The sequence below is a fragment of the Suncus etruscus genome, chromosome X (assembly GCF_024139225.1).
Source record: "Suncus etruscus isolate mSunEtr1 chromosome X, mSunEtr1.pri.cur, whole genome shotgun sequence".
NCBI lineage: Eukaryota > Metazoa > Chordata > Mammalia > Eulipotyphla > Soricidae > Suncus > Suncus etruscus.
Window position 1 is genome coordinate 39,852,582 of NC_064868.1, and position 144,179 is coordinate 39,996,760.

General features: G+C 39.5%; 2 protein-coding genes and 2 non-coding genes across 4 annotated transcripts; all 4 read right to left on the minus strand.

The window, feature by feature from the left end:
- Positions 1-10,461: 10,461 nt before the first annotated feature.
- SRPX (sushi repeat containing protein X-linked) lies at positions 10,462-85,187 on the minus strand (the record flags this gene model as incomplete). The annotated part of the gene is made up of 10 exons (XM_049767121.1): positions 10,462-10,645; positions 47,864-47,985; positions 50,458-50,591; positions 53,661-53,840; positions 54,578-54,699; positions 59,683-59,809; positions 67,929-68,105; positions 71,400-71,591; positions 78,750-78,809; positions 85,178-85,187. Coding segments are annotated over 10 exons (1,308 nt in total), but the record flags the coding sequence as incomplete, so codon positions are not given.
- LOC126000051 (small nucleolar RNA U3) lies at positions 64,628-64,841 on the minus strand. The gene has a single exon (XR_007492436.1). It is a non-coding gene; the product is annotated as a small nucleolar RNA U3 (small nucleolar RNA).
- Positions 85,188-123,628: 38,441 nt separating the features above from the next.
- On the minus strand, positions 123,629-123,761 carry LOC125999818 (small nucleolar RNA SNORA51). Its single transcript, XR_007492286.1, has one exon. It is a non-coding gene; the product is annotated as a small nucleolar RNA SNORA51 (small nucleolar RNA).
- A 2,727-nt stretch (positions 123,762-126,488) lies between these two features.
- On the minus strand, positions 126,489-126,983 carry LOC125998836 (high mobility group protein C-like). The gene has a single exon (XM_049766894.1). The coding sequence runs from the start codon at positions 126,981-126,983 to the stop codon at positions 126,489-126,491; it is 495 nt and encodes a 164-aa protein (XP_049622851.1).
- Between the last annotated feature and the right edge of the window lie 17,196 nt (positions 126,984-144,179).

Consider the following 144,179-nt stretch of genomic DNA (forward strand, 5'->3'; position numbering starts at 1 on the left):
AATAAAATAAAATGCTTGTCTGGTTGTTGGCAAAATTTACTGAAAACTGCTAAGAAGAAATCCTGAAAAAGTCTCAATTTAACTAAATCTTGAATATTTTTGACATTGTTAATATAAAGTTTATCGCCAATGCCTGTCTATGAATCAGGAACAACTGGTTCAAAATTTGGCAGCCAGTGTGGGAAGTTGTAGTCCAAAGAGTATTGTTGTATAGGACCTTGGAACTCTGTTCCTTCATAGGACCATCTATAAAAATTGCTGCCACTTTTGGACAAATAAGAATATTCATTCCTTTTATGATTTTCCTCTATAAAACCTTCTTCAGAGAGAACATCAGAAAGCCTCTTAATAGTATACTCCAGACTCAAATAAATTTTTATGAAACTAAGAGCTACTCAGAAGGACTCATATTTGATCTGATTTCATTCAATTATATTTGAAATAATTTTATCATTATTATTTGGTTTAGGACCACAACCAGAAAAAAGCTATTACTGCTTCTGTATTCTGGGACCTTACATGGTGTTTGTGATTTTACCCAAGACTCTTGCATGTTCTAGCCCATTTATCTACCTTTATGGTACCTGAAATAATTTTTAACATCTAAAAAAGAAAGTATAATGAGTAGGAGAAATGAGAGGGATAGACAGAAAGAAGAAACCCAAATTATATAATGCACAGAAATAAAATGCCCCTCAAGCTCCATATCAGTCGTAAAACAAATAGGAAACAAATTCTTACATGATCATCTTTGTGTATGATATTCTAATAATGAAACTGCACATTAACATGAAGATTCTCCAACAAAATTGCTTCTGAGAAAGCTAGATAATTTTCATCATTCTTATGCCTTTCTTCCTAAGGAAAAACAAATTGCCATATTTTAAACATAGTAGGTACAGTTGTGATGGCAACTCAAAGTCTAAATCTTGGCCACAGAGAAGCAGTAACTTTGGGAAATTGTTTTATCTGTAGTTATATATAGCTGGCTTATTTTTCACTTAATCAAAAGCAGTGATTTTCACCCTTATCTGCAGATGGGAATTTCTTTAGAAAAGCCATATCCTGTCTGCACCCAGAAAAATTATTTTTATCATATCTACATGCATCAACGTTCTCCATGTTCCCCTAGTAATTTTAAAATGTGTGTAACAATTTTAACTGAAATAACCTGTGCTGAGAAACCTTTAATAAAAGTTGTGATGGATGCAATAGACAGTGCAACTATTAGGGTACTTCCAGTGTCTCTCCGTTACTTTGAGTTCTTGGCCAGAAAGATATCACAGGAGTTACAGGATTTACCTTGCATTCTGCTGAGTCTGTTTCCAATATCTGGTATGATATGTCTCCTGAATACTGCTAAGTGTAACTCCTGAAGACAAAGCCAGGAATAGCACCTGAGCACATTCAAATGAGAATCTAAGCCCTACTCACCCAAGGAGTGTAACATAAAATATGTGTGAGATTTTTGTGATGATTAAATGATATAATATGCTTGGAATGTTATTTGGATTTCAACTGGGCTAGAGTCCATCCTTATTATTAAATTCTTAGCAATTCAGCTATATCTAAGAAACATAGCTACAGAAACAGAAACTGATGCTATGAATTGGAAGGATTTGCCCTTGCATTTGGATTCTCTAAAAGATAAGTAGTTTATAGGGAAATGCCCCATGATTTCTGCCATAGTTGAGAAAATCCACATTTTTGTTATGCAATTGATGCATTTTTCTGAAGCTTCTGATGTCATTTAAGAATTATATTAACAGTCAGTGTAATTCAGTATGAAACAATAGTTCTCAATGTGTATCCTAATAGCTTCTAGCATCCTAAAAAATACAGGGTGTTCATAAGGTCAAAAGTATTTTTCTTATTTGATGTTATGCTGCATTGACATTGGCACTGATGACCCAAATCCAATGAAGAGTAGTACTGAAGGTACTTTTGTATAGACTAAAATATTTCTTTGCCTTTATACTCTCAGAATTTTTTTCTGGTTTTGAGACACACCCAGTGCTGCTCAGGGCTTAGTCCAGGTTTATACTCAGGGATCAATCCTAGTGGGCCCAGAAGATCATATGGGGTGCAAGAAATCAAACCTGTGTCAGTGTACTGTAAGGCAAACACCCTTTCTACTGTGTTATTGCTCTGACCCCTTTTCACTCAGAACACTTAAAACTATACATGATAATTTCGGAATATTGTTGCTGACTTGCTCTTGGGGTCCGGTTTGAATTAGAGGATTTCTTTTGAGTCCTCTTGAAAATAGTGGATGTATGGGCAGCAAAATATGAAGAAATATGAGAGCACACACAAATGTCTGTGGAGAACAGCATTCTAACTTTAATCTTTAAGATTGGAGTTTTATAAGGGGTAAAAGCCAGTCACAGGTATGAGGAGAATTTAAAATTACAAAGCAGAGCTTAACAAAAATAAATCAGGCTATGGGTGTAAACAGTAATATTTCTGAGTTACAAAGGAGAATGTCAAGTTTAATATCTCAAAGAAGTTCCTGATCATCTAGCCTCAGATGTAAAATAAGGGATTAATAAAAAGTAAAAAAAATGTAGAAATTCTTTATGTTTCCAGAAGTTCCCTTCCATTGCAATAGTCTCAGACAGACCTCTGGAACTAGGGATCATAGTTGTTATGCAGGTCATAGCTCACTCCCTAGACTAGGGCTTTTTTATTGGTCCCAGGATACATACAGTCTGGCCATGGTTCTGTCAGCCAGTCATCTGTAAATCGCGATCTTGGCATTTGGATAGACAAAAGGGTGACAAGTCTTCTGATTTTGTCTTATGTTAGCTGGTGAGGTAGGATAACTTGCTATTAGGTCAAGTTGTTCCCATTTTCCTCGTTGTCAGGGTATCATATTAGGGCTGGCACTTGTTGGTGTCTGAGCACTATTAAGAATGTCCAGGTTGGGATTCGTTTTCTGTGGCTGTTGTGAAGAAGTGTGTCATTTCTATGTCTGTGATCCAGGGTTCAAGGCTGGACGGTTGGTGACTAATCACCTGGGGTCTAAGTTGGGCCCATGTGACATATTTTCAAGGTGGGATATACCCCTGTATTGTAAACAAGTATGAGTTCTTATCCTTAATAAATAAGAGCTCGGTTTTATACATAAGAATTCCCCTTTTTTTAGTGTGCCTTTGCAGGGAGAAATGGTACTACATTATATTGCCGGTGCATTTGAGGGTGGAGAGAGAAGAAAACAAAAACATGTCACACACCCAAAAAAAGATAAAAATAGAAGTAAAAATATATATGCTCACATATATATGAAAAGAAAAAAAGATTTTTAAGAAATGAATTAAAAAATTAATTAAAGGAACAAGGTGATACAAGAAAGATGCTATCCTAGGCCCCTTCCTAGGATCAGCTCAAAGACCAGGATCGCCAACCACAGAAGATGGATTAAAATGACACTGAGGGAACAGAACTTTTAGAACCACAAAGAAAGACATAATCATAAGTTCAACTCCTTGACTCATGCAGATACCGAGACCTCTAGATACAGAGGTCTGATTTTATCACCCAGGACGGAGCAGAAGTCTTCCATACACCACAAAAGCACCAAGGGGAGAGTAAATGAACCTGAAAGGAGTCTATAGTTAATTCCATGACAATACACTTCAAGGGTGGAGACACCCTGTATCTCCTAGGCAAAGGAAATTCCTTTTTGAATGACCCCAATATTTACTGTGCATCTGCAGGAGGGGAAAAAAAGCACAAAACAATTTTTATTATTATTATTTACTTATCTATTTTTTGTTGATTTCATTGTTGTGGTTTGGCTATTGAAGTGGATGTCTTTATTTATATTTATTTATTTTCTTATTTTCTTTTCTTATGTGCTCTGCCACATTTTTTTTATCTCAATACCATGGCTTTTATATGGTGCTTACCCCTTCCCTTTTTTTTCTTTTCGAATGCTCACTGGATATTTTATTTGACAGTTCTTTATGTACTGTTGTGGATTTTCACCTTCTTTTTTCCCTTCGTCTCTCAAACCAAGGATGAAAGCCTCTAGAAGGACTCCACCCACTTCCGGAATATTTGATCCTTTTTTCCTTTTTCTTTTCTCTAGGTTATTACTTTTCTCTTCTTCGAACAAAACCACATAACTTGAACTATCTAGTCCTGCCTCCCAATTGGGGGGGATAAGGGAGGTACAAGACCAAACAGGTGTAAGACCACTAAGTAGTAAGCCAGGCACAGAGGGGACCACTTACTCTAGCAGCCCCAGGGTGAGGGAAGAGGATATGGGAAGTAGGACAGAAACGGAGATGGAGGGAGGACAATTCGGTGATGGGAATTCCCCTGATTTTATGTTAATATGTACCTAAAGTATTATTGTCAACGATATGTAAGCCACTATGATTAAAATAAAATTATATTAAAAATGTAGAAATTCTTATCTTCATTGGGAGAGGCTCTATTATTTTAGAGGTTGAAATGAAGAAGAGAACTGTCTACAAAGGTGTACTTCTCCATTTCTGGGAAAAGTCAATAGCCCAAAATCTGTATCCTGGCCAAGCTCTTCATTCCCAGAAGCAGACCCTACAAGGGCAATTTAAAGAGAGAGAAAAATATATTGTCTTTAATTTGATGCTAAAAATTATCCAGTTAAAGGGATTTTAATCAAGGCTATATTTTGTCTGTAAATACCAGCAGAAGAGAGAATTAATTTTAATCCAAATAATTTGAAGGGAATATAATGTAAGTACCATAACATGCATCTCAAAAATATCTCTATGGAATTTCCCCAGCTCTCCACTACAGGTTTCCATAGTGGGCCTTTTCGTGAAATTCTCTTGAGGTCATACAGAAGCAGCCATCTGCTCCAGGAAATACATCTGGTGGGCCTTCTATCCATCCCCTTCAATAGAGATATAGAAATTCTTATATATGATGCAGCAGAATATCTTTGAAAATATTGTTCAAGGTAATGTTATTAAATTCTGGCTAATAAGTTCCTAAAATTTATAATACTGTGTGCATGCCAAAATATGGTTTTAGTGCACTAAAATCTACAGACATCATTGCGGCTCTAGGCACACCAAATGGAAGTACCTCCTTCAAATGGAGACGCTCTGGAAATTGAACTGCAAGGTTTACCTACAACTGACCTATCCCCTGTGTCCCTAACTTCAGCCTTTTCATTTTCTGTTGTAGAAATTCTATTTTTCAGTTGCATAGATTTTTTTTAATTTTTAATTAATTTTTTCAGTTGCATAGATTAATATATACTAGCTATAGACTTATGTGCTTTTTTTTTTTTTGGTTTTTGGGTCACACCCAGCAGTGCTCAGGGGTTACTCCTGGCTCTAAGCTCAGATAGCTTCTGGCAGGCTCGGGGGATGATATGGGATACCGGGATTCGAACCACCTTCTGCATGTAAGGCAAGTGCCTTACCTCCATGCTATCTCTCCAGCCCTGACTTCTGTGTGCTTGAGTGCAAGTAAATATAGGTATTGAATCATATTGAATTTACCTACAAATCTTTTCTCTTACTTTAATGTTAGTCTTTATAGCATGCATGTGTCTAAAATATGAAACACATTTGGATTTCTATTTTAAATACATTCAGTTACACAGGATTTTTGATTGGTGAGTTCAATGAATTTGCATTTATAATATATGGCTATTGCCATTTTTGACTTTTGTTTTCTCTTTTATTGTTGCCTTGTTTAGGTTTTAAATCATTTTTAAAAGCTCATTTTAATAATAAAAAAAGAGGGCCTTTCAACACTTTATCTGAAAATTTTGCTGGATTAGATATTCTTGACTGGCAGCAATGTTTTCCCCTGAATCTGTCATTCCACTTTTGTAGTCTGTTGAGTTTGTATTGAGACTTCAGATGAAATAACAAAATGAATTATTTTATTTTTGAAATATTATATTGTTAATGCTTTTGGCATGCCAAGTTATTACTCCTCACCACTGAACTGAAAAACATACTCCACCACTATCCTCCCATCACTTCTGCTCACCTCTCCCTTGATCCCATTTGATGAGGTATTTAGAAGCTGCCAGTTCTATTTTTCTCCTAGTTACCTTCTATAAGCTTTATGTTGGAATCTTGATAGTATCTCTCTGTTTCTCGCTGTTGATCTCTTGGCATTTTAATTGCCTGATTTCCTTTATCTTTATGAATTATATATTGTATTTTCATCAGGTTTGGAAAGTTTCTAGCTATAATTTCTTTAATGTCTCTGCTCTCTCCCTCTACCTATTGGGATTTCCATAATTCTTATGTTTATTTTCTTAATGGACTCCAATAGCTTTTGAAATATTTATTCATTCTTGCTTTACGTTTTTTATTTCTTTCATTTGCTTCTAGTTTTCAAGTTAGTTATTACACTCTTTCATTAGGTAAATTCTGTATCCATTGCTTTCTATAGTACTGATAATTTCATTGAGATTTTCATATTATGAATATTTTTGGAGCTTCAGTTTCTATGTTCTGATCATTGCTGTTTAAGCATTTTAGGCTAATTGAGTAACTATTCTGAGTTTTCATAAAGTTCTTTGATTAGCAAGAAAAAAATCTTCCATGTCTATGAGTTCGAGTCTATATTATCTTGAGATCTCAAGATCCATTGTGTAGTGTCTATTTTGAATATAGACTGCAACTTAGAACATAGTATTCACATTTACTTTCTCAGGGTGTTGCTATGGATTTTTGTTACTGTTGCTGCATTAGGCAAGTTTATAGCTGTTGCTATTCATAGTACTGTGGATGTATAGAGGGCTATTTGTAGTCATAAATGACCTGGTTTGTATATGTGACACTGGGATCCTTCATCTAAGACTTAGCAATATACTACTGTTGGGCATCTTTATAATAGAAGTACCAAGGATAGAAGGGTGTATGTAGTTTAGTGTGTTTTTGTCTTAATATCTCTACTGCTAGGATCCCAGTCCATGTGGAGCACATCATTCCTTCTTTGGTTTTCACCTAGGCCAATGGTATATGCCTTCACACTATCTGATTTTTCCTAAGTTTGATATAAGTTTTAATGCAGGAATTAATGGATTATGTCTTTGTTAAGCATCCTATAAATTAAAATTTCATTTAGTGACTTTAAACAATTTCATTGCCTTTCTTAACCATTGCCCACCCTATTAATATAATCTGAATTCCAAGAGTATATCAATATACTAAATGAATCAATATACTAAAATGAAACATTTTCAGCATTTTTGGGAATGACCCTGGCTATCTCTGTTTACTATTTAGATGGTCAAATAGCTCCTACTTGCATCAATCTCTGCTGACAACCATATCTGAAAAAAAAAAACTATCAGAAGACACTGACATGTGGCTAAATGCAGGAGTTTGTCCTAGAAGACAATCACCATTTTTTTTTTATTTTTTGGGCCACACCCAGTGATGCTCAGGAGTTACTCCTGGCTATGTATTCAGAAATTGCTCCTGACTTCAGGGATTATATGGGATGCTGGTATATTGAACAGCAGTCCGCCCTGGGTCAGCCACATGCTAGGCAAATGTCCTATCACTGTACCATCACTCCAGCCTCAACAATCACAATTTTTAAGACAACAAACTTGATGGGTTCTCAGAGTCTCACCTAAAAGCAGTTTACAGTATATATTATGCTAAATTTATGGAGGAGAGGCAAAAGAAGATAGAAAATATGTGATCTCACTTGCTCCAGAAACCAAAGGAGAAGGTGGGTGAAGATATAGCAGTTTAGAACGTCATGAAGAGATAGCACAGCGGCGTTTGCCTTGCAAGCAGCCGATCCAGGACCAAAGGTGGTTGGTTTGAATCCCAGTTTCCCATATAGTCCCCGGTGCCTGCCAGGAACTATTTCTTTTTCTTTTTCTTTTTCTTTTTTTTTTTTTTTTTGGTTTTTGGGCCACACCCGTTTGACGCTCAGAGGTTACTCCTGGCTATGTGCTCAGAAATCGCCCCTGGCTTTGGGGGACCATATGGGATGCCGGAGGATCGAACCGCTGTCCCTCCTATGCTAGCACTTGCAAGGCAGACACCTTACCTCTAGCGCCACCTTCCCGGCCCCTCAGGAACTATTTCTGAGCAGGAGTAACCCCTGAGCAACGCCGGGTGTGGCCCAAAAACAAAAACAAAAACAACAACAACAACAAAAAGAACTTCATGAAGAAAATTGCAGAAAAAAAACCAGAGTGGTGACGTAGAAGTCTGTATAAACTGTATAAACATTTCTCAGTTACTGTACAATGCATGTGTAAGTCAGAAGTGAGGCAGATCCAAACCAGCCCTGCAAAGTTATAAGAATTGTTATTCCAGTTGTTATATTCAAAGAAATTATCAGTCTGAATTCAGTCAACTTAACTGTTTACGCACTTCACCGCGAAGTTTTCCTGTACCAAATAATATGCACACAAGCTGAACTGAATTTTTCTTCTAAGATTTAGAAGGCACATAGTAAAGTCCTGTTAGGTTTTCAGCGAGAAATAAGTTCTGAGTCAATTAATCTTTAGAAATAGGGGACATTGGTGGTGCAAATATTGCACTGGTAAAGGGGGGTATGTTCTTTTTATAACTGAAACTCAACTACAAACATGTTTGTAATCATGGTGCATAAATGAAGATATTAATTTAAAAAACAAAAAAGAAATGTTCCTCATAGGACCAGACATAGGCACCCCAGGATATGCCAAAGTATTTACCATTTTGAATGGAAGGAAATCGAAATACAAAAGAATGATAATAAAAATAAAAATGATTTTTGCCTAATTTTCTTAAGAACAGAAAATATATCTTGTCTCTGGTAAGTATGGTGATGAATGACAATCTTATCACACCATAGCAGTATTTGTAAAGTCTTTTTAATGCATATATTATCCTGCAAAATTTTTAATTATGAGTTGCTTTTATCTATAATCCTTTTTTAATACTATTTAACCTTACAGGAGTGACTCCATTCAATCCCCTCCCCAACTTTCCTCTTCACCCTCAGATTTTGATGCGTGTTTTATTTTAAATACCATAATACTGCTGCATAAATTCTTCTGAATGCTTGCTTATCTTGTTGAGTAATGTCAAGTTCATCAGAAAAACTGGTTTGAAGACATTAAGGGAGTTCCTTAAAATGTCATCTCTTCTTCAAGACTTGGATCTTTGCCTTTTAGTATTAGGGCAATGGCTGGCTTGTCAGAGATAGTAGAGTTTTAATGTAGACTGATATATGCTAATTGTGATTACTTTGAAATATTCAGGGCTTCCAAACTAACCACATGTGAAAGAGAGAGAAATCAAAGAGCAAATTTTAATGTGCTTTGTGTAAAAACCATATTTGTAAATAGAATATAAATTGATTCATAGGTTAGAGCTAATTCTTTTTAAAATGTCAGTCTGCTTTCTGTTTTAAAACTGTTCAAGAACAGACTGAGTCAAACTGATAAAAGGAAAACTGAAGTTTTCCTGGGAGAGTTAAGTTTGAGCCAGACTATAAATCTACATGTGCCTTTTCAAGCTTGACCTGAAATATTTACAAATTGGGTGTAGCTACCCTCCCCCACTGACTTGGTCTACAAACAATGAAAGTTTTTTTCAAACAATGAAGTTTTATGCTTTTATATGTCTAGCAGATATTGGAAGAATATAATTTATAATGTTGATAGTGGACAATATTCAAAGGGACCTGGATTCATTAAGTATTGTAGTTTCTAAAAACTTACTGGTCAAGTTTAGTGAGGATTTACTGTCTTAGCATGCTAAGAGTTCCAGTGACTTCTGTTATCTGAAACACTGAAAGATGTCTTCAGTTGTATTTACAGGGAGGCAGAAGGTAAAATTTGAGGACACTTGACTAAATAATGGATTTTTTCTACTCCTTTTCTGATGCAGTTTTAAAAGCTACCTGAACAGCAGAAATCAGTGATTTTGCCCATTTCAGCCTCTTTATGCCATCATCATGAGTGATTCCAGGCTTTTCATTTGGAGTTTGTTGCTTTAAGGGACTAGTTCAACATCTTAATGTTTAGTATTTCCCAGGTCAGCAGCTTGTATCATGACTAAATCTCACTACTTTCCCGAACACAATAAGTTTTTAAATAGCTAAATTTGCTCAAAATATTTTATTTATTAAAGATTTATATATAATAGAAATTGTCACACTAAACAACACACTTAAAGCATATAGTTGTAGTGTCTAATAAACTCTACAAAATTAACCAGCCATATTATAGTAAAAAAAAAGTATAGACTGCATTATTTTAGAGCACTTAGAGTACAAAAAGCATTGTGCCAAATTTTCAGGACAGAGAAAGTTCTTAATAAAATAAACTTTAAAAATTACAAATAAAAATCTGTACATCACTGTACATGTAAACTAATAAACAACTGACTGGTTAAAAATTCTGTACACCAAGGGTATCTTTAAAGCATTTCCATGGGCATAGCAAAATGTAGAAAGAAGAGGAAGTTCTGAGAAATGATCACATCAACTACTACAGGTCTGGCCCATTTCTGCTTGCATCAACATCTCTTCTTTCCTTAGGGGGAATGTGTCTACCAAGTTAAAGAGGGCTACAGGTGTCACGAGGGAGACGTAGCGTTCTTTGTCCATGCCATGCTTATCCACAAGCACCATGCTGAAGGAATAGAGTGGTATTCTCAGCAAGAGCCTAAGAGAGAAAAAAATGATTGTCAAACCCAAGGTTGCTATAAGACCAATGAGATTACACAGGATGCAGAAAATGGTCTAATACTACAAAGGACTGAACCCTACTTTAGAACCTTTTTTAGATCAAGGGGAGATTCATGGACACTGAGATTTATCATATGGACATTTTAAAAATAGAGAAATTTCTAATCCATTATATCTACCAAATTATAATCTGCATTAGTATCATGATCTACAGATGACTGATATGTACAACGCATGTAGAATGTTGCATTCAGTTGGAGTCACTCCAAGTTTCTAAGCTCAGTTGGTACAACCACACATATAATAGGATTAAGTCAGTAATCTCCCTACCCTAAATAAATCTGGATTACACAGTGGGAACGTGTGTAGGGGGTTGAGGCTAGGGAAATTTCTTAAAATTCTATAATGCACAGCACAGATCTAATCTGATCAGTTAAAACTTTTCTAAATTTGTGTTTCTGCTTTCTTCTGTGAGCTACCTTAGAATAGAGAGAGATGATACCACAGATCATTAATGCCTCTTCCACAGCCTCAGGCTAACATATGTATGTGTATTACTTCAGAGCTCTCCCCTAAATCTATGTTTTTTTAACATTTCCAGGTGTAATTCCTGAGTGAAGAACCAAGATTAGGCCCCAAGCATTGCTGGGTGTTGACACTCCCCAAAAATAGAAATATAGAGGCTCATAAGATAGGTAGGGGATTTGTCTTGTATGTGGTCCACATGGGTTCAAGACCCAGCATCCCTATGTTCTTGAAGATTTCCAGGAGTGATTCTAGAGTGTAGAGTCAGGAATAACCACAGAGCATCACCAGGTGTGATCTAGAAACTAAGTTATTAAAAATAAAATAAATTTAAAAATTAAATATAGATATATACCAAAATTTATGGGATGCCACAAAGTCAGTTTTGAGAGGATGTTTGAAGGAAAATGTATATATCATAAAGCAAGAAAAAGATACCAAATGATTTAATATATACTTTAAGGTATTAGAAAAGAAGTAAGTCTAGAAAACAGAAGTAAGCCTAAAGTTAGTGAGGAAGGAGGATTAGTATAAAATTTTAATAAACAAAAGACATTGAAAACACTTTAAAAATCAAGTCAATTCTTTTAAAAAAATAAGTAATTTTTAAAATAACATATTTAAACACCATGATTACAAACATATTTGTATTTAAGTTTTAGTTATAAAAAGGAATACCCCCCTTCACCAGTGCAACTTTACACCACCAGTGCCCTCCATCTCCCTATCCCAAACACATGTATGCCAGACAAGCATCCTTTTTCTTTCATATACTTCTATTGCCATGATAGTTGTTAGAGTATTTATTTCTCTATCACTCTTTGTGATAAGCTTCATATCATAGGCGGCTCCTTCCAGCCATCGTCTCTATTATCTCTAGGTATTATTAACATACTGTCTTATTTTTCTGAAATATAGCAGATGAGTAAGACTATTCTGTACCTATCTTCTACCTCTGAATTATTTCACTCAGCATAATAATTACAATGTTCATCATGTATAGAAAAATTTCATGACTTTATTTTCCCAACAGCTTCATTGTATTTCATTGTCTATATGAACAGCAGTTTCTTTAGCCAATCATCTGTTGTCAGTTATCTGGGCTGTTATCAGATTCTGGCTATTGGAAATAGCACTGAAATGAATACAAGTGTGCAGAAGGCATTTATCTATTGTTTTTTTTTGTGTTCCTAGGTTATATCCCTATGTGTGGTATTGTTAGATCATATGGGAGCTCATTTTTCCAGTTTTTGAGGAATCTCCATATTGTTTTTCATAAAGGTTGAATTAGATGGCTTTTCCACCAGCAGTGAATGAGAGTTTCTTTCTCCATCAGCACTATTTTTCTTGTTTATTTGTGATGTGTGCCAGTCCTTGTGACAAGAGATGGTACCTCATTGTTGTTTTGATTTGCATCTCCCTGATGAATAGAAATGTGGAACAATTTTATGTATCTTTTGGCCATTTGTATTTCTTCCTTTAGGAAGTGTCTGTTCATTTATTCTACCCACATTTTGATGGGGTTAGATTTGTTTCTTGCTAAATTCTGTCGATACCTTGTATATCTTTGACATTAGCCCCTTATCTGAAGGATGTTGGGTGAATAGTTTCTCCTGTTCTGTGGGTGGCCTTTGTATACTAGTCACAATTTCCTTGGGGTGCAGAAGCTTCTCAGTTGTTTATCTCTGCTTAAACTTTTTTGGGCAGTGCTGTCTCCTTCTTAAAGATGATGTTAGTATCAATGTCATGGAAAATTTTACCTACATGGTTTTATATATACCTTATGATTTGAGTCTGATATCAAGGTCTTTAATCCATTTGGATTTGATTTTTGCATGGTATTATATGGAGTTACAAGTTAGATTTATTGAATGCAACTGACCAATTTTCTCAATACCACTGTTTAAGAGAATTTCCTTGCCCCATTTTGCATTTCTTACCCCTTTATGAAAGGGTAATTGATTGTATGCCTGGGGATCATTTTCTGAATACTGAAGTCTATTCCATTATCTGAGGGTTTGTATTTATTCCAGTACCATGCTCTTTATTGAATATTGCTTTGTAGTACAATTTAAAATTGTAGAAAGTGAAGCAGATTGGCAGGATTAACATAATTAAAATGATAATAATCCCCAAAGCATTGCACAGATTTAACATGATCTCTCTAAAGATACCCATGACATTCTACAAAGAAGTGGATAAAACACTTTTGAAATTCATTTGGAACGATAAACACCCTCGAATAGCTAAAGCAATACTTGTGCAAAGAAATATGGGAGGCATTACTTTACCCAATGTTAAAATGTATTACAAAGCAATATTTATCAAAACAGCAAGGAATTGGAATAAATACAGACCCTCAGATCAGTGGAATGGGCTTGAATACTCAGAGAATGTTCCCCAGACATACAATCACCTAGTTTTTGATAAAGGAGCAAGAAATCCTAAATGGAGCAAGGAAAGCCTCTTCAACAGGTGGTATTGACACAATTGGTTAGCCACTTGAAAAAAAAAAGCGAATTCAGACCCCCATCATGTATGAAGGTGAAATCCAAGTGGATTAAGTACCTTGATATCAGACCTGAAGCCATAAGATATATAGAACAACACATAGGTAAAACACTCCATAACATTGAGACTAAAGGCATCTTTAAGGAGGAAACAGCACTCTCCAAACAAGTGGAAGCAGAGATAAACAGATGGGAATATATTAAGCTGAGAAACTTCTGCACCTCAAAGGAAATAGTACCCAGGATACAAGAGCCACCCACTGAATGGGAGAAACTATTCACCCAATACCCATTAATAAGGCAATAATATTGAATATATGCAAGGTATTGACAGAACTTAACAAAAAAAACTAACCTCATCAAAATGGGGAGAATAAATGAACAGACACTTTCTCAAAGAACTAAAAGACACATGAAAATGCTCCACATCACTAATTATCAGGGAGATGCAAATCAAAACAACTATTAGTTACCATCTCACGCCACATAGATTGGCACACATCACAAAGAATGAGAACAAGTAGTGCTGGCGGGGATGTGGAGAGAAAGAAACTCTTATTCACTGCTGATGGAAATGCCTTTTAGTCCAACCTTTATGGAAAACGATATGGAGATTCCTCCAAAAACTGGAAATTGAGCTCCCATACAATCCAGCTATATCACTTTTAGGGATATACCCTAGGAACATAAAACTACAATAAAAAAATCCCTTCCTCACATCTATATTCATTGCAGTGCTATTTATAATAGCCAGACTCTGGAAACAACCAAGATACCCTTCAACAGATGAATGGCTAAAGAAACTGTGGTGCATATACACAATGGAATATTATGCAGCCGTCAGGAGAGACGAAGTCGTGAAATTTTCCTATATATGGATGTACATGGAATCTATTATGCTGAGTGAAATAAGTCAGAGGGAGAGAGATAGATGCAGAATAGTTCTCATCTATGGGTTTTTAAAAAATAAAGGACATTTTTGCAATAATTTTCAGAGACAAATTAGAGGAGGGCTGGAAGGTCCAGTTCACGACATGAAGCTCACCACAAAGAGTGATGAGTACAGTTAGAGAAATAACTACATTGAGATCTGTCATAACAATGTGAATGGATGAGGGAAGTAGGAAGCCTGTTTAGAGTACAGGCGGGGGTGGAGTGGGGAAGAGGGAGATTTGGGATATTGGTAGTGGGAATGTTTCACTTGTGAAGGGGGTGTTCTTTACATGACTAAAGCCTTACTATAATCATATTTGTAATAAAAGTGTTTAAATAAAGATATTATTAAAAAGAAAAAGAAAAGGAAAGTGAAGTCTCCAATCTTCTGTTTTCTAAGGGTTGCTTTAGTTATTTACGATGTTTGTTTATTCTTCTAAATGAACATCAGGAGTTTTTATCCATTTATTTGAAGAATGTCATAAGGATCTGTAAGATTCCCTACTCCCAACACCATAAGCTTTCTGTTGATGGTCAGATCCACCCATACCTGGTTTGAACGGTCGTATCTTGAATAAAGAATAATAAATTTTACCTGGGGGGAGGAAAGACAGAGGTAGAGAGCCAGAGGAGAAGCAGCAGCAGCTTAGAAGAAGCTGCTTGGTTCTTTGAGTTCTAGAGTTTGGGGTTGGATGATCGCTGTCTAATCATATGGAGTCAATGTTGGGGCCACATGACATTTGTTCAAGGTGGGAGGCACCCCTGTATTGTAAAATTTATGAGTTTTTATCCCTATAGATAAAAGCTTGTTTCTTTATGTAAGGTTTTCCATTTTAGTATGCCTTTGCAAAAAGAAATGGTGCTATATTATATTGCTGGTGAATTTGGAGGTGAGAATGTCCAGCTCCATCATCTCTGTGCCCTGGTTTTGACCTGAGCTTTTATCCCAGGCAAGACTTTTTCTGGTAGGTTTTTGTACCAAGCAGAACTGAAACAGGTGAAGTTAAAGAAGAGAAAAAAGACATATATATTCACACACACACACACACACACATATATAAAGAAAAAATAAAAACTGAATTAAAGAAAGTAATTAAGGAAAAAAGTGTAGCAGGAGACTACCTTACATTTGGGGATAAACAGGTTAAGAGGTAGTATTATAGAGGTATTAAACATATAAAGGAAATATAGGCTTCCCCATTCTCTTTTGATATATTCTTGTGGGGGTAGAATCTAGGGCATATTTTCATCACACACACTGGTCTTGTTGAGTTTGAGAACTGATTTGTGGCAGAAAGGACTCAGGTAGAGTTCTTGCACTGGGGTCCTTCTGGAGCTAAATCCAGTATCAAACACAGACCACATTTGGGGGGTGAGGAAAACCACAGAGCATGAGTCAGCAGGAGTGTTGGTTGTAATTTCTTGCCGGGGGATGAGATGTGGGTCTAAGAAGGTGTCTTTTCACTTGGGAGCTGGGTGATGGCCTATTTGGACAGGAGGTAGGTCTTGATACCTAATGAGTTAAGAACTGAGAACGTGTTAGTAAGGCAGGATATCAGATTGGGATTGGGGATGAAGGGATATTAGGATTTCTGAAGGGGAGGAGGGACTATATAGGCATGGATTGTTTACAATTTATGTTTGGTTCTCAGAGAGAAGTCCTCTGTTTATGTACTCTAGCCCACATAAAGACATATATTAGTGATCTATTCTTAAGGTGTTGTTAGAGGTCTGACCCTAATTGGATGGTTTGAGCTTTTAAGGACTAGCTGAATTAAGATAAATAATTAGCTTAGGTATAGCTTAGGAAAGAGAGGAAGGGAGAGCAAAAGATAAGAGAGAGGAGAAAAGAAAATTAAGTAAATATAGAAAAATAAACTAAAAAATAATTAGGTCAAATAAAAGATTGGGCTGGTGTGTCGAAGTTGGGAGGTTTTCCCAGTTTCTAGGCACTTCTTCAGTGATGAAGTTGGGCCTTGCTAAATGAAGGTTTCAGGATTAGATAATGGGTGCAGCAGTTTAGCACAAAAAGTTTTTGTGGCAAAAGCTGGAACCCTGTGTGTGACAACAGGCGGGGAAAATCCGCGAAAGTACACCGGCCCAGTGGGGCTCAGCTGTGAAAGACTGTGAGTGTGACCTGTCTATGTCTGTCTACTGTCCTCTTGCGTGAAACTCTTGCGAGTGGGGCAAAAAGAGGCTCAGAGGAGCACGGCCGCTCCGCTTCGCTACGCGGCCGTGCACTCTTTCTAAGGAAAGAACTCCATTGCAACAAGAAGGAAAAATCACACTAAGAACGGCGCTATATCACAGAAGCAAACATTTCTCTCTGGACTGTCTTCTCTGTTGCATGCTCGGGCCTAAGATTTGACCCGGTGTGAGGCTTCATCCACGGAGGACTCCCCTCCCTTAGAGGCAAGTCAGCCCATCCAGAAAGGGAGGAGCCAGAGGAGTGTGCTGCCTACATCATATAGACAATGAATACCACCACAACACGTAGAAAAACCCACAATACAAGTGTGACAATGGGGAAACAACGCAGGCTAGCATCAGACATAGAGAATGAAGATGACAATTCTGAGGACCAGATAATGACTGAACAACTAATCAACCTCTCAGATAAGGACTTTAGACTAGCAATATGGAAGGTGCTCAACAGACTCCAAGAAACCATGGATCGAGTTGAACAGAACACTAATAAGAACCAAGAAAATATGAAGGCAGAAATGACAAAACTCCAAACTGAAATAACATGTCAACTAACAGGACTGAAAAAGTCAGTAAACGAAGTGAATGACAAAATGGATAAGCTCTGGGACAGGGTATCAGAAGCTGAGAATAGACTTGGTGCTGTGGAAGATGAGATACATAACAATTCCATACAGCAGGAGAGATTGGACAAAAAACTTAAAGCAAATGAGCAGACAATGGAAAAATTAGTCAAAGAATGGGAACAGACGAAAATAGAAGTCTATGATAAGATCAACAGAAACAACTTAAGAATCATTGGAGTCCCAGAGACCCAGGAAGAAAATTTCCAGGAAGAATCAATGGTCAAGAACATCATTAAAGAGAAACTTCCAGAGCTAAAGAATATATGTGATCAAATCCTGCATGCTCGAAGAGTACCAACCAAAAGAGACCCCAGAAAAACCACCCCAAGACACATCCTAGTCACAATGACAAATCCCACAGATAGAGACAGAATTCTGAAAACAGCAAGATCAAAAGGGGAAATCATGTTCAAGCAAGCTTCCCTGAGATTTACAGCAGACCTGTCACCAGAAACGCTCAATGCCAGAAAGCAGTGGTGGGATATTGTGACAAGACTGAATGAAATGAATGCTTCACCCAGAATACTATACCCAGCAAAACTCACTTTCCGGTTTGATGGAAGAATACATGGTTTCACAGACAAAAAACAGCTCAGAAACTTCACAGACACAAAACCTGTCTTAAGAGAAAAACTGAAAGACCTAATCTAAGACAAGACTACCCAAAAGACACACCAAATTTTGAAATAAAGATGGCGTTAAATCCCAGGACAATTCTTTCTCTCAACGTCAATGGACTAAATGCACCAGTTAAGAGACACAGAGTGGCTAAATGGATCAAAAAACTCAATCCAACCTTCTGCTGCCTACAAGAAACGCACCTGAATAGTCAGAACAAACATAGACTCAAAATAAAAGGCTGGAGAAAAGTTATCCAAGCAAACAACACCCATAAAAAAGCTGGAGTGGCCATACTAATATCAGATAATGCAAACTTTATACTCAGGAAGGTTGTAAGGGACAAAGATGGACATTTTATATTAATCAAGGGGTACGTAGAGCAGGAAGAATTCACTCTCCTAAACATATATGCACCGAATGAGGGGCCAGCAAAATATTTAATACAACTGTTGACAAATCTGAAAAATAATATCAACAACAACACAATAATTGTGGGGGACCTTAACACGGCTTTGTCAACACTGGACAGGTCAACCAGACTGAAACCCAACAAGAATATACTAGACCTGAGGAGAGAAATGGAAGAAAGAGGCCTAGTGGATATATATAGGACACTCCATCCCCAGAAACCTGGATACACATTCTTCTCCAATGTACATGGGACATTCTCCAGGATAGACTACATGCTGGCACATAAAACATACCTCCATAAGATCAAGAGGATAGAAATTTTGCAGACTACCTTCGCTGACCACAAGGCTCTGAAATTATTTGTGAACTCCAAAGGGACTCAGAAGAAACACTTTAACACCTGGAAGTTAAACAGCCTCATGCTCAATAACCAGTGGGACCGAGATGAAATCAAGGAGGAAATAAAAAGGTTCCTGGAAACAAATGACAATAAAGACACAAACTCTCAGAACCTATGGGACACAGCAAAAGCAGTACTGAGAGGAAAATTTATAGCTTTGCAAGCACACATCAGGAAGAAAGAAGGAGCTTACCTGAGTAGCTTAATGACACAGCTAATAGAACTAGAAAATGCTCAACAAAAGGACCCAAGAATAGGAAGACAGAAGGAAATAACAAAGCTGAGAGCAGAAATCAACGAAGTGGAAACTCAAAAAACAATCCTAAAGATCAACGAAAGCAGAAGTTGGTTCTTTGAAAAAATAAACAAGATTGATAGACCACTGGCAAACCTAACAAAGAAAGAGAGAGAGAGAAACTTGATAACTCGTATCAGGAATGAAAAAGGAGAGATCACTACTGATATGACAGAGATTCAAAGGGTAATCAGAAACTACTTTGAAAAACTCTACGCCACTAAAAATGAGAACCTGGAAGAAATGGATAAATTCTTGGACTCTTATAATCTTCCACGGTTGAAGGAAGAGGATGTAGCATATCTAAACACCCCCATCACCATTGATGAAATTAAAACAGTAATCAAATGTCTGCCGAAAAACAAAAGCCCAGGTCCAGATGGATTCACTAATGAATTCTATCAAACTTTCCAAGAGGAACTACTGCCAATCTTGGCAAGACTCTTTCATGAAATTGAACAAACAGAAACACTTCCAAATAGCTTTTATGAAGCCAACATCACCTTGATACCTAAACCAGACAGAGACGCTACCAAAAAAGAAAATTACAGACCAATATCACTGATGAATGCAGATGCAAAGATCCTCAACAAAATCCTGGCAAATAGGATTCAATGCCTCGTTAAGAAGATCATCCACTACGATCAAGTAGGTTTCATCCCAGGAATGCAAGGCTGGTTTAACATCCGTAAATCTATCAACATAATACACAACATCAATAACAAGAAAAATAAAAACCACATGATCATATCAATAGATGCAGAGAAAGCATTTGATAAGGTCCAACACCCATTCTTGATCAAAACTCTCAGCAAGATGGGAATGGAGGGAACCTTTCTCAATATAGTGAAGGCCATCTACCACAAGCCAGTGGCAAATATTATCCTCAATGGAGAAAAACTAAAAGCCTTCCCTCTAAATTCTGGCACAAGACAAGGCTGTCCTCTCTCACCACTCCTATTCAACATAGCACTGGAAGTACTTGCTATAGCGATTAGGCAAGAAAAGGATATCAAGGGAATCCAGATAGGAAAGGAAGAAGTCAAGCTCTCACTGTTTGCAGATGACATGATACTCTACTTAGAAAACCCTAAAGACTCTATCAAAAAGCTTCTAGAAACAATAGACTCATATAGCAAGGTGGCAGGCTACAAAATTAACACACAAAAATCAATGGCCTTTCTATACACCAATAGTAATAAGGATGAAATGGACATTAAGAAAACAACCCCATTCACAATAGTACCACACAAACTCAAATATCTTGGAATCAACTTGACTAAATATGTGAAGGACCTATACAAAGAAAACTATAAAACTCTGCTCCAAGAAATAAGAGAGGACACACGGAAATGGAAACACATACCCTGCTCATGGATTGGCAGGATTAACATCATCAAAATGTCAATACTCCCCAAGGCATTATACAGATTTAATGCCATCCCTCTAAAGATACCCATGACATTCTTTAAAGAAGTGGATCAGACACTTTTGAAATTCATTTGGAACAATAAACACCCTCGAATAGCTAAAGCAATCATTGGGAAAAAGAATATGGGAGGAATTACTTTTCCCAACTTTAAACTGTACTACAAAGCAACAGTTATCAAAACAGCATGGTATTGGAATAAGGATAGGTCCTCAGATCAGTGGAATAGGCTTGAATACTCAGAAAATGTTCCCCAGAGATACAACCATCTAATTTTTGATAAAGGAGCAGGAAATCCTAAATGGAGCAGGGAAAGCCTCTTCAACAAGTGGTGTTGGCACAATTGGATAGCCACTTGCAAAAAATTAAACTTAGACCCCCAGCTAACATCATGTACAAAGGTAAAATCCAAATGGATTAAAGACCTCGATATCAGCCCCAAAACCATAAGATATATAGAACAGCACATAGGCAAAACACTACAGGACATTACAGGCATCTTCAAGGAGGAAACTGCACTCTCCAAGCAAGTGAAAGCAGAGATTAACAGATGGGAATATATTAAGCTGAGAAGCTTCTGCACCTCAAAGGAAATAGTGCCCAGGATACAAGAGCCACCCACTGAGTGGGAGAAACTATTCACCCAATACCCATCAGATAAGGGGCTAATCTCCAAAATATACAAGGCACTGACAGAACTTTACAAGAAAAAAACATCTAACCCCATCAAAAAATGGGGAGAAGAAATGAACAGACACTTTGACAAAGAAGAAATACGCATGGCCAAAAGACACATGAAAAAATGTTCCACATCACTAATCATCAGGGAGATGCAAATCAAAACAATGATGAGATACCACCTCACACCCCAGAGAATGGCACACATCACAAAGAATGAGAATAAACAGTGTTGGCGGGGATGTGGAGAGAAAGGAACTCTTATCCACTGCTGGTGGGAATGCTGTCTAGTTCAACCTTTATGGAAAGCGATATGGAGATTCCTCCAAAAACTGGAAATCGAGCTCCCATACGATCCAGCTATACCACTCCTAGGAATATACCCTAGGAACACAAAAATACAATACAAAAAACCCTTCCTTACACCTATATTCATTGCAGCTCTATTTACCATAGCAAGACTCTGGAAACAACCAAGATGCCCTTCAACAGACGAATGGCTAAAGAAACTGTGGTACATATACACAATGGAATATTATGCAGCTGTCAGGAGAGATGAAGTCATGAAATTTTCCTATACATGGATGTACATGGAATCTATTATGCTGAGTGAAATAAGTCAGAGAGAGAGAGAAAAACGCAGAATAGTCTCACTCATCTATGGGTTTTAAGAAAAATGAAAGACATTCTTGCAATAATAAATTTCAGACACAAAAGAGAAAAGAGCTGGAAGTTCCAGCTCACCTCAGGAAGCTCACCACAAAGAGTGATGAGTTTAGTTAGAGAAATAACTACATTTTGAACTGTCCTAATATTGAGAATGTATGAGGGAAATGTAGAGCCTGTTTAGGGTACAGGCGGGGGTTGGGTGGGGAGGAGGGAGATTTGGGACTTGGGTGATGGGAATGTTGCACTGGTGATGGGTGGTGTTCCTTTTATGACTGAAACCCAAACACAATCATGTATGTAATCAAGGTGTTTAAATAAAAAAAAATTATGCATTAAAAAAAAGTTTTTGTTATTGTTGTTTGTTTTTTGTTTATTTATTTATTTATTTTTTATTTCGGGACCATGGTTACTGTTTGGTTGCTGTCTTTATTGCTCTGGTCTTTTAGGGTTTTTCGTTTGATTTTTTTCTTTTCTTTTTTGTTTGTTTCCTTGTTTGTCTGGGTATTTTTTTTTGTATTTTTGTTATGCTTTTCTTTCTTTTTTCCATTTTTCTCTTAAATTGATATTTAAAACCTCTAGAAGGACTCCTTCCAGTGTTTTGTTTGTTTGATTTTTGCCCCCCCCCTTTTTCAAACAGAACCACATAACTTAAATCATCTTGTTTTGCATCACAAATTGAGGGAGAAATAATGGGTGGTACCAAGACCAAGCAGTCGTATGAACATTGAGTAGAAAAAAATAATCAGACTTAAACACCAAATCCAAAGCCAATGACAACAGAATGGATACTCAATCTACAACAAACTAGACACAAAGGGGACCACTTATACTAGCAGCCGGGAGGTATGGGATGCATGCTTGGAACAGGGGTGGAGAGAGGACAACATTGGTGGTGGGAATGCCCTTGATTTATGCACTATGCACTTTATTTTAGATATTACTATGATTTGTATGATTTGTAATTCACTTTGGTCAAAATAAAAATTAATTTTTTTTAAAAAAGAAGCTGCTTGGAATAAGCTGAGCATAAAAGCCCTGTGAGTTATGCACATTGCGGATTGTGCCATAGAATAAACCAAGCTATCCTTAAGAAACTTTAACTGACTGCTTGTGATTATTTCTCCACCTTTAGACAAAGATGCCTATTGTTTTTTGTTTGTGTGTTTGTTTGGTTGGTTTTTGATTCACACCCGTCCACGCTCAGCAGTTACTCCTGGTTCTGTGCTCAAACGTTGCTCCTAGTAGGCATGGGGGAAACATATGGGATGCCGGGATTCGAACTGGGGTCTGTCCTCTGTTGGCCACATGCAAGGCAAACGCCTTACTGCTGTGCTATCACTCCACCCCCTATACATTAAATTAAAACAATAACTGGTTCTTGAACACAGACACAGGTACTGAGAATCCGAGAAGACCTCAATGATGGTGAATGCCTTGACCCTTTGGTGGGTAATCTTTGCTTCATTGAGCTGGAGTGAGAATGGAAGTCAAGAATGATGGATCACTGTTTCCAATCTGAACATGGTGCAGACACCTTCAGGCAGGAGAGTGGGTAGTGAAGGGGGGAGGGCTAAAAACTTGGAGCACCTCCCTAAAGGCCTAGCTCCCTGACCTTTCTTCTACCAAAAGTGCTTTTTCCAAGGACCATGGCCTTCAAATTTTCAGAAACTTCTAGAGGTCACTGATTGAAAAAAAAGAAAGTTCCACTGGTAAGGTACTGGCAGCAGGGAGATGACTGGCAGCCCCAACCTGGATTCAAGCCCAGAGGACTTAAGTTGCTCTAAGCTCCTAGACGCATGGCAGTGGTGAGCTGTGAACTCTGAGATGAACACTTTCTCAACAAGCTGTAGCAGGAGCGCTTCCTGTGGGCAGGCAGGCATGGTAGCCTTTAGCCGAGCTACCACAAGAGATGGCGACCCCAGCCATGACCCAGGGTTCTGAGGAGCTTCAGCTGCAATGCTAGCCTACAAACCCTGGGGAGTAGCACCTAGCTCCCTGGTGTCTGGACATCATGATGAGTAAAGAAAAGAAGATGGAGAAGGTGGAGGATCCAAGTCCAGCTGAAGACCAACAAAAAAGAAGCTGATTTTCAGAATCACCTGCATCTTAACTGTGTTTCAGGTTAATCTCCTGACCTTATTTGCATCAGTTATCTTGCTAGTTAAATTGGTTTTTTTCATATATATGGATCATACTCTTTTATGCTAAGCACTATTGTAAACAGAAAATTTTGTATCTAACTTTAGAGGCTTAGTATATTAGTTTGCACAATTCTGGGAAAATGCATATTAGTTATAAAAGTTATCATCTATTCTAAGGGCTAGAGCAATAGTGCAGCAGTAGAGCATTTTCCTTGCAGACCCAGGATGGACATTGGTTCGATCCCCAACATCCCATATGGTTCCCCAAGCCAGGAGTGATTTCTGTGCACCTAGACAGGAATAACCCCTGAGCGTCAGAGTGTGGCCCCAAAACAAACAAAAAATGTTTTCAGCTATCCTAGTGAATGCTTCCCAATTGCTATGATGTTTTTTGTATCTTATGTAGCAGCCTAATTTCCAACTGTATTATCTGAAGGACTGTTCTCATGATTTTATTTAAAGAAGTTTATGAAAAGAAACTTGGATGTTCTAGACTCATTAGCTGTGCTTGGTGTAATAATGCTAAGAATTTCAAACTATAAGTGTATGTATGGAAAAAAGTTCAAATGTTATACTCAGAGAAGTCTAGGAAAAATTTTGTGACATGTATAAGATATAGAAAAGGCCGACTGTTTTGAGAGGTAATTGCGTACAATTTAAACTTTGATGCTTTGAGTTATGATATGAGTTCCCACCTTTGGCAGAGAAAAGGAAAACAAAAGTTTTGTAATTTTATCTCACTTTTTGTTTTTATTTTCTAATACAGAGAAGGTGGAAAATGTAAGTTTCCCTAAGCTTTCTGTTGATGGTCAGAAACGCCCACACCAGGGATGAGTGGGAATATATTGAATAGAGAAAAATAGTTTGGCTGGAGGGAAGTGGGAATAGACATAGGGAGAGAACCAGAAGAGAAGCAGCTTAGAAGAAGCTGGTTGGAATAAGCTAAGCATAGAAGCCATGCGAGGAAATGCACATGGTGGATAGTGCCATAGAATAAACCAAGCTCTCTCTAATGAAACTTTGACTTCTTGTGATTATATCTCTGCCATTATAGTGCATCTTCAAACCTGCTAGCCAAAGAGCCTAGAAGTGCAGTGCCAAGGAAGGCCTCACCCCCAACACTAGGACTTTAGACTACTACTGTAGACTAGACTTTAGACTACTCATATATATATATATATATATATATATATATATGAGGCCACTTTATTTCATTTCTCCTTTTAAAGCTAGTATATTCTTGTTATGTTTCATCATAGAGGACCTATCAGGGAGTGACTGGGCATTGTTCATGTATTCCACTATTATTGTGTTGCTATTGATGTCTTCTTTGCAATATGTCAACAATTGTTTTAAATATTTTGCTGGTACCATTAAATTTTTTCTGGGTGTGTATATGTTTATCAATGTGATTTCTTCCTGTTGTATATATCCCTTGATTATTAGGAAATGTCCATCTTTGTCCCTTATAACATTTTCTAAGTCTAAAGTTTGTGTTATCTGATATTAATAGCCAATCCAGCTTTTTAAGGGAGTTGTTTGCTTAGATGATTGTCCTCCAACCCTTGATTTTAATTTTATGTTTGTTCTGACTATTCAGGATGCTAAATTCAGCCTTTTGGTCCATTTTGCCACACTGTGTCACTTAACGCAAAGAACTTAAGTCAAAGAACATTGAGAGAAATAATTGTCATAGGGTTTAATGCCATTTTTGTGTAGGAGTTTGGAGGACTTGTGGTCTGATTATCTTGAAGTAGACTTTCCAGTATGTCTTTCAAGGTTGGTTTTGGGTCTGTAAAGTTGCTGTTGTTTTTCCGTGAAGGTACGTATGCTTCCTTAAAATCAGAATGTGAGTCTGTCTGGGTGAAGTATTATAGGCAAAACATTCATTTCGTTGAGTTTTTTAAAAGTATATTCTTACCACTTACCCCCAGGCCTTGAGGGTCTCTTGTGACAGATCAGCTGTAAAACTTAAGGATGCTCCATTAAATGTAACTTTCCTTTTTTGATCTTGTTAATTTTAGTATTCTATCCCTATCTATAGGATTTGTCATTGTTATTAAGATGTGTCTTTGGGTGCTTTTCTTTAGATCTCTTTTATCTGGTACTCTCCAGGCATGCATAATTTGGTCCTATGCACTCTAGCTCTGAGAGTTTCTCTGCAATGATGTCCTTAATTTTTCTTCCTGAGTCTCAGGGACTCCAATGACTCTGATGTTGTTGTTTCTGTTGAGTTTATAAAAGACTTCTATTTTCATCTGTTCACATTCTTTGAGGGTTTTTTTTTTCATATACTTATTATTTGCTTTGAGGTTATTTTCTAATCTCTTCTGTTGTGTGGACCAGTTATGCATCTCATTTTCCAGCTCAGTGTTTCAGGCCTCAGTTGCTGTTACTGTGTTTGAGAGCATTCCAATAAGGCTTTCATTTTGTGTGCCAAGTTTTTAAGTCCTGTTTTATCAGTTAGGAGGTTTTTTTGGCTTCTGTTTTCATATACTCTTGCTTCTTATTTGTGGTCCATTTAGCTTGATTCATGCTTTCTTTGAATTCTATGAAATTCCACCATATTTTTCTCTAAACTCCTTCTCTGAGAGGCTATGTAAGTGGTTGGCACTTTTTGAGTTATCACAGCTGCCATCTTTATCTTTATGCATGGTGTTGACCTGTGTTGTTTCCCCATTGTCACACTTATAGTTGATGTTTTCTGCATGTTGTACAAAAAATCATTTACTAGGCTATGTACATTGTCATGGACTGAAGCAGAGTGCCTTGCATCAAATAATTAACGATGGGGCTGGATGCCGGTGGATGGTGATGAATTTCTCTCTGCCATCCCAGGCCACGTGGCACCACAACCCATCCAGCTGGAGGGTCCCAGGCCCAGGTGAAAGGCAAAATCACTCACTCACAGGCAGGCTTCAGGAAGCATCAGCTTTATTCATGTCCTATCCACCACATGTGTGTGGCCTACTCATAACCTTTCAAGCACAGCAATACTTTGCTAGCCCTGCGTCTTATCTCCTGTTAGCCATCTTCCCTTTGGGCTCCATGCTGGTCAAAGACCAGAACACAGAGGCCCAAAAGCCAGAGCGCCCTGCAGCGCAGAAAGGGCCGGAATCCCCTCGGTCCAAGGCTTATCTAACTTTTCCAAGACCCCTCCCAGAAATGGGTGGGTCTTAGGTAGCTACACCCAAATCCAGGGTCTCAGCTAGGTACACCAACAGAGTGGTCAGGCTCCTCTGGATCCACCCTTTGTGGGCATGGCCAGCTCATCTACTTTGAGGTGGTTACTACAGGCTCTTCTGGGAGGAGTCGGATGGCAGCTTTATTGAAAAGCATGTGGCAGAGATCAAGCTCTGCCCTTTGTGGCTATGGTCAGCTTACCATGTTGACATGGCTTCTGCAGATTCTTCTGGGTGGGGTTTTAACATCATCATCGGTGTCTTCTTAGGTTTCTGGTTTTTGTGTCCTTGTTCAGATGCCAGTTGTAAAATAAAAATCTAGGAGTTTGTGAGTCACTGTTTCTAACACCTGAGGCAGATGAGTCTGATCAAGTAGGGTAGCAGTGGAGCAATAATACCAAGTTAGTAAAAAGATTAATCAGATTTAGTCTGTTTTTCCTCTCATGGCCTTTCTGCCTTATGGCCTCTCTCTGCTATGTGCTATCTCTGCCAAGCCCAAAGCCTGAACCTGAATAGTATTTTAAGCAATGAAGAGAAGAGACAAAAGGCAACAAATACAAATAAAAATAAGACATTAAAACATATCAAAGAAATATAAAGGATTCTCTGGACAAGAACTGTGTGCTGAAAATAGGTAAATTTCTTGTGAAATCTTATAAACCAGGGAGAGAGGGGAAAAAAGAAATATTATAAGCCACAGTGAATGAAAGGAAAAGATCAAGTAGAAAAATATCTGCCATAGAGGCAGACTGGGTGGGGGGCTGGCAAATAGAACTGGAGAGAAACTGACAATATTAATGGTGGAAAATCAACAGTGGTGAAGAGATAGATCAGTTGAAATAGTCTATAAAAGTCAATCATCAACAACTTTTTAACTCTATCTCATAATGATTCAATTAAAAGAGTTTTAAAGAGTAAAGTTGGTTTTGCTGTTTCCTCTGAAACATGGCAGATGTCTTGGGCCTTCTCTCTGCTGTCCTATGGCCTGGAATTTTGAACCTCTTCTTCATTGATCCACGAGGGCGCATCTTCTTCAGAGGTGAGCAGTTTCACACACAAAGGGTAGAGCCAGAGGAGCCATGCACACCTACTAGCTCATGAAGATGACCACAACATGTAGAAAAATCCACAGTACAAGCGTGACAATGGGGAAACAATGCAGGCTTACACCAGGCATAGAGAATGTAGATGGCAACTCTGATGATCCAAAAACTGCCAACCACCTAGTTAGACACTCATATATGGAGTTTAGAGAATAAATATGGAGGATGTTTGTTGCAAGTCAGCCCTTGATGGGGTTGACTGATGGAAGGATGGAAGATGACGTCTTTCCCCTCCAGCTCATAGCACGTATCTGCCATCCTGTTCAGCCAGTGGTCCTGAGGTGAAGCGGCAGGTAAAATGCTAGCAGACAGTCAGGCTTGTGAAAATTCAGCTTTATTTGGAAGACAAGACTGAAGCCCAAAGCCTCAGCATCAGTTCCAGCCAAAAGCCCCCCCACGCCTTCCATAGACCCTTGCTTTTATCTCCCAGAATCAGGTACCACCCAATGGTGGGATTAGGTACCACCCAATGGTGGTAGCAGAATCAGGTACCACCTTAGGGTGGGAGCAGAATGCCAGGTCACACCCTAGGGTAGGACACAATCACCGATCAGGGTAGGGTCAGTAACATAATAATCCCATTAAACAGAGATGAAGGAAATACAGAATCTAATCAAATGTCATTATAAAATAAAAAAGTGTCCAGTACTGTGGTGCATAGCTGAGAGGGAATTCAAAACCCAGAGTGTTTTACTGAAGCACAAAAATTCATATCTCACATCAAGAATACAAACTTTAAAATATGTACTTGTGAAATAAGACATAAGATACCTAGCTTTGAAGATCAATAAAGTTTGTACCCACAAGGGCCTCAGGGTCATGGCAAACTTAGAAGTTTTTTTAAGTTCACACAGGGAGCAGCACTGGACAGTAATTTAAAACAATTGCATGCTGTATGTAGAAAGAAGCTCTTTTAAACATTTTACAATACCAGGTAAAGGGGTAAGAAAGTCAGTTGGAAATGCCAGCAGCCCTGAACACTACAACTTATCCTCAGTTGTAAGCCATTATGTCAAATAGGAAAAGGGTCATTGCACAGCACCTTGTGAAGATTCAGTAAAGCAACATTGTTTTAAATTTGATGATCAAAAAGTTTCTGAACTTGCCAAACCATCTGTGAAATCTTCAGTGGCTTATATTCTTTTTTATACCTCAAAGGGATCTTTGGCAATAGATACAGCTGTTTAAACTAGTTAATTGAATGCTTTTTAGAAATGTTTATAATAATGTTATAATATTTTATCAACAGAAAAACAGTGGTTAGATGGGTTAGAAGATATAGACTCTCACTATAGTGCTCATTAAAACGTTTTAATATATTAACCCTATTTTTATAATAGGCATTAATGTTTTTGTTTACAGTGATCCATTGAGAGATATTTTATTTTGGACTCCTAATGCAGTGATTATTGTGATAATGTTATAACCACTACTTTAAATTAATTCTTTTTCATTGATTATAACTGCTTGTATGATTTTATATGTTTATCCAGAGACCCGTAGATGAGACAACTGAATACTTTGGACTCTTACCACAGTGCTCAGTCATTGACTATGTTATGATTTATTTCTTATTCCTGCTGAATTTTTATTACGTATGTATGGTGACTTTGTTTCCAATGCATTCTAGAAAGGAACCAGATTATTTGAAGCAGATGAAACCATACTTTGAGGTACAGACTCCTTCTCTGGTGCTCATTAACCATTTTACTTAACATTTTAAATTTCAAAATTAGGATTGTTTTGGAAATTTTTTGTGCTCAATCTAAACCGTGGGGCTTTTATTTTCAGCAAAGTTCCACTCCATCTACATCAACTACTTTTAGAAGCTGGAAAAGTTTTTCTACAAACATACTGGTTCTATATTTAAAAGTGCTTGTTTCATTTTACCTGGGTCAATTTTTCTGATGTAAACTTTGGATCAGTCTTTTTGTCTGTTTATGTGTGTGTTGAGTATGAATGTGGTGGCCATTTATGTAATTTCTAATTCCAGTAGTGCTGAGAAGTTTCTCTCAGTGCTACTTGGTTTTGTTTGAAATGTCTGTTTATTTGGTATTTCTATCTTTCATTATATTTATATTCCTTGACTCCTGTTGCCAACTGGGAAGATGATATCACCATTGTGACTCGCCCATTGAAGAGTGGGAAAAGGATGACAACTGGCATGTGAATCTTCAGTGGCACATCCTGCAAGATATTATCACTCTGGTTGCATATGTTGGTGGAGTTCGGTCATTTAGGCCATGAGTCATTTTCCACAATCACATCAATATTGCTGAAGTCGCTTTTTTTACCACTTCACTCTACCTTGAGACTGTTTGTGACTGATGTCAACTTTGGAGAGAGATTCTTAGCTTTAAATCATCTCCAGAACTGTGACTACTGCCAACTATTTTCTCAGGCTTCACATGACTATGTAACTAACTGAAATTACGACCCAGAATTTATTTAAGCTTCAGTCATTATTTTAACATTTAGAAGAGATATATACATTTACTTTTTATTATTGTCTAAGTGTAATTTTTAACATGTATATCTTTCATTGTATATTTTACTAAGTAGTGATAGTTTTCTCCTTTTTACTTAGATTAGACAGTAATAATTGTTTAGAATTTAGTATAAATAGTACCCTTGAAGTTGTATGCTATTTATATATTACCATATGTACCTCTCATCATTTTTATAATGTAAAATAGGGGGAGATGTGGGATTATGGAATTTGTATGTCTCTGTCAATCAGCTCCCACGTGGTTTCTCATTAGGATGTTATTTTATGAATGCAGAACTTCCGATTGGTAGTGAAACTGGATGGTCCCACCTTCTAGATGTGACATTTTTCCATAGATAAAAGGCAAGAATGAAAGAGGAGAAGGGGCCTTTTGTTCCCCGAGCTTTGTCCTACAGATGTTTGGAGAGTGGTCTGTGGATTGGTGTTAGGGTAATGTGGGAGTTTTTAAAGTCTTTTTTTATTTAAGTGTGTGATTATTTTGCAGAGTGCCTTCTAGTTAAGACCTGTTTTGCTAGTTTCAGTGTCAAAATGAAAGGTTTAGCTTCTAGAAAAGTCTACTAGAGGGTTAGAGTAATAGTACTGAGTGTACAGTGCTTGCCTTGCAAGCAGCCAATCTGATTCAGTCTCTTGCAGACCATATGATCCTTTGATCCCATTAGAAGTGGTTCCTGAGTGAAAAACACGGAATGATCCCTCAGCACAGTCAGGTGTGGCCCCAAAACAAAGACAAAGTGTGTGTTGGGAATTTATGGAGGACAGAGAGGCTGGTGGTGGGTGCCAGTTTTACTCTGACATGGTAAAGCTGTTGGATGTCTTCTATTAATTTTGCCACAAGGAACTGACTTCATACTCTATCTACCCAACTAAAATTAGCATACCACACTTTCCCACTGATTTGGGATGGGGGAGAGGACATTACTATATTAACACTCTTCTTTGACTCACTCCAGCAAGAAGGTACTATTCAACTTCTGCCATGTTCTAGAGAGCCAGTATTTCCTAGAAGAAAACTTATACATATATCTGGCACCCCAAGATTTATTGTTTAATTACCTTTTATTTGTGGCTACTACTCAGGGCACTTTTTAATACTAGGTTCTGGAGGTTACAAGGGCTTACAATCCTGGTTTCTATAATATAACAATTGAAGAGAGGGGCTGGGGTGACAGCACAGTTGCTTTCATGAGGCAGACCCTAGTTTGATCCCCAATATCCCATATGGCTCCCTGACCATTGCCTGGAGTGATCCCTGAGTGCACAGCCAGAAGTATGCTCAGAGCACAGCCAGGTATGGTCCAACAATTACAACAACAAAGACAAAACAAAGTAAAACCACTACCAACAACAACAAAGAAATCAGTTGAAGTGAAATTTTAGCATTAGAACAATATACTGGCAGCAAAGTAAGAGAGCCATAAAATTTCTTGAAAAGAAACTTATTTTTTTTAGAATTCTGGTTTCTAGCTCAGACCTCTGATTTGGAAAAATTCAAGGGTCCCATGACTATGTCTCTCAGGGAACAAAGGCCACATGATAAAACCTTTCCATTCTTTTTCACCCTTGCTTCTAGTTTGCCAATATCTTCCCCAAAAACGTTTACCTCCTTTCAGCTAAAAGGGAGTTCAGCGGCTTGAGCCATACTCAGAAGGTATGGGATTTGCCTTGCATGTGGTTTACTAGGATTCTATATTGTTGGCTCCCAAGCATGTCCAAGAGTCATTTCTGAGTACAGAGCCAGGAGTAAACTATGGTTTGCTCCAATAAATAAATAAAGTCAGGTATCCTGATTTTATTGGATGCTGCACTGACACAATTTTATATCAGCTCACTTTGGCCCTAGTGTGGCATAAATATATAAGACTATGACAGAATACTCTTAAACAACTCCCCTAGAATGTGAGTCCTACCTAAGTATGCTTCTTTTGCCATGCTCCAGAGTGCCAGTTTCTAATGGAGGGGATACCTAGATGTAGTTGATGCTGTGGTGGTGGTGGTGGTGGTGTGTGTGTGTGTGTGTGTGTGTGTGTGTGTGTGTGTGTGCGTGCATAAGCACATGAACACCTTCCACCCAGAAGATGCCAATTGATTTCCTAGCTCTGGTAGCCAGCAGATTATACATCCTAGGTTCTTCAGGACTTTGGATTTATCTTTGTCTTGGTCACACCTAGAAATACTCAAGGGTTACTTTTGGCTGGGTGTCTGCAACCTGTAGCTCCAGAGCTGCATACAGTTCTTTTGAAGTTTGCACAGCTCTGGCTCCAACAGCAGGGCCATTAGCAGGGGGTGGGGAGCAGTATCACCTCCACTGCCTCCCAATGCTCTGTGTGGCAGATTGCCATTGCTTTGGCATCACTAGGCAACCACAGCTACCCAGTCCTGGCCCAGCCTCCTCCCTCACATCACAGCATGCAATGTGACTGAGGGCATGCTAATCGTGCACCTATGCCCTGGAGCTATAAGAAATAAATGGCTTGGACAAACACAGGTTTAAGACACAATAAAGAAAAGAACAAAAATCAAGATACATCTTCTGGGGTGGGGAGATAGCGTGGAGGTAAGGCATTTGCCTTGCATGCAGAAGGGCAATGGTTCGAATCCCAGCATCCTATATTGTCCCCCAAGCCTACCAGGAGCGATTTCTGAGCGTAGAGCTAGGAGTAACTCCTGAGCACTGCCGGGTGTGACCCCCAAAGAAACAAAAATAAAGAAAGCAAAGATACAACTTCTATATAGAATCACCCCTTTATCACTGGGAGATGTCACCCTTTCATCAAATTTTAGAAAACAACACAAAAGTATTAGAGAATATTTCTCAAATAAAAAAAGCAATCAATAGGGCCCGGAGAGATAGCACAGCGGTGTTTGCCTTGCAAGCAGCCGATCCAGGACCTAAGGTGGTTGATTCGAATCCCAGTGTCCCATATTGTCCCCTGTGACTGCCAGAAGCTATTTCTGAGCAGACAGACAGGAGTAACCCCTGAGCACCGCCAGGTGTGGCCCAAAAACCAAAAAAAAAAAAACAAAAAAAAAAACACAACAAAACAGTAAAAAGCCTTTTAAATCGCAAATTACTATTATCCCATTTTCTTTCTTTCTCTCTCTTTTTTCCTACTTCTTTTCTTCTCTCCTTTCTTATTCTTCATGCATTCAACCTATATTCCATAAAGCCCATGCTGTCAGTTTCTCTTTAGGAAAGGAACCTTGATGCACAAGAAGCGGCAGACAAGATTACATAGGGTAAACACCTCTTATAGTCCTCATTACACGTTGCTTAGTACTCTAGACATGAAATCTATAAATATCGTAAAATTCTCTCTAGCCACTATCTAACCCTGAAACCTTTATTTAGCAAAGTTCACCCCTGTCATTGATGAAGTTCATAGAAATTGGAAAAACTTCAAACTCTGAGGCACTGGGCAAATATTTTTTTAGGGGTGTGGTTTTTTTTGTTTTTTGGTTTTTCGGGCCACACCCGTTTGATGCTCAGGGGTTACTTCTGGCTAAGCACTCAGAAAGTGCCCCTGGCTTGGGCGACCATATGGGATGCCGGGGGATCGAACCGCGGTCCTTCCTTGGCTAGCACTTGCAAGGCAGACACCTTACCTCTAGCGCCACCTCTCTGGCTGGCCAAATATTTTTTAATTTATTTTTACTGTATTTATTTATTTATTTTTCTTTTTACTTCCATCTTAACTTTGGTTTTCCCTTTCTTTCCTAATTTATATCTTAGCAAATTGTTTATATTTTCTTAATTCAATTATTTCTTAGAAGATCAGACCCATTCAATGAGAATCAGGTCTCCAACAACAACTTAAGAGTAGATCTCTAGGGGCTGGAGTGTTAGCATAGCGGTATGGCACTCCATTGCATGTGGCTGACCCAGGACGGACCTTGGTTTGATCCCTGGCATCCCATATTGTCCCCCAAGCCAGGAGCAATTTCTGAGTGTATAGCCTCAGGAGTAAACCCTGAGCATCACAGGGTGTGGTCCAAACCCTCCCCCCAAATGAGTAGATCTCTAATCTCTGTCTATATGTGGGCATGACTTTGTATATAGTGAACTTCTCTTTGCCTCCAAAACCTAAATTGTAAACAATCTATGCCTACAGTGTATATAGCCCCTCTTACATATTATTCCCCTCTCCCCTTCAGAAATCATTCTATTCTCTCATTCCCCCAATGCTGATCTATTATCTCTTATATTTTTTGGGGTTTTTTTTGAGGGGCCACACCCAGTGGTGCTCAGGGGTTACTCCTGGCTGTCTGCTCAGAAATAGCTCCTGGCAGGCATGGGGACCATATGGGACACTGGGAATTGAACCAACCACCTTTGGTCCTAGATCGGCTGCGTGCAAGGCAAACACTGCTGTGCTATCTCTCCAGGCCCCTATTATCCTTTATTTAACCCTCTTTACCCTCAGTTTTTAACTCATTAGGTACAGAGACCGACCTCCAGCCACAATAAACCACCACCCAGCTCCTAAAGCAAAAGGAAATCCTCTTCATTCCGCACCTCATGCTCTGGCAAGAAGCTGCAACCAACTCTCCTGCTGGCTCATTCTATGTGGCACTTCTCACACACACTCAAATGTGTACTGTCGCATGATACCAAATTCATCTCCAGAAGGAACCCCAGGTCAAGGACACTATCTGATCACTTATTGCTGCAAATCAATTCTAAAACTCTACAAGACCATAATGTGAGATGAAAATATGCCCTGTATTTTATTCCCACAAGAATATCTCAAAGGATCTATAAAATATTATGTGGAATGAAGTAAGTCAGAAGAGGAAAGATAAATACAGAATGATAGCACTTATCTGAGGTATTTAGAATATATATACCATATATACATATAATACTCCATGAAGAATCACAATGGTCTAATAAGTAGAAACTATAAACATCGTAGATGTCAGCATATAGCGAGAAGTTTCAAACTAAGTAGAAGAGGAGCAACACAAAGCCTTGACTATACATTGTTCCATAAATAAACCTACAACAGAAACAGCTGTTTAGAGTGAACAGGTACTGAGACTAAACTCCTACCCCCAAAAAACAACCAACCAGCTCCCAAAGCGAAACTACACCCTCTCAACCCCACATCTCATGCCCAGGCATGAAACTACAGCCAACACTCCTACTGACTCATGCTATGTGGCCATTCTTCTCACACACCCCCAAATATGGACTATTGCATGCAACTGGACTCATATCCAGAAGGATCCTCAGCTCAAGGACAATAACTGATCCCTTACTGCTGCAAATCATTTCTCAACTCAAAAGGACCATGGTGTGGGATGAAAAATTGCCCTGGATTTCACCCACACACAAGAATATCTCAAAATAATTAATAGGGATGCCTATATGTCCTTTGTATGTTTAATACCTTTATAATAATACCTATTAGTGAGATTATTCCCAAATGTGAAATTAGCCTCCTACATCACTTATTATCTTTAATTACTTTTTTCAAATTTATTTATTTTTATATTTTTTCTTTAACTTTAAATGTTTTGGTTCTGCTTGGTATGAAAATTAAAAAAAAAGTCTTGCCTGAGATAAAAGTTCAGGGCAGATTGTGTAGCCTGCCATTCTTACTTCCAAATGCACCAACAATATAATATTGCACCATTCTGTTTTGCATAGGCACTCTAAAAAACGGGAAATCTTATGCACAGAAACAAACTCTAATCTACTAGGGATAAGAACCCACACATTTTATAATACAGGGGCATCTCCCACCCTGAATATGTTACATGTGTACCCAACTTAGACTCCATACAATTGGACAGCAACCTTCTAAACCAGAACCCCAGATCCCAGACATAGAATTGACACAGTTACCTGAACTGTGCATCAGGAAACAAACATCCCTCAGGGAAATTCCTAATACCACTCTGTCACCAACTTGCACCAGTTTTGATATGACATCTTGACCACAAGGGAATGGCAACAACTTGATCTAGGAGTGGGTAGGCCCATCTCATCATCTAATGGTAAGATGAAAACAGAAGACACATCGTCTATTGCTCTGTGCAAAAACCAAAATTGCTAACTACAGAAAACTGACTTTTACAAATGTGACTGAGCAGAACTTATCCTGGGACCAATAAGAAAGACCCTAGCCTAGCCTTTGGCCTACAATCTGTACAATAACCAAGATCTCTAATTTCAGAGGTCTGACGTTGACAACTACGACTAAGCAGAACTTCTGGAACCATAGTAAAAGACTCCATCCTAGGCATTGTACTAGGATCTGAGCAAAGACCAAGACCACTAATTACAGAAGACTGATTACAACAACAGTGATAGAACAGAACTTAAAGAACCATAAAGAAAGACTATCCTAGCCTTCATCCTATGACCAACACAAATTACAAGCTACAGAGGCATGATGTTATCATCCACAACTGAACGGAAAGTTTCCTGGCTGTGAGATTCACAACAGGGACAGACTCAAGAGACCTGTTGGCTTTGCATGTTTCTCTTCTCTTAGATCTCCTGAAGCTCTCCTGAGAGGGTCAGGAAGGGCCTAGCAAAAACTGTCCCTTAGAGAGGTGCACAGGACAAAAGGCCAAGAAAGACTGACTGAGTGAGTGAAAACGGGCTATCAGAAGAGGTGACTCCTTTGCTTGTGAATGTGGGAGGGGTCTTCCCAGGCTGTGAGATTCACAACAGGGAGCATATGAGGGGACATGTCATCTTTGCATTCTTCTCTTCTCTTCCATCTCCTGAAGCTGTTCTGAGAAGGCCAGGATGGGCCCAGCAAAAACTCTCTCCTAGAGGCTCCAGAAGAGCAGAGCAGCTCTGCTCCGCTTTGCAGCCGTGCGCTCTTTCTAACTAATGAACACCATAGTAACATGCAGAAAAATCACACTACAGGTGTGAAAATGGGTAAAGCTCGCAGGCAAACATCATGCACAGAATATGAAGATGATAGTTCTGATGACCCAAAAATACCAACCATCTGATTAATCTCTCAAATAGAATAGAAATATGGAGGATCCTCATGGAAATCAAAGACAATATAGCTCTAGCTGAACAGATCACAAAGACAGAAATCACAAAACTCCAAACTGAAATAACAGATTTGAAAATATGATAGCTGAACTGAAAAACTCAATGGAAAGCATCTCCAACAGGGTAAAAACAGCCGAGGACAAAATCAGTGAAATGGAAGATGAAATACAGAACAACTCCATACAGCAGAAGAGATTGGAAAAGAAAGTTAAGGCAAACGATCAGACAATAGAAAAAGTACTCAAGAAATGTGAACAGGTGAAAATAGAAGTCTCTGATGAACTCAAAAGAAACAATATGAGAATCAATGGAGATGCAGAGGCCCAGGAAAATCTCCAGGAAGAATCAACAGTCAAATACATATTACAGAGAAACTCCCAGAACTAGATACTGCATGCAATCAAATCCTGCATGCATAAAGAGTACCAGCTAAGAGTCCCGAAGAAAAACACCCCAAGACACATCCTAGTCACAATGAAGAATTTCACAGATAGGAATAGAATACTGAAAGCAGCAAGATTAAAAAGGGAAATTACATTCAAAGGATCATCCTTAACATTAACAGTAGACATGTCAAAAGAAACTCTCAAGGCCAGAAGACAGTGGCGGGATATTGTGACAAGACTGAATGAAATGGATGCTTCACCTAAAATACTGCACCCAGCCTGACTCACGTTCAGGTTTGAAGGAATGATACATAGCTTTATGGATAAAAAGAAAATCTCAAAAACTACAGATGCAAAACTAGCCTTAAAAGAAAAACTGAAAGGTCTACTTTAAGACAAGACAGACCAATAGATACATCAAACTTACACACAAAAATATATTAAATCCCATGACAATCATTTTCCTTAATGTCAATGGACTAAATGCACCTATTAAGAGACAGAGTGGCTAAATTGATCAAAAAGATTAATCCAACCTTCTGCTGCCTACAAGAAACACCCCTGCATAGTCAGAAAAAACATAGACTCAAAAATCAAAGGCTAGAGGAAAAATCATCCAAGCAAACAACACCTTTAAAAAAACTGTGGTTGCCATATTAATATCCGATGACACAAAATTTAGACTCAGAAAAGCTGTAAGGGACAAAGATGGATACTTCATACTAATCAAGGGAAATGTTCAACAGGAAGAAATCACACTACTAAAGATATACGTATCCAAAGAAAGACCAGCAAAATATCTATTACTGATAAATGTAAAAGGGGATATCAATATTAACACAATAATTGTGGGAGAACTCAACACGGCCCTGTCAGTAGTTGATAGGTCAAGCAGACTGAAACCCAACAAAAATATACTAGACCTGAAAAGAGAAGTGGAAGAAAGAGGTCTAGTAGATATATTTGTAGGATACTCTATCCCCTGAAACCTGGATACACATTCTTTTCCAGTGTACCTGGGTCATTGTCTAGGAGAGACCACATGCTGGCACATAAAACATACCTCCTTAAAATCAAGAGGACAGAAATCGTGCAGGCTACCCTTGCTGACTACAGGCTCTGAAATTAGATGTGAACACAAAGGGACACAGAAAAAAACTTTAACACCCAGAAATTAAACAGCTTACTACTGAACAACCAGTGAGTCTGATATGAAATCAAAGAGGAAATCAAAACTTTCTTGGAAACAATTGACAATGAAGACACAAACTAGCAGAACCTATAGGATACAGCAAAAGTAGTATGAGAGAAAAATTTAGAGCTTTGCAAGCACACATCATGAGGGAAGAAGGTGCATACCTGAATAGCTTACCCACGAAGCTTATAAAATTAGAACATGATGAACAAAAGGAACCAAAAATAGGGAGAGAGAAGGAAATATCAAAGCTTAGAGCAGAAATAAATGAAGTGGAAACCCAAAAAACAATCCATAAGATCAAGAAAGCAGAAGTTGATTCTTTAAAAAAATAAACAAGATTGATAGACCATTGGCAAAACTCACAAAGAGAGAGAAAAAAAAACTTGATAACCCATATCAGAAATGAAAACAGGGAGATCCTAAAGATATTGCAGAGATTCAAAGGATAATCAGAGACTACTTTGAGAAAATCTATATCACTAAACATGACCATCTGGAAGAGAAAGATAAATTCTTGAACTCATATAAATATCCACGATTAAATAAGGAGTATGTAGCATATCTAAACACCCACATCACTATTGAGGAAAATAAAACAGTAATCAATGTCTGCCCAAAAACAAAAGCCCAGGCCCAGATGGATTCACTAATGAATTCTTTCAAACCATTCAAGAGGAACTACTATCAATCCTGGCCAGGCTCTTTCATGAAATTGATAAAACGGGAACACTTCCAAATAGCTTTTATGAAGTCAACATCACCCTGCTAACAAAACCAGACAGATATGCTGCCAAAAAAGAAAATTACAGACCAAAATTCCTGATAAACACAGATTCAAAGATCCTCAACAAGGGGCCGGAGAGATAGCATGGAGGTAAGGCATTTGCCTTGCATGGAGAAGGACGGTGGTTCGAATCCCGGCATCCCATATGGTTCCCCGAGCCTGCCAGGAGCGATTTCTGAGCATAGAGCCAGGAGTAACCCCTGAGCATTGCCGGGTGTGACCCAAAAGCCCAAAAAAAAAAATAATGAAAAAAAAAGATCCTCAACAAAATCCTGGCTCATCAAGAAGATCATTCACTATGATCAAGTAGGTTTTATCCCAGGAATGCAAGAATGGTTTAATGTCCTTAAATCTATCAACTTAATACACAATATCAACAACAAGAAGAATAAAAATCACATGATCATATCAGTAGACCCAGAGAAAGCATTTGATATGGCCCAACACCCATTCTTGATAAAAACACAAAAACTCTAAGCAAGATGGGAATGAAAGAAACTTTTGTCAATATAGTTTAGGCCATCTACCATAAGCCAGTGTCAAATATTATCCTCAATGGTGAAAAACTAAAAGCCTTTCTTTAAATTCTGATACCAGGCAAGGCTGTCCTCTCTCATGACTCCTATTCAACATAGTACTGGAAGTACTTGCTATAGCAATTAGGCAAGATAAAGATATCAAGGGAGGCCAGATTAAAAAAGGAAGAAGCCAAGCTCTCACTGTTTGTAGATGACATGATAGAAAACTCTAAAGACTCTACCTAAATGCTTCTAGAAACAATAGATTTGTATAGGAATGTGACAGGCTACAAAATTAACACATGGAAATCAATGGTCTTTTATACACCAATAATGATAGGGAAGAAATGGACATTAAGAAAACAACCCCATTCCCATTAGTGTCACACAAACTCAAATATCTTGGAGTCAATTTGACTAAAGACGTGAAGGACATACACAATGAAAACTATAAAACCCTACTCCAAGATATAAGAGAGGACACCTAAAATGAAAACACATACCCTGCTCATTGGTTGGCAGGATTAGTATCATTAAAATGGCAATATTCCCCAAATCATTGTACAGATTTAATGTGATCCCTCTAAAGATACCCATGACATTCTTCAAAGAAGTGGTTCAAACATCTCTGAAATTCATTTGAAACAATAAACAAATAGCTAAATCAATCATTGGGTAAAGGAATATGGGAGGTATTACATTTCCCAACTTTAAACTGTATTACAAAGCAATAGTTATCAAAACAGCATGGAATAAGGATAGACCCTCAGATCAGTGAAATAGGCTTGAGTACTCAAAGAATGTTCCCAGACATACAATCACTTAATTTTTGAGAAAGGTACAAGAAATCCTAAATGGAGCAAGAAAAGCCTCTTCAACAAGCAGTGTTGGCACAACTGGTTAGCCACTTGCAAAAAAAACAAACTCAGACCCCCAGCTAACACCATGTAATGAAGCTAAAATCCAAATGGATTAAAGACCTTGATATCAGACCTGAAACCAAAAGGTACATATATAGAACAACATGTAGGTAAAACACTCCATGACATTGAGACTAAAGGCATCTAAGGAGGAAACAGCACTCTCCAAACAAGTGGAAGCAGAGATAAACAGATGGCAGTATATTAAACTGAGAAGCTTCTGCAGCACAACAGAAATGGTGCCCAGTATAGAAGAGCCAACCACTGAGTGAGAGAAACTATTCACCCAATACCCATCACATAAGGGGCTAATATCCAAAATATACAAGGCCCTGATGGAACTTTACAAGAAAAGAGCATCTAGTCCCATCAAAATATACAAGGCCCTGATGGAACTTTACAAGAAAAGAACATCTAGTCCCATCAAAAAATGGGCAGAAGAAACCAAGAGACACTTTGTCAAAGAAGTAGTACAAATGGCCAAAAGGCACATGAAAAAATGCTCTACATCACTAATCATCAGGGAGATGCAAATCAAAACAACCATGAGGTACCATCTCACACCACAGAGATTGGCGCACATCACAAGGAATGAGATCAAGCAGTGCTGACGGGTATGTGGAAAGAAAAGAACTCTTACTCACTGCTGATGGAAACGCCTTCTAGTCCAACCTTTATGGAAAGTGATATGGAGGTTCCTCCAAAAACTGGAAATTGAGCTCCCATACGACCCATTTACACCACTCCTAGGAATATACCCTAGGACCACAAAAATACAATTCAAAAATCCCTTCCTCACACCTGTTTTCATTGCAGTGGTATTTACAATAGCCAGATTCTGGAAACAACCAAGATGCCCTTCACAGATGAATGGCTAAAGAAACTGTGGTCCATATACATAATGGAATATTATGCAACCATCAGGAGAGGTGAAGTCATAAAATTTTCCTAAACATGGACGTACATAAAATCTATTATGCTGAATGAAATAAGCCAGAGGGAGAGAGATTGGCACAGAATAGTTTCCCTCATCTATGGGTTTTAAGAAAAATAAAAGACATTTTTGCAATAATTATCAGAGACTAAAGAGAGGAGGCCTAGAAGGTCCAGCTCATGACATGAAGCTCACCACAAAGAGTGATGAGTGCAGTTAGAGAAATAACTACATTGAGAACTATCATAACAACGTGAATGAAGGAAGTAGAAAGCCTGTCTGAAGTAAAGGGGGGGTGGGGAGGAGGGAGATCTGGAACATTGGTGATGGGAATGTTGCACTGGTGAAAGGGGGGGTGTTACAAGAACGAAACCCAACTACATTCATACTTGTAACCAAAGTGTTTAAATAAAGATATTAATAATAAATATAGACCTTTGGGTGTGAAAATGAGCATTTATAGAGCCTGTAGTTGTTCCCATGGCAGTATACTTCAAAGATGAAGAAACCTTGTATCTCTTAGGCCAAGGGAATTCCCTTTCTAATTTTCTAGATACTTACTGTGCGTATGCAGAAACAAAAACAAAAACAACAGAAAACATTGCCACACTAGCCTTTTTCCTTCGTTTTTTTCTTTTTCTTCTTAATAATTTTTCATCTCTTTTCTCGTTTTTCTTTTTTCTTCTTTTTTATTTATTTTATAATTTTTCTTTTTATTTTCTTTCACTATTCTCTCTCATGGTTATTATTATTATTATTATTATTATTATTATTATTATTGTGGTTGTTTTTAGTAGCTTGGTGGTTTTTTGTAGTTGGTGAGTTTTCTTCGTTTTTTTTTTGTTGTTGTTTTGTTTTTCTCCTTTTTTTCCTTTTCTTCTTTCAAATTGATATTTATAACATTTAGATGGAATTCTGCCAGTTTTTTTTTTTGCTTGAGTTTTTTCTTTTTTTCCCAACAGAGCTATTTGAATCATTTTGTTTTGTCTCATGAAATGAGGGAGGAAATTTTTGGAGGTTTCTAGGACCAAACAGTTGTATGAACATTGAGTGGAAATACAAAATAATCAGACTCAAACACCAAACCCAAAATCAATAAAAACAGAATCTATACCCAATCTACAACAAGCTATACACACAGAGATGAGCAGTTAAACCAGCAGTCCCAGGGGCAAATCAGGGAACTATGGGATGCATGCTGGGATAAGGGGTGGTGGGATTGTCCTGATTCATTGTCACTATGTCCCATAAATATTACTGTGAACGATTCATAGTTCACTTTGGTCACAATAAAAGTTATTAAAAAAAAAGACTTAATGGGGATACCTATATTTCTTTTGCCTGCTTAATACCCTATAGTAATATCTTTTAGTTTGTTTATTCCCAAATGTAAAGATAACCTCTTCCATCCTTTTTTCTTTAATTATATTTTAAATTTATGTTTATTTCTTCTCATATAAATACACACACATATATATTTAACTTCACCTGTTTTGGTTCTGATTGATATGAAAACCTAGAAGTAAAAGTCTCGCTTGGGATAAAATCTCAGGTCAAAACCAGGGCACAGAGATTATGTAACCTGTCATTCTTACCCCCAAATTGACCAGCAATATAATATGGCACCATTCTCTTTTGCAAGCATACTAAAAAAGAGAAAATTTTATGTATAGAAACAAGCTCTTATCTACTAGAGAAATAAACCCACACATTTTAATTTAATTTAATTTATTTTTTGGTTTTGGGGCCATACCTGGTGATGCTCAGGGGTTACTCCTGGCTATGAGCTCAGAAATTGCTCCTCACTTGGGGGACCATACAGTGTGTCAGGTGATCAAACCATGGTCTGCCCTAGGCCAGTGCGGGCAAGGCAAACACCCTACCCCTAGCACCACCACTCCGGCGCCAAGAACCCACACATCTTATAAAACAGGAGTACCTACAACCCTGAATATGAGTCATGTGGACCCAACTTAGACTCCATGTGATTGAATAGTGACTGTCAAACTGACACAGTTTCCTTCAACAGCATAAGGAACCAAACTTACCCTGGAAAATTCCTAATACTGCTCTGGCACCAACTTGTACCAGCTTTGAAATGACATCTGACAAGGAGAAAACATCAACAACTTTATCTAAGAGCAGGTTGCCCTATCTCATCACCTAACTATAAGATGAAGTCAGAAGACATGTCATCCTTTGATCTGTGCAAAAACCAAGATCACTAATTACAGAAGACTGACTTTGACAACAGCAATAGAGCACAACTTCTGGAGCCATAATGAAAAACTCTATCCTAGGCTTTGTCCTAAAATTTTCACAAAAACCAAGACCACTAATTACAGAAGATTGATTACAACAACTGTGATTTAACTGAACTTTTAGAACCATAAAGAAATACTCTATCCTAGGCTTTGTCCTATGACCTTTTTCAAATACCAAGATCTCTAATTACAGAGGCCTGATTTTATTATCCACAATTGAGTGAAAATTTTTCTGGCACCATAAAAAGACCTTGTAGTTTGATAATGAGTGTGTACAAAACCTGCACTTGTTCCCATGATAGTATGCTTCAAGGGTGGAGAAACTCTATCTCTAGGCCAAGGGAATTCCCCAATACTTACTATGCCTATGCAAAAATAAAGAAAAGATAAAAAGCACAAGCCTTGCCACACCAGCCCTTCTTCCTTTTTTTGTTTGTTTTGTTTGGTATGTTTTTCTTCTTTTATCCTTTTCTTCTTTTGAATTGATATTGATATTTATAACCTCTAGACGAACTCCTCCCAGTTTTTTTTCTTTTTTTTTCCAAACAGAACCACAGAATTTGAATCATCTTGCCATGCCTAATAAATTGAAGTGAAAAAATGGATGGTACCATGACCAAACAGTCATATGAACATTGAGTAGAAGTAAAAAAATGATCAGACTTAAACACCAAACCCGAAGTCAATGACAATAGAATCGATACCCAATCTACAACATGCTATACACAGAGGGACTGGTTATACTGTGGGACAAAGCAGGGGGATATGGGAACAGCGGTGGAGGGAGGACAACACTGGTGGCGGGAATGCCCTGAATCATTGTCACTATATATCTTAAATATTACTGTGACAGATTCATAATCTACTTTGTTCACAATAGTAATAAAAAAGATATATGTCAGAGGTAGAGAGATAGACATAGAATAGTTTTGCTCCTCGGTGGGATTTAAGAAAAATAAAAGACAATATGTTTTTAATACCCAGAGACAATATAAATTAGGACTGGAAGGACTGGCTCACAATATGAAGCTTACCACAAAAAATGGTGAGTACAGTTACAGAAATAACTATACTAACAACTAGAATTACAGTGGTAGTGACTGAGAGAAATAGAATGCCTGTCTTGAATGCATGCATGGGCAGGAGTGACACAGGGACACTGATGGTGTGAATGTTGCACTGATGAAGGGGGCTGTTCTTTTTTTATTACTGAAACTCAACTATAAACATGCTCGTATTATGGTGTTTAAATAAATATTTTATTAAAGAATTAGAAAGCTTACTGTGAATGGTTACTATTGCCCCTAGATGTAGCAATGCCTTTTCATTTTAGAATAACTTACCTAATGGCAACATGACTCTTGGAAAGGTTAAGTATAAGACAATAATGTTGAAATATCTCAAGGGCAGTACGAAACGAAATGCAACAAAACAAAATCTATTTAAATGAGTGAACACAGTCTTTTCCTACGTTCAGTCAAATAAAGAGGAGTCTTTATTTCCCCCATTCCTGACCCTCTGAATTTTTGACCTTGGTGTGGATGGAGCAAATTTTTCAGGTGAAGAGAGGAATAAAACAAGTAAGTGTCGAAGGGGAAATGAAAAATGAAAATAATGCAGCTATGCAATAGTGGATAGAGTGCTTGCCTTGCATAAAGCCTAGCCAGTTTTAACCCTTGGCATGACATATGATTCCCAGGGCCTATATCTCTGGTATCCTCAGGTATACCAGGAGTGATCCCTAAGTGCAGAGCCAGGAAGGAGTAAGTACTGATGATATCCCCCCAAATCAAATTAAACTAGTGTGTTTATTTGTAATTTCACATGCTAATGAGATTATTTCTATCATAAAAGCTCTCAAGGAATTATTGTAATCCTCAAGTCAACAGGTTATATTTTATTTTATTCTACAAATATAGAAAGACAGAGTTTTCCAGCAGTCCTTAAAGTTTGATCATAAATATATGATGTATTATGGCCAATAACCTACAAATGAGCAATTTTATGTTTCTAACATGAAGTATAGAAGTGAATGGGCCTTTTTCTATTGTAGGGGATTTGGGGCTACATCTGGCTGTGCTCATGACTTAATACTGGCTCTGTGCTTAGGATTCACTCTTGGCAGTGCTCAGGGAACCATGTGTAATGCCAGGGAATAGAATCAGAATTGCCTGGATGCAAGAAAACTGCTTACCCTTTTTCCAATCTTTTTGACCCTAGCAATGTATTTTTTTCCTTCACTTTCCTTTATTCAAAAATCTAAAAAAACATGTGACCCTGATGTCCCTGCAACAAGAATATTGGGGTGCCATCAACCTGGAATCTGAGGGACTATAATGAAGTCTGCACCTCCCATTCCATGTGAGAAAAAAGATGAGTTAAAAAAACATTTTCAGCAGTTTTTCTTTTCTAATTATCCTTTTATAGTGTTAAAGGGATGCAAGAAGACTAGATTGTTCTGGAATTATTTTTGGCTCTTCAATTATATTTCTTTAGTAATAATTACTAAGAATCTGCACGCTGCAATTCTGGCTTTATAAGTGTTACAAAAAAGATTATTAATATATGGGTATGGTGCCCTGAAGATGGTGGAAAAGGCTAATTGAATGTCTTCACTCCCAGTATGAATTTACTATCACTTAGGTTCTTGTTGAAGGCACTTCTATACCTCTCCTGCCCCAAACACTAAAACAAAGACCAAGCAAAAATAATGATCTAATGGGGAAAGGAGTGAAGCCTGACACCCTGCGATTTATTTGGACAAGATGGAACGTAACTATTTGTATGGTTCTCATAAGTAATATACCTGGAATAAAAATGATTAAACATAGATGCAATCAATACAGAATAGAAATTAATCAGGGAAGCTCATCAGGAAGCAAAAAGCCCCCCTGTCAGGGATAATATTTAGAGATGGGACATCCCTTTACCTGAGCTGCATGGCTAGGGCTGGAGGCATTATCTTTGTTCTTATTCTGCCGATGAGTGTTGGGAACACACCTACCAGTTCCACCACAGTGATATGACGGAGATCCAGGCCACACTGCGCTTGCTGCAGAAAAAAAGTATCTGTGAGCATTGCAGAATAGAGATGTCCACGGGAATCACACAATGACAGAAACATCACTGGTCTATTTAGGAACAGCTATTTGCTTATTTTGAACTGTCATGAGAAGTTGAGAAATTAAAATGAAACAAGTGCCTATCATCTTAAATATTTTTCAAGAAGAATCATTCAGAAATGGCTTGGCAATAGGATTTTTGAAAACCTAAGCAAAACGACTGTATTGCCAGATGGGGTGAGACCTTGCATGAGTCAAATTTCTTTAAAAGTATACAAGACCACCACCATTATAAGATTCAACTAAAGCCTGTCTAGAGTACAGGTGAGGGTGGGGTGGGGAAGAGGGAGATTTAGGACATTGGTGATGGGAATGTTGCACTGGTGAAGGGGGGTGTTCTTTACATGACTGAAACCCAACCACAATAATGTTTGTAATCAAGTTGTTTAAATAAAGACATTTAAAAAATAAGTAATAAAAATAAAAAGATTCTACTTTGGCCTTTATAGATAGAGAGTATTTCCACAAGAATATTTTATGCCCTTGCTTCCACTCTCCATGTGTTCCTTCCCTAAACTTCCAGGGCCACCCAAACTTTTGGGAGGGAAAATAAAGAATAAAAAGGTTCCAACCCTCTGACTACTCCTTGGCAATAGCCATGGAAATAGGATCCACTCAGCCTCAATGCCAAGAGGCCTCCTCAGGAATGCCAATAGGAAACAAATGCCAAACAGACAAATCTAGCTACATGTGAGGTTTTAAATTCCTGCATTATAACACCAATATTGTTTGTTTGGGGGCCATACCAGCTCTGTGCTCAGAGCTTACACTTGGTTCTGTGCTTGGGGAATATATGCAAAGCTAGTTATCTGCCCTCATTTCTTTTACAATTCCACTGAAACTTCTGATTATAGAATTGGTAGAAAGTTGGGAAACTTTTTCCTGAAGACTCTGGTTAAAATGAAAATTTAATAATTGGGAAAGCAATATATAAAAACCTTGATAATAAGAATTAATCCAGTTAGTTGGTTATATAGTAGATGCTTGAAGGAATGGGGATAGATCAGATAAGGGATCAATGAACATTTTCCTGTAAAGGACCAGATAATAAAATGTTTAGCCTGCACTGGATGGAATGGTTGTGTATGGAGCCTATTTTAATAACTCAACTATAAGATGTCATTGCCTTCAAAAGCAGCCTGAGTCAATGCACAAATGAACAAGTGTGGCTATTCAAGTAAGATTTTACTTACAAAAACCCACAGAGGGCCACATTTCAAGCTTTATATATAGTATGCCAAACCACAGAAAAAGCAAATTGTTTTTGGCTTATTCATTTTTATGAAAGATGATCAGAAAATTATGATCATGGAATATAACCCGAAAAGCCAAGTTCTCATAAAAGTAAATTGGCTGTGGTCTGAACTTTTGTCATATGGAAAAAAATTTCTAATAGAGAGCTGAAGATAACATGATAGAGATGATGTTCCAGGGCTTGGAAAAAGCTGCAACGAACTGGGTTTCTATTAAGGGAGCCAAATTTTTTTGGTATGGCTATTTCAAATTCATAAGAAGTCCTATAAGTAATGAAAATATTGGAAAATTATTGGAAAATAATGCTTACCATCCAGTGCAATAATGCTGAAATAAGAAAATTATAGCAACAAAGTTGCTATAAACACAATTCTGTTTCCTGTTTAAATGAATGAAACATGTACACAGGGAAAAAGAATCTTATAACATATTTATCCAACCTATCATAATTCTGTTTTAGATTTGGACACTTAAAGGTTAATCACTTTTATTACAAACCTACTTCATGATAAAGATCAAAGTTCTCATTCTAATGTAATGCTTTTCATTTTTATTTATATTTTAGGGAGGAGAATCAGTTGATTCATTTTCACTCTAATATTGACCCAGAGAAGAATAGGTCCTATAAAAGTGCTCCTTAAACTTTGATATTTTTGCAATCACTTAAATGTTCTTTTTTAAGATGTAGAATGTGATCCATTGATTAGGGATGAAGTTTGAGGACTTGCATATATACCAAGCTCCAGATGCCATTAAATGATCATACAGAGAAATTCTAAAGCTGTTTTGTTACTCTCTGAAGACTGGTTGTGGAACCAGAAAACTCCTGGACTGCTCATTCCTTAGGGAGCAAACATTGATCGGCTTCTGCTAAGCCATATCGTGGACAGGTTAAACAAAGCAATTCTTTGTCTGCCTGGATAGCATTTCAATAGGTTTATTAGCGAAAACAAACCAATCTCATTAGTTAGAAAAGAACTGGGCTAGCTCCAGAAGTCGATGTTAATCAAGTAATGTCCCCAATCCAGAAATGAATGGAGGTAGCTCTAAGAGTCCCCTGAGGCTCATCATAAATGCATTAAGCCCTGAATCTGCTAAAAAATGTCTCAGCCTTTCCTGTTTAAGGGCTCCCTACCCCAAGACCTCACCTGCAGCATTCCCAGCTGCAACCTGTAGAGGAGATTCCGGGCTGTAGGTGTGGACACAATGAGAAGTCTCCTTTTCTCATAAAACTGATCGAGAAGTGCAGCTGCTGTTCTGACACCCACATTGACATTCATAGCTGTAATTACAAGTGGCCAGATGAGTCAGAAACTGTCTGCTTGTTTCAACTCAGCCTGTAATGACACACAGAACTACAAGTTCAAGGCTAGGATTCAAGTGTAAATAACCTGGACTTCTGAGAGTGGATGAGATAAGAGTATCCATTTAAGATAATACAGTGGATGAGGCTCACTATATTATCTCTTATGTGATTTGTATTGAGGCTTACTGGGGTTTGATCACCTGCACCCAGTATGGTTCCCCAAAGGTCTCCAAGTGTGATCCCTGAGCATAGTAAGGTGTAATGTCACCCACAAACAAAACTATGAAATAAAGATATACTTTCCTCCAAGACCCCCACACAGCTAAAATTCTCAGATAACTAAGCCTTCAGTATTGATGGGTTCTGCAACTATATGGGGAAGACTATGCTTAAATCTTTGAATTCAAAATCTTGAAGATAGAAAATAATGCAGATGTGGGGCTAGACAGATAGAAAGGGGTTAAGGCACTTTCCCTATACAAGGCCAACCCTGACTTAATCCCTGGAACTGCATATTGACTACAAGGAGTGATTCTTAAGCACCCATAGACATGACACAAAATTCTCCCATGCAAAAAAGAGAAAATAATATATATATAGTTCAAATACATGTTGTCCAACAGGCAATTGTAGCTAATTCATGAAGCAGTATCAAGCAACATTAGTAGAGTTTGGGGTAATATATTCATTTCCTATAGCTATTGCCACAAACCCCAATAAACCTGGTGACTTAACATACATATGTATTCTCTTACTATACTAAGGTCAGCCGTTTATAATTGGCCTCACTAAAGTCAAGGTGTTACCAGAACTATCCCCTGTATCCAGCAGCTCTAGAGGAGTATCTATTGTTCTTTTACCTTTTGCAGCACCACCTGCATGACTTGGCTGGGGACCCTTCCACCAGCTACAAAAGCAGCACAAAGCACTCTCAAACCTGGTTTCCCTATCCCATTTCTCTGACTTTGACCCTCCTGCTGCCTGCTTATAGAAGGTTGAGGTTATATTGGGTCCACTTAGACAATTCAGGCTGCTGCCACCCATTTCAAACTTCTTAACATAATCACAACTTTGTCTTGTTTACTGGTCCAGGAAATTAGGATGTGGCCAACTGTAGGGGTGGCACATTATTCAGCCTTCCTTATAGAATCAGATAGGAAAGCAAAGAGGTATGTACCTTTATTTATTTGTGTGGATAAAGGCAATTGAAACCTTTCTGGCTAGTAGCCGATGCTGGAGGTCTCTGTTGTCTTTCTCTTTTTGACCTTCACTTTCTTCTAAACTCTCTCTCCCTCATATCTGCCTCCCTCCCTCTCTTTAATTCTCTCTCCTCCCTCCTCCTGTCACTCCACCTCCTTCATTCTTCTGAGTATCTGGGATTAAAAGGAAACACAAAGGTGAGAAAAGACCAAGAAGAAAAATGAAGGCCAGATAGTATAGCACATTGATTGCTTGCCTTGCTCATGGTCAACCTGGGTTTTATCCTCAGTACCCCTATGGCTCCCCAAGCCTGCCAGGAACATTCCTGGAGTACAGAGTCAGAAGTAAACCCTGAAGACTGCCAGGTCTGGCCGCAAAACCAAGGGGGGCGGGAATATATAAGTGACTTATGACCAGAATTTTATGACTAAATCAAATTATCTCTATCACTGCTACCCAGCTTGGATTTTGTTTCTTTCTTTTTTTTTTTGTATTTGAGTCACATCTGGCAATGGCAGGTATAACTTCTGGTGGGGCTCTGGAGACCATTTGGGATGCTTGAGATAGAAACAAGGTCAGTTGCATGCAAGGCAATGCTCTTACCTCCTGAGTATTTCTTTTGTGCTGGGCACTACTCAGTTACACAGTTCAATAAACAAACTCATTTAATCCAAGCAGTTAACTTATTCCTCTTACTGACATAGGAGAAAGCACTCTGAATTCACAAAGTCTGTGATATTCAAACTACTGCAACAAAACAGGCATTATTTTATCTGTGCATGGGAGTTTACTAGCTATAAAATTATTCTTATATTAAAAGGGAACAAGTGTTGTATATGAAAATATATCCATAAGATTATTATTTGCCCTTTGTCCCACCTTGACCTTCCAGGTGGGGGCGCTGTTGAGAGCCAAATAAATTGGCTGGCTGGCTCAAGGTGTGTTTTGGAGCTAGCAGCAGGCTGACAAAGGACTCTCTTCGCCCAACCTTTTACCCCTTACACTCCTGTCTCTGTGGATTATTTGCTGCGGATAAATATTTCCAAGAACTCCCCCCCAAAAGGGGATAAGAGGATGGGAACCAATTTCTCATTCTGGGAGCTCTTTGTAGATACACAAACAACCAACAAAGGAGTAAACGGGACACAACAAATGAGGCAACAACAAGAATAACTGGAACAGACTATGCTGATACTTTCGTTGTTGTTTTTGTTTGGGAGGAGCACACCAAGCTGTGTTCAGAACTTATATCTGGCTCTACATTTAGGGATCACTATTGGCAGGGTTTTGAAGACCATATGAGATACCAGAACTGGAATCTAGGTTGGCTGCATGTAAGAAAACCACCCTTCCCCCTATACTATCACTCCAGCCCTTGGATCTGCTTAATCTTTTTTTGGGGGGGTTGGTTTTTGGGCCACACCCAGTGACGCTCAGGGGTTACTCCTGGCTATGCACTCAGAAATCGCTCCTGGCTTGGAGGACCAGATGGGACACTGGGAGATCGAACCGTGGTTCTTTCTAGGTTAGCGGGAGCAAGGCAGACACCCTACCACTTGTGCTACTGCTCCGGCCCCGGATCTGCTTAATCTTAATGTCAATAAAGGCTGGTTTTGTGTCCCCAGCTCCAGAATTTGCCTTAGCAAACAAACAAGAAAAATCAGCAAACCAGCTGAAACAGAGGAGGCATGTGTGTGAGTTGAGCTACAATAAATATCTGGAGCCTAGTTTCATCCATCAGATGAAGAGACATGATCCTGAATCTTTTCATATGAAGACAATGCTATCCTCTCTCCCAAAATCCAGAAGCAAGGGCAACTTCTGCTTCAGCTACTGGTCACATACCTGCACAGGTGGGCTCTGTGCCAGACCAAGCCAAGTTGGACTGACACACTCGGGCAGGGCTGCCCTGGAGCTCAAAGCCACCACTGCAGGAGAATTCACAAGTGGCTCCATAGTTATCACCATCACTAGAGCACTTCATGTAACCATTCTCTGGGACATTGAGTTTGCCGCAGCGTCTCACTGTAGGGACACAAACGCAAAAGGATGTCAGTGTTAAGTGCCCCTGTAGAGAAACCAGGGGAGATTTGAGGGAAGGACTCAAAGGATTTCACAATGCAGTCAAGCTTCTAAATCGACCTGCAAGATGGGAGCAGAGGCAGGGGAGTCGTTTGGCCAGTAGGCAGACCATTGAATGGTAACTGTTCATATTAATTGAGGCACTAAGATAAATTAGGTCAGTCCGTGTGCTATAAGTGAGGAAGTGAAACATGAAGAGTAAATTGGTCAATAATGTGATTCCCAAAACATGAAGCATAAAATAAACCTTAAGAACATTTATTTTTCAGGCAGATCAAAAGTTCTAGAACATAAGAACCTGGTGTCCTGATGATCCATACTCTGATGTTACTAATCATTTTGGCTATAGAAGGACAGGCTGATATATCTGGTCACCCCAAATTCAGAAATTGACAAGTTATTAAATAATATTCTTTTGAGACCACAAAAGCCACCTGTAGACAAGTGAAACTAACTCAAGAGGAACTTCTTAAGCAATGTAGCAGGATTGTGCCTCCTATGGATTTGAATTGCAAAATGGGAGCATGAAGATGGTGACAGCCCCAAGCTTGTTCACCAGAGGTTCTTCCATAGATATCAAGTGTCCCTGTGGCAGCAGGCACCTCCAGAGAGTTCTGACTTGAGGATCTGCTTCCTTTGGCTTTTGTATATATAGAAAATCTAATATGCAATTTTCTTACCTCTTACTTTAACTCGAAATTTGCAAACACCTTTGTTCTCAGCTCTGTCATAAACAGTGTACTGGATCTGGTGGTCTCCTTCTGGAAAATTTGAGCCTGGTGGGAGGCCTTTCAGAATAACACTTAAAAGGGGAAACCAGAAATAAAATAAATGCATGTTATGGGCATTCACTGAACACTCTTCTCCAGGATTCAGGAATACCCAGGGGAGTCATTAGGTGCATGTGACTAGAACAAAGATTTCATGAAGTATCAAATTTTCTTAACTTTACTCTATTTTTGGAAGAGAAACCTGATATTAATAAAATGTAAGTTCTCATTTCCTTAGGCCATGCAAATATATTTTTCTTAATAGACAGTAGAGTGAGGGGAGGGAGGGAGAGATTTGGCATGATTCAGAATTGTACATGCTGTTAACTGAAAAATCACAAGACCTTCTGATTTCTGGTAAATAACCCTGTCCAATTCCCTTGATATAACCATGATTGTAATTCTTTATCTTAGAGTGTCCAGGCTGTATCCTGAACCCAACATCATTCCTGTACTTGGTGATTTATATAAACTCATAATATTTAAACTTAATGTCAATGACTGTACTGTACTCTCTTGTGCTAGGTCACATGCTAGTCACATGCCAGGCAGATGCTCCATAAAAGTGCTTGGAACTCCTGCTCCTAAGCCAACAGCTTTAAGGTACTTAGCTATGTACCAGCCTGGCCAGGTGGTATAAATAAAGATTTTCATATCTTCCCTCCAAATCTCACGCTTGGTGTGCTTGGTTAAACAAATTTCACTCATAATAATAGTACTGAAGTTAAGGCTTTTTGCTGCTATATTGCAGAGCTTGGTTCAATCCTTGGCAACATATATGATCCCCTGAACACCACTAGGAGTGATCCTGAAGCACTCTGGGTGTGACAACCTACAATTCCTTCTAAAGAAGGCTGAGAACCTAAGATACAGGTTATCCTTCCATGCCATTATTGCTCAAGGGTGGGGACAATATTGCCTCAATACTGGGAGAATGAGGGCATTTCCTATAAGAAATATCATTTGCAAAAATCATCTAAGAAGTCATTGGCAATGTGGATCTGTAGCAGGTACTAGAACTTTCTCAGTATTTTTAGAAAAATACAAGGCAGTGGAAATCTTTCTTAAGGGAAAGGCAAGTTCACTATGATTCCCTGATGATCCTAACATAATATTATTTACAATAATAATAAAAGTAATAATTCTTTGCTTAAATAAACCTTATATATCAAGCACATGTTTAGAAAGTTCTTCTAATTTAATTTGTTCCTGATGATAACCCTGTGAAGTGAGTTTTATTATTTCTACTTCACAGATGAGTGATCTAAGAATTCATGAGCTAGCCTAAGACTCAGCTGGAGCACCTCCAGTTTTTCTTGGTTGTCTGATAAGAACAATAGTTATAATAGGATCAAATGCCAAATTTTTTTGTTTCAACATACATGTTTTTTGTCTTAAAAGTTCTCTTTATGAGGGCTGGAGAGATAACATAGTGAGTAGGTTTTTGACTTTCACACGGTTGACTTGGGTTTAATTCCCGGCATCCCATATGGTCCCGAATTTGCCAAGAGTGATTTCTGAGCTCCAAGCTAGGAATAATCCCTGACCCCACCAGGTGTGGCTCCAAAATGAAAAAATGTTCTCTTTTGGTATTTTGAGGGTTTTATTTCATTGTTTTTTTGGTCAGACTGAGTGGCTCTTAGGAGTTGCTCCCACCCATAAATCACTCCTTATAGGCTCAAAGGACCATATGGAGTACCAGGAATCGAACTCTGGTCAGCTGCATGCAAGGAAAATGCCTTACAGTTCTTAAGAATGAGGATATTTTTATAATATACATGTATAATAATTACTGTCACCACTAAGGCGAGCCTTACACATAGGTAGACTATTTATAGTACATGTAAAAACATGCCAGAATCCATCTCCATTAGAGATACTTTGCTTTGGGCCTAAAAACATTATGTCCTTGAGAATCACAACTAAAATGCAGAAAAACTTGAGAGGATCATACTCCAATACAAGGGACTGATAACCTCTTGAAGATTATTTTCATCTGTGACTGGCATGTGCATTTGTCACCAAAAGTGAGTTATTACTCACAGGAAGCACTTATCTCAGCACTTGAACACTAGAACCTTCTCTCTTTGAAGTCAATTAGATAATGAACTGTGACATGAATAAGGCATGGAGGAAATGATCACAAGATTAATACTGGAGTGAAAGGGAAACAAAACATCCTTCCCTGATCCCTAATTTTTCCAGAGTGCATTCCCTACTGCACCCTACTTGGAGCCCATCTGCTCCAGTTTCCTGAACTCTGGAAGCAGATAGCTGTCTGAACAGAGAGGTAAAGGGCTGCTAAGATTCTCTTTAATGATGGCACAGTTTTAACCATAAAATAGACTACTACTAAAATGTTATAGTGACTGTCGTCACAAGACAAATACCATATGTGTATTATGTTTTATTATATAGAATTTCAATAGTCATAATAGTTGTAAAACTCTAATAACCTCTAAGGTGGTAGGAACTGAGGCAGCCATCAGAGGAGATGCAAAAAGATTCAAAGATAAATCAAACTTGATCTTTAATCTAATCATGTCAATTATGACTTAATCTCTCTGTCACAACAAAGAAATAATTTTTCTGCATTCTTAAAATTTATTTTAAGGAGGTATAAAGGGGAACACAACAAGTAATATTAACCAAGCTATATAATACACTGGGGGAAAGTTATCAGGCTGAGGGAACAAAATTTATTTCTAGGGGTGAGAGGCTTGACCACTTTCTAGTAGAAGATATTTGGTCACTATTGGTAATTGCTTTAAAGAGTTTGCTTTTTGTAAACCAGCACACCACTGAATAAAAAATGTGGGGTGTCTTTAGCTGAAGAATATAAAAATATTAACATAAAAATGAATATTGAAGAATTATTTAGAATATTTAAGTATTGTAAACAACCAAGTACTTTTATGCAGATAACTACTTAGAAGATGAGTTGCATTTATAGGATGCTATGCTATAGCCATATAAGGTAGCCACTTATAGAAAAGGTGAATTTCTGCCATTTGCCATGACATGGGAAGAAATTCAAAGAAATTGTGATGGGAAATAAGTCAGAAAGATAAAAGGCATGTTTTTAGGATTTCACGTAAATATGTAAGATAGGGATATAAAGTTGAGGAATGAATAAAACAATATTACATTACATATTAGTAGACATTGATACTAGAACTAAGGTTACTTGAAGAGAGTAGTGTGAGATGATAGAGGTAATACGGAGAAGGAGGCTAAAGAGAGTACAGGGGTTAAGGTACCTGCTTTTTTAACCCGTTAGTTTTCCATCACTCATATTTATTATTTTTGCTTGGTTTTGGTTCACGGGGACTATCTATACAAAGCAGATGCTCTACAGTCTCTGAGAAACACTCAATTTTAAAGGTCTTTGGTAGTATTCAAGGCTTATTCCTGGCTCCATGTTCAGGAATTGACCACAGGTAGTGGAGGTAGAACTGATATCTACCTTGTGCAAGCCTTATCCATGTATTATCTCTACAGACCCTTAAATTTTTAATCTTCTGTTCATATTAAAGATCTAGATAAAGGGCTAGAGAGATAGTGCAGCAGGTAAATATCCTGCTTTGTATGTAGCCAACCCAGGTTTGACTGCATGCAAGCAAAAAGTCTGATGTGTATCAGACTACTTATTGGGATAGAAGTGGAGGCAAATAATATCTTTTTAAGGGAAAATAAAGCAGTTCCTCTAAGTCTTTTTTTGTGGGGCAGACACACTCGGCCTCTCTCAGGGTTTACTCCTGGCTCTGCACTCAGAAATCACTCCTGGTTCGAGGGACCATATGGGATGCTGGGGATTGAACCCACATTCATCCTGGGTCAGCCACATGTAAGGCAAATGCCCTACTTCTGTGCCACAATTTGGGCCCTCTCTAAGTCTTTTTAATTTATTTTTGTTTGGAGGGTCCACAGCTGATTGTACTCAGGATTTCTCCTGGCTCTGGAATTAGGGATCACTTCTGGGCGACTTGAGATACCATATAGAGTGCTGGGGATCAAACCTGGGTTGGCTGCATGCAAAGCAGGAGTTCTAACCACTGCACAATCTCTCTAGCTTGTTATCTAAGTCTTTAATGTAATCAGAAGATTACAAAAATTAGGGTTCTGGAGAGATAATACAGGGGCAAGGCAGTTGTCTTGCACAAGGTAGATATCAGTTCTAACTCCAGCACCACAGGTGGTAAACTGAACACCACCAGAAGAAACCCCTAAATATGAAGCTAGGAATAAGCCATGAACCCTACAAGATGAGCCCAAATTCCACCCCTATCAAACAAATAAATAAAAATTAGAAGGGAGAAACAAATAGTAAGTGGGATAGAATAGTAAGTTCTGCATTACAACATACTCACAGGATCAGGAAAATGGTTCTACTTGTCAGGCACAGAGAGTCTTTCTAGTTACTTAGTCAATCCTGGGGACATAAAGCCCCGGAGAAAACAGTCAAGATGATTCTGCTACAGAGTTAACCAAGTGGCTTTCTATTCCTCCCTCTGTACCTCTTCATTTGTATCATGTTTTTTTGTTTTGTTTTGTTTTGAGGGCCACATCCGGTGACGCTTAGGGGTTACTCCTGGCTATGCACTCAGAAATCACTCCTGGCTTGGGGGACCATATGGGATGCTGGGGAATCAAACTGCAGTCTGTCCTAGGTCAGCACGTGCAAGGAAAATGTCCTACCATTTGCACCAGTGCTCTGGCCCCATGTTTTTCTTTTCTTCTATAAAAATTTACTGAATACCAACCAGAGCAATAAGGACATGATAGTAAACAATTTTATGGTGGAAACAGGCAATAAAAAATATAAAACAAAATATAGATTAGACAGATGGTGAAGGCAACTATGAAGAAAATAAATCATAAATGAGTAATTGCTAGTATTTAAAATAGGCCCATATAAACAGAGGCATACTTCCCCTCCTCTGAGTAGTTGATGTCTCACATAAAAGCTTTTTTTGTTTTGTTTTGTTTTGTTTAAGCTTCCATATTGCACTTACTCAGTTAGAATTCCATCTGCTGTGTCTCTTCCCTCAGGGGTTTCCCAGGACACACGAACTGTAAGCTTATTTGGTTCAGCAATGCGTTCTTTCACACTAGGGCATTTAATTCGAGGAGACTCCAGATCTGAAAATAAAACCAGAGCATTCTCATCATCATGAAGAAATACCTTACCAATTTGGGTTCAACACCCAACATTTTGAAGGCTTTATTCACTTCTGTTTATTTTGCTCCCTGCCCTCATTTTACCACACCTTTCTTGCTGAGTTCTGAAGGGTATTTGAGCATTCACAGATGCGTGCCTAACATTACCATCAGCTGGCCTTGCTACATGTCCTATGGGTGCAATCTATTAGCTGCAGCAACTTCATTCCCATGCCTCTAAACTTCACCTGATGACATGGCAATAAAGCTCCCAGTCAACCAGAAGTTGTTACTTAGTGATAGTAATTTCCAACAGCTTTAAAAACAGACAGCAACACAGAAAGGTTTCTTAGCTATCAGCTAATTTAAGTCAATTCAAGAATGCAAAAATGTAGTGAGTACCTGCATGATCCATAATATCATTTCAACTGATAGGGTTAGGGGTACATAAAGACCAAGGAATTGGATGTTTTTCAGAGTTTACAGTCTTGGGAGAATTATGTCTTATGAAAAATGACAAGAGGGAGATTTAGTGCTCCAAGTCATACTGTTCCAGATGATTGTTGCTAAAAGCAAACACCATGGAAACTTGCAGGAGCCACCCAAAGCTCTTATTATTTTATAGATGTGGAAAATGAGGCTTACAGAGCTTCATGTTTTATGTTAATGCTAGGCTTGTAGACAGTAATTGTGTCAATTGTAACTCATGTTAGAGCATTACCCATTACCCAGGACATGTTTTTTCTCTTTTGGCTATGTCTATTCCCAACATTGCCTAATAACTTCAAACACTCATTGGTATGGGTGTAACCAACAAACACTTCAAGGGCCACTTGACCACACTAAAGCCATTGTGTTGTGTTGTGTTGTAGCTCTATAGTCAAGGCTTTAGTTCGACAATAGATCCCAAATTTTCCCCAAAACTTCGCCTTGATAACAATTTCCTTTAATATAGAGCAGGGATTACTGGTGAAAGCTAGAATATATGAATGATCACTTCTATTCTTGTTTGGGTTTCATTTATTATAACTAAAGTACAATCACACAAACAGAGGAATATCAAACTGAAAGTTCTACTTGATGATTAAAGATAGAAATGTATTAAAGAGTTCAGAGCAAATTAACAGCATTGATATTTGCACTGCTTTACATACCAACTGAAAATTATTTAAATGCTACTATAACCTGAGTAGAAATTAAATGTCATTTGACTCTGAGTCACAAATAGCTTTGAAATTAAATGTGCTAAGTAAAGTTTTCATATACTTTCTCCTCAATTTTGAATACTAACTTTTCATTTTATTTAGGGTAAGAAAATACTTTAATTTTTGCCTTCATCTACCCAAATTCATTTTTATTCAATGACATAATTTAATAGAGTATAATTTTACAGCCTTCTTATTCTAAACATAAATAACTACAATATTTTATTAAAATTAAGTCAATAGCTATTGTAAATGTATAGTAATATAAGTGATATGAAACTGTGACAAACTGCTTCATTGCTATTTTGACATAATATAAATATTATGATTAAATAGAAGCTGTTTTAAATGGATTTGTGGTACATTTTCAGTTTCCACATTTTTACAAATGATTTTTCCTTACTGCTCTGAGAAAATGCATTTTTATAATTCAAACATTTCAGTTTTAGATGAATCAAAGATAAGTATACAATATCTGCCCTCTGCTGGTCAAATAAAATTGGGACTAGTAGGATATGGATTTTATTGTAAACTTACAATGTGTTAACCACATCTTCTTGGGCCAACACCATTGTTAGAGTGAATAGTATATTCTTAGTCTCTGTGGCATTTCAAACTATATTTGGTTCTCCAATAGCTCCCAAATATGATATATTTAATAGTTTCTGAATCACCTAGCCAGAGTAGAATTGTAACATGTTTCCTACTATGTTATTTTGATGAAGTGCCTCAAAGCTTCCCTAAGTCAATGTATGTCTAGCTAACATACATTCAACTATTGTTTAAAAATGGTATAATTTTTTAAATAATGTACTTCAAAAACATAATCAAAAAGAAATAAATGTAAATATATTAGTTAATATTTACTGAGCACTTCTATGTTCCCACCCATGGTAATTATTCCACAGAACTTTTTTCATTAAATTCTCAAAACTACCCAGAAAACTAAATAATTGTGATCAGCATCCCAATTTCTATACTGGGAAGCATTTATTTCCTTGAAGCTTCTCTATGGTCTGAGAATGCAGGACATGATCACACATTTTTCAACGATGTCAATTAGTTAAACACATCTGTGTGTCTGTTGGCTGCTGGCCTAGTTTTTCCTTCCAGGCCACACACACACACAGAGATTCATCTGTTGGTCACCAACATGAGCTTCCCCCAGAAATCTGTGACAGGAGAAGCAGTAGCAGGAATCAAGCATCCCTATAAGTCCTACTGAAATTTTCCCAGCCCAACTCCCAGCCCTAAATGGGGTTGGAGTGATGGCACAGTGGGAAGGGTGTTTGCCTTGCATCCAGCTAACCTGTATTCATTCCCCAGCACCCCATATGAGCCTGCCGGGAACAATTCCTGAGCAATGAGCCAGAAAAATATCCTTAGCATAGCTGGGTTGGCCCAAAAACAAAGAAATCCTAGAAGCAAATTTCCTGACCCCAAATTATAAGAAATAGCATAGTTGTTTGCAATCATTAAATTCTCAGTGCTCTGTTGTAAAGTAATCAATTAAAATTACAAATATTAAGCAGTTTGAGGTTGATGATGGGGGAAGGATAAGGTAAGTTTTTGTTTAACTAATGTTTAGTGTTTTAAGATTAAAATTTCAGACTTGAAACATATGTTTCCAAACAACAACCATTGTCAATGTACCAGCTTCTGTCCATTGGATTCCCTTCTCTTTGTGAGGAACCGAGAGACTATCTAAGGCAGAATAAATTTGGATATCAAAAACTTTCCCATTTTTTGTCTTTCCCCAAAGAGACTATAATCTTCATGAATGTTTCTGGGAAGTGATTCCATTTCTTTGCCACCATTTAAAATTTCTAAAAGCTTTCAGGGGCACAGATGTCTGTGTCTAAGGGATCAAGCTTGCAAACATGAGGCCATGAATTTAATTCCCAGTGATGCTGCATGTGTCAAGTATAACCCCAGTAGCTCTACTATCGGCAGTTCCTTGCATTGCCAATGACTTCTTGCTACACCACAGGCAAATGTGTGAGCACTGAAACCAAAGGGTTTGAACCCTGGTTAGCACACGTGTGAGAACTACAACAAGCCCTTTCGAGTTCTGCAAGCAAAATGTCCACAAGCATCACAACTAAAGAGAACAAACCCCATCAAGTACAGCAGCTGGAGGTTCAAGCACCAAAACGAAGCTTTTGTGTGACCTCTAGTCATTATATTAGCATGAACAGACAAAAACCATAACATAAACCAGACAAAAGAGACAAGAAGGAAAGCAATGAATTCCACAAAAAAGTCACTATGTTTACCAGAAAGATGTCCAATAAAAATAAATTTGGTGCATTTAAGTCGAGCCACTGGAAGAGTGTTCAGGTTACACCAAATAATCATGCATATATATCAAATAATTAGGGTGTTCCAAAGCTGATATTAGCTTCCTAAAAGATAGGAAAAGAAAGTGTCTTTGAGGCCTGGGTATAAAGCTTAGTGGAAGAGGACTTGTAATACATGTGTGAGACCCTCAGTTCCATCCCAGGTATCAACCCATGTGCAGATGGAGATTCTGATGACATTACTTTTTAGGACCCCAGGTTTCACAATGAAAAAATTTTGATCTCCAGTACACAGCAGCCAAGTGTGTGTATAACCACTACAACTAATGTACTTGACATCTGCAAATAAAGGTGTGTGATCATCACAAATATGTGTGTGATCCCAATCACAATGGCAAACAGAAGAGAAAAGAGAAAAATAATTTAAAAAACAAGGGAACCTATTCTCTAAAAGACTGTATTTTTGTCAACCAAGGGAAATTTTAAAAATTTAAGATCTTCTGCTGCAAAACAGTGAAATATTTGTTCTTAAGCTTTTAATGCTCTTATTGTTAGCTGAATCTCTAGAAATAAAACACATGTCACAGGATAAACTCAGCTGTAAGAGAGCTAGGAAGCCAGAACACATTCATCAATCTGTGTATCTTATATCTCAAAAATATTTTATCCTAGAATTCACTTTTGGTAACTCTCCTATTAACACTCTATAGGAGAAGCCAGAGCAATAGCACAGTAGGTAGTGTGATTACTTTGCACATGATTGACCTAGCTTCTATCCTGATTCAACATATGATTCCTAAAACATGTCAGGGGTAATCCCTTAGCACAAATACAGGAATAAGCCCTGAGCACTTCTGGGTGTGCCCCCAAACAAACAAAAACTTACCCTGCTCTATAAGAAATACAATACACATACAGAACAATTACAAAGATAAGCTGGTTTATAGATTGTCCTGTGCTAAAATACATAAGTAGTGCTATGGCTTGGTTTTCACTGTCCATAGGTATATTTTGGGGACTTTGGGAGACACATTTGGCCATACATCTGGTTCTGTGTTCAAGGTTAACTTCTGGCAGAGATGCCAAGAATCAAACTGGGTTGGCCACATTCAGGACAAGTGCTTTACCCCTGTAATATTTTTTCAGACCTCATTGTCCAAGCTTTTAAGTTTACTTTTTCTCTAGGCCTAGGAAAAAAGTGTTGGTCTAACAGAGAGATCATATATCTATCTACTCAAAATCTGGTCTCTAGATTAGGATTTGCTATAATTCCAACTCTTCATTGCTCTTTTTTTTCCACTCAGACTGCATCCTCTCCCTCTACCCACTCCAGAGGAAAGGGAGAATGATCATCAATGGGAAGAGGTAGTCGCAGAAGTGACACCTAGAGCCGGCTTCACACTCAGGAGAGGATGCTCTGGCTCCTCCTCGTGGCTTCAGGTGCTCTACACAATCAGAGAAACATCTCTAGTCACATACTATAGAAATGATTCCTGAAAGTATAGTGTTTCATTGCTCTTTACTGTTCTATTTTGTGTCAATGTGACCAAAACTAAAAAATAAAATGAAAATTACTCACCCCAAAAACAGTTGTTAAATTCTAAATTTTATTTTATATATGCAAATGGAAGTTATGATTCTAAATATGTTTACACCCTTGCAATTTGCAATATGACTTTTCCCCTGAAATGTCTATATCTGTTTCTGAAATAAACATAGGTTTTAATCCACTGCCAGAGAGTGGCCTACATATGAGAATTCATTTTAAGTAGTAGTACTTTTAAATTAGCCAGACCACAGAACTAACTCAGAATCAAAAAAAGACTAGTGTATTCCCCTAAGGTCTGGTAGAGAACTAGGTCAATTTTCTCAGTAACCAGCACATCTCTGGCCAAAATTCATCATTGAAGATTCTGTGGAAATCTGGGAATGGCTGTGCCACCATGTGTCAACTCCTAAAATAGTCTGAGGCCCTGACTTAGATTTAAGAATCCCCTAACTCCGCCAATGGCAAGTCATTAAACTAATTCAATACTTTCAGTCCCAAAATAGTAAATGACAACCCTGAAGTAAAATTCTCCAGGAAAAACTTCAACTTATTTGTTAGCAAAATCAGAGAAAAGTGCTTGCATGCTTTGTCCCATTTTATTTTGCCTCTTCCACTCAGTTGCATCTGTACACTAGTAAACATTAAGCTAAATTGTCTGAAATTGGGTTTCACTTCTGAGTTCCTTCTCTCTCCCACTGGGAAGATTGTAAACTCATCTGGTCTAGTTTAATTCTAGCTTGTTGCTTTTTGAGAACAACCAGCATTTTGCCCCATTGTTGCACATAATCTAAAGAGTTGAACAGTGTACTCCCTAGAGAAAGTGCCAATACTTGCTCAGCAGAAAAATCTTTGAGGTAGGGCGTTTGCCTTGAATGCCACCAAGCTGGGTTTGATCCTCTGTATTTCATATGGTTCCTTAAGCACAGCCAGGAGTAACCCTTGAGTATCACTGGGTATGACCCCCCACCCAAAGAAAAAGAAAAACAGGCCGGGTGGGGATCTTAAGGATCTTTCCTTCTCCTTTGAACACTTGCTTTCATCTATCTCTTTGATGGGATGGTGCGGAGTTTAGGGAGAAGATTTTAGGGGTCATACTTGGCAGTGTTTAGGACTTGGTCTTGGCTCTGTGCTCAGGGACCACTCCTAGGTCACCACATGAGGTAGAGAGGGAGCCCAGGACAAGTCACTGTTTTCTTTCTTTGTTTTTAGGAAGGATACAAGGTTGGAAGGAGTCCATTATTCCATGGTAAAACATTGAGAAACAATTATCCAGCAGAGTCACAGGCCCCACTAATGATTTCTAAATAAAAACTTGCACTTCCGCAAAGTTCCTAGGTGATTCCATAAGTATCCAAAATTTGAGAATCATTGCTTTTGATCTAGGATCTCTATTTAAGCTTGCCAGGGAGAATTCTTTAAAGCAGGCCTTCACCCTCCTCAAGTTTCAGAGATATCAGGTTTGGGGTGGGGCTGATAATTTGCATTTGTAAGAATTCCCAGGAGATGCTTCCAGTTTGGCTGCTCTCAAGAGAGGTCTGAGTTCCCCTTCTTAACAAACCCAGAATAAAGTGAATTAGCCAAATCCATTCCATTTAGGAAAATGAGTGTTTGCAGACTTCCAGACTCTGTGAAAAAGAAACCACAGTCAGCTGAAAGACATGGACATGCTGTTCACAGGACCATGCCTGTAAAAGTCAACAACTATACTCCAAAGATCAGGACAGATCTATGATGAAATGTATCAGGAATGCCCCATTCCATGGCCAGCCTGCAGTTGCCTCAGTAATAAGCTGGGCAAGAGAAAAATATCAAACAAGAGGCCAGAGAGATAGTAAGATGGGTAAGGCAGCCAACCTGAGTTCCATTCTCAGCTGTAACTCCACCCTGGATTTAGGTGTACCTATCTGAGACCCGCCCATTTCTGGGAGGGGTCTTGGGAACTGAATATTAGGTGTGACCTTCCCTGCAAGACTCCGCCCATTCCTGGGAGGGGTCTTGGAATAGGTAAATAAACCCTGGAGCCTGGAAATTAGGGGTCTCTGGCCTGCTGAGCTCTCTGGCTTTTGGGCTTTGCCTCTTTTGGTTTTGGACCAGGATGGAGGCCAAAGGGAAGATGGCTGAAAGGAATTAAGATGCAGGGTAGCCTAGAATGGCTGAATACTTAAAAGGTTATGAGATAGGCCACACACATGTGGTGAATAGGGCATGAATAAAGATGATGCTTCCTAATGCCTGCCTGTGAGTGAGTTCTATACCCGACGCTTTCCTGAACCCCAGACCGGCTGGTAGATGGGGGATGGAACCACGTGGCCGGGGCCTAAGAACAAAGGCCTCCATCCTTCACCATCCATCGTCATCCAGCTCCATAATTAATTATTTAATTCAACACTCAGCAATATATTTGGTCCCTTGAGGATCACTCAGAAGTGGTCATTGAGCACAGAGTTAGGAATAGGTCCTGAATAGTGACAGATGTGGCCCCACAACAAATTCAAAAGTCAGACAAAACTCATCAGCTGGAGGTATTGGAAAGACATTACAGTGGCTAGGGCATTCACCTTGCATGCAGCTGACTCAGGTTTGATCCCCAGAACTCCATATGGTTCCCTGAGCCTACTAGGGGTGATCCTGAATGCAGATCCAGGAGTAAGTCCCGAGTATGGACATGAATGGCCAGAGAAAAACATCAGAAATAGTACAGGGTTTAAGTCACCCGCTTTACAAACAGCCAACCCAGGACCAATTCCTGTTTCTGCATATGGTCTCCTAAACACCTTCTGTGGTCACTCATGAGCACAGACCCAATATTGGCCTCCGAGCACCATTTGCTATGGTCTTCAAACAAAACAAAAGTAACTGTCTTCAAAGTCATCTATCCAATAAATTAAAGGTGAGAGCTAGAGAACTCAAGACAACAGGCTTTACTAAAAGCAAAGCAAGGTGTTTATGTAATGTATGAAATATTGATGATTCCTTTAAAATATATCAGAGGGTCAGGTCACTCTTTCCAAAGTACATGACTCCTAGGGTCAGTGAGATTTTCTTACCAACACAGGAGGCTGGTCTGCCACTCCAGGCCTTGCTGTCCATGCACATGACTGTTCTTTCCCCTTTTAATGAGTATCCCGGTGAGCAGTAGTACTCACAGCGGGAGTTAAAGTAGGCTCCATCTGTGCACTTAAAACCCCCGTTCACAGGCATGGCAAGAGTAGGGCATCGCTTTTCTGGAAAAAAAAGAAAAAAGAAAGAAAAGAGATACTCGCCATTCTTTCAGTTTTGTCCATTAAGTTTCAGAATACAGACACTGATTTTTTTCCCCTTATTTTTCCGCCTTATCTCCAATGCATAGAAAATAAATTGAGATGGGGAGTAAAAATCAAGAGTGAGAAGTAATGGAGAGCAGGGATCAAGGGGCTCAGGTCCATAAGTGGTTCAGCTATATATCCAAACCATGGAGTCAATAGCACTGAAATCAGGAGAGGCAAAATGCAACAACCAAACTAAAAATGTGCTTGTTAAGGGGCTGGAGTGATAGGTAGTACAGCAGGTAGGTCATTTACCTTGCTTGCAGCCTAGCAGCATCCCCAGCATCCCATATAATACCCTGAGTACTGCCAGAAATGATTTTCAAGGACAGACCTGAGCATCAAAGGTATAGCCACACCTCCAAAACTAAAAAGCATGTGTCTGTCAAAGGAGCAGGTTGTGAGGTAAGATGGAACATGGGGGCATAAGTGGAGGGATGTTGGCATTAGTGATGGGATTAAGTCAACTATAAATTAATTTTTAAATCACACTATTTTAATTAAAATGAAATTCTATATCAAAAAAAAGAAGGCAAAGGACAAAAGTTAATTTAATGTCTACTGACAGATGACTGGTTAAAGAAGTGGTGGTATAAATTTATACTGAAATGAATACTCGTGTCATTAAAAAAGGAAATTGGGGACCAGATAGTACAGAAGGTAAGGCATTACCTTACATTCCATTGACTTCTCTTCTATTTCTGGCACTGCATAAGGACCCCTGAACATCACCAGAGAGGGGTGACTCCTGAGCATAGAGTCAGAATAAATTACCAAACAGTGGTGGGTAAGCCCCCACCTAACCCCAAATAGACAAATAAAATCATACTTGATGTGATTATGCTAAGTGAAGGAAAGAAGGATTTGAAAAACAATTATCAGATGGTTTCACTTATGTGGAAGATAAATTACTAAAACAAATTTATTGGCAAGAAACAACAGAACTCTTTTCTTCTGGGCAAAGACCCAGAAGAAGAGGACTGAAGAGCAGGAGGGACTCTGGCCCTGGAAACTTGGTGTGGAAGTGGTGATAGTTACACTCATTCTGAGGCAAAAGCTACAGCCCTAAAATTTCACAATGGTGTAAACCAATGATATGCAAATGCTTTTAACATGTAGTTTAAGTAGAATATAATTAGAGAAACAGCAGGCAGTTGTATATTACACCGAGGGACAGGAAGTTGCATAGACTGAGTGGGCTAGATTCCCAGGGGACACTAGTGGGAAAAGACAGAGAATACCAAAGATTAGGGGGTGAGGGGTGGAGATAACAGCTAGCAGGATGGGTTCCCAGGCACAGGCCTTAGGCTTAGACTGTTCCTGCAGTCTGGGTGCTTGAGAGCAACGCTTCTCAAACATGGCCCACACACAACCCTTTTTGCCTGAGAAATACAACCCAGACAAACACTGCCAGAAACATCAAGGTTTCATGATAGTTGGGTTTATATTCAATTTTTTTTATTTTTGGGTCACACCCGGCAGCACTCAGGGGTTATTCCTGGCTCTATGCTCAGAAATCACGCCTGGCAGGCTTTGGGGGACCATATGGAATGTTGGGATTTGAACCACCGTCCTTCTGCATGCAAGGCAAATGCCTTACCTCCATGCTACCTCTCCGGCCCCTCATTTCTTTTATTTTTTTTTTCGGGCCACACCTGTTTGATGCTCAAGGGTTACTCCTAACTAAGCGCTCAGAAATTGCCCCTGGCTTGGGGGGACCATATGGAACGCCGGGGGATCGAACCGCGGTCCTTCCTTGGCTAGCGATTGCAAGGCAGACACCTTACCTCTAGCGCCAACTCGCTGCCACCCCCCCATTTCTGATCATTGTGCATTCAGAATTTCTTTACTGTGTTAAACCACATTCTTTGATACCATCCCAGAAGGGTTGTAACCTCTAAGAAATGAGGATGGGGCCTGAGCTAATAGTCCAGCTAATTGGACGCTTGTCTTGCACATGACTTACCGGATTCAATTCCTCACACCCCGTATGGTCGTTTGAGCCTGCCAGGAATGATCCTGGCATCCAGAATGGGTCGGAATTCCCACCGCAGACAAGCAAACAAAAAGAAGCCAGGCTGGAGAGCAGAAATGGCTCCTAAGTTTGTTCTGCCTCCAGGCAAGGTGCTGGCTCTTTACCAGTCAGTACAGGGCAGGATGCCCAGAGGATCTCTTTGTCAGAAGAGAGTCTTCTGAGGTCCACAAAACATGAAGATCAAAGTTCTCAGAGACTGGGGGATGGGTGTACAGAGCTGGTAAATGGGCATCAAAGAAGATGTGAGGGAAGCACAGTGTTCACTATTAACCATATGCAGAACCAGGCTCATAGGACACCCGCCCTAAGCGTCCTATTCCTCCCAACAATGGAGAAAGGGTAACTGCATCCATATGGAAGGCCTTGGTGCAAAAACTGAATGCAGATGAAGTACTTGGCACACTATGGGTGCTCAGCAAATGGTAGCTGTTTTGAATAACAATAGCTTTATAAACCAACTGGAACAATCCAGTAGCATTTGCTATTTTCTGAAAGAGAACATTTTGTGAATCTAGCAGTCAGCACCTAAAAGGCTCTCTCAGTTCTCTCCCCAACTCACCCTCACTTTTCTGGAATAAACAATCACTCTTCCCCCCACTATCCCGCCCTTGAAGTCTTGCCATAGTAGGAACCCTGGGTATCCACAATAAGTCCAAGACCGAGTCATTGTTTTTATGGGGATTGAGGAAAGGGACGTTTTGGGATACACCAAGCTGTGTTCAGAGATCACTCCCGCTGTTTTCAGGGATTGAACCTAGATCTGCATTGTACAAGGCCAGCATCTTATCCTCTGTAATTTCTCTCTGGGCCTTGAATCACTCTTTTTCTTCGGTCTCCTTTTGCTCTTTGAAACCTTGAGGCAGAGACTGCTTCCCAATTGTTTTCAAATTTCCAACATGTTTGAAGAGGCCAAACACAACCTGTGCACTGAGCAAACCTGATCTCTCTCCCTTTTCCAAATAGATGATCATGCCCATCTAAGATATGGCCTCTCACTCCCACTGTATTTTAGCAAACCAATAGATATTCTGCCCACCAGCAGTTATATATATTTCCTCAAAGAAACATTCCTCACAAACAATTCCTCACAAGACATTCCTTAAAACACTCTGAATTCAGAGCACAGGAACTCTTGACTGTGATTGGTCAGAAGACCCCAGGGGGGCTAGGCTACTCACGTTTGCAGATGACCTTGTCAGACCACCTTTTGTTTGACTGGCAGATTAGCTGGGAAGAGCCCTGCAGCTCGTAGCCCTTCCTGCATCGAATGTCACACCTGGTCCCCAGGGCTGTTTTGTAGTATCCTCCATGAGGGGCCCTGCAGTACACATCCCCATACTTGACCTTGATGGGAGAGCACCACGGGGTGTCTACAGGTAGCAGAAAGAAGGTTGGAGAGAAAATAAGTGTCATTTTCTGTACATGCATATTTTTCACTCTCATAATGCCTCATTGCAGCCCTCTGGATTTTGAAACTCCAAAGAGTACCCTGTGTCTGTTAAGGTGTCTCTCACTGGAGAGGTTATTTATGATTATGGGACTAGGTGGCAGACATATCTGTTTTTTGATTTTTGGGTCACACCTGGCAGTGCTCAGGGGTTACTCCTGGCTCCACACTCAGAAATCACTCCTCGCAGGCTCGAGGGACCATATGGGATGCAGGGATTCGAACCAATGACCTTCTGCATAAAAGGTAAACACCTCACCTCCATGCTATCTCTGCGGCTCCGACATATCTTAATATTAATCTGGTACTTCTGTTACTAGCTGTGTGGTGGGAAACAATCACTCAACCTTTCTTATGCATCTAGAGCCTATCACACAATCGATGCTCAAAAAATCCTTCGTTTGAAATTTCTTTAAACTAGATACCTAATTCTTCTCATTTCCTTTCCCTTTCCTTTGTTATTGTTGTGATATCTGGAATTGGGACATATATGTTTGGCCGCTATACTCACACACTTGGATTGTGGTTTTCTGCAGGGGAACACATACTTTAGTTATAAGGCTTGCACACAGGTTGTATTTGTTGAAATCTCACCCTTGAAGGTCCATGATCACACTTGCATGATGAAAGGTACCAGAGATTGAACTCATGGTTCAATTACCTGCAAGGTAAGAGCTCTGTCAATGAGCCACAACCCAGGGTCTTAGCTTTATCATTCTTTGGGGGAAAGTTGTTAGTATGTTGAGTCTTAACTCAAATCATCCATGCATGGACTGAGCAGAGAGTAAGTAATTAGTTAATATGGGTATTTTCTAAAACCATATGTATATATATTTTGTTTAGTTTTGTGTTTGAGAGGGCCAGACCCAGCAGTGCTCAGGGGTTACACCTGGCTCTGCACTCAAGGGTCATTCCTGGTGATGCTTGGGGGATATTAGAAAATGCTGGGACTTGAATGTGGGGGGGCTGAGCAAGACAAAAGCCTCTGTGTTATACCTCTGACCTCCATAAGCATATTTCTAAAAAATTTTCCAATATTATCATTTGGGGGGAGTTATATTTGAGGGCTACAGCTGGTAGTGTTTTGAGTAGTGATGCTCAGAGGAACAAATGAAGTCAGGGATCAAACCCAGGCCTCCCAAATGCAATGCATGCACTCCACCCAACATTGAGCTATATATACCTCTTAGTTCTAAAACTCTCAATGTGAATTGAGCTATAGTTTTTTTTTTCATTTTTCAGTAGGTTGAAATTCTGACTTAAAGTCACAGAAAAAAATTTCCCCAACGGTAAGTAAATTACTTTGGCAGATGTTCCTAGCTATGGCCCATGTACTTAACATAACATCCCTTCCCAAATGGATTACTCTCAGCTGGTTTTGAGTTTAGGTTTATAGTTGCACAGAGACAAAGATGATGTCTTCATTCACGTCTTCCCTATGCCTTTGAAAAATGTTCTCTCTTTGTCTCTGTCTATCTCTGTATCTCTGAGATCCATAAAATAAGAAGCTCCTCAGTGGTTAAGTCCCAAGAATATTCAGCACATGAAGGATGAAATCCAGCAATGAATTCCCAAAAGGCACTATGCCACAAACTGGAGCCACCTTCCCTCAAAGTTGCCCACTCCTCTACCTCAGCACCTGAGCTAGCAGAAAGTGGGGTTCATGTGCCATCATGTGGCCAGGAGTGTGAACAGAGTCTGTTTGACTTTCCCAGGGTTTCTCTATGCTTCAGTCATAAAACTCAGTCATAAAACCAACTACCTGTACAGAGTAAGTGTATCTACCACTCCTTTACTTTTAAGCCTTATTATCTTTTGGATAATACTTTTTATCATATATGCTTTATATACAGTTTAAGTTGGCGGAGAGACCTAAAATCAGGATTCAAGACATTCTAGATATATGTAATGCCCTGAGGTCTTAGCCTTAAACTGAATCAAATTCAGCTATGTGGATATAGATTTAAACTTATACAAGGCCAAAAAAAGCAGATTTACTTGGAGCTTACACATAATGAGTTTTTTGTTTGGTTTTTGGGCCACACCAGGTGATGCTCAGGGGTTATTCCTGGCTCTGCACTGAGAAATCATTCCTGGCTTGGGGGACCATATGGGATGCCAGGGATATAACCCACGTCCGTCCTAGGCCAGCCTCATGCAAGGCAAACACCCTACCACTGTGCTACCACTCTGTCCCACACATAGAGAGTATTACTACCATTTTAAAATAAGAAATATTTAGACCATGAGATAAGGTACAAAGATGTACATAGCTCTATTGTTTTCTTCAATTCTTGAACTAATGTTAAGTGCTTTAGTTCTTCCTTTAACTGTGGCTCCATGTAGTAATGAAATAAGAATAATCAAGATTACTAGTATATGTTCACTAAAATTTTTCATGATATTTCTTGTGCAATCAATGGGCTTAAGATAAACTCTGGAGACACCATTGGGTGCCACCTCTAAAATAAAATCAATTCAGAGTATATTGACTTATGCAGCTCTAAAATGATACATATATATGTTCCACATATAATATATATTATATATTATATAATAGATTTATTTCTACCTCTCCTTTTGCCTTTGTTTTCTGTCAAAGGAAATATCATTTACAAAGACACTCCAAAATGCCTTTTTTTGTTTGGTGGTCACTCCCAGCTGTGCTCAGGGCTTACTCCTGGCTCTGTGCTCAGGACTCACTGCTGGCAGACCTCAAAGTACCATATGTGGTGCTGGGGATCAAACCCAGGTCAGACACATACAATATAAGCACACTACAACTGTACTATCACTCTGACCCCTACACTTAGTTTTTAATATCAAAGATGCATTTTTAAGGTGTGTGAGGAAACTCCCACAGTGTAACCTTCCAAAATCTTCTGCTGTTTAATCCTTTTATAGTGTTTTCCCCTTCAATCACTCTACCTTATTTCCACTTAGTTGCCATGATGGCCCTATTTCCCTTCGTCTGTTGCTAGATGGTTCCTCCCTTACTGCCTATTTTCCCATCATCTCACAGACCAAATTGGCACACTTGAATGGAAATGGGCTGCACTCCAGAGAGAACAAATGAAATCTCTCGGAGATGGGAAGGGTGATGCAGGGAAGTAAATAGGAAAATGCAAGGGAGATGAGAATTGGTGAACCAGTGGGGTTTTGTGGGAACATGGGGCCTTTGCACTCACACTCACTTTGTCTAGCTTTTTCATTAAGAACAATTTCACTTTACTTTTCAGCAAACCAGATTTCTCACCTATAAAACCTAGTAGTGGACTTTCAGACTATTTTCAAATTTTCAGTTATTTTCAAACTTTCATCTAACATAAAAATAAAACAATACAAATTCTTTTTTAAATTTTTTATTGTCAATATAAATTCTTATTCCTCTCCAAGCTCTTCTGCATCTCACACCTATACTTAATCCCTTATTTCTTCTGCCTGATAACTTGGTAACTCAGAAAGAGTTAAGAACAATTTATTTTTGCATTCTGTGTCCAATTCACAATATCACTTATTGTTCATCAATTATTGAAAACATGCAAAACCCTGTAGTTTCTGGAACTTGGACTGTTTTTTTGAGCTTTGGGTCATACCTGACAGGAAGAGTCTGACAGTGCTTAGGATACCATATAGAGTACTAGGAACCAAAATCAAGGTAAGCTGCACAGCATTTTAACTTTTGAATTCTCTCTCCAACTTTGTAGCTTTAAGAACTTGGTATGAGTTTAGGAGAGACAGAATTTTAGAGTCAACTAATATGAGATACGTAAGAGACATTAACATCAGATAACTGAAAGTTTTATCACACTCTATAATTTTCTTCTTTACAAATACACACAAGGCAAATAATTAAGGCTAGCTAAGTTTGAGTGATAGTACATTGGTTAGGGCACTCGACTCAGGCCCTGGAGACCTCCAGTACTGGTGGAATAATCTGGGCATTTCTAGCACCACAGGACTGAAGCAGTATTGCATTCTTGGGACCTTGCACTGAACTGCCTGATTAGCTGAGAATCACTTGTGGGGCCACCAGACCTCCTGAGTACCACCCAGATAAAGGAAAGAAATACCAAAACACAGATGTATCACATATCCACATATTTCAATATGACATATGATCAGCAGATCTTGCTATATATTCTTATTCTTCAATCATTCTAGCAGTCTTGGCTATACAGCCAAATGTTATATTGTCAACATGTGGGCAAAAATTCTTGTTTTCAGATACCAATGTAGCTCTGTGGAATAGTGTAGACTCTGGATGTGTAAAGACTTGGGTATGAACATTGTTACCATATGAGCATACACACCCAAAAGTGCATGAACACATAAAAACACTCAAATATCTTATTTACTATTTTATTTCCTTATTATCTTATTTATTATTTATTTGCAATAGGACTTTCTTTTGGATTGCTTTACAAGACCAATCCTTAAAATATATTTTACAGGGGCCGGAGAGATAGCATGGAGGTAAGGCATTTACCTTTCATGCAGAAGGTCATCAGTTCGAATCCCGGCGTCCCATATGGTCCCCCGTGCATGCCAGGAGCAATTTCTGAGCACAGAGCCAGGAAAAACCCCTGAGAACTGCCGGGTGTGACCCAAAAAAAACACAATATATATATATATATATATATATATATATATATTTTACAGTTTCACAGCCCTGAAGTAATTAAAATGTCAGTGAGAAACTTAAATTTGAAGTGCATGCAAACACCATGGATTTTAGAGAAAGAATGTATTTATGCATCTTTACTAAGATGGGGCTTACTTAGGGAGAGATCTAAATCTAAATTGATTATACAGGAAATGCTTTTCATACTCCTGACCTAATTTGCTAAGCATTCCTATATACCAAAGTTCCAGTAGTTGGTTATGTAACAAACTCATATGGAGTCACTAGCAAAATCTGGTTGTTCAGTTAAAGTATCTAGGTTTCAGACCTAAATGTAGTAGATGTTTGTTAGCTGTGTGGCTCTGTGTGAATCACCTACCCTCTCTAATCTGTGATTTATTTTAACCTGTGAATAAATAATAATTACATCATCTCTAATCTTTCCCCTTCATTTAAATAGTATGAGAATATGATGGCATTCCAAGTAAAACAGCCACTCCAAAAACATATCTGCCACACATACTGAAAACACAGTGGCTGTTGTTTAAATTCAACTTTCCTATTTTTCTTATTTCAATTTCATTCTAAATCATTTGTTGAGTATCTACTTTACAAGAAAGACTGCAGAGGCCTGCAGAGATGAAACTAAATCCTCAGTTAGTCATAGTAGATCTTGAAAATTTCAAATAAAAAAACTGACAATAGGGACTAGAGAGATATTACAAAGTTTAAGGCACTTGACTTGCACATGCCTATACTGGTTCAAATTCTCAATAGTACCTATGGTCCCTTGAGCACTGCCAGGAGTGATCCCTGAGCACAGAGCTAGAACTAAGGCCTGAGCTATTCAAAGTGTGACCCAAGATCTACCAAAAATAAGAATAAAAACAACTTCCTAAAACATATTCTTAAAGTATTCACAGTAGGCTCTAGGGCAGGCACATATTTTAGCCATCTGATATAACTTTCCCAATATTATTTAGTTTGTTTTTGGATCACATATCCTGCAGTGCTCAGGAGTTACTTCTGGCTCTGTACTCAGGAATTACTCCTGGTGGGCCTCAAAGTACCATATGTGGTGCTGGGGATCAAATCCAGGTTGGCCACATGCAAGGCAAACTCCATACCCACTGCAGTATCACTTTGGCCCCTCCCTCCCTTTTATATTTTTAAGGTTATGAGGTAAAGATGAACATTTGGAACGATGACCTGAGTTCACCAAACAACTCCTACTGTATACATGAGGAATTATAAGTGGATACATGTGTGTTAGATTTTTAACAAGGGACTCAAGGGGGAAAATACTTTAAGTCCTCAGTTAAAAAGTATTGGGAGTATAAAAGTAAAAAGTATTTAAGTCCTCAGTTAAAAAGTATTCCTTACCGTAAATATCTAATTAATAAGAAACAATGCTTTGCTTGAGTTTTAATTTCTGAGACATTGTATAAATATCTATGGGTAAGAATGAGAATTTGCATCACAGAACAAAAACAAATATCGAATATGCCTAAACAGAGGCACCAGTCATTATATTGGAAAGATCATTTGCTTCTGTGGAAAACAAGTGCTCTCTCTAACAGAGATCATTAGCAATACCTTTTTTTCTATAATGTCAACATATCACAAAAGAGTGGGAAAATGTCTTCCTGCCACAATGTGGACAAGTTTCTTCAGCAAAGTGCCTTAATAGAAATTTATAAACCTTATTTTTCAATTATTCCTCCACTGTCGAAGGAACCAAATTCAGAGAGAAATAATGTAAATGTACTTTTATTTTCCTTCAGGCTATCTACACTTCAGAAAAATGATGTATCAATGGAAATATTTGTGTACTTACTTACCAGAGCTTGCACAGAAGTTTCTTGATTAGGTTTTTTTTTTTGTACCTGTTGTGGGAGTAGATTGCTGGAAATGTGTCGAGATGAAGTTGTTTTATCATTAAATTAAAATTTCATTGGGCACCACACTTTACTCATCCTTTCAAGAGCCAAGCTGGACTTAGAAAGAGTTCAATAAAATAAAATGATGAAAATCAAGTTTTCCCATTCTCCTTTCATCTCAGTACATTAGCAGCCTGGGTCCACATTTGACCTTGAGTGTCTTATTATGGATAATTATGACTGTAATGTATGAATCAGACAGAACTCAGGGCTTGATTTTCACATTCATCAGAGATAGATTGGCTTTGCAGAAATAAGGACAGTAAAGAAACTTCTAAGAATAAAATGACCACTGGGGTGCTGAAGGACAGCACTTCAGAAATTTCTAGCTGTTTCTGAATTTATAATACTTTAGTAGCCATGTATACATATTACACTTTACATAATTTCTTCTGGAAAAGTAATTAGAAGTTAAATATGATGTCTGGTCACTTTATTACAGTCTACTCTACAGGGCTAAAAGGAAAGTTTTCTTGGCATTAGCAGGCTCTCTTTAGCACATAAGCAAAGCATTCACCTTTATATCTAGTGTGTGAATACCCGACTTCATCGTCTTCTAGTGGTGAGTCTCCAGATCCTACAATAAAAAAGAACAGAATCTACAGCAAGAAAAGCCATGTGACATAACGCATATTTCAAAGCATCGCTTTGGCACAGTGCATGCAAGAGGGGCTACTAGAATGCAGAGCCAAGAGTGAAAGCTTATGTGGCTATTTACAAAGAAGGCATGGGAGATTTCTCAGAGTGAAACTAGCCAGCCTAAGGCTGTTAGAACTAATCCAATCAAAATGTGCCTAAGATTATTTTTGGAATCATCACATGCCAACTGAAATTCTGGACTGGATATACAGAAAAAGCCAAATTCACTCTGAGAAGAGGCCAATGTATATTAATTTCATGCCAGGAGAGATGCAGTAAAATGTGTGACTCAAACAGGGCCCACAGTTTCTCCAGCAGTCAAAGAAAACCCTGGGTGTTTATGGTACATGAAAATAGGTCCATGTTGTGAAAGTAATTTGGGTAATGGATATTGAGAAAAATTAACTCTTACAACAAAAGAAATGCAAAGCTATTTTGTATGTATAAAAAAGAAAGTTAAAATCAAAGATCTGGATGATTAATCAGAACCTTTCACCAAGACCTAGCCAAAGTAAAACTCCTTAATGAGTCTTGTTACCCTTGAAAACCAGCCTCAGAAATACTGTACACAATTTTACAATTTAACCTCATTCTGAAATTGGAAAGTAGTCATTTTTAGAATATTAAATATTGAATCCCAATGAGGTGGTGAATCCAATCTTTGAAGTTGAAGCAAACCCCAAACTTGAAAACTATAATTAAAATTTGTAGCTTTTTTCCTCTAGACTTCCTAGTTTGGTTACTGAACATTAAATTGGCCCCATCTTAGCCACACATTTACTTACAGTTATATTTACTTGCAACTATAATGGATAAGAACATTATTATAAGGTTGTTGACCATCCCCATACAGATAAATAAATGAGCAATTACTATTTACCTACTCCACTTGTTTTCTGTAAAGAAGATAGTGAGTGTAGAAGTTGAAATTGGAAAAGTGATGAAAACTAAACTGTTTCTATTTGGAATGGACCACTCATCTCTAAAGCCAGCATACATTCTGCTCCAGACCTCTTGAGCTACTATCTGGCAACCCGGATAGATTATACTATCTTTTAAAATATTTTTTCTATATCAAAAAGTATAAATGAACCAGTATTACTTATGAAAGCAACCTAACTACACTAATCAAATCTCTGGTCAGACTTCGTTTTCTAGTTATTGTACTTCTGGGGAATATATCCCAAGGAAATAAATATTAATATATAAAATATATACAAAAAATTTTCTATGTAAATAAGACTACCAAATATACAAAAGTCATTAATAGGCTTAAATAAGCCACTAGTACATTAATTGACTATAATTAAAGTAACAATTAAAATATTTCTTATAAAAAGAAAATTATATATTGGGAAAGTTTCTGATATCAACTTAAATTTGCCATAACAGTATTATATCAATGGTGTCATGAATAATATTTTAAAAGTGCATATACGAGTCTATAAATAAATGACTACATTTGTCTACATTTTATATTACAAAAATGTACTATTTTCATAATGCAAAGTAAACTTCACTTATTATGTGAGGTCTAAGAGATGAAGAGAGTGTTTCAAACATTTCACTAATAAAATAACATAGAAAATAATAATGGATAAAACTTCCTTTACTCCATTAACACAAACTGTGTTTTATTTAATTATCATCAATGAAATAAATGTGCCTCAAATTGATTTTAAAATTTACAGTATTAGATCATAAAAAATCAGCAGTACATTTTTAGTCACACTGAAAATAAAGAACTTAATTTTCTCCACAAGTTTCAATGTTTTTATGCATCAAATTTGTTCATACTATATAACTATAAATATACATATACACAAAAATAGTGTAAGATTAATTTAAAAGAATTTCATAGATGGTATATTTATGGAATTACTCTTTCAGCAAACTTGCTTCCCTCCACAACATTCTAATTTTATTATTTATACACTCCAGCAGTTTAGTGCTGGCGATGGTTGTTTAAGAAATGCTAAGTGCAAAGGATTGATTTGATGATATTTATACAAGTGTGAAACTGGTACAGTTTTCTCTTTGTCCAAGGCCGTATTTACTAGCCCAAAGTGTTGTAGTTTCTGTATTTCACTTCCAAGACTGAGAAGGTCTTGCAAAATTGAGAGTAAATAGTGAAATGGTAAGCTGTAATGTTTCAGATTATGATGGTAATGTTTGATAAAGGTGTACCCCTTTGATAAATATTTGATAAAGATGTACACTGATCTCACCTGATTCTAGTCATGAATCTTTTATCTGTTGAAACAAGGTCCTGCTAAAGTCTAAATCCAGCACCTTGACAAAAGTATCTGGATTAACCTCTTTAAAATATTTTCAAAATTGGTTTTCCTTGGTTTTAATGCTTTCTTAGGTAAAATACTGTGTGACTTCCTGGTTGCATATTTGTCCATTTGTAAATTTAAAAATCTGTCAATTTGTAAATTTAAAAAATCAAATATCTTGATACTTAACTTTCTTTGCTGTCAGGGCATTTAAATATGTTATGTAGTAGAAAACATTCCTTCATATTTTAAGGCTATTATTTTATATTGGATTTGTGTTAAGTAAAAGTTAAATTATACACTTTAAAGTGTAGGAAGATTTGTTTTTAACAATACAGTGATTTAACAATTTAGACTTGTGAATTTTTCTTTGGTTTGTTCAGTTTTGCTTTCATTTATACACCAGTTTTCATGTAGAAATTGCACTGTGCAATATTACAATAAGTAATGGAACTTTTTTATGGATGTAATGTCTATTACAATTTGCAGTAGTATTTCTCTCTAGTACTCAGTGATTTAAATGTGACCAAGCCTTCAGTTCTTTTGTCACAACATGCAGCTTTTCCAGGTCACTATTTTGGTGATTGTCAAAATAAGAATTTATGGTGTATTACTGTCAATTCACTTTGAGTAATATATATATATATATATATATATATATATATATATATATATCAGAAAAAATATAAACGCCAAACATAGAAGAGCTTGACTTTACAGATTTGTGGGTGTGGATTTTGTTTATGGAAGTGAACTCTAGAAGGTTCACAGATAATGTACAAATTTATTGATAAATTATCTAAGCAGAGAATATTACCAGTATAACTGCTGAAAACACATAAATTACAGGATAAGGAGAAGGCTCTGAATCCCTAGAATTCTACTGTTGGAAACAGTACTCGGTTGTACATAGGTATTACCTTTCATGAAAAAGGAAGGAATATTCAAAGAGTAACTTGGCCTAGTAAGCATACACAGCAGTGAACCTCTGAGAAGTCATTGTAGATAGGAGACATGAACAAAAAACTATCACACTTTAGCCAATTATAAATTAAAAATCCTATAATAGAGGACCTCTTTGCCTCCCACCTAAACCTATTGTGAAGGAAAATGTCTTTAGCCATGGTATTATGTCTATCCTATTCTGTAGGTTAAGTGCATGGGTAGCAGAATTTAGATACTTAGTTTTACTGATCTATAGAGGAAACTTGTACTTGATGAGTTGCAATTAAGAAAATGTAACTGAGGGAACTCAACCTCATTGCTGCCTGAAGAACATGATAAAACTCTGGATTCAGAGTTGAACTGCTAGTGGGCTAAGGGTTTTAGAGACCTTGAAAGGGGATGAATATGTTTTACATCTAAGAAAGACATGAATCATAGTGACAGAGGATAGGCCTTGATATGTAGCCTTTAAGATGTCCCACATTGATTTATATCTCCATTTACTTCCTGTGTAAACTTCCCTTGAATATGGTATCAACTTCACGATTCTAATAAACAAATATGACAGGACCACTCTTCTTAGGTTAGGTTATACAGACTAGTTTCTTTCATAGGCACTCTCACTCCCTCATTTGCTGTACTCACCCAACAATCCAGCTGCTGCATCATGAGGGAGAACTCATTGTGATGAAGGGCCAAAGCTTGCCAGTAATCATGTGAATAAGGTTGGAAGCTCTAAACACACACACACACACACACACACACACACACACACACACACACACACAGTTGAAACTTTATAAGAAACTTCAGGCCAAGCCAACAACTCTCTGAAACTTCATGAAAATTCATGCCACACTAAGCAATGATTATACTGTGGTATAAAAATTATAATAATTAGTACTTTTAAAAAAAGTAAATTAAGTCTTATGGAGACAAATGTAGAATTGCTCATCTGTGGTATATACAGAAATATAATAAGGAACTAGACAGTATTGAGTGATGACATAACCTCGGCTTTTAAGCACAAAGCAAATACCACAGTGTGGTGAGGAAGTGGGAATGAAGAGGTGGACTAAAGTACCACAAGCACAATGGTACCGGGTCATGAGCACTTAGTGGTGGTGAATATATAGTAATATTGTCTAACAAATTTATAAATATTAACTACTTTAATCATGTTACAGAAAATGTAATAATGAATAAAAAAGGAATTGAGGAGTAGAGAAAAGGAAAAGGAAGGAAGAGAAAGGAAGAGCAACTATGAGAAGGGGAGTGGGGTTACCAGCTCACAATTTGAAGCTCGCCAAAGAGTGGTGAACTCTGTTAGGGAAATAACTACACTATCAGCTAGCATGACAATGTTAAAGAATGGGAGAAGTAGAATGCCTGTCGCAAATACAGGCAGGGGTGGGGGAGGAGAGGGGCATTGATGGTGGGAATGTTGCACTGGTGAAGGGAGGTATTCTGTTTATAACTGAAACCCAACTACAAACATGCTTGTAATCATGGTGCTTAAATAAAGATTTATATTATCTAAAAAAGAAAAGAAACTGAAAAAAAAACTTTGATTTTGAGTCACAATATTCTACCACATTTCTCAGTTTTGAATTTATAGTGTGCTCTTAGGTCACTGCAGCAGATGATCTCTATCCAGAACCTTTACCCAAACTGGGCTAACCCTCTCCCATAATTGATTCCTAATGGATAACAATTGCTCCTTCCTCAATGGATAGAAACCACTTGATTTATTCCCACATCTTCTCTGGGACAGATCAAAGTCCAAATGAAAGGAAGGGACTGAAGTTCAAACTCTAGCTTTCAGGATTAGGAAGCAGGAGGAGAGAGATTAGAGTGAGGTTGGAATGCAATCCTGCAGGGGTGATTTCCTGAAGATCTTGTGGCTTTAGACACAATATCCTTCTTTGGCTGTGTTTTCTTTCTTTCCTCGCTATAGTGTTTTCTGAGAGACTTCTATCAACAAATCAGATTTTTCTTATAAATAACCAAGTTAAGATAGCCATTAAATTTCTTCAAATACTTTAGTTGGTTTTGATTCAGAAGATTATTGCAAAGGTTAAATGGCATGTGCATACACACACATAGACACAGACACACACACACACACACACACATATATATATACATATATATAAGTAAAATAATTACTACTGTCTTGGTTTTTGTTAAGCTCCTCATTAGATAACTCATAATCATATTTTCTCATTAATACATGCATATAGTGAAGAGTCCAACTACCTTGGGCTACTCCACATAAAAGTTAGTTGATAATAAGATTAAATATTAAAAAATTACTTCTTCCCTGATACGATAGCGAAGAAAATCTTTAAGCTTTAAATATAGTCATAAATTTCAAAAAAAAATTTCCCGGTGTATTTATAATTTATTTATTTCAATTTTATTTATTTACTTTTTGTTTGTTTGTTTAGAAAACCAAGTGGTTTCAGGGCTTACTTCTGGCTCTGAGCTCAGGGATCACTCCTGGATATGTCAGGAAACCATATCAGAATTCTGGAATCAAATGTGGATAGCCCATGTGCAAGGAAAGCACCACACCCACTGTACTATCACACTGACCCCTGGTGTGTTTTAAATGTCTTTTATTGAAACCATTTTATTTATGATTTATAAAATAATATATTAAATATATCCAACTTAATAACCATTACATGAAGTCACATAGTAACTCCTCTTCAGTAAATAAATTGCTATCATTTTCAGATTGTGAATTAAGATGACCAGATGATAAAATTCACAGTGAGAAAAATATTAGAGTTAAGGTATTATCACAGTTGGTCCTTAGTGGAAGAACATCTCCTATGGTTACCTATATGACTGAAAAATCTAAAATATAGAAAGTGATTTTATAGCTGTGAAGCACTATTATTGACTCTCTTACAGTTGTGTGGTTCATTTGAACATATACACGTGTATAAAAATTTGGAGTGGGCCAACTATATTTTTACATAAAGCAGAATAATAATGATCTCTTCAACAAATGCTGCTGGGAAAACTGGATAACTTGTCAAAAATGAAACTGGACCAAGAATCAAACTTCTACCAGGGAAGGCCCTACTGCTGCCCTGGCATCAACTTACTCCAAAGAGGGTTTTTATGACACTCTGACGACTTAGTATCAGCAACAATGGGCTTTCAGGGCAGGGTTCTCTGCATTGCCACCTAGTGGTGAGATGAAATCAGAAGACGCTCCACTTCACCCTGACTTTGACATAGGATCTGTACAGAATCCAGGATCTCAAACTACAGAAACCTGACAACAACAACCATGATTGTGAAGAGCTTTTTCCGGGGACCACAGAGAATGAATTTGGGATTGGACAACTTAGTATGTCTGGAGCCTGGAGTTGTTCTTATGCCAGAATACTTCATGGGTAAGGTCTCCCAGTTTTTAGGCCAAAGGTTTTTCCTTTCTATTTCTCCCATATTGTGTTATATCTATGCAAACAACTGACACACACACCTTTCTTATTGTATTTTTGATCTCTTATCTTTTAAGAAAAAGAGCTTAATAAACCTGCTATTTTATTAATGACTTTATTGAGATACAACAATTTCCACAAATATACTTGCTACTGAACTTTTTTCTCTTCCATTTTATTTTTTAGTTTTCTTTCTATTTTCTTTTCCTTTTTAATAAATTTGCTTTCTGTTATCTTGAAACAAATGTATTATGATCAATTATGTCAACTATGTTATGCATTTTCTTTAAATAAATAAATAAATAATTTAATAAATAAATAAATAAATAAAAGTTTTAAATGAAGCTGGATATATATATCGAAAACAAAACCATTTCAAAGTGGATCAAAGACCTTGGTATCAGACTAGAATCCATAACATTTTCTAAAGTGTATAAGCAGAACATTCCAAAATTTAGACTTAATGATAATTTGAATGGTATGTTCCACCAGCAAAGACAACATAAACACAAGCAAATAAATGAAACAAAACTATTGAGCAAAAAAGTTCTACACAGCTAAAGAAGTACAGGCTAAAAATAAGATAGCCAACAGAATGGAAAAATACTTGAACTCAACACAGCAGTAAAGGATTAAAAACCAAGATATATAAAGCACTAACAATGATGAATAATAAAAATACCACAAACCATACCAAAAATTGGGAGAGGAAATCAACAGACAATTCTCAGAAGAAGAAAGATGGATGGCATATGACTAGACATATGGAAAATATTCATCATCACTAATTAACATGGAAAATCAAATCAAGACAAGGAGATATTATCTGATATCACAAGAATGGCACACATTAATAAAACTGAAAACATTCTCTGTTGGTGGGAATGTCGTAAAAAAGAAAATTTAATCCACTGTTAGAAATGTAGCTTGATTCAACCTCTATGTTAAACAGTATTGAGGTTTCTTCAGAATAGTAATAATGAAACTATCATATACACAGAATACAAAAATATTCATTGAAAAGGACATATGCACACATTTATTCATTTCAGTACTCAGCACAATAGTTTGGATATGGAATTAATATAGGTGCCCAACAACAGATGAATAAATAATGAAAATAAGGCATACATATACAATGGAGTACTATGCAGCTGTAAGGCGTAATGAAATAAAGCAGTTTGCTGCAACTTGGATCGAATTGTAGAATATTATGTTAAGTGAAGAGAGTCAAATGAGATACAAATACTGTAAATCTCATTTATCTGTGGTATTCAGAAAAATAACAGTATGACAGGATGCACAGAAGTGAGTACAAGGAAGAAAAAAGCCATGATGTTGTGGGAAAGGGGGGATAAGAAAGGGACGAGAGGCAATAGGGGTTGGGTTCAGGGGGCTCTGAGCTCATCAATAGTGTCGAGGTCCAAAATACATATATACCAAAAGAGCCAAGATTATTTTAATCATGAAACACAAACTACAATAACAAAATTTTAAAATGTCTAGGAGACACGTTTGGGGGTAGGAAAGACTTTGAATATTGATGGAGGGAAGTCAGCACTGGTGTTGGAACATTGCATTCCTGAAACTCAACAAAGTATAAATAAGTAAATCATAGTACCTTAATATATAACACAATTTGTCATTTAATTTTGAAGGGGTAAGGAAAGAAAGACAAAGGTAAGAGTGATAGAAAGAGGAGGGGTAAAGGTAAGAGTGATAGAAAGAGGAGGGGTATTGCAGATTTTGAGGAAATCTTGGATTGAGTTCCCCATGCCCAACTATCAGGCAAGAGTTGCTGTGTTCCAGCACAGCAAGGTTTTGAGATAACAGAAAGATCTCCAGGATCTGTCTATAAATATGTGGGATTAAAGGGGCGGATCATTTAGCTTTTCAAGAGTATCAGCCACTTTTCCAAGACACCATGCATAACAGCACATAAAGAGGCAGAAATAATAAACAAGACTCCTTTCTTTGAAGGTTTTTGCCTTTTCCCACAAATGGCAGATACTGTAAAAACTTAAGAGTAAGCACGTTGAAGGAGATAATTGTTTTCAGTGGTGCAAAGGGATTTAGAGATATTCAGCAAAATATTTTATTCATCATGAGAAACAGATTGAAGGAAATGCTTACCATCCATGTTTTTGTTAGGAAAGAATATGCACAAAATTATTCCTATGGGACAAATTTACAATACATCTCATATTCATCTCCACTTGCTCCTTTTTTAAAATCTTTTCATCACCATCCTAAGTGCCTCAGATGTACTATCAACTAGAGTAATGCATTTCAAACTACTGAAACAATTTAATAAAAAAATCACAAAAAACATCAAGGTAAATGCACATACTAAGGATAAATGCTAATTTGTACAAATTTTAAAATTATTTCAATGACATAGATATGTATGTAATAAGGTATCCCCAGATTCCATGAGAAAAATTCAATTTTGTGCTTATTGTCCCAGCCCCATTATTAATAGTACTCCTTAAACTCCATTGTTTCCTGATTTTGATATTAACTTATATATTAATACTCTTATGAATTTAAGTCAAAATAACTGGAAAATGGTGATTTTGAAAACCAGTAGCTGGTAGTGAAGAGAAGGTCACATTGGTAGTATGACTGATGCTTGAAAATCCATTGCCTAAAAAACAGGTAACTTTCTGACTCTGATTTATTCAGGACATAGAATACTAAGCAACTACCACACTTTCTCAACCACCCATAGTCATCTTCTCTGGAATAAAATAGGTTCTTGAATAGGGGAGCTATTTTTAGTTTCCAGATCTCAGTGCAAAAAGCGAATATTGAAGAGAATAACTGTACATTCTTTTCAAATTATGTTCCCCCAGAACATTCCCTATCTCCAACTTCTGCCTGGGATCACTGTAGTCAACTCACCCCTCCTCATACTCCTTCAACTAATAAGAAGCAATTAGCGTAGCACATCACTCTAAACTTAAACCACTACTTTCTTTTTATAAGAAGAAATTTGTGTTTTTATTTTATTTTATTTTATTTTATTTTATTTTATTTTATTTGGGTTTTGGGTCACACCTGGCAGCGCTCAGGGGTTACTCCTGGCTCTATACTCAGAAATCGCTCCTGGCAGGCTCGGGGGGCCATATGGGATGCCGGGATTCAAACCACTGACTTTCTGTATGCAAGGCAAATGCCTTACCTCCATGCTATCTCTCAGGCCCTTTTATTTTATTTTTTAAATAATATCTTTATTTAAGCACCATGACAACAAACATGCTTGTAATTGGGTTTCAGTCATAAAAAGAATATCACTACTTTCATCTTGAATGTTTAGTAGTTCACTGCAACCCATGAGGTAGGTGTTCTTTAGGGATTAGAACTAAGAACAAACATGGGAAGGCAGAGACCCTTTGCAACCTTGTTAATAACTGTATTCTCAAATGCAAAATAGAATGACTATGAAATACAAGAGAAGTAAGCATTGAACTCTTTTGAAGGTAGATCCTGTGCAATCCTACAATGATTTGTTTCTCTTGTTCTCCCTTTGCGTGATCCATTTGATGAGCCCTTCCTGTGCTGTTTCTTTCCTGTTCCCAGAGCTATTTTAAAGCCTGTTCACTATTTTGTCTTTCGGTTCTATTCAAAATTTTTTTCATGTGTGATCTATTTGGTTCACGTTTTTTAATCTGCACCAATTTTTTACTGCTTTTGGGTTTACAGAGATCATTTCAAATTGTGTGCAGGTTCTGTCTTCCCGACTAATTATACTTCCAGGGAATATTGTTGGATTTTGTTTCCTATTATTGACCCAGTGAAAATAGCAAGGTATAGCTTACATGACATAGTGACCCAAAAAATACCCTCTGCAGGATTTTTTCCCTCTAGACTTTAAGTCTGCACACTGATGATCAACTTGAGTACCTTTATCAGGAACTAAATGAGACATCCATTTTCCTCAGTGAAGAATATACTTACATAAATAGACACTGTAGTTAAGCTTTAATTCAGATAAAGCCCAGATAAAACTGCAACAGACACATCATTCTTGGCAGCAAACAAGTGGTATAATTTACGAAATTCTGACACAACATGGTAAAACTGAGAACAAGAGAATTGAGGAAAGAAAGATACTAAGAAAATATAATGAAATCACTGCAGCCTGTATTGAGAATGATAGGCAACAAGACTAATTGCACAGCCATAGAACATTTTAATCCAGTCCAAAGAAAATATTGAAGAAAGATATTTGCAAGGAAAGAAAGCATGTAATTGAATACAGTACATAAATGACAGGCTGCAGCTTGCTCAACAGAAACCCAAGGCTTCTTACTTATGGAACATTTTCTGGTTTGCTGACAGAAAATGTAACAACAGCACTCAGATGAAAATATGGACTTTACCTGAAGCTTGACTATGGTAGTAGGTGGAATGAATAGATAGTAGGCAGCCAGAAGCATCCATTTTCCATTCAGTGCTCTGGAACTGAGCACTGGCTGCTGACAGTTATCTTCACAAATTTTATAGTGAAAAATGAACCTACTTTGTTGTTGCTGTTGTTTGTTGGATTTTTGAGCCCCACTTGGCAGTTCTTAGTGCTTACTCCTGGCTCTGATCAGAGTTCATGAGTGGCAATATTGGCTCAGGAGACTCTATGTGGTATGGGAAACAAACCTGGATTGACTGCATGCAAGGCCAGATATCACCCTCTGTGATATCTGTACATCCTGATGGCGAGTCTGAAATAATACATCTCTAGATTTTTAAGTGATGGCCTTCAGGTCCAGGACACAATACCTGGTGCTAGTGTTTTCTGGGTATAGTAAATCTACTGTGTTATTCATAAGAAAACAAAGCTTCTACTTTTAGAGACAAGCATCATTCACCATGTCTCCTGTGAAACTTTAGTCCAATGGATTTATCTAATCCCAAGATTTATGGACAAACACGTATACAAAGATGAAACCATCAGATCCTTAAGAGAATTTTTTCCTGGTGAGAAAATAAATGTGTGAATCCTATATTTCCCAAAGACAAATGTTAATCTGAGAAAATGAAAGGAGAAAAGAAAGGCAGAGACAAAAGAGAGAAAAAGGGAAGAGACCCCATATTATTTGAGTCCATGGTTCTAGTATTCCTTAGCTTCACCATTATACCCTAACTTTTAGATAAGCAATAAAATATTCCTGTGCCAAAGCTAGCTCAAGATAGGTTTTTGTCACTATGTGCAAAGATTTCTACCTGATATTCTGCTGGTAGGAATGCAAATCAGTGTCATAACAAAAAGAGTAAGGAAATTCCTTTAAAAATCAATTTAAAAATACCATACATTGGGGAGCAGAGAGATAGCATAGAGGTAGGGAGTTTGCCTTGCAAGTAGAAGGATGATGGTTTTAATCCAATATGGTTCCTCAAGCCTGCCAGGAGCGATTTCTGAGCATAGAGCCAGGAGTAACCTCTGAATGCTCCGGGTTTGACCCAAAAAACAACAGCAACAAAGTTCCATATGTTCTATCTGACTTGAAGGAAATAAAAACACTATATCAAAAGTTCAATTACAAGATCTGGAAATAGCCTAAATGCCCATTGACAGACGAGTGAATAAAGATGAGATGGTCTATGTATACACAATGGAATTCTACTTAGCTATGCACATATGTGATGATATATGTGTACATTTATACATAAATTACGTATATATACACATACATATTGTATATGCACATATATATTTTAAGAGGGGCCACAGTGATAGTACAGTGGGTAAGGCACTTATCTTGCACATAGCTAAACTGGATTTAATCCCTGGCAATACATATTGTCCTTTAGTCACTGCCAGAATGATCCTCAAGTGTGAAGCCAGGAATAAAGTCTAAGAACTGCCAGGTATGACACCAAAATCAAAATAAATAAATCATAATAAAAAAATGAAATTGTGCAATTCGGAACAACAGCTATGAAATGAGAAGTAAGTAAATATGAAATTAGAAATAAGTGAAAATGATTTATAAAGAGAAAAACAAGCACCATATTATTTTACTCATATTAGTCCATAAAAAACAAATGCATAAATAAAAAACTCAAACTCCAGAGCAAAATTATCAGAAGGAATTTTGAATGGATTAGGTAAATCAGGTAAAAGGGATAAACTCTATGGTGATGATTAAAAATCAGAATTCTGTGGCAAACTTAAAGTAGTATACAGATGCTGATTTTTTAAAGCAAAAATACTGCAAGCTAAAACAATGTAAACCAATATTAGTTCAATTTAGATAAAGAGCTTTGGATTAAATATCAGGCCATATAATCATAATGAATTATATTAATGGCTAAAACATGGTGTGGCATCTGGTTGGTATAAGAATTCAGTCTCAGCTACTCATCTCCAATTTCTTATTTCAAAACAATACTTAAGCACAGATATAAAACATGTATTATTAAATACATTTAGTAGAAACATCTTTATTTTAATAAATATATCAGAACAGAAATGAACAAACTTACATAATTATATTCTACACATATTAATCTATACAAGTTATGTAATTATACATAATAAAATATTATTAAATCTTCAGTGATATATAGAATAATAACACTTCATATTAAAATCAAATTTTATACATTTCTACTTCTTTGAATTCATGATAGCATTTGTAGTAAGGAAAATGGCATAATTCAATTGACTTTTTATGGTTAGTGATACCTAAAATAATGATTCCTAGGATAACCAATGAAGTCTAAGATTTGATGACATACCATATGTGGAGTTCTGAACTAAATATAATATATTCTTAAGAGCTGGAGCAATACCACAGCAGGTAGGGCAGTTGCCTTCCACACTGTCAACCTTGGTTTGATGCCCAGCATCTCATATGGTCCTCTGAACCTGCCAAGAGTAAATTATGAGCATAGATCCAGTAGTAACCTCTGTGCACTGCCAGGTGTGGCCCCCAAACAAAACAAAACAAAAGAAAATCTAAAATACTTTAATTATAGGGACCAAGCACAAGAATTTGAAATTCACTGCGTTATACCTTTCAATTTTAGATCTCAGATTTGTAATCAAAGTAAGCTTTGCTACTTTTGATAATTCAGGCATTACCCATACTCATATTTGCATAATACTTTAGCAGAACATATTCTATGAAAAGTTCCCAAAAAGGCTTCTTCATCCTCATTGTGGAGCCTACTTGTTCATCATGAGGAAACTTCATGTAGCAGAATAGGTAAGTAGGTGCAATGCACTAAATCAATAGATGTTGATATTAGTCCAAAACTACTTACATGCCATCCCTCTCCCAATGCAAAGTGAGTTTCACAGTGAGGCACTGACTAGCTTGTTGCACTGCAAGGATGTCAAGGTACAAGGTATTTCAAGTGTACTCTATCTATAGATGATATGATTTCAAAAGTGAGTTCCTTAGTCAGCTGCTAGAAACTTGAACTCTTAAATCAGAAATCATTAAAAAAAATAGTGATCATATCTTTTGGTCAGTCCACAAGAACTATTCTAGTCCAACTCTAGGTGTGCTTGGGGGTAGCCCACTAAATGTGATAATATTCTCTTCTATCCAATGCTTTGCTACCTCCCCCACCTGGTGCTCCCCACCATCCTCCTAGGACACAGCATTCATGCTGATTTGATTCCCAGAACAGCCATCCATCCAATGAGTTGGCAATTGATCTGTTGACAGAGTCTAACAAAGAGACTAATATGGATATGGATATTTACATGTGTCCCGGGTTCTTTTTTTACTCAGAGTCCTGTGCTAAAAGAATTCAAAGCTCAGAAATTCCAATTGCAAACACAAATTACCATTTTAATAGCCTGGCTGCACTCAAGTATACTGCAGCTTGTCAATACAGGAGCTTGTAGGTATGTTGGCTCCTTCCCAGGCCCTGACTGAAGAAAGGCCAGCAATGAAAGTTCCCTTTGTCTTTTGTCCAGCCTCTCAAGGCATCAGTAAGCCTCTAGTTCAACGTGAGATTCCTTACAAGTTGGAGACTGGCAGCACTAGCAAAATACCTATATCCAGGGATGAGACCATTTCTCAGAAACTATGAACTATTGAAGAAGGAAATATATAGCCATAGAGAGACCTTGCCAAAGTCCTGTCTTTCTAAGCCATTTTCCAGCACCCTGAGGAGCAGACATGATTCTATGGCAAAAAGAAAACTGTTAAGTAAAAGGTCAGTAAAATGAAGCAGCAGTCATTCCTCTAGTCATTTATGTAGGAGCAGCTCTGCACAACATCACTTTATTAGTCAAAATAACACAGAAGTTTCAGAGCTTATGAGGGGGAGGTAAGACTATTCAGTGAGCAGATACTACAAATAGCCAGTGTCTTGGGTGATTTGTACAAAAAGAGATTTAATCAATATATTAAATAATAAAACCTATCCAAAAATTAGATAGGGAGAAAAATATACAAAGACCCTATTTTACAAGTCAGTTTTTGTCTGTATAGTATTGGTCTTGAAATATTTGGAGTAATTTTCTAATTTTACACAGAAAAAATCCTTTTTGTTATAAATGATGTATTGGAAAATTAATATCTGAACATTTGGGGGGCAGCCTAGCAGTGTTCAGGAATGCCGGAGACTTTCCTATAATTCTCTGCCAGCTGAGCTAGTGACTCAACATAGGTGACTTGGGATACAATCTGGGGGCTTCCAGAATAATACCTATTTGGTATTGGGGTGAAAATGGAGTTAGCTGAATTTCAGGGCAAGTTCCTTATCCTTTGTATATATCAATATCTCAATATCACTACATTAATACATCAATATCTCCAGCCTTTATGTGGACATTTTTAACATTTAAAAACCTATCTTTATATTTCTGTTTCAGCACATGTGTGAAAAACTAATGAACATTAAATAAATAATACATTAATTGGAAATAGGATATTTCTCTAAATTCTAGCCAGAATGTCAAAACTGCCACTATTATCAGAACTCCAACCTAGTCAAATTGTAGACAAACTATCTTGAACAACATTTGATGTGCATGAATATACAGGAGCAAAAGACAAGCTCTTGGTTCTCATGTTCTTTGCTGATAATTTTCCATTTGCCCATCCATTTTTGCTGACTATGCTAACATCTAAAGAGAGTTCAAAGGTGGCCCAGGGTCAAAATAATCAAAAAATCTTTTGGAGGAATGTATTTGTAAACTTTGTAAATACTTGGGCATTTTAAAAACATGAAAGTTTCTGTCTCCTAGAACTCACTCTTCAGTGAAATGCTGAACAAGGACTTGAAAAAAGAAAACAAAAACAGGGAGGGAATCAATGGAAACCATGACAAATAGGGTTTCTTCATTCTTACAGAAACACATAATAACACATAAATAAAAAACACAGTAAATAACACCTTTTAAATTATAAAATTATGAACAGATGCTAGTGGTAGTGTTTCCACTGAGAAATTTCAAATTTGTGAATCAGAGGTCAATTCAAGGAGCTAGAAATGTCCTTTGTCTCAACAAATTGCTCTAAATCCATGAGATCTAATTAAGAATAAGTATGGGCTGAAAAGGAAACAGAGGCTGTAGTGATAATACAGTAGGTAGGATGATTGTCTTAACACACAGCCAATCTTAGATACCTGGCATCCCATATGAACCCCTGTGTACCATCAAGAGTGTTCCTTAATCAACAAGCCAGGAGAAAGCCCTCAGTACTCCTGGGTGTAGACCAAAACAAAACAACAAAAAATATCAGGGTAGGGAGTTGGGGAAGAAAAGGAAATCAATTACAATGTCTAGAAATCAGGACTCCATTTCGAGTAATATGAAATCACTGAAGCCTGACTATGTTCATCAAAAATAATCTAAAACCTTGGAAGAACTTTTACAAGATCATATTTATGTTCTTTTTTGTAACATTTTTCTTAAAATAGCTGGTAAGTACACAAGTATTTGTGTTTAATTACATTGTCTACTTTAATATTCTAATGTTCCACTCAATATGTAATCTCAAGAACATCTGTTAAACCAGACAAATCAGAATGTTTTTGATGCAAAAACTTTGTTAGGTTGTTTTCTCATTTGTTAGAAATTACAAGAACATATTTATTAAGAACATATTAAGTTCTTAAGAATCACCATTTGGGCTTTCAACTCAAAGGCATGCTTCGTCAATAAAATTAGAGTATACACTCTAGAAATGCTCTTGGAAGATCTTCTACTCAGCTAGCAGCCTTTAGGAAAAAGAGTCTCAGTAAAAACCAAAAGATTTGAGACAACCATCACAGCCTGTTTTCAGTAGTTGATTTACAGGACAGTTTAAGGTCTTACTTTACAGTCCACCTAAATTCTTATTTGCTTTAAAATGTATGCCCATATCCTGTCACTGCCACTATGAATGTGTGGAAGAAGCTCTCAGTGTGGGCCACAGGAAGTCATGTAAGCAGAAAACAGAATTTCCTGTCAAAAGATCATTTCCTCATCCCTGGACAAAGAGGGCTCTCAAACCACTGTTAGTTATAAACATGGGGTTCTAATCCTTACTCTGTAACTAATGAAAGTTGGGAGAGGAGAGAACGGAGCCTCAAAAAAATAAACACCAACCATTTTGAGTGCTTCAGAGTCAATGTAAAATAAAGAAAAAAAGAAAGAGATTTTAGTGCTATCTTTTAGAAAATAAGCTAGAGACTATCAGGTACATTGTTGGCATCTCAGCACATAGACATGTTGGAAAACTATAAATCCAGATGTGCCCAGGCTTGTTAGAAACACGCACACCAAGAATAAAACAAGAAAGTATCTGGGGTGGGGACCAAGATCTGTGCCTGATTATCTCTGTGCTTTTTCAACTGTGGCAAAATCTTCTTTTTAAGTTGAATTCTGCAACACATATGGTACAAATATTAGGCAGGCACCAGGAAGCAAAAGTATTCTGGAGAGCAGAATAAAAGACTTTTATGAGGAACATGACATTTTAAGATGGACAGAAGGTCACTTGATGCATATTAAAGAGCATTAGGACATCATTAACTTTGAAGGCCTAAGCAGGATTAGAGATCATGCCATGAAGTATTTCTCTTTGGTTTTTTTTTTGGGGGGGGGGGTCACATCCAGCGGTGCTCAGGGATTACTCCTGGCTGTCTGCTCAGAAATAGCTCCTGGCAGGCACGGGGGACCATATGGGACACCGGGATTCGAACCAACCACCTTTGGTCCTGGATTGGCTGCTTGCAAGGCAAACGCCGCTGTACTATCTCTCCGGGCCCTTCTTTGTTTGTTTGTTTGGTTTTTTTTTGGAAGTATTTCTCTATGTGTCCACCACTAGAGTCTTTCCTCTTCTATGTACTTTTTGTAAATATTTTATTTAAAGGAAAGTGCAGATTTCACTGCATAATCACAAACTGATCACACCCATTTATTAACATTCAGGTCAAGAAACAAAGCATAAGCATAATAAAAGCATCATTCAGTATATTACCTTTAAGCTGCAACGGTATTATATATAAGAAAGTTCTCATCAACTATGCTGGTTGTGTGACTATAGATAGCCTTATCATTTCGCCAGCTCAGTGACTTCCTGTTAAGATATGGAATTAGTATATGTCGTTGAAAATTTTTGTTAGGACACTAGCACTGTATGAGAAGTCAGACTTGATTTAAAGAGTATGAATAAGCTGGAAGGACAGTACAGAAGGAAGGTGCTTGCCTTGCACATGGCTAACCTTGAGTCAATCCACAGCACCCCATATGGTCCTTAAAGCACCCCCAAGAGTACTGTCTAAATATAGAGTCAGGAATAAGTCCTGTGCATCACCAAACACACACACACACACACACACACACACACACGCAAACAAGAATATGAGTAAGATACATATGAGAAATATAGGACTGATACATGAGAGAAGCTAGAGAGAAAAATCTAGGTTAGGTCTCAGATCCCAGGGTTGAAGGATGTAATTGAGTATCCAAAGGATAGCTTCATTTGAAGTTGTAATCCCAGGAGCAATAGTACAGCAAGTAGTGCATTTGCCGTGCATGGGGCTGACCCATGTTGGGTCCCTAGCACTTCATATGAGAAATCAAGCACTGCCAGGAGTTATCCTTGAGAAAAGACCCAGGAATAACTCACACCACTGGTTGTGTCTCTAAAATAAACCAAAAGATATTATAATCTTAATTTCAAGTTTGTTATTATCTAATGATAAAGTACATGTCAACATTGTTGGTTCACATTAGAAGACTTCAAAAAATCTATTAATTTGGTTTTTGTTGATGTTCTCAAAAGAACTTGGATGTTAAGGAAACAGTTCTTTTATAAGCCTCAACTATCAGTGGAGTTAAGATGCAGTAATTTCAGGTGCCTAAGCATCACTGGCTGTGATCTAGTTTTTAAAGTCATTCACTATTCAGATGATAAGTAATTGAATTTTAAAAATACATATATAGAAGGGACCTATTACACTAGCAGTCCATAGGGCAAGGGGGGGTATATGACACATGATGAAAACAGGGGTGGAGAGAGGACAACACTGGTGGTGGGAATGGCCCTATCTTACTGTAACTATGTACCTTAAAAATAACTGTGAAAGACTTGTAATTCACATTTATTGATCACAATAAAAATTATTTTAAAAATACATATAGAATTTGATGTGTAACTGCTTGGTTTGTTTTTTATTATTAACATATATTTATTAGCATCAATCCTCAAGCTTTGAGTGACTCTAGGATAACTATAAGGAACAGAAAAAAAACGTATCTGTATTAGATATGTAGAATATTTTGAACTTTCTAGAGTCAAGGTGTCTCCAAAGGAGGAGCATTCCTCACATTAAAACTGTTATTTTCTCTCATCCTAACAGACATATCTTTGTAAAACAAAAATATTGTCCAATGAAATGCATAGTCAATTCTCCAAAATGTAATTTTAATAAAATTTCATGAAAAATAAATTTTTACCATCTGTAACAAATGAGATGCACTTGGTATCACAGTCAAAATAAAGCAGGAAAGAAAATAGAAGACTCAAGAGAAGAAAGGAAAAAGAAATCAGCCTCTAGACCAGTGTTTTTCAACCACTGTGCCGCAGCACACTAGTGTACCATGAGATATTGTCTGGTGTGCCATGGAAAAAATTCCAATTTCACCTGTAACATGCGACTTCGGCTCACAAATAGACCAAGCATTAGATTATTTCATAATAAAGTATAAAATAATTTCTTTGTGTTTATTTGATTCCTATTCAAGAGAATTACTTTATATATAGTCAATATAGGCACAGAGTTAAATTTTTAATCATTTCTAATGGTGGTGTGTCTCGTGAATTTTTTCATGAAGAAAGTGTGCCTATGCACAAAAAGATTGAAAAACACTGTTCTAGACTATCATGTACAAATAATGTAACAAAACAAGCAAGTCAAGAGATTCCAATTCTGCATAGAATAGAGTAATTGCACTCCACCTTTGTCTTTTGCACTTAATATTGCTGAAACCCTGAGCACAGTGCACTGAACAGCTATTTGAGAACTCTGCATTGTAAACATTAACAGGCTGACTGGACAAGTGGACATAATTTGAAGTAACATTGATCACTATCTTTGTTCCTCTGGTATTCTCTCAGTTCATTATTCCCAAGTCAGCCCTAAAACAGATGTAGACACTGAATGAGAGATCCAGGAGAAGCCCTCCAGAATTGGCTCAAAGAACAGTAAAAGGACACAATGCTCAGAGTGGGACAAAGAGCCACCAAAATGGTCAATAGATTAAGTATAATATTAATCAGCTCCCTGGAAGATATGCTTGGTAGGTATGAATAAACTTGGTCTACAATTTATATGAAAAATCCCTATATTCAAGTACTTTTTGTAAAATAATAATCAAGTTGGAGGAAGCATGCAATCTAATTTTAAGACTATGTACAAAATTATAGTAATCAAAATAATGTGGTATTGACTAAGAGACAAGCATACATATTATCGCCTCAGAATAGAGACTAGAGAGACATACTTCAAGCAAAATGGCAAGCTATTTTGGTAAATATTACAAGCCAATTAGGTGGAATCTATTATATACATATCAATACATATATTTAAAGTCTTGTATGTTCCCACCACATTTTTGAAAAATATTCAGAAATTTTACGAATGTTAAATACATGGAAAGGGGCCTTTATAATGTATAGAAATAGATAAGTATTTGGGTCAAGCAGCTGTTTATCCAAGCTTCTTTTTCCAAATTTAGAAACTAGATGAGAATGTTCTGATACTCTCTTCTCCTTTAATATGTGTATTAAGCATTTGACACTGAATTACATAACAACCTAGTAACAATAGGTCTTAGAGAAAAAAAAGATAACATTTTAGACTTTACCAATGATTGCAATTGAATTCCAAGAAAAAAAATACAACATCAAAGCACATTTTTAAGTAGTAATACTACCAAGGATCACTAAAACCATTTGTCATGGGACAAATACAGTGCAATATTCTTGTCATGAATGGAAAATGGGGCACTTGGGAGCAAAAAAGGCAGTAGAATGGTTTTTTTGTGAGGGAGTCTTAAAACCAGAGTGATTTGGCATGGTGGGAGACACCCACGTCCACTTTAGCTTACAGTAAATGATTTGCTTTAAATTTTTAGTGGCCAGTGGTTACCTAACAGTCAAAACTAGCAATTTGTGGGGTTTGTTTTGTAAACTCCACTGAGAAAGAAAGAGAATATGGCTAGTCAGCCATATACAGGGATCAGAAATATAAAAAAAATAAAAATTTAAAAAAAAAGAAATATGAGCAAGTTGTTTTCTTGGAAACAAGGTAGAAGTTAGAGCCACATCTTGTCTTTTCACTGTAGATTACAAAATACTTTTATTCCAGAGCAGGAGATGGCACAGTTTACATTTTTTTTTTTTTGGTTTTTGGGCCACACCCGTTTGACGCTCAGGGGTTACTCCTGGCTACATGCTCAGAAGTCGCCCCTGGCTTGGGGGGACCATATGGGACGCCGGGGGATCGAACCGCGGTCCTTCCTTGGCTAGCGCTTGCAAGGCAGACACCTTACCTCCAGCGCCACCTACCCGGCCCCGGCACAGTTTACATTTGACAGATGAAAGTGGAAGTTAAGCTGGACATATCCATTCAGCAAGGCACTGTATAATGATACTGAGCATCATCCTACATATTGACTTCAACAAGTGTTACATAATAATGCTATGCCCATTAAAAATAGTTTTCTGTGATGGAATTTAGAGAGCTCATTCTATATTTTGGATAAAGTTCTTTATCTGAAATAGCTTTTGCAAACGTTTTCTCTAGTCTATGACTTGTCTTTTTATTCTATTTATGGTGTCTTTGAAGCTCAGAAATTTTATTTTGTTTGTTTAATTTTTGGGCTACACCTTGAGGTGCTCAGGAGTTACTCCTGGATCTGCACTCAGAAATCGCTCTTGGCTAGGGGACTATATGGGATGCCAGGGATATAACCTGCGTCCAACCTGGGTCAGCATTGTGCAAGGCAAATGCCCTACCACTGTGCTACCTACCACTCCAGCCCAGTAAGCTCAGAAATTTTAAATGTAAATAAAGTCTGTATTTTCTCACACTTTTAGACCTTACTTTCTGTGTCATGACTAAGAAAGTATTTACTAACTCCAGTTCACAAAGATTTTCTCCCATACCATTATAGCTATAGGTATTCTATTTAGATCTATGTTCAATTATGAGTTAGCATTTCTTGAATAAAGTCTTTTCCTGTGATGAAAGTTAGGTCAAGAAGTTGGGGCCAGAGAGATAGCATAGAGGTAAGGCATTTTCCTTGGACACAGAAGGTCAGTGGTTTGAATCCTGGCATCCCATATGGTTCCCTGAGCCTGCCAGAAATTATTTCTGAGCATAGAATCAGGAGTAACCCCTGAGCACTGCCGGGTGTGACCCAAAAACAAAAACAAAAAAAAAAGAAGTATAAGGAAACAAAGTATGGAGATAGTGTTAGTATCAAGAAGCACAGTGAAATAAACTGTAGTTATTCTCAGGATCACAGATTTAATGCACTCATAATAAACCTGGTCTTACCTTGTTCTGTAGCTAAATAACCTAATACAATTATATGGTTAACTTGACATTTAGCATTTAATCAGAATTATCCAGCAAGTATCCTGGAAACTCACATTTTCAAATAAGTACTCTCAAACTACCCCATTAGTGAATTGCTTGCAAAGTGGCTACCCACAATTTCCCCTGCACTGCCCATGCATCCTGTGCTCATATATTCCCATCAAAGGTCAAGTTTTCCAACTACCAACACCACTACAAATCTGGGAAATTCTGGGACAGTTCTGTACCTAGGTTTGAAATATCCAATGTTTTATTATAAAAAATAAATAATATAAAGAGAGATACAGAAGAAAATGGGAAGTTGTAGGAGGCAAAGAGAAAGGCCCTAAAATTCTAGTCATCACAGATAAATTGCCAGAAATGGGAATATGAAATTCTTGTATCCTCCTCACCATAGGAATTTACAAGCCAACGCCACTTGAGCATAAAGGACCCAGGCTCAATGGAGCCTTGCCTGTACTGAAAATTGGGAGAAAACATTATTTACTGTTTTTAGCTGCTCAGTTTTAGGTTAGTCCCTTACACAGCAATATAATTTTCATAGTAGAAATCTGCCTTATAAATCCCATGGCTGTCCTAGATAGCTCGATTCAGCAGGAATCAATTAAGCAGAAGGGAGAAGTTTAATTTGGAATGTCAAACTCCTTGGGTTAGCTCCAGCTTATCCATTATTTTTGAGTTTACTAAAAAGACACCACCTCCAAGACAAAATTAAAGTAAAATAAGTCTTAACATGATCAAAAGATTTCTTAGAAACACACTTAAAATGATGTTAAATAAGTGTTGTTCATCATTGGTCTGGACTCAATTTTGTTTTCATCTATGTTTTAACAAAACAACACTGAAATTCTGGAGTCATAGTACAATAGGTAGGTAGAGTGTTTGCCTTGCATATGGCTAATCCAGGTTCAATCTCTGGCATCTTATATAGCTCCCCATACCAGACTGCCAGGGGTGATCCCTGAGCTTGGAGCAGGAGTACTGCCAGATCTGGTTGAATTGAATGCAAACATTATTTAAGGACTGCTGGAATTGTTTTGGGAAATGAGCCCAGGAAGCACTATGAGGGACTGAAGAAAAGACATAGGGAACATAAAAGAACCATAAGGATACTGGTTCCCTCCTATTGGGAATGCCTCTCCATCTTCTGTACCAAATAACAGTCTTATGTAACTTCTTTCCCCAATAAGGTTACTTATACTCATTTTAATTTTATTTTTCCCAGAAAAAAATACATTAAATTGGCAAGAAGGTGATCGCTGTCTGACATAAATTCTTAGAGATAGCACTTGGGCTGATTCAATAAGAAAATACTCTTCTTAGACTGTTCTGCACAAGATTACAGAAGGAAGATTTCAGAAGTACAAAGAATAAGGCACCCACAGTTTCCAGGCACTATGCCTTTAATGAGAAATACTATTAAATCAACGTGTGTCTTTTTAAGTTTTAGTTGTGGCCATATTTTACCAGCTAACAAAGAGAAAGTTAAAAGCAAAAGTTAATAAATGAAGGCCATACTATTGTCAAGGGGAAAATAATATTTTTTAAGTTAGTGTCTATTCCTTAATATTATGAAGAGCCAAAATGTGTTTTCATCCATCACCTAAAGTTGGAAGAGATGAGAATCAGAGAAACATGCACCAAAAATGTAGGATGGCAGCCTAAGTTAAGGAACCCTCAAGGAATGCCAACTCCTGTTTCCAGCAGCCATTATGTAAACCTTGGAGTCTATTTACACTAAAGACACAAAAATGGGCCTAGGCTTCCATGTAAGCTCAAAGAGTGGAGCAAATGTATTTAGTAAATGTATTTAGTCCTTCAAATGTTCATCAGAAGTCATATAATACTATCAAAATCATGAAAGGGGGGGAGACTGCAACAAGATGAAAGTCCCAAGTCAGTCAAGGCAGTATGGCAGTCTCATGGTTTCTGAGAGTTCCAGAGCCCTGAATAGGAGATTTTGAGTTGGAGAACTCTCATCCTATCACATTTCCATCAAAAGGAAGAAATAGAGCTTCAAATAGTCTTAGTCTGTCAATTTAGGTTCTTCTAATTTGTAATTCAGTTCAGAAGGCAAAACTAAATCAAGGTTCCCAGCCATTTTTGTGAGGGTTGGTGGTCTTGAGGCCTGTCTGATATTGAAACGAAAAAGAGTATAAAGATCTGGGCAAGAAAACTCAATGGCTCCCCACACATTAATCCCAAGATTAATGTTATTGGGACTTTCAAGCTTTTCCCCCCCATCAACAATAGCATGGTATTAAGAAATTCAAATAGCAAAGAATGAACAGAATTCACCCGCTGGTCCAAGACTCTGGTGGCTCTGATCAAAAATGGCAAAGGAGGAAGTTCTGAGCTAAGAAGTGCCTGAGGATTGCTGTAACCCCAGGTCTGAGCTTCCCAGGGCTTTCTCTCAGAGAAAAGATTCAGTTTCCAGGAAGTAAGGCTAAGAGCACTGGCAAACACCACTTGCCTTGGCTGGCCTGAAAGGTAGATCTGGGATTTGGATGGGAGACTTTGTGGAGGAGGAGACATTTTGGAAGGATATTCAGTGGGGGAGAGAGAAACATCCCAAGGATTGTTTATCCACTTTCTTCACACGTGAACATTTAAAAAAACACATTTTAAAGAGTATACATTTGTGAAAGTTGAAAGTCAGTGGCTTTCAAAGGGAAGAAACTTGTAACTAAGTGTGCTAAATAGGATGGATGTAACACAAATTATGCTACTCAAAGTTTGCCTTTTCTTTTTTGTTTTCCCTTTGAGCCTGCAGTGATCATTCTGACCAGTAAACAATTCATGGTGTTCATTGTCACCTTCCCAAATGTCCAGCCCTAAAAAACAAAATTCAGTTGACTTTGAACAACAAATGTGAAACATTAGTCTAAGGAGATGAGCCAAGGAAACAATTTGGAAACGTTCACAACAGTTGTTTGTGCATATGAACATGCATCCACATTCTAGAAGTTTCATTAAATATGGACAGTTGGACCCACACAGCAGTTCTGGAATGGGGGTCTGAGAACTGTATATCTAATAAGTGAACAGATTTTATTGTCTGGAAAACGTAAATGATGATCCAATATTATTCGTTCCCCCTCTCTATGTTGTCTCTGACTGTCACAAAGAACATCAGCAAGGCCATTCATCCTCAACTGGCCTTGCCATCAGGAAGTCAAATGCTACCATGCATTTCCACACTTACCTTGCATTTTGCTGTCCAGATAATACCTATGTGTTTCTCTGGAAATCAGAGCTTCAAGAATGCTACTTTGGGTAATATTCAGAGATCATTCTACAAGTCCTGTCATGGTCCTTATGGGCAAAAAACATACCTGTCATGATCATTATGGGCAAAAAATATAAACTCCCAAGGGAACTGGGAGTTTACAACTAGAAACTGGGTTTAGAGAGGCCCTAGCCTACAATTCAGAATCCAGATAGTCTCAGGGAAGTCTGGATAGCAAAGACTTCTTCAGCCTTGGAATTGGACACTGCTTTGAGCAAGAATTGGTGAGAATAAAATAGAGTCCGCTTTCCAGAGGATTTAAGATATTTGGAAGTTATTAAATTTCAAACAACAAGAGGCAGGTATCAAAGGAACTGTCAAATAAATGAATAGCACGTATATACAATCCTATTTCAGCAGGTTATCCTGAACTTTTTTATTTGTTTTTTGGCCACATCTGGAGGTGTTCAGGGGTTACTCCAGGCTCTCCACTCAGAAATCGCTTCTGGCAAGCACGGGGGACCACATGGGATGTCAGGATTCGAACCACCATTGGTCCTGGATCAGCCACTTGCAAGGCAAACACCCTACTTCTGTGCTATCTCTCTGGCCCCTATCCTGCAATTTTAAGAGAAGCCCTGAGTTCAACTTCCTGGTGAAGGAGGAGCAGACTTGACACTTATGATCTTAATGAAAAACACAATAGTTCTGCAAGTCTGAGAAGGGGTTACAGAGTCTACATTCCCATATAGTTCCAGGTGAGGTGCCTATCACTAGTTTAGGTTTCAACAAAAAATCCATTATGAAAAGATGGTAAATATTTCTAAGTTTGGTCCTTATCATAGCCACTCAACTCTGTCATTGCATCACTAAGTAGTCACCAATAGCACTGAAACCAATGGGCACAGAGGCAATCCATCAACAAAAACATGTACATTTCATGTCATTCACATGTTGTGAAATATGATTCCCCAGTTAGATTTTTTCAAACCATTATCAAATTTCAAAACTTTTCTTAGCTCGTAGGTCATATTAAACCAGATACTGAGCAATAGTTGACCTGCTGGCACTTAGTCTGCAAATCCCTCCTTTAGATTATTGGTCTCCACCAAAAATCTGCCAATGCTCAGCACACAAAACTGGAGTCAGGGAAAATTTCAGAAGGTTTCCCAGGTCAACCTGATACAGCCCCTTTACATAACACTGGAAATAAGTCCCACTTACCAGCTCTGCACCCTGGAAAGACAGAGCCCCCTCCCCTGAAACACACATACCATTTCAGTGCTGCTAATGGTTTCTATATCCTACCTTGACCATTTCAGAAGGATTAATATGACTGTTTGAGGGCTCTCTTGCCTTTCTGATTGATGTCTATCTCCCAAGTACTGCCTCTTCCCTCACAGGGGCATTGATTTCTGATTGTAATCCCAGTGTCATTAGCATTTCATCAGTTCCAGCAACATTCAGTCTCAAACTGTGGCTTTAGATTCTGAAATGCCCTGATGACTTGGGCTTCTCTCCCCTTTCCCTTGGTTGCTGTTATTGCAATGATAGAGGATAACACATCTGGTTGTTGGGCTTGGACACTTGGTTGTAGTATGTATAGGGGTAGAAAGAGAGATTGTAAATGTCAGTTTTCATGCTTGCATTTGGAGTTACCAAGACTTGTACTCATTTTAGTTGTGTTCTCCCACTTTCTGGTTGTAGTGTCCATCAGGTTTTACTGTGGCACTCAAACAAATGCTCATGAAGGCTACGCGCCTGGCTGTTTGGTGCTCATGAAGAATCTTATACTTCAGTTAAGGTTCTCACACAAACATGGTCACACAGTGGGGATCACTCCAGTTGTTATGTTCTAAGAGAGCCACTGGAATTGCACTCATTGTATGCTGGTGCCACCAAGGATTGAACTCATGGCCTCATGCTTATAAGGCAGGTGCTTTAAGCCACTAAGCTATCCCCTGGCCTCTCATATATTCCCATTTTCCTTTTTTTATCACACCTGGTGGTGCTCGGGGCTTACTCATGGCTCTGTACTCAGGAATAACTCTTGACAGACTTGGAGGAACATATGGGGTGCTAGGGAGCAAACCCAAGTTAATGCAGGTTAATCGTGTGCAAGGCTAGCATCCTATTGGTAGTACTATATCTCTGATCTTTATAACGATCTCTTAAGAATTTGAAGTTATTACTAAGGTGTATCTTAGAAACAGGCAAAATTCTACAAGGACTTGTGTCCTACCACTGAAGATGTGCTTTGCTGCTTGAGGGCAGGTCAAACAGGAACTTGCAGGAACATTTAAATAGAGAGGAAGTCAAGGGCCCCTTAAGGATTATATTTGTTTTTTAGTTTAGGGAGGCAGTGGAAATCCAAAGGTTGGGTGTTTTTATCTCAGAAATGTCAGGAACCGAGGAAAGAAAGTTTATGGAATATAATGATAAAGGCAAAGCTGAAGGGAGAAGGGAGTGGGGAGGAGAAGGGAGTTATTGTGTGCTTTTTAGGAACAGGGCAGCTTGTCTTGTACAGGGCAGCACTCATCAGTCTAATTCTTAGGTTTCACTGAGTAGAAAGTCATAAGGGGGCCAGGAATATAGTACAGAGATTAGGAGATGATTGTTTTGCATTTAGTCTACCCCAGTTCAACCACTGACACTGCCTATAATCCCTTGAGCACTTCCAGGAGTGATCTCTGTGTGCTGAGCTAGGGAAAACCCTGAGCACCACCAGGTGTAGCTCAATAACCTTGTCAAAATAAAGATTTTGAAACCTTTTCAAAATCAGAAGATTTTGCTAAACACAGGTCTAAAGCATTAGGTCATTATTGGAACCAACAACCTGCATTTCTGACTCACTCCACAGTGAGACAAGGTCTGAAGATGCCAGGATACTGCTGATAAGCACAGCTTTTGATTTTGTGCTTTTAGATAGTCATAAGATTTAAGTGAAATCCAGATTTAAGTACAGAGCTGCATTCTACCTGGGGTTGCAACCGACATCCTGAGCCTATATAGATATGGCTGTTCAGGCAAATACCTACATAATGGCACCCACCTTCATACCCACCAAAAGCATCAAGTGGGCTCTCAAATTATCCTTTCTAGTTTAAAAGTTTGGAGTCCTGAGCCTATCTCATTTTCTAATGACTCACAGTCTGTCTCCTATTTCTGATACATAATTACATGTGTAAAGAAAAGGCATCTTTTGTAAGGCATACAAAGCATCCAGCAATAGTTGACAGAACACAATGCCTTGTTACTCAACACTTGAGAGAAAGCTATTAATGATCAGAGAGAAAATTTATCAGAAATGGTGATAATATCAATGTTGGTGAGGAGGTACAGGAACTAGAACCCACATATTTTATATTGCTGGGAAGTTAAAAGGGTGCAGACACTTTAGAAGAAACAGAATGGCATTTATTCCACTGACTAAACAGAATTACCATATGAACCAGCAGTCCCACTAGGAATTACACCCCCAAAAAGGAAAATATAAGTACATAAAAATGTATGAATACGAATATCCTTTGCAGTATTTGTCACAGAAAAATTAAGATTGTAGAACCAAGGATATCCATGCTGTTGGTGATAATATCAATTGGCACTGTCTTGATAAAAAAAAAAAAAAACATGGAAGTTACTCAAAAATCTGAGATCCTGGACCCAGAGAAATAGCTCAAATGAATAAAGTCTGATCCAGTTGATCTCTGGCACTCCATAGCCAACTAGCACCCATGTGTGTAGCCATAGTGTCCCTAGAAAGTGCACACTAGGCCAAACAACACACTAAGAACTGCACAACAGAGCAGTATCACTATGAGTGTCCCCCTACTCTTTCACACTACTAGGGAGTTTCTCACACTCTCAAAAAATATCCCAAGGAAACTGAGGAAATGGGTGACAGGAGATAATGCTGGTGAAGGGATGGTTGTTGGAACATTGTATGATTAAAACTTAACCATCGACAACGTTTTAACTATCTCAGTGATTCAATAAATTCATTTAACCTTAAGATGCAGCAATTCCATTTCTGGGCATTTACTTGAAGAATATAAAAACACTAATTTTAAAAGTAATATGTATGTACCTATATGTTTATTGTAGCATTGTTGACACTAGCTAAGGCATGTAAACAATTTAAGTGGCCATATCTAGATGAGTGGGTAAAAAGATATGCTGCATACACACAAGGGAATATCACACAACTAAAACAAGATAAAATCTGTGTCTATTGGCTATATGGATGTATTTGGGTCATTATGCTATAAGGTAAATTAAGACAGACCAGAAAAAGAGTCAAATATAGAAACCTGCTACAATGTGGATGAATCATGAAAACATTAGTTTATGTGGAAAAAACAGACACAAAGGAAAACTATTGTATGATTTCATTTATATAGGAAGGTAAGAGTAGGAAAATATGTAATGACTCAAAAATATGTTAGTAATTTCCTAAGGTAATGGGTGGAAGTGAGTTGGGGAGTGAATGTGGTGAGTCTTCCCACCCAGACTGTGGAACTAGCTGACTTCTGCTGTGTCTGAAGCATGGCAGACATCTTGGGCCTTTTCTCTGCTTGCTTCAGCCTGGAACTTAGATCCTCTTTGGCATCCTTCCCTGAGGGCTCATCTTATCCTGAGGTGAGTCTTCCGGCCCAGAGACTGTGGAACTACCTGATTTCTGCTGTGCCTGAAGCACAGCAGATATCTTGGGCTTTTTCTCTGCTTGCTTTGGCCTGGGAACTTTGGTCCTCTTCAGCATCCTTCCCTGAGGGCTCGTCTTCTCCTGAGGTGAGTCGTCTCTCCCATAAAGGGTGGAGCCAGAGGAGTACAGCCACTCTGCTTCGCTTTGTGACTAGAAGCCAAAGAATACCACCACAACACGTAGAAAAATCCACAATAAAAGCGTGCCAATGGGGAAACAATAAAGGCCAGCATCAGGCATAGAGAATGAAGATGGAAATTCTAATGTCCTGAAAAACCTTCAACCACCTAGTTAGTCTCTCAGATATGAAGTTTAGAGAAGAAATATAGAGGATGTTTACAGATCTCAATTTTAAAGGTTAAAAATACCATCATATTAGTTAAAGAATTTATAGTTAATCCCATGACAATATACCCCAAGGGTGGAGAAACCTCATAATGCTTAGGCCAAGTGAATTCCTTTTCGAATGACCCCAATATTTACTGTGCCAGTGCAGGAGGGAAAAAAAAAGGCAAAAAGCACAAAACATTTTTTATCTTTTATATATTTTTTCTTCGTTTATTATTATTATTATTTTTATTTACCTATCTACTTTTTGTCGATTTCTTTTGTTTCGGTGTGGTTATTGAAGTTGTTGTCCCCATTTATATTTATATTGTTTTTCTTCTTCTTTTCTTTTCTTTCTTTAGGTGCTCTGTCATGTTTTTTAACTCAAGACCATGGCTTTTTTTGTGATGCCTATCGCTATTACTGGAGTGCTCACTGGATATTTGACACTTCTTTTTGTACTGTTGGGGTGCTTCACCTTCTTTTTCTCCTTCATCTCTCAAGCCGACGATGAGAGCCTCTAGAAGGATTCCGCCCATTTTTGGCGTATTAGACTTTTACCCCAGTTTATTACTTTTCTCTTCTTCAAATAAAACCACATAACTTGAACAATGTAGTCCTTCCTCCCAGTTAGAGGGGGAAATAAGAGAGGCACCAAGACCAAGACTACTAAGTAGTAAGCTAGGTACAGAGGGGACCACATATTCTCACAGCCCCAGGGGTGAGGGAGGAGGATATGGGAGGTAGGACAAACACGGAGGTGTAGGGAGGACAAATTGGTGATGGGAACCCCCCTGATTTTATGTATATATGTACCTATAATATTATTGTCAACAATATGCAAACCACTACGATCAAAATAAAAATTATATTAAAAAAAGAAAAAAAGAATTTAAAGCAAGTGGCACAAAAAAGGGGACATTTTGGACCTCGATAAAAAAGCAACAAGCACTTACCTTGGGGCAACAATTTTTCTGAATCCTAGAGGAACATCCAAGAATCTCACCCAGATGTGAGATTCTAAGATTAAAGTATAGTAGAAACAACCATCTGAAGTGAGCCCTGGAGAGGAACCCAGTGTGGTCACATGATGAGACTGGCTCTTGTCTTTTTCAAGTATCTGGCACATGCAGCAACCACTTAAACCAATTCAATATATGTCTATGGTAGAGTTAAGGGAATTCTGGAGTCACCCATCTGAGGTTCTTCTCTTCCAAAAATTGGTTGTCCATGTAGGGGAATCAGGATGTGGATGAGAAATTCTTGTGGGAGTACAGAGGGAGAGAGTCTTTGGACACCCACTCAGAAGGTCAAGACCCACCCAATGCATGTGCTCAGCATATTTCATTCCATAAACCCATTTTGAGCTTTCTTACAGGCAGGTTCCCTACTAGATTATAAGGACATAAAATGAAAAAAACTACAGAGGCAGAAGCAATAGTATGAGTATGGCATTTGCCTTGTACCCGGTCTATCTAGGTTCAATTTCCAGTATTCCATATGGTCCCTTGTGTTCAGGAGTGATCCTAAACACAGAGCCAAGAGTAACTCCTGAGTGCCACTGGGTGTGGCTCCAAAACAAAAATACTCCAACACTTGCTCACATGATCAGAGTGACATTTGAGTAGCTAATTATCAGATATTTGAGTAGCTAAATAGCTAAATTGGGTGAAATAGATTCTACATCTTGGTTAAAATCTAAATGGAAGAATATTTAACAGAGACTTTTCTCTATTGATGCTAGTATTAATATTTATGTGGATGCTGATATATTGGTGCTGATGCAACACATCTGTCTTCCTATGAGGAATTACCACTCTGGAGACAGAGGGGAAAGAGTCATGCAACCACTTCCTTACAACTCCCCAGCCAAGCCTTGGCTCAGGGTCCTCATTTAACTAGTATTTTCCAATAGTCCTGGAAGTCAGTGGTCAGAGAATCCTGGGGTGCAGTCAGCATTGAAGAGACAGGCACTATAGACAAACACTGCAAACAGCTGGTGATGGCAGAGCCATAAATCTCTGAAACAACATGTGATCTGTTAACCTTCAGATTATTTTGAATAGGGCATAAGATAACAACAAACTTCAAGGTCCTGGCGAAAGTGTCTTTCCCCAAATTTTATGTTTGGATCTGCCTGCATATTAGTAATAAACATGCTTTTAAACCAGTATACTCAATTTTCAACCCAAAACCTCTGGGATAATCCAAGCCTTTTTGTCCAAACTCATCTATCTTCTCCCTGGAGAAAAGTACATAAAGAGATATCCAAACTGCGCTCAGGATGCATGAGTGAATCACTCAGCTCGAGAATGAGAACGCCAGAGGTTTCTGAGGTCAGAGTGAACTTTATGCTCACAGGATCCAGGTGCAACCAATTATCATCTGGAAAATTCAGGAGCTTAGCAATGCTACCAATCACTTTCCTCTTGCATAAGTTTTCTCCTTAAATCTGTATCTGGAACCCAGAGTTTCAAGTCTCCTTAAAGAGTATCCTAAGAGATTTGATAGCCAAGAATCTTATGAGTTATTGGTGTCCTGACTTGTTGCTTGTCCAGACTGGGTTATCTGCAAGGGAACTATAAATTACCACAGATATTTTACTTCCCCACTCTCATTTTAATTTGGAAATGATCATTTGAAAATTCTAGTTAAATCCTGAAGAGATATTTAAAATAGAAGGTATTGATTCCCTATGACGTCTCTGTCACTCCTTTCAATCAGTTAATCAGCAAATACAGACCCTCAGGTCTTGGACACTGCTAGATAAGAGATATAACTAGATGCTGCTCTAGGCAGGAAGTCATAGCCTGTGTTACATCTGATTTGTGTGCATGACTTTTTTGGGGGGCAACTGGGCCACAATCGAAATGCTCAGATGTTACTCTTGGCTCTGCACTCAGGAATTACTCCTGGAAGTACTTGGAAGGGGCCGATTGAATGTTAGGATGGAACCTGGGTTGGTGGTGTGTAAGGTCACTCTCCTGTAGCTTCGCGTCCAACATGACTTTTTCTATTTTAATTGCTTTATTTAAGCATTACGGTTAAAAATTTGTTCATTGTTGGATCAACATGACTTTTTAAATGAGGAGACTGGGGAATTGTGTGGCAGGTTATAACTAAGAAGCCACATGCTCATTCAAAGTTTATCTGTTACCAATTTCATCTTATTTGGGGATTGGTACATGTGCCTATAATGTGTCTATTGGCTTAGTGAATCCACAAAGTTGAAATTAATAGTTTTCATTGGCATAGGACCTTCTCCCTAGGAAAAAAAATCACCCACATAAAATTTTGTTTTCAACGGGCCCGGAGAGATAGCACAGCGGCGTTTGCCTTGCAAGCAGCCGATCCAGGACCTAAGGTGGTTGGTTCAAATCCTGGTGTCCCATATGGTCCCCCGTGCCTGCCAGGAGCTATTTCTGACAAGACAGCCAAGAGTAACCCCTGAGCAACGCCGGATGTGGTCCAAAAACAAAAAAACAAAAAACAAAAAAAAATATTCTTAGAGAAGCCCAAAGACCCCCTACTTTGGCCTTCCTTGGCCGGCTATCATTGGCATCAACATATATCAGAATCTCTCTTCCAGTGCCAGTCCCATGTTCCTGCTTGGCTTATCTCTATGTTCCCAGAGTCTACTGACCCAATTATATATACAGCACTTACCATTGGAGATAACTCCTTCCCATAACATAAAAGACAGTAAGAAGTACAGTAAGAAGGAAGTCTCTACCTTCTTTATCCTAGTATACTAAGCACTTTGTCATATACCAATCCTTTTTTATTTATTTTTGGACCACATTCAGTGAAACTCAGAGGTTTTTCCAAAAAAAATGCACATGGGAATTACTCCTGCAAGTGCTCCTGAGATGTGATGCTGGAATATGGAATGATAGAGACTGAACCTGGGTCAGCAATGTGTGAGTCTCGACCTACTATGCTATACCTACCCCCCAGCAAACTATTTAAAAAGGAAGTTTCTGAGTGGAACTAGGTTTTGTTCAAGAAGACAGAAATGGATTCTATTTCAACTGAATGCAAATATCCAAGAGAAATACCCAAGATGCTATTTGCATCTTTCAAACAAAATCCTGTCAAAGGTGGCAAGCAAGAGATCACACAATCAAAAACAGAGTAACTGATTCAAAAAGTAAATCCCTATGAGCTGCAACTGAGGCGAAGTTATTATTCACACTACTATTTTGGAAATGGATCTTTTTTTTTTTTTTTTTTTTTGGTTTTTGGGCCACACCCTGTGACGCTCAGGGGTTACTCCTGGCTATGCACTCAGAAGTTGCTCCTGGCAACATATGGGGACCATATGGGACGCCGGGGGATCGAACCGCCGTCCGTCCTAGGCTAGCGCAGGCAAGGCAGGCACCTTACCTCCAGCGCCACCGCCCGGCCCCGGAAATGAATCTTTAATCATAACTTGCCTGCTATAATTTCATACTATGCTATCATCTGGCAAAAGGAATGCTTCTTCTGTTTAAACTCTTCACTTCCAATTACCTGTCTTTGCTGCACTCTTTGAAAGAGGACTTGATGGCACACACATGTATTTAGTAAGGAAACCATTCAACCACTTTGGAAGGAGCTGTAGCAAAGTGGCCAAGAAAATAATAAATGCAAACTCCAGCTTGTGGCCACAGTTAAGTCTCTCATCTTACTGTCCCTAACAGAGAACATTATTGCTTAACCAGAAGTATTCCTGGATTCAAAAGTAAAATCTTATAATAGCCAGCAAGTACATAGTCCCTGTGCTGATTCCAAGTATCACAAAGCCTTATTTATCTGCATCTCAGCTACAATTCTGTCCAATGATCCATCACTGAAGTTATAGGGAGTTATAGGGAAATGTTAGCCTAATAAGCACAAATGGGCACTTAAGTCAAAGTTCCCCTCTAGACACTATGGAATATACAAGAAAAAATAAGACATCACAGAGCTCAGACTCTCAGAATATGTAAGGTTATTGTTTCTATTGACAACGAGAGAGGATGAAGCCACAGTTGTAAGTTTTGCAGTTGGAGTGAAAATTAATTTTTAAGAAAAAATGTACTTAGTGGTATTTAAAAGATTAAGGTCTGGCTGGAGAACATAGAATGAGTTAACATAAGAGAATAAACAAGAGAATATTTAGGGCATGTGCAACAGGTAGTGCAGAGGGTAAGACACTTGCCTTATGCCTGGCTAACCTCCCAGGCATCCCATATGATCCCCCCAAGCACTACCAGGTGTAATTCCTTAGTACAGATTCAGGAATAACCCCTTGAGCATTGCTGGTCATGGCCAAAAAATAAAAATAAAAATGAGTATGTTATAGTAATAATAGAACAGAGAGGGGCTTTTGTTGGGTGGACAGTTGTGGAGGGAGAACTAATGAAATGGGAAGGTGTGAAGATGCTGCTCTAGCTGGGGGCTTCTGTCTTTCAGTTCACAGATCTGTGAAACCATAACAATAAAGTATGTGCAAAGTGTCACCTAGGAGGGAGGAACCAGCTGAAATTGGCCTCTTCTCCCTAGTCTTTTCCTTTTGAATGCTGAACAATGTTGGCAGTTGAGTACATGTTTTAAGTTCAAATAGAAATTCTTAGCCTAGCCTGCTCCTGTTGAGACTTTAATTGTATATCCTGAGCCAGGTGTTCAGGTCCTAAAACTTACTTCCAAATGCAGTCATTGAGAATACTGTTCTGGCTGGTGTAGTATGATTGTGTTGTTAGCAAGTTGCCCTCTTTCTCGCTGGCAGACCCACAAAACTTGACTGTTTTTCTACATGCATTTCATGCAGGAACATATTTTTCTTTGTTCGGGGGCCACATCCTGCTGTGCTCAAGGCTCACTGCTGGCTCTATGCTCAGGCAACATTCCTGGTGGTCATGATATCTGGTACTGAGGATCAAGGCATCATATGTGCAAGGCAAATCTGAGACCATTTCTTGGTGGCCACAATACTTATGCTCATTATCTCTTTCAGCTTTGCCTGCAGAAAAAAATGTATGAATCTCCCCTTCAGCTATAAAGATTCAGGATCTCATACAGGAACAGAATCAAAACTCTCTTCTTTTAGTGACATACAGACAAGATGGAAACACAGGAAACTTGGCAAGAAACATTCTGTCTTTTATATGGATTTTGGTAAGACACTATCTTTTGTAGACATTGAGTCTAGGCTGCAAAGTATAAGTAGGGCAGCAAAACTACATCATTTTAAAAGATGGAAAAACTCCAGAATCTTTAGAGAAGGAAAGAGAATGATTTTCTTTGACTCAGTAAAACTCAGATGGTTGCAGTAGGTTGCGAGTGAGGTGGGTAGGGGGCTCCCCTTTCCAGAGGTACCTACTCTTTACCTGGAAACACGATGTCCAGGTGAGAGTGCATCTGAGGGGCCAGACCGTTGGCACAAGTGGTAGGGCATCTGCCTTGCACACTAACCTGGGACGGACTGCGGTTTGATCCTCAGCATCCCATATGATCCCCCAAGCCAGGAGCAATTTCTGAGCACATAGCAAGGAGTAACCCCTGAGTGTCACTGGTGTGACCCACTTCCCCCCCCAAAAGTGCATCTGACAAGGTCTAAAAATCTGACACCCAGAACTTGGCTATGATTTGCCTGAGGATCCATCTGCCTTGAATGCTCCACCCACCACCACTTCACTTCCAAATGCTCTACTTTGAGCTGGAATCTCTTCCGTGGAGTCAACAGCCCCTGTGGTAGTGGCACATATTTCCTCAGGTACCCCACTGGAACTTGCCAACATCAATCTCAAGACCCAAGAGGAGTGCTTTGAAAGCTGCTTTCAAACTGCTTCAGCTTTTAGTGGCAAGAGCAGGGCCAGTGGGTTGTGCAGCAATAAAGGAAGGAGTAAAAGTGTCTTCCCTTTGGGAGAATACTCCAGATTTGACCTCTAGGAGCCAGTTCAGAGAAGGGCAGGTTGCAAATGATAAAATAGCAAGTGCTAAACTGACCAACTAATGATTCTGTACACAGGTGGGTCATAGTAGGGTACATAGAAAAGAGAGGACTGGATGACCAAATAAAGGGGAGTTTAAGGAAAAAGGGAAGAGGCCCTTTGGCTAAGAAAGATGTACAGATGTACAGTAAAACCTCCCATTTTTGCAAAGTAGTTTGGAGTTTCTCAACTTCTCCCTGGCTCTCTTGCCCGTGTGGACTCACCCTTCATCCACTTGAACCTCACTACTCTAAAAAAGGTGTGGTAATAGTACATCTTGGAAAGAAGTAACATTTGTCTGAGGATAGTCTTGCTTCCACTTCTAATACAGGTCCTACTACAGCTCTAAGTTTAAAAGAATCAGCTGAAAACAGAAAGGGGGGGGGTCTTGGTTCTCACTTTATATGTGTGTTTGATGGAGTCATTTGTCCAGGAGTGTAAGGACAAGTCCAGCAGTACTCCTTACACCTCCCAAGTACATTTTCCAGAAATCTTCAGCCCCATTTTTTACCCAGACCTCAGTAGCTTGGTCTCTTGGACCCCAGATGTGTGTCTGCTCATTGAAAAACAAACCTTTGAAATTCTGTCACTCACAACCTCAGGAAGAGCGCATGAAAATGAGCCTGAAGATTTCCTTTCTCTTTTTTTGGTTTGTTTTTGGGTCACGCCCAGCAGCGCTCAGGGGTTACTCCTGGCTCTACGCTCAGAAATCGCTCCTGGCAGGCTGGGGGGTGGGGCATACGGGATGCCGGGATTCGAACCACCGTCCTTCTGCATGCAAGACAAACGCCCTATCTCCATGCTATCTCTCTGGCCCCAAGATTTCCTCTCTTAATGGGGGCAACAAGGAACATCCACGTCGTCCAGCCCCCCTAATATTTACTAACTTGAGCCTTAAGTACTGGGCAATTACCTGGAGCTTTTCAAAGGGGTTTCCAACGCCAGGAGGTCTTATCAGCTCGGGCAGTAGCTCTGAGGCGCGCCCTTCAGCAACAAGAAGCCACACCCACTTGCCGAAGCAGAGCGGCGGGTGCGGAGTCGACTTTGCAGGGATCCTACTAGGAGCACGGTCACATATCCCGCCCTCTTGGATGCTAATTCTCGCCCCGAGAGTCAGACTTTCTCGGACGTGTGGTGGTGGGGTGGATGAGTCCCCGCCAAAGTTATCCACCAAATGTCTCAAGGCTCCTGCCGGCAAACCCAAGGGCAGGGGATTGCAGAGGGGGCGAGGGGAGATGACCAGCTACCAGTACCCCCCCCCCCAGTCGCCATTGCCCCACGATGCGTAAAGTCAGAGTTCTGCAAGCGAGAAACGAATTGGTGGTTAAACGTCTCTCCCGAGCGACCCGTGCCGACGTGGGCTGGCCTGCAACCACCTCCTGGCCCCCCAAATGCAGAGTCCGCTTTGATTCCCTGCGTCGCGAAGGTGCTGGAATCCAAGTTTGAGGCTCAATTCTGCTCATTTTTTTGAAGCCCAGATACTCCGCTCCCTCCTTCCCTGAGGCTTGGGAAACCCCGCTCAGCTCAAACAAAGGGCAACACCCCCATCCCCCTGCAGATCCCCTAGGTGGCCCGGGACGTCCCGCGGCGGAGGCAGCCCCGCCCCCCGCCCTACCTGGGAAACCGAGGCTCTGCGGGACTCGCAGCATTAGCAGGAGCAGCAGCGAAGGCAGCAGCAGCGCGGAGGGCTGTGCTGGACTCCCCATGGCACCGTCGCTCGATGGGCTCCCCCCCACAGTGTGCTTGCAGCGGGGTGCAGGAAAGAGCTGAACCCGCGGTGGCGCTGCGAGTGGGTTAAGACCAAACTGGAAAACTCCTCCTCTTGCCTCTCCCTCCCGCCTGGGGCCTGCCCTCCTTCCTCCGCCTCTCCAAAGCTGGAGTGATTTGGGGCTCTTTCCTACCCAGCCTTCCTTTGTATAAGCGCGGTTTCTGGACCCCCCGCAAGTACAAAGGGAGCCAAGGCGTGTACCTGCAAACTCAGTTCTCAACTATCTTTTGGTTTGCCAGTGTATGCCCAGTCAACTGCCACACGTACTCTGGTGACTAAACTGCTTCCCAGATACTGGGCACTTTGCACAAAGTCATCTGTGCAGAAAGTGGCTTGAGTGACGGGGCGCAAGAGGGGCAATCGAGAAAGGGCCCAGGGTGCCCCCTTGCGGCTGAGACTCGAAGCCAGGTTGGCTGATTTGATCATCTCCACGCTTATAAGTATGCTCATTTAATCCAAGAAGAAATCTTGAAAAAAATTGACCAGGTTCATGGTTACAATCTGAGCGGGAGATTTGAATAGAGAACTGTGATTCCACGCTGTAACTTGTTGCCTTTCTCTTTTAGTAAAGAAGGAAATCAAGAACTGGAGTGCTTAGTGCTGCACTGTGGTTTGGGATGGGGCTTAAGGTTCTTTTTCTAGGATCTGCCCACAGGCACACAAAGTTCCCTGTCTCATCCACACCCTTGGAAATTTACCTCTGTAGTTTTCTGCAACCAGATCTGCCCAGTTCCTGAGTTGTTCTCAAGTACCACATAGGCAATGCTGACCAGCCTGGAGTCTCCACCTTGTGTGGGTAAGATTTCGAGGAGGGGTGTTTCTCAGCTGCTTGCAAGATGGGTCTTTATTTTTCCCAGCAGTGCTCAGAGCTTATTCCTGACTTTCCCTGACGGTACTCCTAATAATGCTCGTGGAACCATAGAAGAGGCTGGGCATTGAACCCAGTAGAACTGGTGCAAGGCAAATGCCCTATCTGCTTTAGTACCTCCGGGTCTGATTTCTTCTTCAAAGTTGTTTCTCTCTGCCTGTCTCTGTCTGTGTCTGTCTTCCCCTCTTCTTTCTCCCCCTTCTGTGTGTGTCTCTTCTAAGGCAGATAGGAAGATTCCAATTAGGGATGGTACATATAGGTTGTCTAGTCTGGGCACTGCAACTTCTGGAACTAGAGCACCCTGCACTTTGAAAGGGGGAAACCTTATCTATGGAAGACACCCTTCTCCTGTCATAGCTGGTTAGTCAGTGAGTAGTTGGCTAGTCAGGTCCTGGGAACAGTCACCTGGAAGGGCTCAAGTCCCTTTATGTAGACTCAAGGCCATGTCTGCTTCTTCATTTTTCACAAATATCCTGGACTTGAGCTTCCACCCTAGCCCCTCCAGGAGACCTCTCTTCATCTCATATGGCTTTCTCTGATAATGCAATCCTTCAGGAACTCCCTGTTCACAAGAAAAGGAAAGGAGCATCTCATTCTTTTGCCACCACAGCAAACTCTCCCAGGGAGTGGTAATTCTCAATCCTGTTTATACACAAATCACCCTAGAAAGGGAAAAGAACATCTTTAAGCTAGGCCTCCAACAAATGCACCCCGGACTTTGACCAAATGCCTATTTTCTTCTCCCCTTGCTAGGGTGTGGATTTTAGTATGTTATAAGCCAACGATCCTCATACATTTTAAATAGGGAACAGTTCACTGCCCCTCAGACCCTTGGAGGGCAGGAATATAATAAAAAAAAAGCTATGAACAAATTCCTATGCACACTGAACATATCTTATGTAGAAGTAAAAAAAGAAAAAATACAATATTTAAAATGAACAAGTAAAGTTTAATCAACAAAATCACCAGTATTTCAGTGAGAACTATGAGCCTGCTTTTGGCGAGTCATAGTTTGAGTACCCCTGCCTGAGACTGAAAGAAGGAGTCAAGAGACAGAGAGAAGGAGGGGATTCAGAGAGTGCAGTGCACATCCCACACATACACACTGTAGACCTGGAACTAGTTAACTGCTAAGCAGGAGAGGCAGCGGTGACAAAACAACAACAGCAAACAATCAAATAAATAAAAACACCCAGTAGGTCAGATAAATGTCCTCGGTTGTTGAATTAAATAATTAAAGATGGGGCTGGATGGCGGTGGCGATGGATTTCTCTCTGCCATCCCAGGCCACGTGGCTCCACAACCCCATCCAGCCCGGGGGTCCCAGGCCCAGGTGAAAGGCGAAATCACTCACAGGCAGGCATTAGGAAGCATCATCTTTATTCATGCCCTAACCACCACAGGTGTGTGGCCTATCTCCTAACCTTTCAAGCATTCGGCCATTCTTAGCTACCCTGCATCTTAACTCCATCTTCCTTTGACCTCCATTCTGGTTCAAGACCAAAAGAGGCAACGACCCAAAAGCCAGAGAGCGCAGCAGCAGGGCAAAAAGGCCCCTAATCCCCTGGCTCCAGGGTTTATCTACCTATTCCAAGACCCCTCCCAGGAATGGGCCGGGTCTTGCAGGTAAGGTCACACCTAATATCCGGTTCCCAAGACCCCCTCCCAGAAATGGGTGGGTCTTAGGTATCTACACCAAATCCAGGGTCTCAGATAGGTACACCAACATTTCCCCCTTTGATTTTAAGTGTAGGGACTAAGTGGTTAGTCATATATTTCACTCATAGTTGGTGATGGGATAAGTTTTAGTGAGTTAGTGGTTTAAAAAAATAGGGAGGTAATACAGCTTAGCCCAACTAAAACATCTAATTTCTAACCGCCTGCATCTTTGTCTTAAGTCATTTTCTTTATAATTTAAATGTGTTTTGTTGTCTTTTATAGTTAATATTTTCAATTGCAAAATGTTTTACTGTGTATTTTAATGTACTTAGACTGTTTTTAAAATGTATGTTATGCATTTATGCTGTAGTACTTGTGTATAGGAAAGGTTATAGGAACACAAAGTTCCCCCAATATAGTTTAAAAGTATAGGAACATCGGTGGTCCTCATGTGACCAACAGGCTGTACTTTGTGAAGCCCTGGTATAAATTCTGGGCCAGATCTCTCAGTCTAGGCACCTTTGACATTTGAAGTTGGAAACTTCTTTTGTAGAGAAGGAAATTATCATCTGCACTGGAGAATCTAGAAGTACCCCCTTAACATCTGGACAGCAAATGCCAGCAATACAACTTTCCTTCTCCAACTGTGAAAATCCAAGACTCTACATGTTGTTAGATGTTCTCTGAGAGAATACTGGCCAGGCTACATTGAGAACCACTATTCTAGGCCTGGGAGTCAGTTAATATATATTCCAAATTGGGGGTCCAGTTTAATCTATTCTGAGGCTTTTCTTTTTTTATGTCACTATTAAATCAAGCACCCCTCATACAATTGAGCATAAATTCTCATATAGGCTAAGAAAGAACACCTGATTTTCTTGAGCCTGGTTGCATTAATACCACCCAATTTTACAATCTATGAACAGTCTAAGTGTAGTATATATTTTACAATCTTGTTAACAAAAATGTCTTTGCTCTCTAAGACAAATAATCAAAACAAAAAATATGAGCACTAGGAGATGACAAAATTCTGTAGCATGAGGCTATTTCCAAAATAAAATAGTCTTTTTAATTAAGCTACAAAATGGAAACACAATTTCAGACACTATTTTAAGTACCTAGTGAAATATTAAAAGCAAGAATAGAAGATCCCAGTTAGAATTGAGAAATAAAATATAGAGATAGAAAAATAAAATAATTTCAGGTTTGACCCACCCACCCCCATCCTGTCCCCAGACTATGTGGACCCTGCCTTGGCTAGGGCACCACTGGGACCCCTGGGACCACTACTAGGTGCATCAGATCCCCCCAGGACAACTCACATACTAAACACCTTCAGAACCGAGAAAAAGCAACAAACCTTAAAGGTAAATTCTGCCCAGACTTAGGTTTGTGAATTTTGCCCCATCCCTTTTGTCCCACCCCATGACTACCCTGTTTCCAGACCCTAAAGACATCAGCATCCTTGCAAAGACATTTTAACCTACAACATATAGGTCTAGACCGGTCAAACCTAACATTCCTTTCCCTTAGATAATCCACAGCCCCCCCCAAAACCCAGAAAAACAAAACAATGAAGTAGTTTGCAATACTTCTGTCATACTTAGATAACCTCACTTGTCTGTGAAAAATAAGCTGAAAATCAGATATACCTCTAATCACTTCCAATACAATCAGTTCAGCAGACTACTTTATATATACCCTGAAACTTCAGAATTCAAAACCAAGAAATGCAAAGAAATATGGGTAAACTAAGGAAGACACTAGCAGCTGGGGACATGAAGAAAAATCCTAGCAAGCTTTCAAATCCACCAAAACCCCTGAGCACAATAGATAAGGACCTAAAATTAGCAATGAATGTCTTAGCAAATTTAAGAATTAGCCTGCAAAATTAAGATGCATATAGATGAACAATTCAACCAGTTAAAAGAAGAAATATTACAGAAGATAAGAGAATCCATACAAATGAAACTAAGGTAAATTAAAAACAAGTTAGCAAGCCATAATAGCAGAATTACACATGCGGAGAATTGCATAGAGGAACTTGAAGAAAAACTAAAAGCCAGCAATGACAAAAAAAGTCACTTAGGAAACAAGAGACAAAACATTGAATGAAAATATAAGGTATTTAATGAACAATGACAAAAAATATGTTTTATAGAGGCATACCAGATGGGGAGGAAACAGGGAAAAGCAAAGAACAACTAGTGAGGGAGATAATAAGAGAATTCTTTCACTCTCTGAAAAGAGGCTGCTGTAGAAATCCAAGAGGCAAAAATGGTGCCAAACAAAATAAACCCTAACTGCAAAATCATTTCATGTACTGTATCTACAACCGTAGCTGATAAGTCTGAATCAAAGTCGCACATGAAATAATCGAAAACAGGCTGAGAGACAAACATTTGTAGTCTGGCAGTCTTCTACTTCATTTGGAGAGCAAGCTGCCTGACAGAACTGCTGTTTTTATTGAATACAGAGACTACTCCCCGGGGGGAATATTTTTTTGTCCCTCAATTCACATTACAGACAAGGCAAAGGGGCTGTGTTGAGGTGTATATGGGGTGCATTTACTATACCTCCTCTTTCTATACAGTCAGTGTAAAGAACACAGCCTGTGGTAAGAATTGGGAGGCCTTATCTTTTCTTTTCTTTTTTTGTTTATATATATATATATATATATATATATATATATATCGTTCATCAGTGCAACATTCCCATGACCAATATCCCAAGTGTCCTTTCTTTCCACCCCCCACCAGCCTGTACTCTAGACAGGCTTTCTACTTCCTTCATACAGTCAGATTTTGTTATGATAGTTCTCAGTGTAATTATTTCTGTGACTGCACTAAATGATCCCTGTGGTGAGCTTCGTGTCGGGAGCTGGACCCTCCAGTCCTCCTCTATTTTGTCTCTGAGAATCATTACACAAATGTTTTTCATTTCTCTCAAAACCGAAAGATGAGGGAGACCATTCTGTGTTTATCTCTCTCCCTCTGACTTATTTCACTCAGCATAATAGATTCCATATACATCCATGTATAGGAAAATTTTATGACTTCATCTCTTCTGATGGATGCATAATATTCCATTGTGTATATGTACCAAAATTTCTTTAACCATTCATCTATTGTGGAACATCTAGGCTGTTTCCAGAGTCTGGCTATTGTAAATAACGCTGCAATGAATATAGGTGTGAGAAAGAGATTTTTGTATTGTACTTTTCTGTTCCTAGGAGTGGTATAGCTGGATCATATGGGAGCTCAACTTCCAGCTTTTGGAGAAATCTCCATATTGCTTTCCACAAAGGTTGGACCAGACAGCATTCCCACCAGCAGTGAATAAGAGTTCCTTTCTGTCCGCATAAGTCTGAATTGACTTGTTCTCATTTTTCCTGATGTGTGTCAATCTCTGTGGTGTGAGATGGTAACTCATAGTTGTTTTTATTTGCATCTCCCTGATGATTAGTGATGTGGAGCATTTTTTCATGTGCCTTTTAATCATTTGTATTTCTTTTTTGTCAAAGTATCTGTTCATTTTTTCTCCCCATTTTTTGATGGGGTTAGACTTTTTTTTTTCTTGTAAGGTTCTGTCAGTACCTTGTATACTTTGGATATTAACCCCTTATCTGATGGATATTGGGTGAATAGTTTCTTCCACTTAGTGGGTAGCTGTTGTATTCTGGGCACTATTTCCTTTGAGGTGCTTAATATAGTCTCATTTATTTATTTCTGTTTTCACTTGTTTGGAGAGTACAGTTTCCTCTTTAAAGATACCTTTAGTCTCAATGTCATGGAGTGTTTGACCTACATGTTGTTCTATATACTTTATGGTTTCAGGTCTGATATCTAGGTCTTTAATCCATTTGGATTTTGTCTTTGTACATGATGTTAACTGGAGGTCTAAGTTCGCTTTTTTACAAGTGGCTAGCCAGTTCTGCCAACACCACTTATTGAAGAGGCCTTCCCTGTTTCAATAAGGATTTCCTGCACCTTTATCAAAAATTGGGTGAATCTGGGGAACATTCTCTGAGTACTCAAGCCTGTTCCACTGATCTGAGGGTCTGTCTTTATTCCAATACCATGCTGTTTTAATAGCTATTGCTTTGTAATATAGTTTAAAGTTAGGGTGAGTAATACCTCCCATATTCCTTTTCCCAAGTATTGCTTTAGCTATTCGAGGTTGTTTATTGTTCTAAATGAATTTCAGAAATGTTTGATCCACTTCTTTGAAAAAATGGCATGGGTATCTTTAGAGAGTACGTATTGAATCTGTACAAAGCTTTGGGGAGTATTGTCATTTTGTTTTATTCTAGCTAGCTGAAGTACCCAAGTTTTTCGCAGCTCTTAATAGCAGCAGAAAACCCTGTTTCTAAATTCTCTAACGATTAAAACAAGTATCTTGAGTCTCCTCAGTTGTTCCAGATAGGTCTTTTCTAAGACACATCTAATCCCCCACCCTCAAGAATGAACATGACCAGATAAAGCAGAGGTGGAGAACAAGTACAACACAAAGAGCCAACATTTTAAACTGTGAGAGTCAGAGAGCCACACCACACAGTGACCTGCCAAAACAGACAAACACCCACATAAAAGCTTCTAATTTTAACAATAATATATTAAACACATATTGCATTTTGCCATTTTGAATGAGGGTAAAAATCCTGCAGTGATGGTGAGGGTGTGCTGCGTCCTCCATACTAAGAACTAACAGCAAGATGTGACACAACATGTGACACACCCCCCTCCTCGTTGGCCCGTGCAGTAGTTTCCGAGGGATGGGAGACAGGATGACGCAGCCTGGGGGCGGGACTAGCCCTCGGAGATCTCTCCTCAGAGGTCCTCCTCAGAAGCAGCAGAACAAAATCCAAACTTGACAAAGAGACACAGTATACAAAATCATGATAAGAGGCAAAGAGCCGCATTCATTTTGGCTGGGAGCCACGTGTTTGCCACCCCTGGGATAAAGTCTTGCAATATCTTCCCACACTGCCTGCACAGTGAGAACACAGGGACCTTTGGCTTGGAAAGTGTTCAGAAATGTGAACTCTGACTTGGATTTAGATTCAGGTGCTCCACTCGACTGCCGTGGCCCCTCCAAGGAAACCACTGCCCTCTCCCACAGCCCTTGGGCAAGACTAGAGTCTGCCAGACCCCAGCAGAAGAGGCAACTCCAAGACCAAGCTGTGCGAGGAACCTAAGGAGGCTGCCCTGCCATGGCGCACAAACATCTGACACTGAGCCAAGCAGATCTTGAGCTGTCTTTATTGACATTGGGTGTTGGGAAACGGGTGTTTCCCAAGGGGAAGGAGGTGTCAGGGAAAGGGGTGTTAGGGAAAGGGGGTCAGGAAACGACTGGGCACCCCTAGTCATCCATGCTTTCCTCCGAGTCGTCGGAGTCTTCTTCTTCCACCTCCTCCCGGCGCCGCTTCCCGGCCACTCTCTCCCGGCGCAGAGACATCTTCTTAGCCGCCTTCTTGTATTTCTTCATGTCCTTGCGGTATTTTTTCCGCAGCTGAGCAGCCAAGTTGGCGAACCGCTCGTATTCCTTCTTGCCGAGCCCGCGCCAGATGGCTCCGAGGCGGCGGGACTCTTGCACCAGGGACAGGTTGGGGTGGTCGGCCCGGAGCTGGGGGCGGTATTCCTGGCAAAACAGCAGGAAGGCCGACATCGGTCTTTTCGGAGCCTTGATGTTCTTCCGGCCTTCCATTGAAGGGTCGTAGCTCCTCGTCTCGCGGGCGAAGCAGGCGTAGTTGTTTATCTTCCTCTTAGGACGCAGGTTGGACCGTCGGCTTCGCCGGCGTCCCTGGCACCGAGGCTGGGCTTGGCGCCTGCCCGGGGACCCTTTTCTTACCGCCATGACCCTGGGTGTCCTGTCGCGGTGTTGAGCGCGGTGCTGGGACTGACCTGCGGCCTGCGGTGGCTGCCCTGATGGCCGTCGTCGCCCCACAATGTGCCTTTGTGACATCTCTGGGTGCGTGTCAGAGCCTGGGGCTCAGCCGGTTGCCATGGTTCCCGCTGAAACTTTCCCCAGCAAATATGTCATGTCAAGCCAGGGGCAATTTCTGAGCACTTAGCCAGGAGTAACCGATGAGCATCAAACGAGTGTGACCAGAAAAACCAAAAAAAAAAAAAAATAGTAGAACATTATAACTCGTGTTTTTTTTTTTTACAATGAAGTCAAGTTTTGCAATCTCTAGTATGAGTACCACTCTACTAAATTGTTATATATTTTCTTTTTGCCCACATTCTTCCCTCCTTTTTGGTTGTGATGTCCAGATGAGGGGGAGACACACATCTTTGGTTGTGACCGTTACCTTTTTTTTTTTTTTTTCAAATTGTTCTAGTTAACCCTCACCCAAATGGGTAGAGTATTTTTTTTTTATTTGGCTGTGGGACTCGCCAAGACTCTGGCTCCCTTAGTTGCGATTCTTCTCTATGTTTTTAACAGTAGTTGTATTCTATATTTGTTGGTGTTCAAACATGATCTAGCTGCGGTACTTTCTGGAGATTACTGTAGTACTCACATTCATGCTCTGTGGGGAGTCACATTCCCAAACCCAGTGCTGAATATATTTGCTTAGCTTTCTGAGTATTTTTCCACAGGATGCTCATGCAAAATAGGGATCTCAGAAATCAGAGCTGTCGGGCAGATATAATTGATTGTACAGTGGGTAGGCCACTTGTCTTGCAATAGGCTAGCCTGAGTTCAATCCCCTATAATTTATATAATTTCCTGAGCAACAGGAAAAATGATTTCTGAGGACAGAGACAGGAGAAAGTCCTAAATACACCAAGGTATATCTCCCAACCAGCAAAAACAAAGAATTAAGTATAGCAAACATGATACTACATAAACCAAACGCAAGCAAATTCTGCTTTAAAATCACCTTCTTATTTTCTCCCTTAATCCAACAGTTAAACGTTTTGCTGAGTCTCGAAGGCCCATCAAAATTTCCATTATCTTAGATGTTGAATGATGTTCATAGTTACTTTCACTTTGGTCTACATGTTTTTAAATAATATCTCTAATAGAATCACTGATCACTCTAAGATAGCTATAAAGTTGCTCATGATTGATTTTCAGTCGTACAATGTTTCAATACCTACTCCTTCTCCAATACACATTGTGCATCTGGCTCACAACTCTATTGTGTTTGGTTATGATTACCATACTATTTTATATCCCAAATTGAGTGTGAACCTTCTATGCTTATCCCTCTACCTTTGTCTCATTTCACTTCAACTTAATATTCTCCATATCCATATATAAGCACATTCCATGACTTCATTTTTCCTTTCAGCTATGTAGTATTCCATATTGTAGATGTACCACCATTTCTGTATAAATTCATCTGTTCTCAAGCATTTGAGTAGTTTCCAGATTCTGGCCACTGTAAACAGTGCTGTAATGTACAGAGGAATACAATAGGAGTGCACAAACCTTTTCACATTGTGTTCTTTGGTCCCTAGGGTATATCCCAGATATAGTATTGATGGTTCATATAGAAGCTCAATTTTTAGGTTTTTGAAGAATATCAATGTTTTCCAAAAAGGCTGGATCAATTCACAGTGAATGAGAATTCCTTTTCCTTGCATTCACAACAGAACTCACTAGTCTTGTTCTTTTTGATGTAAATATCTCATTGTCATTTAATTTGCATCTCCCTGAAGACTATAATATTGAACATTTTTCATGTGCCTTTTGACCATTGGTATTTATTCTTTGACAAAGCTCCTGTTCATGTATTCTCCTTATTTTTTGGAATAGGATGTTTTTTCTTATAAGGTTCAAACTGTTTTATATTAACTTCATATCACAGGAGTATACAGTAAATACATTCTTTAAATCTATAGGTGGTCTTTGTATCCTGCTCACTTCTTACTTAAAGTTTATTAATTTATTGTAATCCCACTTGCTTATATTTGCACTTCTTGCTTGGTCAATGGTGTTCTATCCTTGAAGATGCCATTAGCTGTAGTGTCATGGAGAGTTCTTCCTTATCATTTCAATTATTATATTAAAGTTTTTAAGCCATTTTATTTGACCTTTGTGCAGTGTGTGAGTAAGAGGTCTGACTTATTTTTTCTTATACATAGTTGTTCAAATTTCCTAACACACTTATTAATTTTTGGTCCTATATAAAAACTAACTTACATATAGTTGCAGATCTGTCTCAGTATATTCAGCTATATTAATCTGATCTGAAAGTGTTTTTTATTCCATTACCATACTGTTTTAATTATTACAACTTGCAGTAAATTTTGAAGTTGGAAAAAGAGATGCCTCCCATATTTTCCCTCAAAGAGTATTTTATATATTCAGTGATGGGCAATTGTTTTATACAAACTTCCGAAGCATTTGAATTATTTCCTTAAAAAATATCATGGGTATCTATATAGAAGCAGCATCAAATCTGTCCAATGCTTTGGGGAATATTACCACTTTAATGGTGATAATTCTCCCAATACATGAAGGTAAAAATTTTCCATTTCCCTGTGCCACCTTTTATTTCTTGAAGTAGTGTTTTGTAGTTTTTTCCATATATGTCTTTCACCTCTTCAGTTGATTTTAATATTTTGAGGCATAATTATAAATGGGGTAGTTTTTGTAATATCACTTCTACTTCATTATTTGTAAAAGTCACAGACTTTTGAGAATTTATTTTGTAGCCTGCCAATTTTGTATAAAATGCATTCTTCCTAGAAGCTTTTGGTAGAGTCTTCAGGTGGTGGAAAATGTGCACTGATGAAGGGGTCGGTTTAGGAACATTGAATAACTGAAAACTCAACACTAACGACTTTGCAACTGTGTATATAAATTTAATTCAAGTAAAAAATGTTAAATAATGTTGCCTGTATTCTTTCATGGATTTGATCCTTGAGAGCTTCCATGTTTGACAGTCTCATGGCTAAGGAAAATAGTGCATGTTTATTTTGAATACACTTTAACTCCTGTTGTATTAAATTAATTTTGATAATTTAAACACTTATTAAATATGCCTGTTTTAATGCATTTCATTCATTTCCTTAAGAGGATTTATAGTAAAATTAATTTGGAGGATTTAAAATACAAGTAATCCATTATCAGTTGTCTTTAATAATTATTTTTTCCTAAATGTATAATAAGAAAAAAGATATTTTATTTAATGTGATGTAGCTTACAATAAGAAGCAATGTTTTCTACTTATTGTGTATGTCATTATGTTTCTTTTCAAGTGAAAATATCTGGATTAGCATCATCTGCCTTAAAAAACGATAATAAACATTATTTAAATAATTTTTGTTAGTAAGTTATTTTTTCTTTTTTGTATAATCAGATACAGTGATGAGGATTATTACACAAAGAAAATGAACTTATAACTCAAAAAGAAAAAGAGATGTTCCCACAATTAGTATTCTTGAACTTCTGAGACTTAAGTCTTATGGTCTAATGATATATTAAAACCAAATACTTTAATTTCAGTTTTACTTTGGTACCTCTATCCTTGAAGGGACATGTAAGACTCTGTTGATACCATGCAATGTAGGTGATAGTAAGCTGAAGGGTAGATAAAGGCTATGGACTGGTCCAGAGAGCAGTTTCCTCTCTCTTATAGTATTTGGAAAAGGTAGGGATTATTTGGAACCTAGCATGTCCTTTTTTTACTCCAGTTTCCCTGCTCACAATTTAAAGCACTGTAACATGTTTCTTGCCACTAATGTTTATTCTATATATACCTGCTTACTTGCACTTGCCTTAAAGCAAGTGTTTCTCAAATAAGAGATTACTAGATTGCAGCCTTTCTGTTTGCAAAATGGAAAGAGCTGTGCTCATTGGGCTTTATATTGGAAAAAGTTAATAGTTAACTATGGCTGAAGAACAGATATTTCCAAAACTTAGTACCTTAAAACAGCAATGATCCTTGATTCACCTTCACAGTTTTTTTTGTGGTTTTGTGTGTGTGTGTGTGTGTGTGTGTGTGTGTGTGTGTGTGTGTGTGTGTGTGTGTGTATAAATACCCGGTGATGCTCAGGGGTTACTCCTGGCTATGCGCTCAGAAGTTGCTCCTGGCTTGGGGGACCATATGGGACACCGGGGGATCAAACTGCGGTCCGTCCAAGGTTAGCGCAGGCAAGGCAGGCACCTTACCTCTAGAGCCACCGCCCGGCCCCACATTCACAGTTTTTATAAGTCAGAAAAATCATGAATGGCAGGGTTGTAAATGGCTGTAGTTGGGGTTTTCTTGTGCAGTTGTATTCAGATATCAGCTGCAGTTATAGCAATTTCCACATAGCTGGACTATTAACTCGTATGCCACCTCACTTCTGTGATTTGTGACTTGTTTTGTGGTTTGTAAGATAAGGCGAGGAAGGATACTGAAAGGTTCTCATTATTTGAAAGTGACTTATTTGGGCACCACTCTGGAAGTGAATATTATAGGATTTGACTATCATAAGCCTGCAAATGGAAATTTCCCAAAATTTGACACTGTGTTGGTTGAGACTCATTAGACAACCTACAAATTTCATCACTATTCTACCTTTAAAATTAGCAGATCATGAGTTTGTGAGTTTTACCTTGATGTACACAGTGAAAGGACATAGTTCTCCAAGATTTGTATAGCTGTTTGGCTTCTTTGTAATTTTAGCAGGAGATTATGAGTTTGGGAGAAAAACTGTTACGTTTCAAAAGTCTTACAAAAAGATCTAGACAGCTACTTGTTACGTAGACCATGATGATATTAAAGGTGCTGACAACAGTGATGATAAAACCATGATAGTTATGGATTTTGTTACTAAGACATGGGTAAATGTCTTGGCTTAATTTTATTCTAGTGTACTGAAGTTCTGCTATGAGCAAAGAATTTAAAACGACTTGGTTTGCATTCTTCTTATGGACCTTAGGGACAGTGTGACCCTGAACAAATGATTTAATCTCTTTGACCTTCTGTTATTTTTAATCTGTAAATGTGGCTCTTGACACCCTCGATCCAACAATACTGTTAAGATTAAGTGAAATGACATATGGTAAAGAACTTATCAAATGGCACATTACTGTACAAGTATCAGCCACTTAGTTATATACGTCTAGGTGGCTTAAACAAAAGATGTTTATGATCATAGTTCTGGAAGATAGTAAGTCCAGGATTAAGGTATCAGTACACTCAATTCTTGGATTAAAGTCTCCTTCTTGGTTTATAGACAGCAACCATTTCGTTTTGTCTTCACTTTGATAGTTTTATTAGTAAATACCAAAATCTGGGGTAAGCAATTGAGAGTTGCTTTAAGAGTACTAATAATAATTAGTGTATGTTTTGATTAAATGGTATTATTTCTATAATCACGTCCTAAATGAATGATCAAGTTGTATGGTGCACTATTTTGTATAAATTTAATTATAAGGTGATCCCTGGGTCCATCTAGGAGAATCATAGAGAACTGAGCTCTCCAGAGTCTGACTGAAGGTAGGGATGGATCTGTGCACCGTTCCTTAACCCCTGCCTACTTTTGTGCCAGCAGACCATTTTTGAGGGCCACATCTAAAGCTGCTTGGTGATCCCTGGGTCCATCTGGAAGAAGTACAGAGAGCTGAGATCCGGAGTCTGAATAAAGGTAGAGATGGATCTGCCCAGTGTTCCTTGATGCCTGCCTGCTATGGAACCAGCAGACTGTTATTCAGGGTCACACCTGAAGCTGCTTTGATATCCCAAGGTCCATTTGGGAGAGGTACAGAGAGCTGAAATCTCAGAAGACTGACTGAGGTAAGGGTGGATGTGTCCACGGTTCCCTGAACCCTGCCTACCCTGATGACAGCTGACTGTTTTGGGGGCCACACCTGAAGTTGCTTTGTGATCCCTGGGTCCAACTGGGAGAAGCACAAAGAGCAAGCTCTTTGCAGTCTCTCTGAAGGTAGGGGTGCATCCGTCCACATTCTCTTGAACCCTGCCTGCTTTGGCACCAGCAGACTGTTTTTGAGGGCCACACTTGAAGCTGCTTTGTGATCCCTGAGTCCATCTGGGTGAAGCACAGAGAGCTGAGCTCTCTAGAATCTGATGGAAGGTAGGGGTGGATCTGTGCACCATTCCTTGACCCCTGACTACTTTTGCGCCAGCAGACTATTTTTGAGGGCCACATCTAAAGCTGATTGGTGATTCCTGGGTCCATCTGAGAGAAGAACAGAGAGCTGAGATCCGGAGACTGAATGAAGCTAGGGGTGGATATGTCCAGCGTTCCTTGAAGCCTGCCTATTTGGAGCCAGCAGACTGTTATTCAGGGCCACACCTGAATCTGCTTAGTGATCCCTGTATCCATCTTGAAGCACAAAGAGCTGAGCTCTCCGGTGTCTGACTGAAGGTAGGGGTCGATCTATCCACGGTTCCCTGAACCCTGCCTGCTCTGGCAACAACAGACTATCTTTGAGGACCATACCTGAAGCAGCTTTGTGCTTCCTAGGTCCATCTGGGAGAAGCACAGAGAACTGAGCTTCCGGAGACTGAGGTAGGGGTGGATCTGTCCACAGTTCCCTGATCCCTGCCTAACCTGATGCCAGCAGACTGTTTTTGAGCGCCTAATCTGAAGCTGCTGTGTGATCCCTGGGTCCATCTGGGAGAAGCACAGAGGCTGAGCTCTCCAGAGTCTGACTGAATGTAGGGGTGGATCTATCCACGGTTCCCTGACCCTGCCTAGTCTGGCAACAAAAGACTATTTATGAGGGCCACAACTGAAGCTGCATTATGCTTCCGAGGTCCATCAGGGAGTAGCAAAGAGAGCTGATCTCTCCGGAGACTGACAGAAGGTATGGGTAGATCTGTCCACGGTTCACTAATCCCTGCCTAACCTGATGCCAGCAGACTGTTTTTGAGGGCCACACCTGTAGTTGTTTTGTGATCCCTGGGTCCAACTTGGAGAAGCACAAATAGTGAGCTCTCTGGAGTCTGACTGAAGGTAGGGGTGCATCTGTCCACAATTTCTTGACCCCTGCCTGCTTTGGCGCCAGCAGACTGTTTTTCAGGGCCACACCTGAAGCTGCTTTGGGCTTTCTAGGTCCATCTGGGAGTAGCACAGAAAGCTGAGCTCTCCGGAGACTGAAGGAAGTTAGGGGTGGATCTGTCCACGGTTCCCTGATCCCTGCATACCCTGACGCCAGCAGACTGTTTTTGAGGACCTCACCTGAAGCTGCTTTGTGGTCCCTGGTCCATCTGGGAGAAGCACAGGGAGCTGAGCTGTCCAGAGTCTGAATGAAGGTAGGCATGGATCTGTCCACCGTTTCTTGTCCCCTGCCAGCTTTAGTGCAATCAGACTGTTTTTGAGGGCCACACCTGAAGCTGCTTTGTGATGCCTGGGTCCATCTGGGGACCCAGTGGAGCTACCTGGAGTCTGACTGAAGGTAGGGTTCGATCTGTCCATCTTTCGTTGCCCCCTTCCTGCTTTGTGCCAGTGACTGTTTTTGAGGGCCACACCTGAAGCTGCTTTGTGATACCTGGGTCCATTTGGGAGAAGCATGAAGAGATAAGCTCACCGGAGTCTGACTGAAGGTAGGGGTGAATTTATCCAAATTTCCATGAACCCTGCCTGCTTTGGCACCAGCAGACTGACTTTTAGGGCCACATCTGAAGCTGCTCTTTGACCTTCTTTTTTTTCATCTGTAAATGTGGCTCCTGACACCCTTGATCCAACAATACTGTTATGATTAAGTGAAATGACATATGGTATAGAACTTATCAAATGGCACATTACTGTACAAGTATCATCCTCTTAGTTATATACGTCTAGGTGGCTTAAAAAAAGATGTTTATGATCATAGTTCTGGAAGATAGAAAGTCCAGGATCAAGGTATCAGTACACTCAATTCTTGGATTAAATTCTCCTTCTTGCTCTATACAAACAATTTCGTTTTATCCTCACTATGATAGTTTTATTAGTAAATACCAAAATCTAGGGTAAACAATTAGGAGTTCTTTTAACAGTACTAATAATGAGTTTTTGTTTTAATTAAATGGTATTATTTCTATAATCATGTCCTAAATGCATGATCGAGTAGTATGGTGCACTATTAAGTATAAATTTAATTATAAGGTGATCCCTGGGTCCATCTAGGAGAATCATACAGAACTGAGGGCTCCAGAGTCTAACTGAAGGTAGGGGTAGCTTTGTGCACCGATCCTTAACACATACCTACTTTTGTGCCAGCAGACCATTTTTTGAGAGCCACATCTAAACCTGCTTGGTGATCCCTGGGTCCATCTGGAAGAAGTACAGAGAGCTGAGATCCGGAGTCTGAATGAAGGTAGGGATGGATCTGCCAGCGTTCCTTGATGCATGCCTACTTTGGAACCTGCAGACTGTTATTCAGGGTCACACCTGAAGCTGCTTTGATATCCCAAGGTCCATCTGGGAGTAGTAGAGACAGCTGAGCTCTCCAGAGACAGACTGAGGTAAGGGCGGATCCATCCACGGTTCCCTGATCCCTGCCTACCCTGATGCCAGCAGACTGTTTTCAGGGCCACACATGAGGCTGCTTTATGCTTTCTAGGTCCATTTGGGAGTAGCACAGAAAGCTGAGCTCTCCGGAGACTGAAGGAAGTTAGGGGTGGCTCTGTCCACGGTTCCCTGATCCCTGCATACCCTGACGCCAGCAGACTGTTTTTGAGGGCCTCACCTGTAGTTGTTTTGTGATCCCTGGGTCCAACTGGGAGAAGCAAAAATAGCCAGCTCGCTGGAGTCTGACTGAAGGTAGGGGTGGATCTGTGCACCGTTCCTTAACCCCTACCTACTTTTGTGCCAGCAGACCATTTTTTGAGGGCCACATCTAAAGCTGCTTGGTGATCCCTGGGTCCATCTGGAAGCAGCACAGAGAGCTGACATACGGAGTCTGAATGAAGGTAGGGATGGATCTGCCCAGCGTTCCTTGATGCCTGCCTGCTTTCGAACCAGCAGACTGTTATTCAGGGTCACACCTGAAGCTGTGTTGATATCCCAAGGTCCATCTGGGAGAAGTACAGACAGCTGAGCTCTCCAGAGACAGACTGAGGTAAGGGTGGATCTGTCCACGGTTCCCTAAACCCTGCCTACCCAGATGACAGCTGACATTTTTGGGGGCCACACCTGAAGTTGCTTTGTGATCCCTGGGTCCAATTGGGAGAAGCACAAAGAGCAAGCTCTTTGCAGTCTCACTGAAGGTTGGGGTGCATCTGTCCACATTCTCTTGAAGCCTGCCTACTTTGGCACCAGCAGACTGTTTTTTAGGGCCACACTTGAAGGTGCTTTGTGATCCCTGGGTCCATCTGGGTGAAGCAGAGAGAGCTGAGCTCTCCATAATCTGATGGAAGATAGGGGTGGATCTGTGCACCGTTCCTTGACCCCTGCTACTTTTGAGCCAGCAGACTATTTTTGAGGGCCACACCTAAAGCTGCTTGGTGATCCCTGGGTCCATCTGGGAGAAGCACAGAGAGCTGCGATCCAGAGTCTGAATGAAGGTAGGGATGGATCTGCCAGCATTCCTTGATGCCAGCCTGCTTTGGAACCAGCAGTCTGTTATTCAGGGCCACACCTGAGGCTGCTTAATGATCCCTGTATCCATCATGAAGCACAAAGAGCTGAGCTCTCCGGTGTCTGACTGAAGGTAGGGGTCGATCTATCCACGGTTCCCTGACCCCTGCCTGCTCTGGCATCAACAGACTATCTTTGAGGGCCATACCTGAAGCTGCTTTGTGCTTCCTAGGTCCATCTGGGAGTAGCACAGAGAGCTGATCACTCCGGACATTGACGGAAGTTAGGGGTAAATCTGTCCACGGTTCCCTGATCCCTGCATAACCTGACGCCAGCAGACTGTTTTTATAGGGCCATACCTGAATTTGCTCTGTGATACCTGGGTCCACCTGGGAGAAGCACAAAGAGTGAGCTCTCTGGAGTCTGACTGAAAGGAGGGGTGCAACCGTCCACAGTTTCTTGACGGACGCCTGCCTGCTTGTGTGCCAGCAGACTGTTTTTGAGGGCCACACTTGTAGCTGCTTTTTGATCCCTAAGTCCATCTGGGAGAAACACAGAGAGCTGAGTTTCCGGAGACTGAGGTAGGGGTGGATCTGTCCACGATTCCCTGAATGCTACCTAACCTGACGCCAGCAGACTGTTTTCGAGCGCCTAACCTGAAGCTGCTGTGTGATCCCTGGGACCATCTGGGAAAAGTACAGAGCTGAACTCTACAGAGACTGACTGAAGATAGGGGTGGATCTATCCACGGTTCCCTGATACCTGCCTACCCTGATGCCAGCATACTGTTTTTGAGAGCCACACTTGAAGCTGCTTTGTGCTTTCTAGGTCCATCTGGGAGTAGCACAGAAAGCTGAGTTCTCCGGAGACTGAAGGAAGTTAGGGGTGGATCTGTCCACTGTTCCCTATCCCTGCATACCCTGACGTCAGCAGACTGTTTCTGAGGGCCTCACCTGTAGTTGTTCTGTGATCCCTGTGTCCAACTGGGAGAAGCACAAATAGCAAGCTCTCTGGAGTCTGACTGAAGTTAGTGGTGGATCTGTGCACCGTTCCTTAACCCCTACCTACTTTTGTGCCAGCAGACCATTTTTTGAGGGCCACATCTAAAGCTGCTTCGTGATCCCTGGGTCCATCTGGAAGAAGAACAGAGAGCTGAGATCCGGAGTCTGAATGAAGGTATGGATGGATCTGCCCAGCGTTCCTTGATGCCTGCCTGCTTTCGAACCAGCAGACTGTTATTCAGGGTCACACCTGAAGCTGCGTTGATATCCCAAGGTCCATCTGGGAGAAGTACAGACAGCTGAGCTCTCCAGAGACAGACTGAGGTAAGGATGGATCTGTCCACTGTTCCCTAAACCCTGCCTACCCAGATGACAGCTGACATTTTTGGGGGCCACACCTGAAGTTGCTTTGTGATCCCTGGGTCCAACTGGGAGAAGCACAAAGAGCAAGCTCTTTGCAGTCTCAATGAAGGTAGGGGTGCATCTGTCTACATTCTCTTGAAGCCTGCCTTGGCACCAGCAGACTGTTTTTGAGGGCCACACTTGAAGGTTCTTTGTGATCCCTGGGTCCATCTGGGTGAAGCAGAGAGAGCTGAGCTCTCCATAATCTGATGGCAGATAGGGGTGGATCTGTGCACCGTTCCTTGACCCCTGCTTACTTTTGTGCCAGCAGACCATTTTTTGAGAGCCACATCTAAAGCTGCTTGGTCATCCCTGGGTCCATCTGGAAGAAGTACAGAGAGCTGAGATCCGGAGTCTGAATGAAGGTAGGGATGGATCTGCCAGCGTTCCTTGATGCATGCCTACTTTGGAACCTGCAGACTGTTATTCAGGGCCACAAATGAAGCTGCTTAATGATCCCTGTATCCATCTTGAAGCACAAAGAGCTGAGCTCTCCGGTGTCTGACTGAAGGTAGGGGTCGATCTATCCACGGTTCCCTGACCCCTGCCTGCTCTGGCATCAACAGACTATCTTTGAGGGCCATACCTGAAGCTGCTTTGTGCTTCCTAGGACCATCTGGGAGTAGCACAGAGAGCTGATCACTCCGGACACTGACGGAAGTTAGGGGTAAATCTGTCCACGGTTCCCTGATCCCTGCATAACCTGACACCAGCAGACTGTTTTTATAGGGCCACACCTGAAGTTGCTCTGTGATACATGGGTCCCCCTGGGAGAAGCAAAAAGAGTGAGCTCTCTGGAGTCTGACTGAAAGGAGGGGTGCAACCATCCACAGTTTCTTGACGCCTGCCTGCTTGGGTGCCAGTAGACTGTTTTTGAGGGCCACACTTGTAGCTGCTTTTTGATCCCTAAGTCCATCTGGGAGAAACACAGAGAGCTGAGCTTCCGGATACTGAGGTAGGGGGGGATCTGTCCATGGTTCCCTGAACGCTACCTACCCTGACGCCAGCAGACTGTTTTCGAGCACTAATCTGAAGCTGCTGTGTGATCCCTGGGTCCATCTGGGAAAAGCAGAAGCTGAACTCTCCAGAGTTTGACTGAAGATAGGGGTGGATCTATCCACGGTTCCCTGATACCTGCCTACCCTGATGCCAGCATACTGTTTTTGAGGGCCACACTTGAAGCTGCTTTGTGCTTTCTAGGTCCATCTCGGAGTAGCACAGAAAGCTGAGTTCTCCGGAGACTGAAGGAAGTTAGGGGTGGATCTGTCCACGTTTCCCTGATCCCTGCAAACCCTGACGCCAGCAGACTGTTTTTGAGGGCCTCACCTGTAGTTGTTTTGTAATCCCTGTGTCCAACTGGGAGAAGCACAAATAGCGAGCTCTCTGGAGTCTGATTGAAGGTAGGGGTGGATCTGTGCACCGTTCCTTAACCCCACCCTACTTTTGTGCAGGAGACCATTTTGTGAGAGCCAGATGTAAGCTGCTTGGTGATCCCTGGGTCCATCTGAGAGAAGCAGAGAGAGCTGAGATCTGGAGTCTGAATGAAGGTAGGGATGGATCTGCCCAGCGTTCCTTGATGCCTGCCTGCTTTGGAACCAGCAGACTGTTATTCAGGGTCACACCTGAAGCTGCTTTGATATTCCAAGGTCCATTTGGGAGAAGTACGGACAGCTGAGCTCTCCAGAGACAGACTGAGGTAAGGGTGGATCTGTCCACGGTTCCCTAAACCTTGCCTACCCTGATGACAGCTGACCTTTTTGGGGGCCACACCTGCAGTTGCTTTGTGATCCCTGGGTCCAATAGGGAGAAGCACAAAGAGCAAGCTCTTTGCAGTCTCACTGAAGGTAGGGGTGCATCTGTCCACATTCTCTTGGAACCTGCCTGCTTTGGCACCAGCAGACTGTTTTTGAGGGCCACACGTAAAGGTGCTTTGTGATCCCTGGGTCCATCTGGGTGAAGCAGAGAGAGCTGAGCTCTCCGGAATCTGATGGCAGATAGGGGTGGATCTGTGCACCGTTCTTTGACCCCTGCCTACTTTTGAGCCAGCAGACTATTTTTGAGGGCCACGTCTAAAGCTGCTTGGTGATCCCTGGGTCCATCTGGGAGAAGCACAGAGAGCTGAGATCCAGAGTCTGAATGAAGGTAGGGATGGAACTGCCCAGCGTTTTTTGATGCCTGCCTGCTTTGGAACCAGAAGACTTGTTATTCAGGGCCACACCTGAAGCTGCTTAGTGATCCCTGTATCCATTGAAGCACAAAGAGCTTAGCTCTCCGGTGTCTGACTGAAGGTAAGGGTCAATCTATCCACGGTTCCCTGACCCCTGCCTGCTCTGGCATCAACATACTATCTTTGAGGGCAATACCTGAAGCTGCTTTGTGCTTCCTAGGTCCATCTGGGCGTAGCACAGAGAGCTGATCACTCCGGACACTGACGGAAGTCAGGGGTGGATCTGTCCACGGTTCCCTGATCCCTGCATACCCTGACGCTAGCAGACTGTTTTTATAGGGCCACACCTGAAGTTGCTCTGTGATACCTGGGTCCTCCTGGGAGAAGCAAAAAGATTGAGCTCTCTGGAGTCTGACAGAAAGGAGGGGTGCAACCATCCACAGTTTCTTGACGCCTGCCTGTTTTGGTGCCAGCAGACTGTTTTTGAGGGCAACACTTGTAGCTGCATTTTGATCGCTAAGTCTATCTGGGAGAAACACAAAGAGCTGAGCTTCCGGAGACTGACTGAGGTAGGGGTGGATCTGTCCACGATTCCCTGAACGCTACCTACCCTGACGCCAGCAGACTGTATTCGAGCGCCTAACTTGAAGTTGCTGTGTGATCCCTGGGTCCATCTGGGAAAAGCACAGAGCTGGACTCTCTAGAGTATGAATACAGGTAGGGGTGGATCTATCCAAGGTTCCCTGATCCCTGCATACCATGATGCAAGCAGACTGTTTTTGAGGGCCACACCTGAAGCTGCTTTGTGCTTTCTAGGTCCATCTGCGAGTAGCACAGAAAGCTGAGCTCTCCGGAGACTGAAGGAAGTTAGGGGTGGATCTGTCCACGGTTCCTGATCTCTGCATACCCTGACTCCAGCAGACTGTTTTTGTGGGCCACACCTGCAGTTGTTTTCTGATCCCTGTGTCCAACTGGGAGAAGCACAAATAGCGAGCTCTCTGGAGTCTGATTGAAGGTAGGGGTGGATATGTGCACCGCTCCTTAACCCCTACCAACTTTTGTGCCAGAAGACCATTTTTTGAGGAACACATATAAACCTGCTTGGTGAACCCTGGGTACATCTGGAAGAAGCACAGAGAGCTGAGATCCGGAGTCTGAATAAAGGTAGGGATGGTTCTGCCCAGCGTTCCTTGATGCCTGCCTGCTTTGGAACCAGCAAACTGTTATTCAGGGTCACATCTGAAGCTGCTTTGACATCCCAAGTTCCATCTGGGAGAAGTACAGACAGTTGAGCTCTCCAGAGACAGACTGAGGAAAGGGTGGATCTGTCCACGGTTCCCTAAACCCTGCCTACCCTGATGACAGCTGACTGTTTTGGGGGCCACACCTGAAGTTGCTTTGTGATCCCTGGGTCCAACTGGGAGAAGCACAAAGAGCAAGCTCTTTGCAGTCTCACTGAAGGTAGGGGTGCATCTGTCCACATTCTCTTGGAGCCTGCCTGCTTTGGAACCAGCAGACTGTTTTTGAGGGCCACACTTGAAGGTGCTTTGTGATCCCTGGGTCCATCTGGGTGATGCAGAGAGAGCTGAGCTCTCCAGAATCTGTTGGAAGATAGGGGTGGATCTGTGCAACGGTCCTTGACCCCTGCCTACTTTTGCGCCAGCAGACTATTTTTGAGGGCCACATCTAAAGCTGCTTGGTGATCCCTGGGTCCATCTGGGAGAAGCACAGAGAGCTGAGATCCAGAGTCTGACTGAAGGTAGGGATGGAACTGCCCAGCGTTCTTTGATGCCTGCCTGCTTTGGAACCAGCACACTTGTTATTCAGGGCTTAGTGATCCCTGTATCCATCTTGAAGCACAAAGAGCTGAGCTCTCCGGTGTCTGACTGAAGGTAGGGGTCGATCTATCCACGGTTCCCTGACCCCTGCCTGCTCTGGCATCAACAGACTATCTTTGAGGGCCATACCTGAAGCTTCTTTGTGCTTCCTAGGACCATCTGGGAGTAGCACAGAGAGCTGATCACTCCGGACACTGAAGGAAGTTAGGGGTGGATCTGTCCACTGTTCCTGATCTCTGCATACCCTGACACCAGCAGACTGTATTTGAGGGCCTCACCTGCAGTTGTTTTGTGATCCCTGTGTCCACTGGGAGAAGCACAAATAGCGAGCTCACTGGAGTCTGATTGAAGGTAGGGGTGGATCTGTGCACCGTTCATTAACCCCTACCTACTTTTGTGCCAGCAGACCATTTTTTGAAGGGCCACATCTAAAGCTGCTTCGTGATCCCTGGGTCATTCTGGAAGAAGAACAGAGAGCTGAGATCCGGAGTCTGAATGAAGGTAGGGATGGATCTGCCCAGTGTTCCTTGATGCCTGCCTGCTTTCGAACCAGCAGACTGTTATTCAGGGTCACACCTGAAGCGGCCTTGATATCCCAAGGTCCATATGGGAGAAGTACAGACAGCTGAACTCTCCAGAGACAGACTGAGGTAAGGGTGGATCTATCCACGTTTCCCTAAACCCTGCCTACCCTGATGACAGCTGACCTTTTTGGGGGCCAAACCTGCAGTTGCTTTGTGATCCCTGGGTCCAATAGGGAGAAACACACAGAGCAAGCCTTTGCATTCTCACTGAAGGTAGGGGTGCATCTGTCCACATTCGCTTGAATCCTGCCTGCTTTGGCACCAGCAGACTGTTTTTGAGAGCCACAATTGAAGGTGCTTTGTAATCCCTGGGTCCATCTGGGTGAAGCAGAGAGAGCTGAGCTCTCCGGAATCTGATGGCAGATATGGGTGGATCTGTGCACCGGTCCTTGACCCCTGACTACTTTTGTGCCAGCAGTCTATTTTTGAGGGCCACATCTAAATCTGCTTGGTGATCCCTGGGTCCATCTGGTAGAAGCACAGAGAGCTGAGTTCCAGAGACTGAATGAAGGTAGGGATGGATCTGCCAGTGTTCCTTGATGCCTGCCTGCTTTGGAACCAGCAGTCTGTTATTCAGGGCCACACCTGAAGCTGCTTAGTGATCCCTGTATCCATCTTGAAGCACAAAGAGCTGAGCTCTCCGGTGTCTTACTGAAGGCAGGGGTCGATCTATCCACGGTTCCCTGATACCTGCCTACCCTGATATCTGCAGAGTGTTTTTGAGGGCCACATCTGAAGTGCTTTGTGCTTTCTAGGTCCATCTGCAAGTAGCACAGAAAGCTGAGCTCTCCGGAGACTGAAGGAAGTTAGGGGTGGATCTGTCCACGGTTCCCTGATCCCGGTATACCCTGACACCAGCAGACTGTTTTTGAGTGCCTCACCTGTAGTTGTTTTGTAATCCCTGTGTCCAACTGGGAGAAGCACAAATAGCTGGCTCTCTGGAGTCTGGCTGAAGGTAGGGGTGGACCTGTGCACCGTTCCTTAACCCGTACATACTTTTGTGCCAGAAGAACATTTTTAGAGCCACATCTAAGCTGCTTGGTGATCCCTGGGTCCATCTGGGAGAAGCACAGAGAGCTGAGACCTGGACTCTGAATGAAGGTAGGGATGGATCTGCCCAGCGTTCCTTGATGCCTGGCTGCTTTGGAAGCAGCAGACTGTTATTCAGGGTCTCACCTGAAGCTGCTTTGATATCCCAAGGTCCATCTGGGAGAAGTACGGACAGCTGAGCTCTCCAGAGACAGACTGAGGTAAGGGTGGATCTGTCCACGGTTCCCTAAACCCTGCCTACCCAGATGACAGCTGACATTTTTGGGGGCCACACCTGAAGTTGCTTTGTGATCCCTGGGTCCAATTGGGAGAAGCACAAAGAGCAAGCTCTTTGCAGTCTCACTGAAGGTTGGGGTGCATCTGTCCACATTCTCTTGAAGCCTGCCTACTTTGGCACCAGCAGACTGTTTTTTAGGGCCACACTTGAAGGTGCTTTGTGATCCCTGGGTCCATCTGGAAGAAGCACAGAGAGCTGAGATCCGGAGTCTGAATGAAGGTAGGGATGGATCTGCCCAGCGTTCCTTGATGCCTGCCTTCTTTCGA

What these genes read in the sequence shown, in the direction of transcription:
- LOC125998836 (XM_049766894.1), bottom strand. Translation starts at nt 126,983, where the DNA reads ATGGCGGTAAGAAAAGGGTCCCCGGGCAGGCGCCAAGCCCAGCCTCGG.